This window comes from Apteryx mantelli, chromosome 3, assembly GCF_036417845.1.
Source record: "Apteryx mantelli isolate bAptMan1 chromosome 3, bAptMan1.hap1, whole genome shotgun sequence".
In the NCBI taxonomy this organism is placed as follows: domain Eukaryota; kingdom Metazoa; phylum Chordata; class Aves; order Apterygiformes; family Apterygidae; genus Apteryx; species Apteryx mantelli.
This window is the reverse complement of record NC_089980.1, coordinates 77,061,869-77,164,553: the sequence shown is the minus strand read 5'-3', so window position 1 is coordinate 77,164,553 and position 102,685 is coordinate 77,061,869. Positions and strand designations below refer to the sequence as shown.

At 37.8% G+C, this 102,685-nt stretch overlaps 2 protein-coding genes across 6 annotated transcripts; one reads left to right on the top strand and one right to left on the bottom strand.

Moving 5' to 3' along the window:
• Nucleotides 1-1,347: 1,347 nt before the first annotated feature.
• AKAP7 (A-kinase anchoring protein 7) lies at nt 1,348-100,776 on the top strand. Of its 5 annotated transcripts, XR_010883752.1 has the most exons (9): nt 1,348-1,595; nt 8,131-8,283; nt 9,341-9,486; nt 14,737-14,873; nt 23,930-24,090; nt 35,427-35,539; nt 46,594-46,738; nt 98,464-98,778; nt 99,421-99,453. XR_010883752.1 is itself a non-coding variant. In XM_067293720.1 (8 exons), exons 1-8 carry the CDS (start codon nt 1,403-1,405, stop codon nt 98,664-98,666), a joined length of 1,251 nt encoding a protein of 416 aa, XP_067149821.1. In that variant the 5' UTR covers nt 1,348-1,402; the 3' UTR covers nt 98,667-99,500. The 5 variants fall into 5 exon arrangements, 4 of the variants coding, with proteins under 4 accessions (XP_067149821.1, XP_067149824.1, XP_067149823.1 ...); XM_067293720.1 differs by having other exon boundaries at nt 98,464-99,500; XM_067293723.1 differs by lacking the exons at nt 98,464-98,778; nt 99,421-99,453 and adding an exon at nt 73,077-73,137 and having other exon boundaries at nt 1,350-1,595.
• MSH5 (mutS homolog 5) lies at nt 39,964-42,393 on the bottom strand. The gene has a single exon (XM_013958890.2). It carries the CDS (start codon nt 42,391-42,393, stop codon nt 39,964-39,966), a length of 2,430 nt encoding a protein of 809 aa, XP_013814344.2.
• Nucleotides 100,777-102,685: the final 1,909 nt, after the last annotated feature.

Sequence of the window (102,685 nt, the reverse complement as noted above, 5' to 3'; positions counted from 1 at the left end):
AAACACACAGTACGGAAAATTGTCATCAGCCTTATCCTAACTAAAGCTTCTCTCAGATTCCACAGAACTTTGATTTCTGTGTCACAACCAGTCTTTAGGCTCCATAGGTCTGTGCAGACCAAATTAAAGTATTGTGTGAAAGACAGTGAAGGCAAATACAGCAAGAAATAGGTCAAAATAGTGGTAAGATACATCCAACAGATTGTATCTTCCAGAAAGGGAATGCACAGACAAGCCAAATACAGAAACTCACACATAAATGATTGTAGCATGCAGCTTGTGCATGCGTGCAGCTTCCTCCCTACAGTGGCCTTTTTTTTCTTTTTGCCATCCCTACTCCCTTTAAAAGTGAAAGTAAGGATTTGTATATACATGTAAACAATCAGCTCCTTCAGATCTGGTCTATATGCAGAGACTGATCTGCAAAAACACAAGGCAACATTTGGCTTGGCTTCTTCCACAGAATGTAGTAACAGAATTTGGCTTACAAGAGGCACAAAGTCTTTATTTAAGTAGGAAGATAGTGTCTTGCATTCCTTTGCCTCAGAGAAACAGCCTCTCATGTACACCCAAGAGGTTCATTCCCAATAGGAGATTGTACAGTCACAGTAGAACCATTATTGCTAATGGTAAGAGTGGCCCAGAGTTACGTTAGAAGACTGGACAACTACATAAAGAAAGGATGGATGTTTAAAGTAAGACTATCTGTTCTCCCTGGAGCACAGCTAAAAGGATGGAAATTATTGCACTGGTTTGTATGAAGTTCCTCGAGTAGTCCTAAGGTGCAAATGGTTATTTTGAAGAGGAATCATCTCAAAATACTCTGATTAGTTATGGGCATTCTGTTTAGCTGAATGTTTAGGCAGTGAAATTTTGTTTAAATTCTGCATGAAAAAAAAAAATTTCCTGTTTCAGTGCATAATATCTAGATGCCTTCACTGTCTATAGGATGGCTCAGCCAAAAAATGATAGAAAAAAAGCATTATGGAGTTTATGGAAAGATGAAGGGTAGGGAACATGCCCAAGCCCTGGCGACGACAGCCCAGCTCTGGACTCTGCCACCTTCGCGGGCGGGACGCAGGCGGCGAGGTGAGGGCAGAGCGCCCCGCGACCACCCAGGGACAGCTGAACCGCCCCGGCCTCCGCGCGCTGCGCCGCCGGCCGCCGCCGCCCCCCCCCGCGGCTCCGGCACCGCCTTCCCGCCGTGCCCCGCGCGGGCCGCCGCGCGCGCGGCATGCTGGGGCTTGTGGTCTCCGCGGGGCGCCCGGCTCCCCGCTTCCCTCCCCGCGCTCCCGTCCCGGGCTGTCGCCGCCTGTTGCCCGAAAGGCGCCGCGGCGACTTTTGGCCCTCGTCCCGCCCCGTCGCTTCGCGGCGGGCAGGGCCTGCTTGCCGTTACCGGGGCATGCAGCGGCTGCTTCGGCGGCTGCTCCCGGCGCTCTGCCCCGCGCGGGCGGCGGCGGCGGCTCCCGCCTTCCTCGCCCCTCCAGCGCGGCCCGCGCGCCCGCGCCCCATGGCGCTGCGGCCGCCGCCGCCGGCGGCAGGAGCGGGGGGCGGCGGGGGCCCTCGGCGCGTGGCCGGCGAGTCGCCGGAGCACGGTGAGGAGGCGGCGGGGCGCGGGGGAGGCGGGCAGGCGCCGGCCGCGCCCGCGAGGCCTCTTCCCTTCCCCTTCCTTCCCCGCCCCGGCGCGGCGCGGCGGGGAGCCGCCCTCGGCCGTGGGAGGGCGCCGGCGGCGGAAGGCGAGCCCCCCCCCGCCCCCCGGGGGTGCCCCGGCCCGCGGGGGCGGCGCGGCCCTCACGGTGCTGCCCCTGATGGCGTCGCAGCGGGGCAGAAGGCCCTGGCTAGCTGGGGCCTGGGGTAGTTTTCACGTGTGTTTGTGTTCCTCAGCCTTGTAATGGTCGAGCTAAGCACAACTTTAAAATCCACCGCAAGTGAGGCGTGGTGCAGCGGAGCACATCCAAAGATCTGCGTGTGTATGTGTACGTGTATCTGTTCGTGCGCACACGCCCGTGCGCGTATGCATACATAACACGGAATGCCGGGAGGAGGTAGATTTCGCAGCAGGGGCTAGGGAGATCATCGGGAAAACTGACTTAGTCCAGTCGTAGGTCGTTGCTAAAAAGGGCTTCTGCTTTCATCTTCTGTGCTTGCCGCAGTCTGTCTCCAAGCTTGCAATCAGTTTAAGCATCCGATCTGCCTGAGTACTAAACCTACCAAAAATTTTTTTAAAGGAGTTTTTTTTTTAAGCTGGGCCATTTCCCTGGCTATGTGATTGCTGTTGCCAGCAGCAGAAGCTCAAAATGTCTAGAGAGTAAGACCATCTATTTCTGCAACAACTTTCAGTTAAAATGTCTCCAAAAGATTCACTTGTTATTAAACATAAGGCAATAGTGCCTGGAGACCTAATCTCACTGTGATCTCTAATGTGTGCATGCCAAATAATAGAAGACTATTTTATCTGAAAGTATGGAGAGAAAAAGTCTGGGAGGAAATACAATCAAATATGTTTTAAAAAGCAAAACAGTCCTTTCTGCACCTTAATTTTGTATTCTCTCATTTGTGAACTAGGTGTATCTTGATTCTGCTGGAACACATGACTCAAATATTCAAGAAAGCAGCAACCATTTAAACAAATATAAATATGACAGTACTGTAGACTCCTGTTTACATATGAAATTTAGGCTAATATAATTAGTCATGCAATTAAAAATAAGTTTCTTATGACAGCTTTGATGCTCAAGGAGTTCCAATGGAAGTTTATGTCTCAGATACATTACTTAACGTCTCAAATTATCAACATTATGTCAAGACTTTTGAAGAATCTTTCAGTTTTCAGTTTGTTTCAGTGACTAAAGTACAAATTTTGAATTTTGTTGGTGATTTCTTTAATAAATAGTTCTTTTCAGAAAAGATGAGGGATGGAGTTATTTGCTTGGGACTGTAGGATTTAGAAGTAGTGCCTGTTAAATTCAGGTACTTGATTTGGGAAGGGACATTGAAAAATTTTGTCCGCTCACAATAACAGATTGGCATAGCAAAGGCACAGCTAGTATTTAACAAAGTGGCACAGGTATATTGCTTTTTTAGAAGACAGGGCAAAGGGAGGACATAATTGCAATATACACCCCTCAAATTTATGTGAGTCCTTGTTCTGCAACTGATGCTACCTTGACAAATCTTTTGTTGGTTTATGGCTTCAGGGGTATCATTTACATGGTTGTGGCCTAAGAAATCAAAGCTGTAAGTTATCTTCTCGTAACCTGACGGGAGATTTAGACCTTTACCAAGTTTCAGTTTTCAAATGGTTCTCTTTAGACTTGGAGTGGATGGAAATATTTTCAAAGCCAAACTACACTTAGAGCTGGTATACTTTTACAGTGGTTTTCCATGCCAACATGTGGCTGTTGTTGTTTACATGTTGATAAGGTGATGACTACGTCTGGCATCTGATCTAGATTTTACAAGTACAAGGAATTACAAGAGGATGAAGTAAGGCTACAGAAAGATGAGTCTTATAAAATCACCACAACCATGCACTATTTACACAAAAGGATTGATTTTTTTTTTTATGCTCTTGTAAGAGAAACATCCAGATCAAGAATTTCTTTGCAATCTGTCTTAACATACTGGCAGACTGTATGGGATCTTTGTCAAGGAAGCTGGGTCCTTTAATGAGAAAAATATGATAATGTCCACAAATATTGCACATTTTTGTGAACAAATTCCCATTTCACACTGTGTCCTCCAAGGAATTCCCTTCATTTAAAGTATTTAAATGACAAAATCAGTATGTAAGATGCAAGTAGCATGTAGATCTGCAGAATAAACTGTGCTGATCTAAGGGCTTGCTGTTGCCAAAAAGGTTGGTCCTGCTTGCCCTTTCCTCTTACAGTTGCACATTTCTTTCCCCTCATTTCTTGTTCATCTGACTTCCCCAGTGAGCTTATTCAGCTTTCTAAGCCAGCAGAACACTAACCTAGAGCATGTGGCTGGGATCAGGGAAAGGGAGCAGGCCTGCCTCCTTTGGCATCAGTGTACTATTAGATTGATGCAACCCATCCTGTTGAACCTCACCCTCAGTGTTGATTTTTGCTTTCAGCTGGCTATGATTTTGCTTTTCTGAATCTTGTTGGTAATTTTTCTGCCCCAGACTGACTTTCTTGTTAGTCTGTTTCATGGATTTTTTCATGTCCTTCAGACTGTGATCTCTTTTAAGGAAAGACTGTTATTTTCTGTATGCTTGTGGGTCAGCAACAACAAAGGGATTGTAATCTGTTTTGTGAGAGCTGTGCTTTAATCTAAATGTTAAGTAATAAATATATTGCTGCTTTAGCATCTCTTTGTTGTGCATGGTTCTTTAGTGTCTACAGGGGGAACTAGGAACCAGTCTAAATACTTTTTCTCTTTAATAATCTCTGGCATAACTTTAGGTGTCAGACTACAACCACAGAGTGATTTATGCCTGCCTACTTTAGGCTGAAATGAATTAGCCCTTAATCAGATTGTTCTATTAATTATCTTCCCTAGCACAAAGTGAGACATGCAAGAAACAATCTCCAGGGTGATAATAACCCAGATTGGGTCTGTACCATTGATTTTATACATGTAAGGTAGCTTTGCATGCTACAAGAACATAATATGCACTTTTGCTGCCAGCTCTTCCCCTTGGGCCAGATTTGGAATATCTGTGCTGGTCACAAGAGAAGCTTTGAAAGTGTGTTGTCTGTAGTAATGAGCTGTCCTGTGATAAACTGAATTCTGACGTAAGGCTTCTTCCACTACAGTAATTCCATTGTGGAGTTGTCCCAAAGGAATACTGCTGGATGTCTGATTATGTGCAGAGTTTTTGTTGAAGGATGCTAGAGGAGATTGTAATTTTTTATTTTTTAAGGTATAACTTAATACACAAGTATTAGGGTTTACTGATGCCGAAACATGAAGCAGATATGGGGAAATGACTCATGCATGGTTAGTGCTCTTTGGGGGAGTGGGGAAGGACTTTCTATAACTTGTTAGTTAATCCATTCTTTCATTGTGGTGCTACTATGAGATAGCTCTGTGGTATATCTATAAATCCATATATATGCAAAGTGAATTGTGAGTTACATTAGTTCCTTTTGTAGCTTAAATGCTAAAATTTAAGTTTTTGGAACCACAGGTTCAGATCATTGTTGTCTGTAACACACTATGCTGTGTGCATCTCCTGGAACAGGAATAGAGCAATCATCTCATTACTGAATGATACAGTCTGCTGAGAACTCGTTGTTTTATGTGTAAGAGGATTCCATTTCTGCTCCCTTTTGCCTCATTTTCTATGTGCTTATATTGAAAGTAATTTGTCAGTGTTTTTCTACATTGGATTTTATTTGTCATTACTGTTATCTATAGTGAACTTTAGGTGATGACTAAAGACTTTTCTGATACAGGCATACCTCGTTTTATTGCACTTCACTTTATTGCGCTTTGCAGATATTGCGTTTTTTACAAATTGAAGGTTTGTGGCAACCCTGCATCGAGCAAGTCTATCGGCGCCTTTTTTTCAACAGCATGTGCTCACTTCGTGTCTCTGTGTCACATTTGGTAATTCTCACAATATTTCAAACCTTTTCATTATTATTATATCTGTTATGGTGATCTGTGATCAGTGATCTTTGATGTTACTATTGTAATTGTTTTGGGGTGCCACGAACTGCACCCATATAAGACAGCAAACTTAATCGATAAGTGTTGTGTGTGTTCTGACTGCTCCACCGACCGGCCATTCCCCCGTCTCTCTCCCTCTCCTTGGGCCTCCCTATTCCCTGAGATACAACAATATTGAAATTAGGGTAATTAATAACCCCGCAATGGCCTCTGAGTGTTCAAGGGAAAGGAGGAGTCACACGTCTCTCACTTTAAATCAAAAGCTAGAAATGATTAAGCTCAGTGAAGAAGGCAGTCGAAAGCTGAGGTAGGCTGAAAGCTGGGCCTCTTGCGCCAAACAGTTCACCAGGTTGCGAATGCAAAGGAAAAGTTCTTGAAGGAAATTATAAGTGCTACTCCAGTGAACACGTGAATGATCAAAAAGTGAAACAGCCTTATTGCTGATATGGAGAAAGTTTGAGTGGTCTGGCTAGAAGATCAAACCAGCCACAACATTCCCTTAAGCCAAAGCCTCATCCATAGCAAGGCCCGAACTCTCTTCAGCTCTCTGAAGGCTGAGAGAGGTGAGGAAGCTGCAGAAGAAAAGTTTGAAGCAAACAGAGGTTGGTTCATGAGGTTTAAGGAAAGAAGCCGTCTCCATAACATAAAAGTGCAAGGTGAAGCAGCAAGTGCTGATGTAGAAGCTGCAGCAAGTTATCCAGAAGATCTAGCTAAGATAACTGATGAAGGTGGCTACACTAAACAACGGATTTCCAATGTAGATGAAACAGCTTTCCATTGGAAGAAGATGCCATCTAGGACTTTCACAGCTAGAGAGAAGTCAATGCCTGGCTTCAAAGCTTCAAAGGACAGGCTGACTCTTGTTAGGGGCTAATGCAGCTGGTGGCTTTAAGTTAAAGCCAATGCTCATGTACCATTCCGAAATCCTAGGGCCCTTAAGAATTATGCTAAATCTACTCTGCCTGTGCTCTGTAAATGGAACAACAAAGCCTGGAGGACAGCACATCTGTTTACAACATGGTTTACTGAATATTTTAAGCCCACTGTTGAGACCTACTGCTCAGAAAAAAAGATTCCTTTCAAAATATTACTGCTCATTGACAACGCACTTGGTCACTCAAGAGCTCTGATGGAGGTGTACAACGAGATTCATGTTTTCATGCCTGCTAACACAACATCCATTCTGCAGCCCATGGATCAAGGAGTAATTTCGACTTCCAAGTTTTATTATTTAAGAAATACATTTCATAAGGCTATAGCTGCCATAGACAGTGATTCCTCTGATGGATCTGGGCAAACTAAATTGAAAACCTTCTGGAAAGGATTCACCATTCTAGATGCCATTAAGAACATTTGTGATTCATGGGAGGAGGTCAAAATATCAACATTAACAGGAGTTTGGAAGAAGTTGATTCCAACCCTCGTGGATGACTTTGAGGGGTTCAAGACTTCAGTGGAGGAAGTAACTGCAGATGTGGTGGAAACAGCAAGAGAACTAGAATGAGAAGTGGAGCCTGAAGATGTGACTGAATTGCTGCAATCTCATGATAAAACTTTAGTGGATGAGAAGTTGCTTTTTATGGATGAGCAAAGAAAGTGGTTTCTTGAGATGGACTTTACTCCTGGTGAAGATGCTGTGACCACTGTTGAAATGACAACAAAGGATTTAGAATATTACATAAACTTAGTTGATAAAGCAGAGGCAGGGTTTGAGAGGATTGACTCCAATTTTGAAAGAAGTTCTCTTGTGGGTAAAATGCTATCAAACAGCATCGCATGCTACAGAGAAATCCTTTGTGAAAGGAAGAGTCAATCGATGCTGCAAACTTCATTGCTGTCTTATTTTAAGAAATTGCCACAGCCACCCCAACCTTCAGCAACCACCACTCTGATCAGTCAGCAGCCATCAACATCGAGGCAAGACCCTCCATCAGCAAAAAGATTATGACTTGCTGAAGGCTCAGATGATGGTTGGCATTTTTTAGCAATAAAGTATTTTTTAATTAAGGTATGTACATTGATTTTTTTTTTTTTTTTTTTAGACATAATGCTATTGCACACTTGATAGACTACAGTATAGTGTAAACATAACTTTTATATGCACTGGGAAACCAAAAAATTCATGTGACACTATTGCGATATTTGCTTTATTGTGGTGGTCTGGAACTGAACCCGCAATATCTCTGAGGTATGCCTGTAGTCTGTGTCAGTTTTTTTGCATGTATTTGCCTTTACTTAGAACTGAGCAAGAACATTTGTCATCAAAAGTAGAAGGCTGAAATCCCTCTCTTTCTACTTCACACAATGTTGAAGCATTTTTGCTGATCTGTTGACACAGGAAGAACAGAACATTCTTAATGGGGCTATATGTCAGTATTTATTTGTTGATAAACAGAGAAACATATGCTTTGTACTTTGCCTGTGTATAAAGTCTCTTAGTTGTTTATATTGAAATCTAAGACCCAGTGTGTTATTTTAAATATATTACAGATGACCTGGAAAATGTATTGGAAAAGGAAATCTTGAAAGAGAATAAAGAAAGCACACAACAGAGAAAAGAACGATGCGCTTCTACTGATTCTACAGACTCTCTGATGGTAGAAATGCCATTTGTCAACATAGATATTGAAGATGAATTTGCTGGTAAGTATGTTTAAACAAAAGTAGTGTAAAAGCATAGATGTATCACACATGCAGTTCTTGATCCTGCCTGTTGGCACGTACAGGTAGGCTGTTCATTTGGAATGGAGTCTCACTGAGAACAGAATCAAGTCCAGAGTCTCTGTTTTTAGTACTCAGTCCTGCAAATAGTTGAACATACTAAAAGTTACCATTCTGTAGTCCATCACAGAAATGAGTCACAGGATGGAGGCATCTTGTATGCCTGTTAATATTACTATATGTAAGCTTCTCAAATGATAATGATGGATTTTATAAGCTGTCTTCCAACATGTGTGTTCCCAAAATGTAGCTAGAAATGCACATATAATTGGACAGTGGATGCCTGCGGTCTCATCAGCTGATGGAGATGCGTCAGGCTGCATGATGGGAAAGGGTCTACAAAGTCTTGCAGAAATGAGCTGGAAGAAAATAATTTATGAAACACTGGAAGAACTGGGCACGTGCACTTTTCTTTCCCCATGTTGGAAGGGGTCTTTGGAAAAGGAGGAGGTAGAGAGTAGGTTTGGGTTGGATGAAATTTTCTTCTGGGCTGGGTTTGGTCCACAAACTGTAGGTTGGCTAGTCCTACTCTAATACAACTTTTTTCCTTTAATAATTCTATGTATTGTCTTGCATTATATTTCAAAATGCAGTGTGCATGGGATTTTGTAACTTAGTATTGGCCCTTTTGCTATAAAGTCATGTTCAAGCATAGACAGTATCAGACCTATTCCACTACAGTGTGAGTTGGTTATATGCCAGCAGTTGTTTGGAAACCATATGTCTATGTTAGTGGCTAATAAGCCCTGTTTAGAGGTATAGGGTGTTCAAGTACAGCACTCCACTTGCATGACAATGTTACCTTCAAGTTGGAGTGGGATCCCAATCAGACAGTTCAGAACATAAGCACATCAGATGCCTGGGAAGATGTTCTCCAGTCAGCTGACTGAAGTCCAGCTCCTGTTGGCATGATTTAAGTGTATCTTTGTTCCGATTTGTCTCCATCCTGACAGTAGTTTGTTTGTTTTTTTCTCTTCAGTACGTTTAACCTCTGAAGTAAATTTAAAAAAGAAAAGAAAGAGGACTACTGGAAGGGAAAATGAAGAAGACAATGAGAGAAAGAAAAAAAAGAAAGAACAGTATCGGCCAAATTTTTTCATTTCTATCCCAATTACTAATTCAGAGGTAATATTCTTGTATTATACTAATTTAGTATAACCAAAATTATTTCAACGTGTGCTTGTGTTTATAAAAAAGTGTCTGATCTTGAGCAAAATAAATTGTTTTCAAGTATTTTTCAAAGCACAGTCTATTCAAATAGTGACTTTTTTATGTACCTACCTTTTTCGTGAATAAAAATGTTTATCTGGAAAAGATTAGAGAAAACATTTCTCTCTTTATTCAATTTGTCAGTTTTATGGATTTTACATCGTTTTGATTGAAGTAGGTTTAAATTTCCCCTCTATACTCTGTTTCCAGTATTGGTTATTTTGTCATTTCTTTTTATTTAAACAGGAAAATCCCTAGCAATATATTTTTAGCATTCCTTAGAGGTAGGAATTTATCTTGGGTAACAACACATTCTAAGCTCTTGAAGTTTCGTACTCTTTATATTGCTTAAAAACTGAGAATTTCACTTGACTGCAAGTCTAACAAAGAAATCATCTCAGTCCAAGCTGTTTATTCATTGTAAATTCATATTTTCAGTTTTCTTGTTTTTGTTTTAGTGAAGGAGGAGGTGTGTTTTAGGGATTTATTATTTATCTTAGTAAAATTTTAATTCCAGTAGCAATGTCCATTTTAGTCCTGATCCTGCAATTTGTTCTGCAGAAAGACTTTGCAGCACTGGCAGAAAAAAAAAAAAATTGTACTTTATCCATGACTTGTTGTTTCTCCTATCTGTGAGATAGTTGACCTGTACAAGAGCTAAGCACACCTACCTCAGGAGATGTTAAATATTCTTTTTACAACAAAGGCAACATCTCAGAAGAGAATTCACTTCTTCATCCCTTTTTCAGTTTTGTATATAAGAATAAAACATCTTTGGTTAAGATTTAAATTCAAATCCATTGCTTTTTTAACTAGGCAGTTAGTAGTTTAAAAACTTCTCAGTGAAATACATCATCTTATTTAAAATATAAAAGAGCTGTTGTTTTATTCAGATGCCTTTCAAATGGATTGAAAAAGGGCAGTGCTCTCTTTAAGAAAATCTTTTTTCTTGAAGTTAGTGTGTGTTGTTTCATTTAACCTAATAGTAGATGAGAATGATTGCTTATATGCTGTGGGACCTGTCTGATATGACTGTTTTGATAACTTCTGTGTCTTCAGCAAGGAAAGTAGGTGTATTATGTTTAAATGTTAAACCCACCAGTTTACCACCATTTCCTAACTCAGATTTGTTTTTTATTATCAGCAGATACCTTCCAGGTGATTTTTAACTTATCCTACATCTGTAGTATACATTCTCTGAGAAAGTCAAAGATTGAGAGAATCTGAAATGAAAATAAAAGCAAACTAGGTCTGAAAATTACAGTGTAGTCTTTGATTCTTTGAAAAATTTTACATGAAAAAGAGATTATAGAGACTGATTTTTATAATATTCCCAAATATCTTGGGAGACCTTTTATGCCATCTTACTCTGAAATATCTCTTCTTCCAGTCGTCTCTCATGACTTAACAATTGCAAGAATAATGTAGGGGTTTATATTCTGATAATTGACAATTGCTGCTCACAACTGTTACTGTTTCAAATTTTTGGCTGAGTGAAAAAGTCTTAACTGTGCATGCTTTTTTATATGTCATGTGTTTAGTAATTACAATTTCCTGTCATTTACAGAGGTAAAGGAACAAGTATATTAAATCTCAGAGCACTTGAGAATTCCAAGACTTCACTATAATGTTTTGTTTATACTTGCCTTGGATGTAGAGTTGTTCTGAAAGTAAAAAATACACATTGGAATGCGTGTAGGCAGCATTAGCCAAAATTTAGACTTAAACACCTGGTGTCTTGATAGCCAGAGGGGAGCTGGTAATTACTAGTGGTACTTCAGTTAGTAATGAAAGACTTTTCTTTTGTGAGGATCTAATTTTATTTTAGTGAAGTATTTTAGGCACTTCTAGTCTTTCTTCATATTATAGGTAGTATCTTTAAGTTTTACACAGAGAAACATTTTGTAGCAAGGGGTATTTCTGGCAATATTTAATGAATTGTCTGTTTTACAAATTAAGCATTTTTCTTGTTTTCATTTTAATTGTGTTTTGAATCTTCAGATGGTCCATTAATTTTGAATTTATGTTGAACTTTGTATTACTAGTTTTGTAAAAGTAGTTAAATGAATGATTATAAATGTATCCTTTTTTGGTAATTTTTTTTAAGTTATGTCTCATTTGATGTGTTATCAGTGGGTAGATTTACTCTTTCAGGGTCCTTTAGTCTTGATCATAATTAGGTATAGTTAATCTGTTAAATATTTAAAGCTTAAAGCCTTTATATTCACTTCCTCGTAGCGTTGTTGCAAGAAGCAAAACTAAGTTATTTTGTTATTCTTCAGGGTAATGTAAGCAATGGGTGAGGTGACCTTGAAATCAGTATTAGGGTCTTTATTTTTGGGCAATTTTAAAAATAATCTGAGAAGGGAGTAGTTGGGTATGATCTGCTCTCGGATATTTCTTTTACTTAAGTTATGAAATCTCAAATTAAATGAAATGGTCAACATGATAGCAGATGAAATTTAACATAAAACTTTGAAAGGTACTGTAAATAGCTGGTTACATACCACTTTAAAAGTGTTTATACACTGGGTTGTAACTAGTTATTACAGAGATGTAGAAAGAGTCTTGATTTGTGTACTTAAAATTCATTGCACCAAACAGTTAATTTCACCTTGTCTTTATTGAAGAGAACAGAAGGAATGAGAAGTTAGATTCTGTGTAGTGATGGCCTAGTGATGGCTATGCTACATCTGTTGCATTACATTTTGGTCATATAACTTCTGGAAGAACCCACTAAAAATAAATTCTCAAAGCTCCCAAAAATACAATTGAGAGCTTTTTTTTTTTTTTTTTTTTTAATAATGTAGATTGTTCAGAATTTTGTGACTTTTCCCAGAGAGGGAGAGGGAGGGAGAGAGAACATCTTCTGTCTTCTTTCTGTTTTGCCTTTATCAGTGAAAGGGCAGCTCGTTTTATACTCTTCTGGTGCATTCAGCAGCAGCTTGTCGCTGGAACTGCTATCTGGCAGTTCCAAAGGGACGTTATTCATTAAGTTTTTAGCTTGGTTTCCTAATGGAGCTTACACAATTGTGAGTTTGCCTCTCTGTTTGCCTTGTTATGACCCCGTTTATGGGTTTTGAAACTGTTGTCCAAATTTGGATAACAAGATTGACATCCTGGAGGGACTAATTACCTACGATTTTTGTGGAATTGGTGGTTGTATAAAAGAGAGAGCCTTGAAGGAATATGCTGCTGAGTTAAAGGCTTGTGGTGTGAGTGTGACAATTAGCTATTCTTTTAGACCTGCCAGATGAGCAATGAATATATGCATGTTTGTTAGCCAGTGAACCCCATATAGCTGAGATTTCACCATAGCATGTACTGCTGCTTGTCCGAGCCAGCGCTGAAGTCTATGCCAGGAGCTGGCAGTAGTGCAGGGAGTTCAGGACGTGAGCAGGAAGGGACTTAGAGGCACCGTGGAAAGGAAACTATATGGTTGAGGGGTTGTAAGGCATTGGCTGCAAAGCTGAGTGCTGAGTAGCACTGATCTTTTTTAGAGCTAGGATGATCTTACTGGTATGATAACACGGTTCCAAACTGTTAGTGCCTGTCTTGGGTATTCTGAAGGGCTTGTACATTTACACTTATATTTTTCCTTTGCCAGCTCTCAGATTGTGCACCTGCACATTAAATTTAGAAACAATAGTTGAAAAAGGAATAAGATTCTAATTGAAGTCATAGACTATTCATTTTTGAAATTTAGGGTTTTTTTTCTTTACTAGATAACTGCATTTTCTTTTTTGAATAGTCTATCTAGTCACTATGTTGTAATTATTAGGGATTATGTTTACTGCTGTTATGTCTTGTTTAAATGTGGGTTACATTCTTCCTGCATCTGAGAATACAGTAAAAGTGTCATTTATCTAGGATAAGATAAGTTCTGACTTGTAAAGGAAGATGATTTTTGCAACATGATTTATGATCAAAGTGCTGGTGCAGTTTTTTTCAGTGTCGTACACTATCTAAGACACTTCTGGTTTTGAAGATGCCATATCACCTTTTTTGGCAAATTGTTTTTACTCTTCTTCCCTCTTCCCCCTCTGAGTTGATCCCTTTCAGTTATAATTTGTTTTTATTTATATGGCACATTAAATAAAACTCCTGCATGGCAAAACTTGTCTGAAGAGCCTGGGTTCCAACAGTACTGACCATTCCCTTCGATTGTGCTTTTTTTTTTTTTTTTTTTTAAATTGTGATTAACAGAATTACTAAAATATATTATGGCTTTTTTTTTGACCTAAAAGTGACTTGTGCTTATGTTATGAAAGCCAATATGTACAGTATATTTATATAGCATTCCCCAATCAGTTTAAATGAAAAATCAGATTTAAGTTCTCTAAATGGTTCTTTTATGAACTGATTTGTCTGTAATATCTTTGCTTACCATGGTTTAAGAAATCACACATTTTGTCAAAAGGTCAAGGTTTTTAGGTTTGATTTTAATTTTGACTAATATACTCAGGCTTTGTTGCAGGTTCTTCTAAATAACTACAATTGGATTATTGGAATTGCAAGCACAGTAAACTTTTTCAGATACTCTTTATAAAATGTGTAACCACAGGAATAATTTCTGATGAAGAAAATATAAATCAAATGCTTTTAAGGAAAAAGACTGATGGTATTATAACTGTATAAATGTTGTGCGGAAATTCCTTAAAATATGTTTGAAGAGAGTGCATAAATTATATCTCTCTCAGACAGCATAATCAGAATTGTAAATCAGATATAAATTATGTACTGAATATTCCTCTGTTTCTTATGAGCCCAATCCTGCAAAGAGCTCTTTCTGGTTCCAGACATTTATCTGCACATAACAATATAATGTTTAGCAGAGAGGGTGAAGAAAGTCCTTGAAGAAACCTCTGATCTGGACTACTGGCAGTGCAAAACTGAATGATCTTAATCTGTTCCAGGAATCTGTCAAACCTCTGGCTACAAGCTCCTATTGAGATGTGATGGGGGAATGACTAGTTATTTACTAATCACTCCATTTCTACCCACTTTGCGTTTACTCAGGCCAATTAGAGACTTCATCAGATGATGAAACTTCTTCTGCTAGAATGGTTTACATAAAAGTTTGATTTCAGTTTGTGTGTTTTCTTGTTCACTTGCATTATAGGGTACGGTAACTGTCGTGGCTAACTGTTGCTTCTTTCTTCACAGATTTCTGGCGGTGTTCAGGCTGTCCAAGACACAATAATACAAAAGGATCATAGACTTTCCAAAGCAATGGTTCACTGTGGCTCGTTGCATGTCACACTATTGGTGATGCATTTATCCAGTAAAGAAGAAGTTAGCACGTAGGTATTTTGCTGTTAAACTAAGTATATACAAATGGTTTTGTTGGTGCAATTCACAAAAGACTAGAAGGGGTAACTGATGCTTATTTTCTGTCAACAATAAATTATTAGAGTTACTGAATATTTTATTAATGTTGTTCTTAAATTGCTAGTCTCAATTACTGGCTTTTTTTAACTTATGGTGAGATGTCATGAGCTCTGCACAAAGCATGTTTTTTTCTTGCATTTTTCAGACTGTGTCCTGAACTTGCATGCATAAATTTCATGTTTGCTGAGGTAATTATTTCAAAACAATCTTTTGAGGTAGGGAGCGTTAAACAGATTAACAGTTAGGGGAACTTTCAGAATTTCATAGCTCAGCAAATATTATAGGCCAAATTAGTAATCGTCACTGAAAGACTTTAATGAAATAAGTCTTAGCTACAAGCTAATGCCTCATGTGGTTAGAGGTGGTTTATGACACTAAGTGAATTTAGTATACCGAAATTAAAATATAAATACAGTAAAAAAGTGGTGACTATTAGACCTTACTGAAAGTATGATTTTTATATTGCTTCAGTGATATAGCTGAGTTCTTGGTCATACAAAAGGTAGAAAAGTTGTGGAAAGGCATATGTATTATATGATCATATCATGTCTGTGTATAAATGTTAGATGCGACTATTTGCTTTATAAAAAAGTGTATTCTACTGTTTATCACATGCTGTATTGCCATCTGATAAGCCTACTTTAATGTACGTGTTCAGTGGTTAATAAGATGTTCTTTTAAGCCTGTCTGTATAGCTGTATTTTATGAATGTTCATAATAATGATTTGTGTGCCTAGCTGTAATTTTGATTTGAAATGAAAACATATTTTGCATTTCATAGTCCTGCACCCACAGACTTTCTCTGACCAGGTCTGCATCTTCTATTCAGATGTGGTGCCCAGTGGCCTACCTATGTGACATTTCAGTAGCTGCATACTGTAGTTGTAGAATTGAGATTGCAAACACTTTTGCATAATACTCTGTTACAGTAACCAAATGCTGATGAATGGTCTGCTGGGATTAAAAGAACATCTGGGATTCCTCTGTTGCTTATGTATCAATTTTATAATGGATTGCTCATGAATCAAAATTCATCAGGTCCTCGTAATGCTGTGAAAGAGAAGCCTTACTTTTTCATCTCCCCCCAGATGAGTTCTTTTTAGGGTTCCCTCTGTCATATATCTTCCTGGCTTTCTCTGCAGTGGGAGGCATGTGGTCCACATACTGACTTATCTAGGTCAAATAATTAATAGTTGCAGTGAGACATTGCTTTGGATATAGTAATGCGGTTACAAAATAATGTCTCTAATAGTAAGTGCATGTGTTGAATCATTTTTTCCCCCAGAGAGTTTGGCTGTTAAACTACAGATTGCTCATAAGAAAGCCAGAATCAAAGACAGAATGTAGAAATGATTTGGTAGTCAGAGGCATACTTTTAATAAATAGGAAATGTTGTGGCTGAAAACATTTAACACAGCTAAAAATAATGAGATACCAGTATATCTAACACAATTGCCCTGGTTGTTTTTCACGCCTGTTTCCCTGAATGTTGCAATACTAAATCCTTCAGGCCTCTATCCTCTTATCTCTCCATTGAGGATATCAGCAAAGAGTCTGTCAGCTTCCTCCTTCAACACTGATCTGAAGGGAGAGAAACAGATAGCTGGTAATAGAGAATAGAAAGGAAACCAAAGAATTCTGGATCTGCTGGACTTGCTGTCTTCTCCACATTCCCTTTGTCTCCTGGAGTGTGTGTACCAGCTTCTTTCTGCCCTGGTTGGTAGCACCTGAAAGTTGGTGAGAACAACCACCAACTATGTCAGCAAGATTTCTTTTTAAAGGAGTTTAAGCATTAACTTTTTTAGAAGAGAATGTGAAAGGAGATGTTGAAGGCCAGTATGCCTTTTCATGAATACTTTTTAGAGAGTCCTAAGCAGTATATCAAAACAAATATCCCTAAATTCAGTATCTTCTGACTCCTTGAGCTCCTTTTTGGCTCTCACTGTCTGACTGTCACCCCAGCACTTACTGATGGAGTTCTTCTCTGCATCTCCCAGCAGAACTCCACAGTCCAGGCACCCGGGAGCTGTCCTCTAGTTAGCAGCAGCTTCCCCAGTGATTCGCCCCTTCCCTGGCCAGGTGCCTCCTACAGGTATCTAGCCCAGCTATCTTCAGGTGTTCTAGATTATATTTTCTATTATTTGTGATTCTTATTTTTTCTAATTGATGTTTTCTGTTTAATATATTGGGAGAACTTGAAGAGTAAATGCTGATTTTTCCTTTCTTTGCTTCACCAATTTTTGATACCAGGTTAACAGAAAGAAACCAAAATCCAGACTGACAAAAGAACCTGTGTGTAATGTAGGGTTACAGTAATCCCTCAAACAAAGTGCATCTAGTTAAGCAGGCATCTGAGATGAGCGTTCACAGATCCTTAAGTTTGGATCCATTAGTTACTTGTATCTACATTTTTTTTTCTACTGTGTATGCACAATAATGCCTCTGTCTATGCAGAAATGAAATGTGTTGAAGGTTATTTGAAGTCAAAATGTGTGAAAGAATGTTCTATACATAATGTTGAATGTAAGACAAAATATAGCAGCAACTTCAATTCAAAAACACCGAATACGAAGTGGTGATAGTGATGGTGTTCCCTTTGTGTGATATTTTAGTACATACAGCTTTGGCCCTGAAAATGGCCCCAAAGATCTGTAGTTTAGGCCTTCTCCTTCTAAGGGAATCTACACCTGCAATTTCCATGCCAATTTTATAGCTGACAGGCTATAGTCTAGCCTTAATGAACGCACTTTACATCCTTTTTGTAAAACTCTATGAAATCAAGAATGTGCAATTTAAAAAATCTTAAGGAAAACAAGCAAGAAAATCAGGACAGCACTCCCTTCAAAGAAAGGATTTCTAGTTTATGCTAGCAACCTAGGTGTATTTTATCCATTTACTTTAATGTAAAATGCATACAGAGCCATGGGATCGGGTACTAGAAATTACGAGTCTTATCTTCCCAGTAAATAATCCCTTCATTACCAGGCTATAGTGTCACAGTCCATCTTGCTTGTTATCTGTCAAAGACTCTGTGAATCTGACCTTTTCATTATAAATATGAGAGCTGAAAGGATTCAGTTTGGCTTTTTTTGTAAGGTTACTTTTTCTAACAGGAATTCTAAGTGAACAATTTAGCTAGTTTCTAAAAAAGAACTTAGGTAAATTTTAAGTGCTTTAATATTTACATTGCAACAATACAGAAAACAACAGGCACTGCTTCTGCAGTCCTCATTGGAATACACTTAGAATGTTCTGTTTTTTTCCTTTTGTTATTTCTTCACCCCAGTTTGGAGTAAAATGCTTATAAACTTTCTTGTTACCCCTTTGGGTTGGTGTACCCACTAACTGAGTGTACTGAGTGTAACAATGCCGTGTATCTATGTTTGTGTGCTTTGGTCAGAATAAATTATTTTAGACATTGTAAATACTACTCGGGTATGCAATGACAAGAAAATACCACTGTTCTGTTTGTTACTGTTGAAATCAGTGGTAATGTTTGCCCTTATGCTGTATTCTTACAAAGCAATGGTTAGATGTTATAAAATGACTGATAGAATACAAAAATACAAAATATCCTAGAGTGAGATGATAACAATTTCTCTAAATATTTTACTGCATTTACAAGGTTGTATATGAAATAAAAAACAGAACTAAATCTTCAGTGACACAGTGCTGTATTGAAAACACACTGCACTATTGGAATGGATCTTTCATAGCCCTCCTGAGGTAGAGTTGAGCTAGTCAGTGATTTCTGCAGCCTACCCTACAATGTAGAAATATAAATCTTCATTCATTTAGGGAACAGAGCTTTCCATGGCTGAAAGCTCTCTGTGCACCCGTTCTCAGATGCAAAAAATGCAGAGAGAGATTTTAGCTGCGTGCATGATTCACTACTTGAAAGCCACTGCCATTTTCGACAGAGTATACGTGAAATACCTGTACATGTTTTGGAATGATTTTTCAGATTCATGCTGGCAAATAAATTTACAAGTAATGGCCTATGAAGTAATCTGGCAGGTATAATCTGTATTAGATGGTGTTTTTGAAAGATCTTCAAGTATAGCACAAACAGAAGACAGTGAAACAGTCTTGTGTAAGTGTGATGGAAGGGTAGGTAAATGGCAGAGACTACACCCAAAGAGAAATACATCTTTGTCAAGGAACAAGTAATTGCATTGTTGCTTAAAATGGCCATATGGGAGCTAAAATACTACTAGGCTGTAGGTTAAAACCATTTAAAAAATGGGAGGAGTATGTTAATCAAGGAATTTTTGTTGTGTAATCAACATTGCTCCTTTCTTACCTGGCTTAAATTTCAGTTAACTGAGTAGTTCTGATTCAAGACTCCACCTTGGTAAACACAATGGAAAACTGTGCAAGGAGTTTTTAAATGTATAGGCATAAAGAATGTAATTTAGCCTGCTTCATATGGTAGGAAAGAGATCAGAAATCATGGTGATGCCTTTCTTCCAGATACTATGAAAAGACTAAAATAAACTCTCTTGAGAGTTTTTAAGCTGTTACTGCCATCTAGTGTTTCTAAAGTCAGCATCAGATTAGTGAAATAAAAAGTTTACATTCAGTTTCATTGAATAGAACTAAAAGGTTTAAGTATGTGAGAGAGATTGCTTTTAGAAGACACTAAATATATATATACATATGTTTGTTTACCAGAGGAATCATTTCAAAATAAGTGCAGTTCAAAACAAGTATTTCATGTACTTGTACATGTATTTAATGTGGCTAATAAAAAAGATTATTAAAATGTTACCAGGCTTGCACCTGTTTAAGTTTTATGTAGATTATGTGTGCATGCTGCTTATCTCTTAAAGAAAGTAAGTATCAATTCATATCATAATTCTTTCCCTAACAGTTCTCAGAGATTAATGGTAATTTTCTACATCATTTTATATATACGTATGTCTGCATGTGTAAGTATGTATAAGGAGTCAGTAACTTCTGTTTATAATATTTAAAACATTCTGTAGTAACTTTGAATAAAGCAAAATCTTAGACTATTCATCTGAGATGTCAGGAGACTTTAAGCATATGAAATAGCTGACCTGGAGTTTTACCAGCACCCTATAGATTCACATTTGTTTCTTTAGAAAAAATGAGGAAAAATGTCTTCTCCCCAGTGGAACAAATATAAGGAATAAAATTCAGACTACCTTTTCGTATGGGATAATCTTAAAAGGAAAAAAAAAATGATTGGAAGCTTCAAATTGAGCAGTGTTGTATTGTTGTCTGTAAGTGATCTGAGTGATTTTATTAGATTTAAGATGAACAAAAGTATAATGTTTGAGAATGGAAGACCAAGTGCTTCCTAATAAGCAGTTTATTTAAATTGGGTGCACAAAGCAATAGAATCACAGAATCACAGAATCGCTGAGGTTGGAAGGGACCTCTGAAGATCATCTAGTCCAACCCCCCTGCTCAAGCAGGGTCATCTAGAGCACATTGCACAGGATTGCATCCAGGCGCGTTTTGAATATCTCCAGAGAAGGAGACTCCACCACCTCTCTGGGCAACCTGTTCCAGTGCTCTGTCACCCTCACAGTGAAAAAGTTTTTCCTCATGTTAAGATGGAAGTGTCTGTGTTTCAGTTTGTGCCCGTTGCCTCGCGTCCTGTCGCTCGGCACCACTGAAAAGAGTCTGGCCCCATCCTCTCGACACCCTCCCTTCAGATACTTGTACACATTGATAAGATCTCCTCTCAGCCTTCTCTTCTCCAGGCTAAACAGGCCCAGCTCTCTCAGCCTTTCCTCATCAGAGAGATGTTCCAGTCCCCTAATCATCTTTGTGGCCCTCCGCTGGACTTGCTCCAGTAGTGCCACATCCCTCTTGTACTGGGGAGCCCAGAACTGGACGCAGTACTCCAGATGTGGCCTCACCAGGGCTGAGGAGAGGGGGAGAATCACCTCCCTCCACCTGCTGGCAACACTCTTCCTGATGCACCCCAGCATACCATTGGCCTTCTTGGCCACAAGGGCACATTGCTGCCTCATGCTTAACTTGGTGTCCACCAGCACTCCCAGGTCCTTCTCCGCAGAGCTGCTTTCCAGCAGGTCAACCCCCAGCCTGTACTGGTGCATGGGGTTATTCCTCCCCAGGTGCAGGACCCTGCACTTGCCTTTGTTGAACTTCATGAGGTTCCTCTCTGCCCACCTCTCCAGCCTCTCCAGGTCTCTCTGAATGGCAGCACAGCCCTCTGGTGTATCAGCCACTCCTCCCAGTTTTGTATCATCAGCAAACTTGCTGAGGGTGCACTCTGTCCCTTCCTCCAGGTCATTGATGAAGAAGTTGAACAAGACTGGACCCAGTACTGACCCCTGGGGGACACCGCTAGCTACAGGCCTCCAACTAGACTCTGTGCCACTGATCACAACTCTCTGAGCTCTGCCATTCAGCCAGTTCTCAATCCACCTCACTGTCCACTCATCTAGCCCACACTTCCTGAGCTTGTCTATGAGGATGTTATGGGAGACAGTGTCAAAAGCCTTGCTGAAGTCTAGGTAGACAACATCCACTGCTCTCCCCTCATCTACCCAGCCAGTCATTCCATCATAGAAGGCTATCAGATTGGTTAGGCATGATTTCCCCTTGGTGAAGCCATGCTGACTACTCCTGATCACCTTCTTTTCCTCCACATGCTTAGAGATAACACCCAGGATGAGCTGCTCCATCACCTTTCCAGGGATGGAGGTGAGGCTGACTGGCCTGTAGTTCCCTGGGTCCTCCTTCTTGCCCTTTTTGAAGACTGGGGTGACATTGGCTTTCTTCCAGTCCTCAGGCACCTCTCCTGTTCTCCATGACCTTTCAAAGATGATGGAATGTGGCTTAGCAATAATGTCCGCCAGCTCCCTCAGCACTCGTGGGTGCATCCCATCAGGGCCCATGGATTTGTGGGTGTCAGGTCTCTAACCCACTCCTCCTCCACCAAGGGAAAGTCTTCCTTTCTCCAGACTTTCTCTCTTGCCTCCAGGGTCTGGGATTCCTGAGGGCTGGCCTGAGCAGTAAAGACTGAAGCAAAGGTGGCATTCAGTAACTCTGCCTTCTCTGCATCCTTTGTCACCAGGGCACCCACCCCACTCAGCAGCAGGCCCACATTTTCCCTAGTCTTCCTCTTGCTGCTGATGTATTTGAAGAAGCCCTTCTTGCTGTCCTTGACATCTCTAGCCAGATTTAATTCCAAACGGGCCTTAGCCTTCCTCGTTGCATCCCTGCATACTCTGACAACGTTCCTATATTCCTCCCAAGTGGCCTGTCCCCCTTTCCACTTTCTGTATACTTCCTTCTTCTGGTTGAGTTTTGCCAGGAGCTCCTTGCTCATCCATGCAGGTCTCCTGCCTCCTTTGCTTGACTTCCTACTCTTAGGGATGCACCGCTCTTGAGCCTGGAGGAAGTGATGTTTGAATATTAACCAGCTCTCTTGAACACTCCTTCCTTCTAGGGCCCTCACCCATGGGATTCCTCCAAGTAGGTCCCTGAAGAGGCCAAAGTTTGCTCTCCTGAAGTCCAGGGTTGCGATCCTACTTGGTGCCCTGCTGCCTCCTCGCAGGATCCTGAACTCCACCATCTCATGGTCACTGCAGCCAAGGCTGCCCCCGACCTTCACATCTTCCACCAGTCCTTCTTTGTTTGTTAGTACGAGGTCCAGCAGCACACCTCTCCTTGTTGGCTCCTCCACCACCTGTGTCAAGAAGTTGTCACCAATGCTCTGCAGGAACCTCCAGGACTGTTTGTGCCTAGCTGTGTTGTCTTTCCAGCAGATATCGGGGTGGTTGAAGTCTCCCATGAGAACCAGGGCCTGTGATTGTGAGGCTACTTCCAGCTGTCTGTAGAAGGCCTCATCGACTTCCTCATCCTGATCAGGTGGCCTGTAGTAAACACCCACAGCAGTGTCACCCATGCTAGCCTGCCCTTTGATCCTTACCCATAAGCTCTCGACTCGCTCTTCATCCACCCCTAGGCACAGCTCATTACATTCCAGTTGCTCTCTCACATAAAGAGCAACTCCACCACCTCGCTTTCCTGGCCTGTCTTTCCTAAAAAGCACGTAGCCATCCATGACAGCACTCCAGTCATGCGAGCTATCCCACCATGTCTCTGTAATGGCAATGAGATCATGGCCCTGCGACCGCACACATATCTCTAGTTCTTCCTGTTTGTTCCCCAAGCTGCGTGCATTGGTGTACAGGCATTTCAGGGAGGTGATCGAGCATGCAGGTTTCCCAGGAGGGGTACAAGAGGGTCCTCCATAGCCACATCCCATGCGCACTTCCCTGGCTGCATTCACCTGCTGGAGGCATCCTGACTTGAGCAGTCTTTTGCCAACTACCCTGTCACTATAACTCTCCCCTTCCCCCATCTTTCCTAGTTTAAAGCCCTCCTTACCAGGTTGGCCAACCTGTTGGCAAAGACCCGCGTGCCCCGCCTCGTGAGGTGGATCCCATCTCTCGCCATCAGTTGTCGATCTTCAAACAGGGTCCCATGGTCGTAGAAACCAAAACCCTGTTGCCAACACCAGCGGCGCAGCCAGTCGTTAACCTGGAAAGTCCGTCTCCTCCTCCTCTCATCCATCCCCCTCACTGGCAGGATTGAGGAGAAGATGACCTGGGCTCCCAGACCCTTGACCACCATCCCCAGAGCTCTGAATAGAGACACTGTATTCTTAATGTCTAGTCACTTTGAGGACTGAGTTAAACTAGTTTCAGAAATTACATCTGCTTCTTGGTCTGCCTCACTGTTTCTGGGGTTTTACGGCAGGTTGTGCGAAGCCATTTACCTTTATAAAATGGTGAAAATGGTACTGACAGCACTGATAGGAAGTAGTATAAAAATACTTAAGTAGAAAATCAGTTGATATTAGTAAAGCTCTCTGAGATTGTTGGATACAGAGATTAGTAGGAATGTAGACAGTATTAATATTCACTTTCACATAGATATTTTTCTTTCTTCTTGACAGAGCAGTTGATGCTCTTTCAGACAGCAAAGATTTGGTAGAAGATCTCCTAAAAGGAAAAACTGTGGATTTGTCTTTTCAAGGAATTGATCACTTCAGAAATGAAGTTGGATTTGTGAAGTTGGCAGAAAGTGATCATACAGCTATACTTATGGAAATAGCAGGTACTACTTGTCCATATAGTTTAAGTACTTTAAAGATTTTTCGACAACCTTATAAAGTTGAGCCCTACATGATGATGGAGCACAAAGCTGAGTATATTAGTGTCAATTTAGTCAACATTAATTTACCTTTAACAATTAAAAGGATTAGGTGATGGATTTCCCAGCATAGTTGGAAAGGACACTGATGAATTACAACCAGTTATGTTCCCTCAGATCTTTTTATTTAGTATCTATAAATAACACAGTGCAGATTTGTAGATGGCTACAAAAACTCCACTCTACGTTGTTTTGGTCTAGGTAATGTCTACGGTTTCTCAGCTGATATTTACACTCCTTTCAATTAATGTATTCATACTTACTGACTCTGGGAACTGTATCTTCGGATGCATTTTGTCTAATGCAAAGTTGCATAATTCTCCTCTGTACGTTCACCTTGCTGAGCAAAGCTCTGAGAGACTGAGTGATATTCCTTTTTCCCTTACTGTGGTCTGGGAAGTCTTAAGCTTTGTGTTTCCTTTACTTAGTGTATATCACTCTTAAATCTCAGTGAATTAATTGTAAATTACCATACCTGCATGTATATATGTTTGTGTGTGTGTGTAGATATATATATACACACACACAGGTGTGTATGTATACATATACACATATATATTTATATGCATGTATAGAGTCAAATGTAGCCTTTCTCTGCAGAGCTGGTAGAATAAGGGGAAATCAGGAAAAGGGCATAACTGATCTGCTGGAGGAAGGGAGTTGATTTCCATGCAGCTTTAGCTTGAAGTTTTTCTTGCAGTTGTGGAACCACTCTGTGTGTTGTTCAGTGAGGATTCCCTCCTTGTTATCCAGTGTGTTTGTCTGGCAGTTATGAAGTTACTAAAATGTGTAGCAGGCACATGCTGTTATAGAGGTGCATCCAGATGTTCTCTTCAAGAGCAAAACTCTCAATTCAGTCTGAACAGTGCAGCTAAGACCGCTGTCTTTGCCAGTCAGATAAAATGTGTCCAAAGATACAGTTCTCAGAGTCACTAGGAATATATAAATTAAAAGGAGTATAAATATCAGGTGAGAAACAGCAGATAGTAGCTAGACCAAAACAAAGCAGAGTGGAGTTTTTATATCTGTCTACAAATCCGTCCTTGAGCTATGTTGTTTATAGATATTAAATAAAAAGGTCTCAGAGAACAGAACTGTCTGTAATTCATCAGTGTCCTTTTAAACTATCCCAGCAATTCCAGCTATTCCTTGGAAAGACTCTTTAAAAGAGTTTTTCAGTATTGATGAATTATCTTTTGTGCTCTGAGGAATGTGAGGTCACACCATTTTTTAATAATGCAATAACCCATATAGGACATTTTGCAGAGTAGCAAAGACTGCTGCTGTCACGCTACCTTTTGTGCAGTCCATAGAGAAAAAAATGGAAAAAAAACCCTTACTAATACATTGCTTTCTCTAGCAATTTATTAGTTTAGTTTCTGAAATACCTTTTAAAAATGTTTAGAATTTTTTAACTGGCGTTTTGAAAAAAGGTTGTATAGAAGAGAATGAGAGAGAACTTTTCAGCTTACTAAATTGGTTACGCTGTTATTGGGCAATGCCTTTAAGAAGCAATGCTTTTTAAAATTTTAAGAAGCTCTTGAGAATTATTTCTAAAATTCAGTATCGTAGAAATGGATTAATACTTACAGTTCCAGAGAGGCTTCAGCTGTTGAATAATATTATAATTATTTCAAATATTTCGTTTACCAAGTATTTTTCCAGTCTTTTGGAAGATGTGCTTTCCTTATCCTTGTCTTTGAGTTCATCTTTAGTTTTCTTTTAAAGATGACAGAATATTGTACATACCCTGTTTTATAAACCAGGAGATAATTCATAAACAGGGTTTCCTTTCCATATCTCTTATGAAAGGAGATGAATGTTTTCTGTTAGTGACAGTAACTTTTGATTTTGAGACATTTATAATAAATTATTAAGAACTTCAAAGTAATTAAAGTTGCTAGAGACAGAAAGCTAATTATCTTTTAACTGTAAGAAATAATGAAGGTTGTTATAAATTATTTTCTATTTTAAATTAATTTTCCAGATTTTAATCAGAGTTAGATGAAAGAGAAGATCAGATTTCAACCTTTGTTTTCAGTTAGACACTCATTCACAGTAGACAAACTCACAGTAAGGTCAGAATTTTGCCAGTCTTCATGGGAAGGTAATAGGGAAAGGAGTAACTAAGCCTGATTCCTTCAGTTATAGCACTTGATTTCTCTGTGTCTCAGTTGCCCATCTGTAAAATAAAAACCAAAATTGTTTTCTTTGTAAAGCATACTATTTACTGATACCTACCGGTGAAAATTCTTTGCTTATAGTAAAACTTCAGCTGCATATTTATTATTATTAACTACTACTGCTTTTTAATAAAAACATTCCTTATCATTTCAGTACTTGTTTCTGTCAGCTGCAGGGATCATTTCTTGGCCTTATGCCTGTCATTTAGTCTCTAGACTTATACAGCAATGATTGTTTCATCTGAATTTAATTCTGAAGTGGGGTAGGAAGCTGAACATTACCAGAAGAAAATGGTATGACTTGAGGATATCCTATCTTAACCTAACTTAACATTCTTATTGACTGTCATAACTGTAAATTCTGAATTGCTGCTGATTTCAGAGTATCTTTTTTGGCTTTCTTGGAAATGCTAGTATCATTTCATAACAGATAACCTGTATTTCATGAGAGCGAATTTAGTTTTTATATTAATACCTACACAAGAAGAAGGTTTTTGCATCTGTAATTATGTGACACTGCAAATTATACAAGTGTGTTTCAAAAATTAGGTTAGTTGCATATTACACCACAGAATATTTGAAGTAGTAAGTGAATTTGGAAAAGGTAATGAATTATTTGGCTAGTCTTTCATTTTAATAATTAAATTGTAAATACTATTTGAAGCTGATAGAACTGAGTAAGCGAATCCTGTATTTAACCCATAGGACTTGCAGATTTTTTCATGGATGGATGGATGGATGATGGAGGTTATATTCTGACCATCAGAGGGAGCCTGTGTTCAGTGAACAAAATAGTTACTCTTCTGTTAGTGCTGATTTACTATTTCGTTTCCTTTTTGTCCTTCATTTTTTTAAAAAATGATGATTTTTTGGATTAAATATTTTAATATAGTTAGGACTGGGCTGGAAAGACATGTAGCATACCTAACTAGTCATCTCCTCTAACTTTAGTTTTCTAAAAGTGATGGGTAGTCTAATCTTGCTAAATAGGTTTTCTTAACAGTCACTAGAGAAAGAGAAATGCATACTTCCTATCTTTTGCTAGAGATACATTACAGCTTTACCCAGGCATAAACTGGTTTAACCACCAAACCAAAGCAGTTCTGCCCCTCTTGTTGTGCTGGGGATTTGTGTGGCCCCATGGGGAATACAGCTGTGGTTAAATTAACCTTTTTTTCCTTTGCCAGCTAGCTTTTAACCTATTCAGTATGCCACTGCAGTTTACTGAAAAACTGCATGAATGTCAACACAAGAGAAAGGGGCAGTGGCAGGCATGGGGCTAGAGAGGAACTATCTCTTTCAGCAGCCATGGTAGTTTATGTGGTTCTTTAAAGATTATGAAACCACACGTTTAGCATCTCACGTGGGGTGAGGTGTATTGCCCTCAGAATCTTTCTCTGTGTTGATTTTAGGGAGCCCAGAGAAATCTTTTAACCTAGGCATTTCAGTTCCAGATGGCTGAGGGTAGAATAAGTGAATTTTGCTTCTTGTCAGTTGTTCTTAAGTCGTTTCATATGAGGTATAAATTGAGAACTCAAAACAGTTAATTTTCCATTAAAAGAACTGATTTGTACAAAGTGAACAAACAGCTGTTAGTCCAAATCCATAACAGTTTATATTGAAAATGTGCTGCTGTGATATATATTAGATTTTCTTCTTTTAGTCCACGTTTCATTAATTATAGTTCCAAGTAGTATAGGTAGCAGAACTCTCATGGGCTGTGCAGAAATTTGGCTCATCCATAGCAAGAGAAGCTTACTTTAAAATTGAAAGTAAGCAGCAGTGTGCAGCTGTCTCAAAAATATAATTATCAAGGTCAGCAAATACTTATATACCAGATCATGTTGACGCATATAACCAGGAGAAAACCCCCGCTTTTTGACTGATTTCATTACAAGATCCAAGATACCTATGCACTGATCATATTAGACCTTAGCACTGTTCATGCTTTCTGCTAGATACTGTGTAGTTTTCTGCATGCAACCTTTTCTAATTAAGCTTTGTCCTGTGTGACAATTTTCTTCGTTTTGGGCCCCTTCACTAAATAAGTGCTGACAGTATTTTTCATTAAAATGTTTGCCCCTAAACAATTACCATTAAGGCCTATTTTTAACACCGGAGAGTTTTAGAAGTTTGTGTTTCCAGCAGGGAATAGTTATTAAATACAGTGTGCTCTTGAACTTAATGCACCCATGTAACTAACAAAGTACTAAATGCTGTGCCATTACCAAATCTCTTAGCTCACCCTTTTTTTTGTGTATCACATGGCAAGTAAAAGAGCCTGAAATAGATATGTAAGAGCATGGAGCTGGGACAGACACCTGGGCTAGAGCAGTGTTGCAGTGTCTTTCTTGCCCTTTGACTCTACTGCACATATTCAGGCAAGGTCTTGACATTTTGATCAGCAGTTTGGAAAAAGTCCGGAAGAAAGGATGGAAAAAAAATCTTTTCCGTTTGCTGAGTAAAATGTGATTCAACTCTATAATAAAGGCATTTTCAGAAGGTACAGAGGGCAAATTTGAAGGGAAGATTAAGAGTTTAATAGAAATGAAGTCAGGGCCACAGGAATTAAGTGGAGGGCCTGCTCATAAGGCAAGAGCAAAGGAAACTGTACAGGAGGATGTTGGCATTTACAGACCAGGTAATTAAAAAAAAAAAAAAAAAAAGAAAACTGATTTTCTGCTGTGCAGTCACATGGAATTGGAAGCAAAGCTTTAAATCATTGCAAGTAACTTGTTTAATTAGTAGGGAGATTGAAATATCTTAATTTGTCATAGTATTTTATCTTTGCATCTGGACATTCATTATGGGTTTTATTCTTACCATAATTTTGTGTGACAGAGATAAAACAAACTAACTATGTGCATGCCTGGCTTTGAATCTGCAGTTTAATTTCTCCTTTTTGATAGTTATAAGATATTTTTGAGTGTTAACACTCAAAAATTTTTGAGTTCTGTTTATACAGAATGCATATGATAATGGGGAAACTTGAATGTGACTAAAGGCTGCTGAGCACTGCTGTATTATTTAATGAAACTGAACATGGTGTTCACTACCTTGATTGCCTTCATTCCTCTAAAACTCCCATTAGTGATCTCAGCTTTTGTTTTTTAATGCTAAAAATGGAAAGCCCCGTGGCCCTCTGAATGCAAGGGCAGCAAGTGCTTTTGGATTTCAGTTACATTATTACTTACTGCCAAACACTGAACAGTAGCTATGACAAATACCTTATTAAAATGGAGCAGTAAGATATGCTTTTGCTGTTTAAAAGAAGGTACTTTCACCTACTGCTTGTGTGATAGTGGTAAACACTCAGAAAGTTTTGGAATGAATTAAAGCTGATGAGAGAACTGAGATTCATCAAGAAGTCCCACATAAGCTTGTACTTCAGCCTAATACTTTGAGTCTTCACAGCAGCCTTGTTCATGCTGTAAGGTTTACCTTTACGAGTTTGCATCCAGGCGAACAACTGGGGATTGCTTGCTCCACTGCTCCTTGGATTGGATTTTAGGAATGAGCACATCTTTCTTCTATATACCTGTATGAGACTCGAGAGTAAAGAACAGCCCACGCATACTGCTGATACATGGTTGAAATAGCCATATATCTCACTGATACATAGTTAGTGGTATGGTACAGTGGCAACTCACTGTACAAAAGCCTGAGCCATATATAACCAAGTAACAGTGGAAGAACCATTGGAAAAATTGTCTGGACTCTTGCCTACCAGTAGGCAAAGTGTAAACCTAGCTATTTGCGGAGAAATGCTAGTAGTGATGGGTGTGTGTGTGTGTAAAAATAGTCATTTTTTGTGTGGAGAAGTGAAAAGCAAGGCCTTTCCTTTTCTTCTGTCCTGCAGAGAAGCATCCCCAGCACCATGAGGTAGGGTGAATTTGGCTTAGCCAGCAGTCTGTTTCATCAGAGTTTGGGAATTGCTGAGCTGTTTAGGAGTCGAGAGTTCTTTTTGTCAGGCAGCAGTCAGAGATACTCCTCAATCTGATACTGTCCTTCGTGACAATCTTACAGTAAGGTGGTAGAGAGTGTGGTGCTTGATGCAGTGTTCGATTATATATTCATAACATGAATTCTAAAATCAGCTTTTTAATGTATTCACCTCTAGTGATTTATAATTGCAGTTGTGAAAAATCTTAGTCTCTGAAATAGTTGATTTAGAATTCTTCACTGCTTGGAAAGAGGCCTTGTGAGGCTTTGTGAGTGCTTACGCTCTGTACTATTAGTGAAGTCAGGATGATCAGAAGAGCTTCTTTGGAAAATTCAAACTTCAGCTAATTGATAGACAACAAAATATTCTTTAAGAAGTTACAAATTTTAATGTGATATATTGAAGTTATAAAAAGTGTAAGTGATCTATGCTTAGCTTCATCTGTGCTTTCAACTTTAAGTGTAAAGAGAGAGAAGTAAAGTTTTTTTGATAAGGAGACAAACCATTGTTTCTAAATTCTAAATTTTTAAATTGAGGGAACATGGTTTAGAGACAAGCAGAAAATAATAGACTGGAAGAAAATGTACATGCATAGTATAGTAGTCTTCTGTATTGTATTTCTAATGAAATCTGGGAAAAGAAAATGGCTGCTTGTATTACAGAATATGGCTGCGTGCACTTTTTTTACGAATCATTCTATATTGATCTAGCTGTTGAATTTTTTTGGCCTTTTCAGTGTAGAGCTGTTCTGAGTAACTTTAGTATATCACATTTCAAGTCTAATTATGGGGAAACAGTTGTCTAACAGATTCAGCTGCATCCAATGTAAGAGATGCAGATGACATTCAGTAATTTTGACATTATAAAAATAAGACACAAAATGGTATTGTAGAGTACTTCAAATTGCATAAAAGATGGCCTGAAAGCAGTCCAAAAATTTGTTCCAGGAAGTCATTAAGCTTGTAAAAATAGCCTTAACTTTTCTAGGTTATACTTTGAAGCTGCAAACATTGGTCAGCCTGAGACTAGTACAGGATCTGGCTTGATTTTCAGTCTAGCTAATAATGTTTGAGGAAAAGAAGTCAGATCCTCATTTGTGAAGACCCATGGGCTTTGTCTGTCTACCATTCTTGTCACTGGCCTCTAACTTGTTTCAACTCAGGCAATTCTCATCACAGACTTTCACCATCATGTATTTGCTCAGTCTTCAAATCCACTTTCATGCTGTCCCTTAAGCCTGGAACTTTCCCTTGCTCGCAACAGCAATGCTTCCTTCCCCAGTTCTTTTAAAACCCATCTTGTGAGCACTTCTTCAAAGGACTGCATAGATATTAATAGCATTACATTATCATTTAGTCTTCCTTTTTTTCTTTTTTTCCCTTTATTTCCTCTTATTTGTTTTCATTTTCGTTACCTTTGGAGAAAGGAATGTTATAGTAATTATGTTGCAAGTCACCTTACCCAGTATAATGTCACCTTTTCCCTAAGTGTGAAATCCTACAAGGCTGGGACTATCTGTAGTACTAGCGAGTGGGGCTAATCTCTTGAGCCTGTGATGTTTAGTAACAGTCTAGGTCATGACAAAGGTGTGGGAGAAGGTCAAGTCTGACCACCCCGGGAATGTGCATGCATGCACACATAGATACATTCAATTTAAACCTGCAATCTTTCTCTAAAGTTATGTTTTCTTCCCTCTCTGACCCAGTTTTTTTTTTTTCTTGATCAGAATTGCAAGGTATTAAAAAAAAAGATTAAATTTGGAAAGTTAAATAGAAGCCGATATTAAATGAAGTCGTTTATTTATCACAAAATGAAGACATGCAGGCCATTTGCTTACTATTCCACATTGTAAAATGTAGGTGCCCTATTCTTCCATTATAGCACACATCTATAGTATCATATGATCAGCCTACCCTGTTGGAAAAAAAAGTGTTTAAAATCCTGTGATCAGATGTGCATGGGCAAACTACTGATCTAACAGAAAGCTCTTGTGGAGTTAGGGGGACACCCTTAGAAATGCAGATCTCCAGCAATACAGATCTCAATTGCAGAAGTGGGAGATAAAACATGATGGCAAAATTGAGCCTTTAGCGGAGCAATAAAGACCACGAGACTCAGTCCACGAGACTGAGTCAGAGTATCACAGGGTAGCATAAACCTGTTTTTAATGATACTAACCCTTTGCTGAAACACTGAAGTCAATGAGTCCCCAAATAATGCAATTAAGAGAACCAAACAAAAGGAACCAGAAACTGGATTTGTTACAGAGCATTTTAATTTTAAATAAATATAACACTTTATTCAGCACATTGTTTAGCCTACCAACATCAGAAAGTAAGCTGGCCACTGGATGCATGGAAATAGATGCACGGCATTACTAAATGACTTAATTTGAACTTCCATATCTCAGTTTGTTAGAAGCAGCAAACATTTATTTATTTATAGTCTTCCGTTTTGATGTGTTAATCTGTTGTTCAGTAGCATTTTTGTGCACACCTGCACAATAGCTTAACAGAGATTCAGAATGTAAGTTTAGAACTACGTTTCCCATGGACACAATTTAAAATAAGTATACAAGTAAGCAAGCTATACTTGCATATAGATATGTATATAGATGTATAAATATGGATATATATATTCATATATTGTATATATTATAAAGAGAGGAATAAAAGCACAGAAAGGCATAATAATTGTCCAGCATGACACAACAGGTTAGTTTCATGTGCGGGAAGGAAATCCAGATCAGTTGTTGATTAAGGTTTTAATACAAACCAGAGAGAGAACCCTCACAGCTCAATTTAAAATCCTGCCATTCACGTAATTAAATATTGGTCCCCTTCTTCATCATTGTTTTCTCAATATTTATCACAAAAATTGTGATTAAAATTTGGTCGTTGTTACTCCGTTGACTCTTAGAGTGTAGTATATTACTGGGTAGTATAATAATAATTGCAAGAAATAAATTCAGATGATGAAGGGACGGAGAGGCCAAAAGCAATAGACTGAAACCAAATCTTAATGTACTGACTGCCACAGTAGCAAGCAATTGTTTATTCTGTGTTTTGAGCAGTGTATTACGGAATTGCCTGGATTTACTTGGCTATGGGTAAATGTGACTCTAGTGCTGACAATTTACTTTGTCATACCCCCAAATTCTCTTCTGTCCAGCTGTCCATATTTCCAGCAGGGAGCTAAGTCCAGCTTCAACAGGAGGCTGAAGAGCTTCATGGGCTCTCTACAAATATTCATCTCTGTTCAAGTGAAACACATCAGCTTCACTGTTTTCAGACTTCTGTTCTTATGCAGAAGGGAGAAGCAAAGTTGTTTTAATATAGTATATGTTCTGCCCCAGAGATAAAAGGCAAAATTCCAACTTCTGATAGGTAATTTTTGGAATCTGTGATACTAATACAACCCCTATTACTATTGTATAATGCTTTATAGTTTTTAATGTGGCTGTACTTTGAGCATCCCTATGAGTTAGAAAAAAAGGATGGGCCCTTTCTTTTTTGTTAAAAGTATCAGTATCTTACAAGTGGGGAATGAAGGTTGAAAGAGAATATTCAAGTGAGCCTGTCTAAGAGATGGCATTTGGGTCATTAATTTCCTTGGTTTCTTTCAAAATCCCAACCTCTGTTGCACAGACAGTGGAGTCTAAGGTTATATATAGTATGCAGTAGAGAATAAGAAGTGAATTTTGATCTTCTGGTACCAAGTGAGTACTCTGAGCTTCATTTAAAACTTTTTTTGGCAAAGTAACACACAAACTTATAAAATCTCTTCTTATGTATGATTTCAAAGTAGCTCACATAAATATTTACTATAGCAAACATGAAAAATGGTAAGAGCAAGGACTCAGGAATGATATTTGTTGCAAGAGTATGAACTGGCAGACTTGTGCTATCCAGCTTTATGTGCCTGTGTTCCACCTTCTGTGGGCCTTCCCTATTTTTTCAGCCAGCTGTGCTGTTCACTTCCCAGTGCAATGCATTTCCTTCCAGGTGGGGAAAAAAAGAAAAAATAGCTCTTTCTGTTACAGCTGAAATATCAAGCCGAAAAAATAATTCACTTGAATGCAAATATATCATTATAGTAAGAGCTGATTAAATTCAAGCAATAGGATTAATTTTTTCCTATTTTGATTTTTAGCTCAAGGATAGTATGAGTCTGTTAGACTTACAGCTAATGAAAACTAGAATGTGCATTTATAAAGAAAGAAAAGGTTTTGCAGTTTTCCTGCTTTCCAGTAATAGAAATATATTCTACTTATCACAGTATTAATTTTGCCACAGGTTTTATCAATTTTATCTCAAAATTTTTTTCAAAATGTCAACAAAATATTTTCATTCAAAGTGTTTCAGATAACAGAAATAAGGAGCATAGTTCAAACATTATACTGAAATGAAACATTACATGGTTCTGGGTGGATGAGTTGGGAAATAGTAAACTAGGTCAGTGTAGTTGAGTTGCTTTGGCCTTGACTGTAGACATGTTTGTCTATAGTTTATATATTTTTGAAAGTATACTTTCAAAATAGGAAATGAGCTTGAAAGGCAACAGTGAAGCTTAAAAAGACATAACAAAACCCATCCAACTTCAGCGTATCTGGTCTGTTCTCAAACTGTGACATGCAAGTTCAAGGCCAGGTTTTATAGCTTTCAATCAGAATTCCTTTCATCTGAAGTGGGGGATTACCCAAATACAGATGATAGAATTCGGCAAAGAATAGTGTTTTTGAAGACAGAAAATTCTGTTATATTTTCACTTTTCCAGAAGTTTGCAAAACTCTTTCAATGATAATAACTGCTGAACAATTTTAATGTGAAGTTCCTCATCTGATAGCAAAAGCAGACATTAGCACGGATTGCTTTTTAATACTCTTTGTTTTAATAAAGCCATATTTGTGACCCTTATTAGCTACAAATATAAGAATATTTTCACATGAAGTAACATATACCTTTGAAGTTAACCAGAAATCTCTCTGCTGTTTAGTACTTATCATCTTGTTTTTTCATGTGGAGTGGCTGTGACTCGTATTACAGTTGAAAGCCCATTTTTAAGCATTCTGTCATATACTATCTTGGTGCCTCTATATTTTTATTCACCCTTAGAGACTATAAAGAAGATATTTCAAGAAAAGGGCATCTTGGCAGGAGGAGACAGAGCTTTTAAACCCCATCTGACCTTCATGAAGCTGTCAAAATCACCAAAGCTACGTAAGGAGGTGAGCTCACATTTCATACTGCTCAGCAACAATCCAGGAAGTTTAATTTGGAGACAAATTAATATAGCTTATGCTATAGCATCATAGTTTTTACTTCTCTGTAACCAGCTGAAAAGGTAAGACTTTAAAATATTAATACTTTAGAAAAAATAGTTAGTAAATTTACCATATAAACAGTGTAGTCCTGTGCTTACTGTAGGTTACTACTCTTGGTATTCTCAGAACAGTCAAATCATGATCTGTTTTCTTCTGTGAAACTGTCCAAGGCCAAAGGATGAAAGTGCTCATTCAAAATTAAGGAATTAATATTAGGATATAGGTTACGTACTCACAAAAGGCTGTCACAGTGTATGCAAGAAACTTGTTTGGATAATTTTCTTTTGTTACTGTATGGGAGAAAATATATAAGTAAATAATAGAATTCATACTTGAATTGTGCACAATATGCAGACTGTCATTTTTCTCTTGATTGAATAAATGCTTTGGTGAATTCCAGAGTAACGATGAAACACATATTCTATATTCTCTCTTACAGGAAATTATTTCTTGACTATTTATTAGCTTTGTTGGCAAGAAGAATACACAAATACATAAAAGTAAGATATAACAACTGTAATGAGAAATATATAAAAGTAATGCTAATATATCCAGATTCTAATTTCTCACTAATGTAACATATATATTGTATTGTTTAATATATGGTATATCTATATAGAATTTATTTACTGTCACTGTGTAGAATGCTTTGTGACCCTCTACAGAATGTTGGAAGGTCAGAAAAGTAATTGTCAGAAGAAATATCTTTTAAAAAATAAGAATAAATTAAAATATATAATGTAACCATTTTAAATTTAATGTTTTTCCCTTAATAACAAATCTTAAAGAAAAATAGTTACAAATTGCATTGGAAATAACCAAACTTAAAAAAATACTAAAGGTGCAAATTTTAATTGTGAAATCAGTTGGAAGCAGTGAAATTTGAGATACATCAAAAAACTTTGAGGGCATAACACATACTCACTCTGGAACAGAAATAAGGACTTGTCTACAAGTTGTAGATTATGTCATAGCTCTTAAGATTGTAAGCACACATAAACTTTTGCTTGTATTAAGTATTGACTTACTTTTAAAACACTCATTTTAAAAAGCCACGGCTTTTCTTCTTTTTTTTTCTTTTTTTTCTTTTTCACATTTATCCACCTTGCATGAACTATTGGCCAGGATATATATTTTTTATGTAATGATATTCACTGCTACTGACAGAACCAGGTCAATGTCATTCCAAATCATCTTCCTTAGTCCTCCATAATGCTGGATAATGTGTATAGTATTCTTAAGATACAATGTATAGAAAAATATGATATATTAAATAGCTGTAAATTATTTTTGGGGGAATATTTCCTTGCCAACCCCTTGTCTGGGTTAAGCATCAGTCTTTACAATCATTTTTTGTTTCATTGTGTTCATGCATATAGTGAGATAGTTTCATGTATTTACTGAAAATATAATAAATAAAAGCATAAAACAAAAGGAATAACTATTTTATAGTACTTTTTGACATAATGGTTAATTGCATTATCAGATAATACAGCAGTATGAAAAACAAAAAGGGGGAGTGGAGGAAAACTACACTAGGAAGAGCATATAAAAGAGCAAACAGAACAAAAATAGAGTATAGTTAACAGCTGTAGTTTTATAACTGTACTACCTTTTTAAAAATGTGAGTTTTCTAACTTGAAGCAATAATCAGTTAAGCCACCCTCCTCATAATGACATCTAAATTCTACTGTAATTTATTTTTTTGGGAAAATGAAAAAAAAGGTTTTTTTTCAAACCTTAATGTATGTGTAAGCTTTTTTGAGATGCATATATTCTGAAAAATTTTTACTTTCCTGAAGTGTTACTGATATTTACAGAGAAGAGTTTGAGAATTCAAAATGAATAAAAATCTCAAGAAATCACCTTTCCACTTTGAAGGCATATTAAGCTAAAAACAGAAGAAATGTAAGTGCAAAAAACTTGAATAGTAATTAATAAAGAATAAAAATTTGAGATAGATTGGGTGAGAAAGCTATCTATGAGTTATTGTTTCCCCTTCAGTTTCTCAGGTTAGGGAAAGAACTTAACTGCTCAGAAGTGGGAGCAGCTCATTCTTCATGCTCAGCTGGACATTCCTGAGATCAAATGCATGTAGGGAAAACCTCCCCAAAATCAGAAGGTACTGTTTACCAGTGGGTATCCTTGTGGAAGGAGATAAAGTGAGATAATTTCCTTGCACACGCTCAGCCCTTCCACAGTCGATTGTTGGGGTTATAAGAATCTTGGGTTAGTATCATGTCTTCTGTACAAAGAACATAGTGAAACATAATTAAAGAAGTAATTTTTTTTGCACTGGAAGATAGTATTTCTATTCCTGCTCCCCTCCCTAGCTTGGTATATGACAGTAGGTCAGTCGCAACCCCTCTGTTTTTCATTCATCCAGACTGTTACTTTTTCAGGGAGTGTTGTAAAGCATACTTGATAAATGCTGTATGACATTTTGAGATTCTTTGATACCTAGTGCTGACAGAACTGCAAATACTATGAAATGGTTTTCATAAATAGAAGATGACTGACAGCTGAATTGCTCTGATGGCATCTACTTAATTAGTAACCCATATATCTTTAGCCCAGACAGAGATTGACAAGGAAATATGCCAAAAAATATAATTGATGGATATTTAATGTATGGTATTCTTCTATACAGTATATCTTTAGCATGCTGTATGTATAATGAGTAAATGAGAATATATGAGGAGTAAAAATCTGTTTGTAATTGCAACACTTACAAGTGTTTTACAAGGCCATATTCACTGTTACCTTTCAGCTGCAGTGGTATTATTGTCAAGATCCTGGATATTACTGTGCAGACAGTATTATTATAATTTAATTGGAAATAGCAGTAATTGCATGATTCAGTAATTTATTCTTGTATTCTTATGTAAATTGTGTTAAACTTTTGTCACTGTTCTAGTTTCATATCAAGATAGAATAAGTTACTTATTTTGTAGTATTAGCACATCATAAAGAAGAAAATTCTACACTGAGTCAAAATCAAAGCTCTGTCAGAATTAAAATCTTTTTGATGTGCAGTCACTCATATTCATCTTTTTGCCATCGTCCACTAGGCATACCAAACAGATAAGATGCTTAGTACTGATAATTGTAAAGTTAATTACTTTTTTCTCATATAAATTTTCTTTCACATTATGTGACATTAATATATTTGGCAGCTTGAAATCAAATACAGCCCAAGGAAAATGTAGCTGGTGTCTTTTATTAGACATTCTGTAAGCAGTTATAGGAAGTTTTGACAGTCAGACAGTAAGTTAGCCATCTAATGTCTATTCTGTCTTGTTTAGACGTGAAAGTTCAGGCAGTTAACCCATTGCAGGAAAGGTTGTTAGTTCTATGTTAATTATATATCTGCTCTGCTGCATCATGAATTTATTCATGAATATCTGTTGCATACTCATTCATCACATGCTGTTTTCAATAAAGATCATTTGCACCGGCAGGAGAAGTTGAAAGGGAGTCCTTACCTTCTGGTATTGTTCCTTTAACCCCAAGTTTTACTTAATACTTGAAAACAGAATGTAAAATGTCAATTTCTATCTTACATCCCTAGTATAGTTTTCAGTTTCCTAGACTTGTAATTTTGTTTTTTATTTATACTCATATGGTATAGATATGTAGTCTTCACATACAGAACCTTAATGAGAAGAGAGTGATTCTCCTCAGTAAAACCAAAGCACTTCCCCTGTTTATCCCTCTGATTCTGACCGCCAACATTCTTTTTATAATAATTCTTGGCATCTCTGCCATTTTGGACAGAAATGCGGGTATAAGAAGAGCCACAGAGATCATTGAACTTCTCTGTTTGGTTTATATTGTGACAACTGTTACTTGCTGGCCCAGGAGTTGGGAGCACATACTTATTTAGAATCTTTTGATGCTGATCCTAAAATGGCTGAAACAATCACTTTGGTGATACAAAGCAATAAACACTTTGGTTTTGCAATCTCATGAGAACAGTAGAAATGTTTTGTGATTTTTCTACTTTTTTTTTTTTAATCTTAAGATCTAAACAATAAGCAGGGGCATAAACTAGTTTCAGGTGATCCAACAACTGGAAGAGAATGCAACATCTTTGAGTTTCAGTCTTCCTGCTTTGGTAGCACTAAATGAAATACCGTATCTCAGACATACATAGCTACAGGACTTGTTTTAAACAAGAAAAAGAAAGGACATATACTACAAACATTTTTTTACAAGCTAAAATATGGTGTGAGGTGTTAGCCATAGTGATTATTCTTTTAAGATACCAAACTCTCCTACTGAACATGGTAGATACCATGTAATCCATGCTCATGAACATACCTCTGTTACAGAACTGAGGCTGCAGAAGGCAGCACCTCTTTACGCATGAACTCTTCTAAATCCACACAGGGATCATCAAGGTCTAGGCAAAGAAACTTTTCCACAAGAGACTTGCATCTTTCCATCTGGTCCACTTTTGAAGGATGATCAATACATTCGATAGCTTTTCCACTGCGAATCAGTTCTGATACTTCCACTCCTCTTTCAATAATTTTGGCTGGCATTCCAGCTAACGCAGCAATGTTGGCAGCATGACTAACAGTGGATATGCCCTGTTTGACCTGATAGAAGAAAATCAACTCGTCTCCATCTTGGTGGGTCTCCATGGTCAAGTACTGCAGAAGAGGTGTGTCAGGCAGGAGTTCTAGCTGCATTAAACTGTGAAAATTAGTAGAGACAAAGACCTGTGGACACTGGGTTCCTTGACTGATCCAGTACCTCAGTACAGCAGCTAGAAGGGAGAGGCCATCCATTGTGTTGGTCCCTTTGCCAAACTCATCAATAAGTACCAAGGACCTCTCTGTAGCATTGTTTACTGCTTTGGCAACCTGGTTGAGATCAATCATGAAAGTGGAGAGTCCTACCGAAACTGATTCCCTACTGTGGATTCTGGTGTAAATTCCATCGATTGCTCCAATCTCAGCTTCTGCTGCAGGGACGTAACTGCCAATTAGAGCCATGAATATTATAAGACCTACTTGCTTTAAGTAGACACTCTTTCCAGATGAATTGGGCCCTGTGATGATCTTTATTCGTCCAGTAGCCTCGCCACTGTTCACAGGATTGGACACAAAAGTCTTTGCACATAGTTCCATAAGTGGATGCCTTCCATCCTTGATGTGGAAGCCATGGCGGTGAATAAATTGTGGCCGGCAGTAGGCATTCTCCCGGGCCATCACTGCCAAAGCTAGCAGCACATCTAGGTGTGCTGTATACTCAATCACACTGTTAAGCACTTCAGACTTCTCCAGGATCTTTGTCTGTAGCTGGTGCATGATAAGTGTCTCCTGGTCCCTTATCTCACAGTGCAAGTCACCCAGCATGCTGTCTAACTCCTTTGTCCTAGCACTTCTGTAATGCAGTTTATCCTCTGACAAGAACATGAAGTCCAAGCCTTCAATTTCAAAGTCACTCTTGTCCACCATAGTTGGTAGCCGTGGAATGGAGAGAAGAAACCCAATCAACGGAATGTAGATCACACAACAGGAAGGAATATGATTGTCCAAGGTCTCCAATTCTTTTCGGGCCACTTCTGTAAGAAAGTCTGGCAGTCCCATTAGCTTTCGTTTCTTTTCATCAATGGTGGGATCCACGTTCGGTCTAACAGTGAAGCGGTTCTCTGAGATGCTGCCTTCAAAGTCCACGACTTTGCTGATTAGGCTAGCAATGTAGTGCAGATCATCAGTGAAGACACGTGAAATAGTCTGAAAGAGTTCAATAGTACTGGGCAGAGAACGACATGTGTCTCTGAGGCACACTGCACTGTACACTGTCTTGTAGAGTGCTTGCCAGTCACTAACTTTTGTGTAGGAAAGGGTCATTCTTTTTAGAATAAGAGGCACATTTTTTATATTCTTGAGGCAATCTTGAAGGGTGAGGACTGTTTCATGGTTCTGAGCCAGTAGGAAGAAGTGGATAACATCTAGCCGTTTGTTTAGCTCTGTCAAGTTCCGAGTAGGTCGCGTAAGCCACAGCTTCAGCAGTTTTTCTCCCCACTTACACCTGCAACGGTTTAAAATCCCATATAAACTGAATCCTTCTTTTAATCCACTGGACAACTTGTACACAGAAGGATGGATATCACTTTTAAATATCTGCAGGACACAGTAAGTGTCTTGGTCCATATTCACAATATCTGACAGCACAAACTTTTTAAAGGCCAAAATAGGAACTGCAACAGTGCTTTCTTCTAGCTCAACTCCAACCCTTCTCCTGTCCAGGAACTTCAGGAGTCCTCCTAGTGCTCGTATCATGAGTGGGCTCTCAAAAGGAATGATTGAGGACAAGTAGAGAATTTTCTCTGTTGTGGTCATATGAGATGGGATAAATGGAAATTGCCTAGATAAGATCCGTTGCTTGCTGACTTCTAGGTCAAAATCTATATTGGGAAACAGGACAATTTCTGGTTTTCTTGTATCTTTATCATCAGCAGTATCCCTTAGGTTGGTCAGGAATTTGGCAATATTCTGGTCCTGTTTTGCACTGGTCACTATGCATTGAGGAAGAACTTCCCCAATCACTTTCTGCAGTAGTTTGAGGTCTTCGTTATCAGGTGTGTCAGGCATGAAGTAAACCGAGCAATCTTCTGTGTCGTAGTAAGTGATTGCAAGCTGCCCCGCAAACCACAAAACAGACATATGTGCCTCAGAATGCTCTTGATCCTCTTCTTGTTCAGGCACAAGCAGTGGTGGCAAGATGGCTGATGTGGCACTCATTCTGTTGGAGAAGGATATTTTTGTTCACAGCTCATCCAAAAAGTCCTGAGAACAGGACTGTAATTAACAACAGCAGGTTAACACTTATTCTTCTAACCCTGGAGAAACTAAGGTGCTACTAGGAATTAAAGACATTGGTTGTTACCAGTTCAAGTGAAAAGATGTAGCCAAAGCGACAGCAGCATATTGCTTCCAGGCAAGCACTGTAACTGAGCTACTACCAGCAACGTTGGGGTAGTTTCATATGGTTCTTATGTATCCTTTATTTTAGTAAGTAGTGTCTTACCCTTCAAACCCTTCACAAGGCTCTTTGAATCCTTCTGTTACCCACTTGGTGTTGCAACCCATAGTGTGAGAAACATAAAACCACCTTTTGGTGCTGAGCTGAAAGTTCAGCCATAATAGGTCCTGTCTGTCTTTAGGTTGCATAGATTGTGATTAATCTAGTCTCATACCTAATATCTAATCCAAACTGGTATCCAGTATCCTGCTGGGATTGTAGTAGACTATGGAAACAACCCTGTAAAGGTAAAATCTCACTTAGTCAGCCTTCTGCTGATGATTAAGGGATTGGAGCATCTCCCATGTGAGAGGCTGACAGAGCTGGGATTGTTTAGCCTGAAGAAGAGACGGCTCAGGGGGGATCTTGTCAATATGTATAAATGCCTGATGGAGGGGAGTAAAGACAGAGCCAGACTCTTCTCAGTGGTACCCAGTGAAAGGGCATGAGACAAGAGACGCAAATTGAAACACAGGAAATTCCCCTTACATGTAGGAAAAGGCTTTTTTACTGTAAGGGTGTCAAACACTGGAACATGTTGCCCAAGATAGAGTCTCCATCCTTGGAGTTACTCAAAACCTGACTGGAGACAGCCCTGAGCAGCCTGCTCATGTGAGCAGGGTGGTTGGACTGGACGATCTCCAGAGGCCCCTACCAACTTTGGCGGCTCTGTAATTCTTAGTTGTCGTTCAGAGAAGTGTGCTGCACAGCTTCACTGTATGTATGCCCAAATACCCATAAATACGATCATGTGTATGCACATATATACATATGCATATAAAATCATTTTTCCTCAGAGGAATGGGATATCCACATGTACCAACTGCAGCTGCTCACAAAGATGCAGCAGCAGAAGCTGGTTGTCCGTTCAGTGTCCTATCCCTGTATATATGCAGCACCTCTGCATAATGCCAGCTTCTATACAAATATACAAAGCAGTGTTTCAGGGATCAATGATAATTACCCTCACACCCCCTGCTGCTTCCTCTCCTCCTCCCATTTCTTCCTCTTCCCATTTCTTCCTCCCCTCCACTCACCCTCCTCGCTCACGGACTGGGCAGCTCTTCTCAGCTGCTGCTGCTACTAGCAGGCCAAAAGTTTGTTTATCTCGCCCTCCTGTCTTCCTTTCCTTCTCCTACCTGCTGCTTAGTAGTCCATGTGTTCAGCCCCTCGCCCGGGCCAGATCCTGTCAGGAAAGCACCGCGCTCGGCCCCTGTTGGCACTGCTTTCCACAGCCAGGACATTGCAGCCCTGCCCGCACCACTGCCTAGCAACCGCCTGCACCGCTGCCTAGCAACCACCCACACCGCTGCCTAGCAACTGCCCTCACTGCTGCCTAGCAACCGCCTGCACCACTGCCTAGCAACCACCCGCACTGCTGCCTAGCAACCACCAGGGGCAGGGAGACAGCCCTCACAGCCCAGCCCGCCTTGCTGAGGGGGCCCCACCAACCTCCCCCGAGAGCAACCCCCTGCCTTCATGCAGGGAATCAGCCCGAAATCTCCTTTCTAGTCCTCCCAGCTGAACGGAGCAGCCCCGTCCTCAGGGCTCCCGCTCCTCCAGGTGGTCTGCGGGCTGGGCCTGCTCCTGCCTCCTTCCGTGGGAGCTGCTTACTACCTCCGTCCCCTGCCCCCCACAGAGCCCCTCACTGAGAGGAGAGGAGATGGCGGTCAGGCAAATAGAGGATGGAGGATGGCCCTGTGAGCAGCCCGGCCCACTAGCCAGCAAGAGCTGGACGTGTGGTGCTGGCAGATGGGCATGGGATGGGCATTTCTGTTGCAGGTCTCTGAGCCATGGGTGCTGAAGCTGCTTCCCATCGCTGTTGGGGCACCTCACTTTGCTGCTGTGTTAATGCTTCTCACCCCCCTGCCTGTAATCGCACACAGGGGCAAGTGCTGCCCGGCCAGCAGGTAACAGCAGCCGCAGTGCCTCCATGCAGCTGGAGGATATACCTGCAGGCTGGTGACGGCAGCCTCCACGTTCCCCAGCTGCACGCGGAGGATGTGCAATGACGCATGTGACAGGGCTACCAGATAACGGCTCCTTGGTGCCTTGCCAATCTTGCAAGAGTTGCACATGCAACACTGCTTTCCAGGCCTGTGCTGCTGTGTCCCATTACAGATATATTTTTGTTACAGCACTTCTCCAAGGGGTAGGTGTCTTCCTTCTACCCCTGCAGCACACTGGAGGCGTTTCCAGTAGCCTCTCAAGTGCTCCATTTCTCACTCTTGCCCGATTAGAGCGTATCGCCGTAATCAGCCTCTATAGCTTTCCCATGTGGGAACAACTCTTCTGTTTCATCTCCACTCTTCCAGACCCTTTGAAATAGGAAATGAGCTGCAACCTTCCCACACATCTGCATTGTTTCATCCTTTTGCTTTCAGCATCTTATTGCAACCACTGCAAACAGCGCTCCATAAATTGCTCCAAGATACTAAAAATACCATCCAGTGTTCCCATGACTGCTTTTCCAAATATCTCTCAGTAGTACGTCACAAGCAGAACTTGATTCCTGACCATTCAGGGTTTGATTCACACATTACCAATCTGTTTTTGACAAGCAGCATCCCTGCCTTTGCTGTTTATTCTGGAGCATGAAATGGTGATCTCGGTCTTTTTCTCATCTTATTGCACGAATACTTAAGGCTTCACATCTTGACAGGTGTATTCGTGGCTGAAAAGGTCTTTTTTATTACTGATTGATGTCTAAATGTATTTCAGAGAACTGTCATCCAAAGAACAAAGAATGATGATTTTATTTCAAAATAGCCGTAGTCCTTAAGGACTAATCTAGCCATAGAATACCACATTTTAGATAATGAAAGTGAGTATTGAATAAATGTAGAATCCACATATATTGGAAGTTAAAAACATCAACCACTAGATGTCATCATTTCAGAGATCAAGGAAATGGAAGAACATTTCTGACCTTAAGTAAATTATAAGTTTAGGGGGTAGAGAATGAAATATTGAGGTACTTCCTCAAGCTGAGTGCTTCTAAAGTCAATGTATTTTTACCTAAGTAAAAGCTCAGTAAGGATACCATCACTGAGCACATATTGCGTATGAGTAACTGTGAGAGAGGCATCACAAGAAATGGGTAAGCGTAGTGTTGAGAAGAAAGGATCCAATAACAATTTTTAAAAAGCAAATGGCATTATTTTGGGGTAGACTGAAGGAGAAATTATCTAATTGCTACAGAGGTGTTCTGTTGTTATTGAAATGCAGTGAGGAGCACTAAAATCTTAAAATAATTATTAAAATAATGTTTTCTGAATACAGCCTAATAGTGAGTATATTTATTTTGTTCCAGTTCATATATTCAACACTATCTAATGATGCTGGTATTATAAATCATTCATGTTTGTAGTTAGGATTGAGCTAAATGGTTTTTTTAATAGGGTAAGTTCAGAAATATTGATAAGTGTTTAGATTTACTGAGATAAAATGCCTAATATTGGTTAAATAGGAACATCTTTTCCTGTTTGGTGGTTTTAAAGACCCAGAAAACTGCCCTTGACAAATATTTGAGATTCTTCAGTGTACGAACATGCCCCATGTTGACAGAGACCATAATTTCCAGTTGCATAGTCCATGAAGACTGTTGCAAGCCATTTGAAGATAAAGCAGTTGTAGCATTGTGTAAATATATGTTGATTTGTTTCCTACAGGATTGAAGAGGGAGTGGTAGAAAGGAGGTGTAATGCCACTTTTGTTTCCTTGTTTTGGTTTTGCAGTGGATACTGCTTAACTAAAACAGAAGATTGGGTACATTATTGTTTCAGGATTCTGTATGCAGCTTGAAGCAGAAGTTTCCCATTCTAACTATACCTTTGGTTAAAACAAAACTGTAGAAATTAAATGTGAAAATTCAGTCTCCTAGTAGAATGCCTAACTGAATTTTATGTTGATATTTAAAGGTGAAAAAAATTGATCCAAGCCTATATGAAAAATTTAAAAGCCATTATTTTGGAGATGAAATTCTGCACCGCCTAGATCTTTGCTCCATGCTGAAAAAAAAGCAGCCTAATGGGTACTACTACTGTGAGTCCTGTGTCATTCTTGGTAAGCACATCTTCATTTTCCTTTTGTATCAATTGCATCTGTAAGTTAAATGCCTGAAAAGCTATTCTTTCTGGAGTGTATGTTAGGCAATTGTTGTAATAATACCCATTGAGTCTGACATGTCTGTCCTTCAGTCTTGGGGACTCCTGGCACAGTGTGTAGCACTTCTTGCTGATAGCTAAAGCTTATGCTCAGCTCTCCGTCCCCAGCATGAAGTTCTGCTTCCCATCCTAAAATGAGTGTTTAAGATAAGTGAGATGTATCACCCTCTGGAGCTGCATGTCTCCCTCTGTTTACTATAAAGACAGTCTGTGTAACTAAGTTAGATTAGACACACTAATTATAGATGATACAACAGATTTCATAGGAACTGTTCAGAATATCATCGAGATTTTAAATGTTGTATAGATACCTTACCCAGATTATTACAATCTTAGAAATTACAGTTGTGGCCTCCTGCTTCATCTGAACAGAAGCTTCAGATTTCCGTGATTAGTATTCTAGGGTTGTCTTCTTATTTCTGCGACAAGTCATATATGTATCGATCTTCAGGTGGTATCCATGAAAGTTCTGTGCATTAAGAGACTGTGGGCTGATGGCCCCTCTGTGATGGTTAGTTCCCACTAGCTGATAATGGAGCCTGGGATTGCTATTAGTCATATTAAGAACAGGGAGACTTCAACATGGGTTTAAACACTCTGAGTGGAATAAATAGAGAATACTCAGGATTTTTTAAAGATGCAAATACCCCTTTAAACTTAGGAATTTATTGTGTGATATACTAGGAATATCTTTAAAGATACCATTCCTGCACCTGGAGAACTTTAAAATTAAGAAATCAGATGACGTGGGAAGGTGGGCAAGTAGTAATACAGCAAAATACAAAGATTTTCACATGCATTGCTTTTTTACCTGTCATAATTAGGCTGATTCTTTATGTGTGTCATGGTAGAGGTGGATCTCAGGGGGCAGGCTTATAGCAGGGAAGAGATAATGGCCTTATGAATTCAGTCTGTATAGTTTCTTCTTTGTACTCGTGCAGCTTGACTTTTATGTGAAAATTTGCTGCAGTCACATCAAAGGTTAAATGTAGTGATGCTGGAACACATGGCATTCTAACATTCATACCCAAAGTCCATGTGAAGGCTTTATGTCTGTTTTCTTTAGAAATAAGAATTTAGAATAGAGCAAAACTCTATTTGACAAGTTGTCAGCAATAGTTCCACCTCTACAAGAATATGGACAGTCTTAATAGATATAACTTTGACCTGCTTAAGAAAAACCAGAACATCTGTTTTTGTATGAGTGCTCCAACAATAGGAAAGAAGTATAAACAATCTTTTACAGGGAACCTCAGCAGTAAGATGCTTACCTAAAGACTATGACAAATTTGTTCTCATATATCTTGCAACTTTTTCTAGATTTCTGGTAATGAGCAGAACTTTTTTTAACACAAAAGTCAAAAAGTTGAGCATTTCAACAAGCAAATCATTCAGTGGAACTATCCTTTCCCACTCCAAAGCATAGTAGTCTTATTAGTGAAAATATTCACAACCAAGGAATGATCATATCCTTAGAAGGAAAGGACAAACCATGCAGTGTTGGAGATATCTTCTAAGACCACTGGTTCCGTCAACTATCTGGATAGAAACATCTTCACTGCAATCTCTCCTGTTTAGACAGCTTAAAGGAAAATCATATTTGCTTCCGTAAGGGCTAAGAAATCTGAAAAAGATGAAAACTTCTATTTGTTACAAAGGTTCTTTGTCCATCTCCAAATTATGCAAAACCTTTAAAGGTATGATGAACATAAATATGGGCAACTTCTTCCAATCTGAGCACCTCATTTGAACATATTCTTCCAGTCCAGCCAATTCTGATGGAAAGACTGAACTTTCTAAGGCTTGTTAATTGACAGAAATACATGTGAATAATGCTTTTTTTCCTAAGCAAATATTGTTTTTGCATCATCATAAAAGCTATATTTTGCTAATTTACCTCTTCTGCTGTCTTTTGGCCACTCTTCAAGATCTTATTTTTTTCCTTTTTTATGCTCTGTCTGGGGACTCCTAAGACTCTGTTTAAGGCTTTGGTGATGACTTGCTTTGTGCCTTGTAGTAACTTCTTTCCCTATATATTTCATCTACAGCATAGGAGGTGGAAATGCTTTTGGTCTTGAGGGACTGTTTTGAAGATTTATTATTCAATATCTATACAATGCTTTAAACATGTCAGGCACTTTGCAAATGCTAAATATTTTTTCTGGTTAATGTTTTTGCTGGCACTCAGGTTCACCTTTATTTACATTATGTAGACTGTTACAAAACAAATAGAAAACATTGCCTGCAGTAGAGGAGAAAAAATGTGTAGGATGTCTATACTTGAATTAGTGACAACAATACTGCAGAATGCAGATCAGTCAAAATCAAAGCAAAATATATTTATACATATCTCTGTGTGTGTATGTGTGTGTATCATATTTATTACTTTGTTGTTTATGTCTCAGTCTTCATATATATAATTATGTATGTATTTCTGGGTGTGTATACATATATATAGATAAAAGAAGGAAATGTAAATTTTCTGTATAATATCTTATGCACATGCTTGTACATTCAAATATGTATTTATAAGCATCCAAATGCTTAGAGAAAGGGAAATTACAAAATTATTTAACATAGTATGAAATTTTTCATTGGGATGAAATTGAGGCTCCACTATTTACAAATATATTTCAAAATATTTTAGAATGTGTGTCTGATTAAGTAATTCGATAAATAACGCATTTCAAATAAAAGCTGTTTAGCAGTATATTTGGTAGACATTGACAATGTTTTTTTCTAAACATTTGTTTAAATCTCTGTTCTTCTTGAACTTGTCTTATTACTGACATCTCAGAATGCTAAAATGAGACAGTCAGTCTTTCAGCTGTCTTTTGAAGATGAGTCCCATTAAATGATTTATAACAGCAGTCAATCAACTGGTATTCATAGCAAGAGTCAGATGCTTGTTTGGCTTTAAATCAGTCATGGGGTGACAACGCCTAAAGAATGTATGGAAAGTGTCATTTTCACAACCTGCAACAGAGTTCTTCCTGAATTATTTTTGTGTAAGTACTGTATCTGGCTTTCTGTGGCCATAATATTTGACTAGATGTTCTTCACAAATACTGCATTAAGAAAGTGTAATATTATTACCCTCCCCTGCTCCTTCTCATAGGGGCTATATGAGCATAGATGGAGTATGCAAAAATGTATACATTTTACTTTTCCTGGTTTTGTGCACATTAATGTATTTGTCTAAGGCCAATAGGAGAGGGAAAACAGGGGTATTGAAACAGAGTTTAAATGTCTTTCTCTTCAGAGAAGGAATAACTATTTTAATGAATTTCTAAAAACTCATTATATTTTAAAATGTTTTGAATAGGGGCTTTTATTAACTACATATATATTGCGAGGATGTTAAATTAACCACAGGAGGGAGCTAGTGGAGTTCTATTAATACATCAGAAATAGTGAAATTTGTGAATTAACTTAATACAGACAAAGCACTGTATCTAACTCTAGTTCTTTCTATTTCTACATGTACTCAGAAAAGTTCTCTTTTCTCCTAAAAGTTTTCAGAAAATACAAAAATGGTATTTGCTTTTTATTACCTAGAGTTTGGGCCAGACTTCAGGGCCAGACATGTAATAAGATAGAAAGGTCTAAGAAGGGAATACATCTAATACTAAAAGAGAAACAGAAATCTGAACGCAATGAAGAGTTGCATACTGCCATTGCTATTAAAAGCTACAACACTTATCAGCTTGGTTGCTAGTCATTTTAAAAACATGTTTAAAAATACAGAAGGCATAAAAACTTGATCTGGCTAAGGGCAGAGGTGAAACACGTGCTGAGCTGCAACAAAATGTGCAACAGGTAAACAGGCTTTGACAATAGATTACAGAGAAACATCCACTATCTTTGGCAGAGCCTGCGGACATCTACACCAGCATCTGCACACCAGCTCCGCAGGGTGTGTATTCAGGAGCAAAAATTTGATGCGGTGGTGACAATGGGGTTGAGCCTTCATCCCCCGGTCAGAGATCAGGTTGTTCTTTAAAACAAGCCAAACAGCAGGCCAACAAAGTGTCCTTCTTCAGACAGGCAGCTCATGGCTGCTAGTGTATGTCACCTCAAATCCCGAAGAAGAAGAGCGAACCCTGGAATGAGTTCTCAATATATATTCCTTTACCTGAATGTCAGATCAGTTCTTTATATCACAGTGAAGACGTTCAATATGAAAACTGCCCATCCAAAGAAGCATTATATAAATCTTCTTGGTTAGGTATGCCTTTAGCATTAAGTATCCCACTTAAATATCCTCAGGATCCATGCATTAAAATTTTTGTAGACTTCTGTTTTAAAGAAAATATGTTTACACTAATGTAATGTATTATGAATTACACACACATGAAAGAAAACTATCACATGCCAAGCTGCATTCAGCTTTTAAACTGTGATAAGCTTTTCCTGTGTGACTAGTAAGGAAAAAGTTATGTATCAGGTTTCCTATGTGCTATCTCTGAGGCAGCAAAACTTCCACAGAAGTCAGTTCCTTAGTGGAAATCACCCAGCAGCCAACTCTTTCTTGCTGCACAGCCAGAACTGACGTATCTGGAATGCGTGTCATGTTGGAGGTTGAAGTGCTATTATAATTTCCCCTTAACCCTTGCAATCTAGCAGTAGAAATCTTAAAATTGAAATGTCAGACTGCAGGCATCTAATTTATCTGGAAAAAAAAGTATAAGAATATGGTTAAAGGCTGCTCAAATAATTCTTCAAACAGATCCCTTTTTAAGTAACAACATTTGGTGGGTCAGGTTACATTTCGGTTGGACTGTGTACAAGTTAGGTGTTTAGTCTGACCTTGTCATCTAGGCACCTTCCAAAGTCTCTCTGAAATGGGAGAGAAAGACACCTACAGAGTGTGATTCATTCCATCCTAAAATGTGTCTAAGATAGGCAAGATGTGAATTTAAGATACACAAGTTGAACAGTTCTCTTGAAATGCTTCTTTCCACTGATTAAAGAGGGAGCCTAGTCAGCTAGCTTAGATGAGAGTCCTAACTTTTAGATGAGTAGAATTAAGTAATCCTGTCTGTTCTCTCTATTGACTTCATCATTTAAACAATTAAAGAAAAAGAAATAATGAAAACCCCCAGATATCCACTAAGCAATAACTTGGATCCCTAAAGTGAGAGTGAAGTACACCAGGGATTTCAATGGAAGGAGTAGGTGTACTTTCCAGGCAATTGCAGTTGCCAGCTACTAATTACATAAGAGACAAAACATCTGTTGTAAACTGACTGGTGATTACATTTGTTAAACATTTTTCACTAGTAAATTTCTACAACTAAATTAAGAGTAAAGTATTGCTTTTACCAGGTGCACAATGCAATAGTAGATTTTGTTTGATAAAGCTTATTAATTTTTTAAATATATATTTGGATTTGCTGCATGTTAAGTCTCATGATCCTAGAAATCTTACTATCCATTAGGGTTTTCTATATTTGAATGACAAAATTTATATTCTCCATTAGGTTCTAAAAATGATTTTAAAATCTTTCAAGGTAGACTTGATAGTATATCAAAATATATTAAGTTTGTTAGTTTGTCATACCAGTTTTTGAAATTTACTAAGTCAAAACAGATTTCTGAGAGCAAAATTATTGCTTTACATTCTTATAAGTAGATTTGAAGGAGAGAATATCCCTCTGAAGTGAAAAGGAAGCATACTGATGACATACTAAATTCATGTGAATCTTGTTGTGAGTTAATCATTTGACTGGAAGAGGATTTCTTTTGATCTGCGTTAACACTTTTGTACTGCTGGAAATTAATACTAAAGTTTCTGTACTTGCTCTTCCTTCTTTTTATGGTTGTCTTTATTCATCATATCAGTTACGGCCTTCTGGCAGGGGAAGGTGCTCCTTCAGGTAGGAAGACACTGTTCAGGAATTAAAATTAGTTGGTCAAAAACATTATCTTAATTTTGACTTTAAAGACAATATGTTGTCAGTTTGTATCTTGGAGCATAGGCAAAGGGTGCCAGAAAGCTGCTCTGATTTATTATACTTGTAGAAGTGTAAGTCTCATGTAGAATATGCTACAGTTTAGATTCTCAACTAAATGAGAAAAGGATTCATTGTATTTGCAAGCTTCACATTTCTGAGGGAGAACAATAACCTTATGAACAGAACACATTACAAACGAAATACGTTCTTTGAGATTGCTGCTGTTTAGCTATTTGAATTGTTTAACTAACTTTTTTAATAACCTTGAGTTATGATTTACTGGTACAGTTTGTGCTTTCACATTACATTTTACAATGTTAGCCATGCAGGGGCTCAGCACCCATGTCTCAAACAGAGAACAGGATGCTCCTGGTGCTACCTGATATAAGAGCTCTCTAGACTGAGGATAAACTTCTCAGCAATAGATTTTGGAGATACCCACCAAGAGGAAAGGAAGTTCAGAAGAAAAGACTTACCTGTATCTGAAATAGAAAATGGACATGATAATGTCACTTCCTGAACTCAAAATCATACTGAGCAAAAATAGAAGACTGAAAAGAATTGGAAAGCAATCGATAGTTGGATAGATTGTTGACATCCATTAGTTTGATCTTTTAAAAACCGCTTACAGTGTCAAGCAAAAAGTACAGTAATATCTCACCTTTATCATCAAGGAAGAAAAGGGTTCAAATGCAATCTGCAATATGAACTCTAGCTTCTACCTTCTCCACTCTATTAGATTGTGAATAACTGCTCTCTACCCAACACAAATGGGCTCTTCAGCCACCTTTATACTTCTTGTTTATTTTTCCTTTTCAATACTGTAGATCTCATAGTCTTGTATCTTTTATTTCTGCATCGTTATACATAGTGGCTCCATCTATAATCTTTGTTGTTGAGTTTCTTGCATACTATGACACTTATGACACTTTTCTTATTCAAGGACAACAAGAAGGGCTTCTTCAAATACATCAGCAGCAAGAGGAAGACTAGGGAAAATGTGGGCCCTTTGCTGAATGGAGTGGGTGCCCTGGTGACGAAGGATGCAGAGAAGGCAGAGTTACTGAATGCCTTCTTTGCTTCAGTCTTTACTGGTCAGGCCAGCCCTCAGGAACCCCAGACCCTGGAGGCAAGAGAGAAAGTCTGGAGAGAGGAAGACTTTCCCTTGGTGGAGGAGGAATGGGTTAGAGATCATTTAAGCAAACTTGACACCCACAAATCCATGGGCCCTGATGGGATGCACCCACGAGTGCTGAGGGAGCTGGCGGATGTTATTGCTAAGCCACTCTCCATCATCTTTGAAAGGTCATGGAGAACAGGAGAGGTGCCCGAGGACTGGAAGAAAGCCAATGTCACCCCAGTCTTCAAAAAGGGCAAGAAGGAGGACCCAGGGAACTACAGGCCAGTCAGCCTCACCTCCATCCCTGGAAAGGTGATGGAGCAGCTCATCCTGGGTGTTATCTCTAAGCATGTGGAGGAAAAGAAGGTGATCAGGAGTAGTCAGCATGGCTTCACCAAGGGGAAATCATGCCTAACCAATCTGATAGCCTTCTATGATGGAATGACTGGCTGGGTAGATGAGGGGAGAGCAGTGGATGTTGTCTACCTAGACTTCAGCAAGGCTTTTGACACTGTCTCCCATAGCATCCTCATAGACAAGCTCAGGAAGTGTGCGTTAGATGAGTGGACAGTGAGGTGGATTGAGACCTGGCTGAATGGCAGAGCTCAGAGAGTTGTGATCAGTGGCACAGAGTCTAGTTGGAGGCCTGTAGCTAGCGGTGTCCCCCAGGGGTCAGTACTGGGTCCAGTCTTGTTCAACTTCTTCATCAATGACCTGGAGGAAGGGACAGAGTGCACCCTCAGCAAGTTTGCTGATGATACAAAACTGGGAGGAGTGGCCGATACGCCAGAGGGCTGTGCTGCCATTCAAAGAGACTTGGACAGGCTGGAGAGGTGGGCAGAGAGGAACCTCATGAAATTCAACAAAGGGAAGTGCAGGGTCCTGCACCTGGGGAGGAATAACCCCATGCAGCAGTACAGGCTGGGGGTTGACCTGCTGGAAAGCAGCTCTGCTGAGAAGGACCTGGGAGTGCTGGTGGACACCAAGTTAAGTATGAGGCAGCAATGTGCCCTTGTGGCCAAGAAGGCCAATGGTATCCTGGGCTGCATCAGAAAGAGTGTTGCCAGCAGGTGGAGGGAAGTGATTCTCCCCCTCTCCTCAGCCCTGGTGAGGCCACATCTGGAGCGCTGCGTCCAGTTCTGGGCTCCCCAGTACAAGAGGGATGTGGCACTACTGGAGCAAGTCCAGCGAAGGGCCACAAAGATGATTAGGGGACTGGAGCATCTCTCTTATGAGGAAAGGCTGAGAGAGCTGGGCCTGTTTAGCCTGGAGAAGAGAAGGCTGAGAGGAGATCTTATCAATGTGTACAAGTATCTGAAGGGAGGGTGTCGAGAGGATGGGGCCAGACTCTTTTCAGTGGTGCCGAGCGACAGGACGCGAGGCAACGGGCACAAACTGAAACACAGACACTTCCATCTTAACATGAGGAAAAACTTTTTCACTGTGAGGGTGACAGAGCACTGGAACAGGTTGCCACGAGAGGTGGTGGAGTCTCCTTCTCTGGAGATATTCAAAAGCCGCCTGGATGCAATCCTGTGCAATGTGCTCTAGGTGATCCTGCTTGAGCAGGGGGGTTGGACTAGATGATCTCCAGAGGTCCCTTCCAACCTCAGTGATTCTGTGATTCTGTGATTCTGTGATTCTTAAATTTTAGTTAATAATATGGCAGTTGTGCTTCTTTTGGATAAAAATCTCTTAGGCAGCTTCCTAGGGACTGTTCCTTCACATTTGAATTTAGTAATACAGTCATTGTTTGTGATGAGTTTGTTGGCAGCTGCTGCAATTTTGTGCATGCAATATGCTAAAGAACTCTTTGTGTCTACACAAAACCAACAGGTATTATGTACTGATCAATAAAGTCTTTCCCTAAAGTGCTGTTTCTTTGCAGTCATGCAGTAAAATACTGAGTTATAAAAATGATTTCTTTAAACATGGCAGGGAAACATACTCTTTTTAGTTAATAATCTAGAAGCCAGCTGTTTAAGAACAGTGAATAGAAAGTGGTGATCCAGTGGGTTCTTAGACACAAATATTTTCCATTCGCTGTTGAGAACAGAGTGGTCTCTTACTCATTCCTTTTCACTAGTCTTACATTAAAACTTGCTGGATGTTCTCTTTAGCTCTAGTGACATATATCACCTTATATCACTACATTGGACAGCTTATTGTGTATTTGATAATTTTCTACTATTAAAACATTAACCATTATTATAACAATTTTCATAACGGTATAGCATTTTTATATTAACTTTGTAATATCAGTTATAACTTAAGAGAATTGATAAATTCTGTGTATGGATAAGGAGGAGAACAAGTTGACTGAGATGAAAATAGCCAGTGTAAATATGACTTGAAAGTGGAAATTTTCATTTCAGAATAATATGTCATTGTTTTGAGGGTAACTTCTAATTTTCCTGATTTTGAGTTTTAATGTTGGCAAATGTATAAGAAACTTGTCATTAGAAAGTGATAGAGAGCTTTAAAGAGAAGAGCATGATGTTTAGTATTCAATCATGCTATTCCTAATACTGTGAGTATAATTGTCTCATTATGTTACGTATTACTTGCTTTATTGTACAGAATAGTTTTTGCAATTTTCTTCTAAATATATCATATTTTAATTCTAAGGCTATTTGAAGGCTAAATAGTGATACTTGTCCTGTTACATTTCAACAAAAGGAATTTTGAAGCAGTTTTCATGCCAGACCCGTTATCAATAGTTGAAAGTGAGTGAAAATAAGATTTTCCACAAATTACTTTCAGAAATATGTACAGGCAATGGCATAAGATCAATGAAGGAAATCTGACAGAAAAGCACAAAAGCACATTTCAAGTCAGTAAGAATATGATTCATGACTGAAAATTTAGTTCAGTAAATCAGCCGGAACTGATTTTTCACAATAAAGGGTAGTATGTTGTAAAACACAATTTAATAACATCCGGCAGCTTTTTTTCAGTCTTCTGCTTTAAAGGCTTCTTTCTTCAAGCAGACCTTGGTTTCCAAACAACTAATTTGTTCCTAAATTTCATATGTTAAAAATATATTCAAAACGCATAATACATTAATTTCAAGATATGTTAATTGCAAAAAACAAACAGACTGCCTAAATGGTGAGAAGTAAATTAAGTATTTAATATTATTTTATTGAATTGATCAGTTGAAGATAATTATTTTTTTATTCTTAAAATTGACCTGGCTAGTATGCTGCTCTTGTTGATCTATTTTATTTTATATTCTTAATATCAAAAGGATGCTATGTTTGATTTACCATAATTTAATTAAGTTCCTCTGCAATTCCTCTGAGAAGGGTTTTTCACTAGTTCAAAGGACATTGAGTGAAAGCAAAGACATAGTATTCTGTTGTTAAAATGTCAGTATTTTTCAGTTGTTGATGGTTTGCGTAGATCTCAAGCTTATACAGTGTGTTGCATGATTACGCAGAGAGATTTCTACTATGCTTGCTGTCTAATCCCTATGAGATATTCTAAAATAAGACATGACTGCACAGATCAGTACTTCAGGAATAATACAAACACTGACATAAAAATTTAGTTGTTGAAGAAAAGTGCTTTGGTTTGCTTAATACCGTGGCTTACATTTTATCTCTTCAAACAATACTTAGCAATGAACAGGAACAGACAACAATTTCATTTCTACCACTTTTCTTATTTCAGACTGTATGTAAAATATTTTTTGAAGCTTTTAATATTTATAAAATAGCTCCTTTTCAATGGAGACGATTTCAAGTTAAAATACAACAGTGATAAAGAAACATTATTAATATGGTATACAGTGTCAATTTTTATTTCCTACAAAGTAGCTACGCACTGTTTCTTAAGGAAGCAGTAGACTATAATAGCATTTCCCAAAGGAAGATTACAGCAATCACTAGCTAAAATGTACCATTACTGTCTTGAAGTAGTCTGCTCAGTTACCTGAAGTTTTAATCTGTTCTCAAACAGACCAGAAAGGGCCATCACAGAACCTGCTGAAACATAGAACATAATCTCCTATTTTTGTTTCAAACACTTTAGGTACAAATTAATATTAAGATTTAATGATGGGAGTGAAATCTGAGACACCTCTGTTTGCAGGACAGTTTTACAGATTTGTGGGATATGAATGTTTGGAGGGTGTGAGTCAGGTAGTATACAGAACTTTCTGGGAAGGTGCAACATACATTTTATGAACATGTTGCTTTCTTTGTATAGAACTGTTTCAAAGTGATGGTGTTTCTTCTTAGTCAGTTAAGCAGTCTGAGCCTGCATGTGTGTCCTTATTGATCAGCTGTGAACAGTCTGACTTTGGGCTTTCTGCCCCTGCCCCACAGCTTGAAAACTTACCAGAGGACTAGTCCTAGAGGACTTCCACTATGCATAGAATGGTGACAAACCTTGAAAAAAAACTAAGTTTAAAGCTAATAATGAATGGCTGAACAATGTATAAGAAATCACTTTTACACTGCCTTTCATGCTTTGTGAACATTCCTCATCTGTTCCATTGCAAGATTAAATGTGTTAACCACCCGTGACATAAGCTATCTGATTTTGCATTAGTGCTTGCTTTTCCTGTGGAACAGACAAGCAGGACTCAGGATCAGGTACAGAAGACAATGCTTAAAGAAGTTGTGCTTCCTGCTTCTCCAGTGTTGGTTGTTGTCTCTAAATGGATGCTACAGTGTTTAAGTAGGTACTAATTTGTACACAAGCATCAGTGGGTCAGGAGACTTACGTGGCCAAAGCTGTGGTATCAGGCCCAGGTCAAACATGTATGCATACTCATACTTATTAGACATACTTACAGACACCTAACATCCGACTTCCAGTTTTATAAGTTTCTAATCATGTCTACACAGTATTTTGCGAGTCAGTGTGAATTCACTCCACTTGCACTCTGAGCAGATCATCTGGGTGAACATGGTTGGCACAGTGCTGAGTTTAACATGACTGCTTGACTTGTCACCATGAGTTCACACAGATTTGGATCAGCTACAAGTGTGGGAGGAACTTGTCCTCTTGTCCTCTGTAGACTTTATGGATTTACATTAGGTGAATAGCTTGATTTCTGAAGTGCTGAGGCACTACAGTTGACCCTTGGCATATACTTTTAAAAACCTGTGCTGTAACTTCTTGTTTTGCAAAGAGCAGATTTGTCTTACAGGATTCTGAGTAGCCATCCTCAACCTACAGATTATAGCAGGAGGATGATTTCTGGCTCAAGACTATTTAAAAAGCATTTTAACTTTGAAATAATTTATTTAGGGAAACAGTGAAAATGGCACAATTGCATTTTAATATCTAGCCACTGTTTCCATAGCCTGTTTATGATTTTTTAAAATGTTTAAGTTGTTTTGAATCAGAAACCCTAGATACTGAACTTTATTGCTCTAATCAAGAGAACAAACATAAGGCTTGTTTACACGTAACACTGTTCCTGATTAACTACACTTGGAAAGTGGGTCAAGCTGAACAGGAATAAAGCACTCATATTCCAAAATAGCAGTGTCCACATATGGAATTATTCAGAAACAGCTCTTGGTACTTTAAATTCCCAGCCAGTGTTAATCTGTCCTGTCTTCCAAATGCAGGCAAGTCTGATACTTTTCCTTCTCCTTTACTATCTATCCTATTGTAAACACAAAACACATTGCATGTTAAAATTTTTCATCAGTTAATGAGGACTTTCTACAACCCCTGACAAAAGAGGAGATTTATTGGTGTATCTTTAATATTACATGTTATTTTTAATACAGTACTAAGTTGTATTGGATCAATATAGATGTGTTATTTTCAAGATGGAACCTTTGCTTCTGTATAGATTTTTTTTGTCAAAAGGTACATAAGCATTCTCTAGTGAAAAAATACACTAGGAAGAGTTAATATAAAATAAAAGAGCAAAGGAAAATTACAGATTGTCAAGATACAAGCGTACAAGCACATGAAAGAAAGGGAAAGCAATCATATTATTTTACATGGCAAATACAGCTATTTGTCATGGATCCCCTCTTTTAGAAGTATATAATGAACTCCTTGTGATCTTTATTATTGGTAAATTCTGTTTTCTATATATTGTAATTTCCTTTTCTGACATATTATCCAAGATGTATACATGCTAATCTCCAAATCTCTCAATTACCATCCATAATCTGGTTTAGTTATTACCTCAGTCATCTACATCATCCTATTCAGTCATGCAGTTATCTGTGTCAGAGCTTCTCGTGTATTTTTTCTTTTGAGAAATATACAGAATATCTGTGTATTCTTCCTTTGTGAATAATCTTTGTTCGTGATTCATTACCTGGACTGGTTTGGATGTACTGCATGCATATTTATGGTCTCAGGCATGGTTCTCCTTAATTATGAAGAATATAAAGGCATACTGTTTTTTCCACATGGAGTTTCAAATACTATCGTACAATTCTTTCTATATAGGTATAACAAACATATATTTCAAAGTAAACTAAATTCCATAGTTTGAAATACAGATTTGTAAATCCTAATGCCTTAGTTATTTTTAAACTATTGTAAATAATTTCCTGGTAAAGAGCCATCTAAATTTTACTTCTGCAATGTATTATTGGGCTTTTTAAGGATACATTGCTTATATTACCAATTTTCACAATGACGCTACAATTATTCAAGTTGCTTGTGAGGAGCAAGGGCTAAAAGTTTTTTTTAAAAGTAATTATTCTGATTGTTCATGTGCCCTTTCAATTTTAAGCTCTCCAATCACATTCAGTCCTTTTCTTCACGTCTTTCTCAGTTTGGGACTTTGGGTGGTACAGGGCCAGTGGTGGTGAGGCTTACTTAGTGAAATTCTAAGGAAAAGAAAATTATGTTGGGAGAATACTCTATAGTAGGGTAGAGCAGTAGTAGGAGAGTGGAGTAGTGGAGTACATAATATTTTGCAGCTCTCAGATGCTTGGAATTAATGAACTCCATACAGTTATGACTTCATCTTTTGTAGCTGTAGCTTTTCTGAGTGTTGCTTTTTTATTTGACCACTTTTTTAATAATAATTTATTTCATGTCATGGAAAAATGGAAGAAATCTGTAAGGATTTGCATTCTGTCCCATGCATACATTTTTTCAATGTAAATTTACATTCAGGCAGACAAATTGAAATGTAACAGTTCATCAGTGCAATTAGATTAATAATTTTATGCCATTAATGCAATTATAATAAGAATACTATATGTAGACCTTAATGATGACTCTCTCTGAAGAGCTATTCTTGAAACAGATTATAAGTCCTGATCCACAGTCTTTTGTGCCACAAAATATAGCCAATGGACAGAATCTGTGTTATCTACCTGACTAAAAAGTGCATTTGATAGGTGTATTATGCTGACAAGCCCTGTTGTTCTGTATTAAAGCAGGGGTCTGTTATCTGTATTGACTACAGTCAAATAAAGGCATTTGTGAATCTTGTAGGCATTTGCCTCCAGATGAGCTGCCTCCATTTCCAACTGAGTGCACAGAAAGCATCCAGTATCTCGGAGGGATGAGCCAAGAAATTGCAGCCTGAGCTGGGTGCTGCATAGAAACAGGACTGTGTCAACACCTCTCTCTCTTGCTCTAAATCTTGAATTAGTTATCTCCACCTTACTGGGTTCCATAGCCCAGTATCCTCTCCTGATGATACACAGGTACCTAAAGCAGGTTTCACTTTTCTTATTTTAAAGAATATGTGAGTTTTATTCTGTTTTTGGGTGCAGACACATCAGTCCTGTCTAACTGCTGTTTGGTGCTCAAGTCTTTTAGTTGTATACATTAGAGACAAATTACCAGTAGATAGGGTTGATGTATTATATATGTGTATGTATGTGTATGTGTGTGGTGTACATGCATGCACGTGCATGTCTGTATAGTCCAACTCCTGACAGTAGCTTCACAGTTAGGCAGTCCAAAAGGCCTCTTTTATACAGCTCTTTTCTTGCCGGAAACTTGATAATCAGTTTAGCCACAGAAGTGGGCGTTGTTAGCATGACGAGATTAAGGAAAAAACAAACCAGAAATGCACTGAATCAATGCATTTTTGGACAGACTTTGATTATGGGACTTTTACGGTACATTGACATATATCAAAGCTGCTTTCTGCCATTTGCACAGTACAGATTCCCCACTGTAGGCTTTGGACTGAATACAGCCCAGATGTTCTTTTTCACATGTATTGTTAGCACATGATCCATTAAAATGTTCCTTTTCTTGGAAACAGGAGGGTCTCATTATACACTGACGTGTTTATTAATATCCATTTAAAGGAGCATCTTTTTTGTTTATTGCATGTTGTTATTATCTTTCATATGTGAGCCTATTTTTCAAGCTATGGTTTCTTTTGCATTCTTATATAAAAGGTTCATTAGCACATAAATGAAAAGTTCATGTTTAACATTATGATTAGAATAACAAACATAAATCCTATTTTATCAATTAGTATAAAACAGCAGTTTAGAAATAAGAGAAGATACCAAAGATGGAACCGGTGATTTCTGCTATCTCCAGAGCATATTTATTTTTGCTAAGGGTGAAAACAAATTTCTTTCCCTTCTCTAGGAGGGAAACACAGTTGTAGTTTGTACAGTACACAGAAATTTTATGCAAATCCAGAACAAACAAAAGGAACCATTTTACTTTTTTTAAGGCCTGTTTATACACAACTACACTTTGTAAAGAAATACTTTTCAACATATTGAGGAAGGGAGAAAGACATTATTATTTCACTTAGTAGGTATTGTATCCTCTTCTTGTTCTGACAGCCACAGCAGAATCACAATCGCTTATTTTGAGCTTTATAAATATCATTATGTCCTTGGAGTAGAGAAATATGCCCACTCTGTTGCTTATGTTGTTTAGATAGGCATCTTAGTCAGACCTCCCAGTTCTTTGATTACTTTTTAAGAATGAAAATATTTTTCACAAAATTGTGCAATTTTAGTACAAATAGAATAGATGTTCAAATATGAAACTGAAATTCTAGAATTCACTGCCTTCACAGCTGTAAATCTTAAAAACAGAGATTCACGAATAATAAGCATGATTCTAGATCAAGTTACAAGGAAGTTTTATAGGTGTAGTGTTGGGTTTTTTGAGAACCTTCTAGTAAATTATTCAAAGCTGTAGGCTCAGTTTGTCTCATAGAATTCTTATGCCTGCCTCGGACTTGGATCATGCATTTTCTGTGTTACCAGCATTATAGTAAGTAGATATCACTTTTGCATTTTTTTAGAGCTGTGATAGAAAAATATTAATGCTCAAGGTCTGCTTTGCTTGTTCTTACTTTACATCTTATTTTCTCTATTTATATGTAACGTTCAGATTAATTGTTGTCAATACTCTTACATAATCACTACAAAATAACTCATTTGAATGTATGTAAAAATGTATGTATTTTAATTTTAAATCTGTAAGTATATTCTGTTAAGGCTCTTAGGTAAGTATTATAAATAGCTTTACATTATTTTAATAAAGTCTTATGTCATCTCCAGTTGGAGACTAGTGGAAAATAGAAAACAAAGCAGAACTATTTAAGAAATATTAAAATTAGGAGGATGATCTTTAGCAAAGGAATGGCTGGGTTCCAGCATAAGTTACTGGTAGCATTTGGGAAGGACATAATTTTTGTGTTACTTCATTTTTCTGAAAGGAATGGATGAAGTGAATAACTGAAAAAAGAGTCTGCGTATGACTAACCAAAAGGAGTTCAGTTCACAGTCATCTGAGGAAAAATCAAACTGGGGATATTCCACTAGATATTCTTTGTGGAATTAACTCATGCGGGTTGTCCATCTAAAGAGAGTGGAACTTCTCCTATGGGAAGGTGAAAAAAAATGTGACTATATACCTGAGAATTGGAAATATTTTTCCTTGCTAGTAATTCTAGCACTCATAAATTGGTTGTGTTTGTGCATTCTGCAAGGAAAAAACAAACAAACTGGGACACAGACACTTGATATGTTTCGTTCCATGTAGATCATGATAAATTTTAGCAGTTTTTTTGGAAAACAGTATTAACTAGGTTAAATAATTGTTTTAAGTAAATTAGGCTATCAAAAGCAAAAAGAAATGATCACGGTAAATAAAATTTGGGGAGGTTTTTTTTGTATTTCCTATAATAGTGGCTGTTGGTACTGTTAAAAGTAAAAGCCAGCTGGCATTCCCACTTCTGAAAGTGTTCTGATTCCTTTGCATTCAGAATGAGTTTTGAGCTTTGGTCTCAAGGAAACCTTAGAGCACAATATCCTAAGAAATGAATCACTGTCACTGCCTGCCATGTTCTTTTAGTAGAGACTATCTGGCACATCTCTTAATGCTAATGAATCCAATAAATAGCACAGGCAGCTGTGTCAGAATAAATGTCTCTGATATTAAACTACTTGTACTGCTAGAAAATAGTAGAAATTCTTTAATATTTGGAAGTAGAATACTGTACATTATAGGGAGAAAAGAACATCTGCTGGTATTAGGAGAATGAATGAGTCCAAGAATTATAATTACAGATAACCAGGAAGATATTGAAAATGTGCTTCCTTATAGATATGTTAAAGGAAGGGAAAACTATCTTGCACTAGTTTAGGAAACTAAGAATCATAAACTCTAATTCAAGCCCTGTGGGAGTTTGAATTACATGTACTGTCTCTGTACAGTAAATGTTTCAGCAGTTTTGGGCAAGTCCTTTATCTTTGTGCCTCATTTGTTCATCCTTAAAATGAGTGACCTAATTTTACTTCAGAGATAATATGAATTTATTAATGAATATGAGGTACCTGAGTTATACAGGCTAAAAGTATTGACTATGTTTCTTAAAATCATTTATCTGGGACTAAGTTTTATCCCAAATAGCACCTCTATTTTTTCTGTTCACAAGCTATTGTAGTATCCCATCTTCATGACCACTGCTGTCTACGAGGCATGGAAGCAGCAACTCTTTTGCAACTGTGATGCTACTTGGAATTGTCAATTTTCTATGCTTATTGCATTACTTTTATTTAAGATTCAGTATATTTCTCTTAAAAGGCAAGATTTAAGGTGCTTCAGATGTTAAGCATTATATTTCTACTTGTAAAAACAGTACATAAATATAATTTATTGTTGGGTGGCAAAAAATCATTAGGAGTGGATAAGAACTATCCCAGTAAAAACTGACATAACAAATCATCCTGTTGTCACTTAGTCTTTCTTTGTCTACTTCCCTTATTTACGGAGGAAATTAATCTTCAAAATACTAGTAATGTTCCATTTTAAGTGGCAATAATCCTAAAATCAAAAAAAGGAGCGGTCTTTCCTGCAGGTGTGTAAAATTGACTAGATTATGGATGACATTTTTTGAAGTATATTAGCTGAGAAGAGATACTTATCCTTTTTTTCAACATTTATACCACTGTTCTAACTAAATTTTAACAACATTGTTCTGAAGTTATTTAAAAAAGCTCATCATGACACAGCTATGATTATAAATCTGGTGTACATGACAGCAGGATATAAAAATCTCTTCCTTTTGTAGAGTTTAATTTTTTATTCAGGAAGCAGTTTTTACAGCTGGTTGTAACATGGCCTTCTTAATGCAAACTGAAGCAGAGCTGGTTTTGTGAGTGCAGGTTTTGTGATACGTAGAAGTGAAAATTAGAATTCATAAATCTGGTTTGGATAATGGAGAAGGCTGATGAGTTACCATTGGACTTCCTCTTTAGTGGACAACAAAATACCACCTAACTGGGTTGATTTCTAGAAGAAAAAAAGTATAACATGCTGACTTTGGACCTTTATAAAGCGTAGATAGATTTAAGGTGATTTTTCTTAGCTGTCAGTTACTTTTCTGTATCCACTATGGCATTTCTTGGGCCATCTCTGCAACACCCGGTTGAAATGACAGGAGTGTAAGTACTTGAAACCTGTAGAATTCGGCTTGTGTCTGTCTTTGCAATGGAGCACTGTACCACAGAGGCATTCAAAATCCTTAAGTGCTTTTGAAAACAGCAAATTCTTTTCAAAGGGACATTTGGCTGTGAAAGAAAAGAACATACTGAAGGATGTATTCAAATCTACAGATTCCTTGAAAAGTCTGTGGTGCCTCTTCTGGAAATCTGTGAGGTGAACCCTTGTGTGTTAGATATTTCAAAGGAAAGGGAGTCAAAGGTTAATCCTTTTCTAACAAAGGGGCCTGCAAAATACATTTTTTTCTTTATAATCTGAACAAACAAATTGGCTAAGGTGTGTTCCTTCGTTAGCTGTCCAATTTACTAAAGCAGCTGACAGTGCACAGGCAGATTTCAGTGAACCATATTAAGGTGCAGCAGTCTAGCAAGTGCTATCGACTGACAGCATCAAAACTTTATTATATTAATTGTGGTTTTTTTAAAATGTATGTTTTACATGGATTCTTTTGCTAACTTCATGCTACCTTCCTTTATTCCTCCCATGAATCATTAAAAGCCTTTGATACAATATTAAAAACATAGTTGTAATCCATAGTAACTTACATTCATTTTTACTCTTTAAAGCTAGGTATTTATTTACACAGCACCAAATATCCCATTTTCATTTATACACAGGAATAAGAGAGCAGAAGACTGAAAAGTGGCCTGAAATGCTGGGTCTTTGTTCTCACCAGTAAGAAGGCAAAAATAACCTATTACTCCTGACTTCCAGAACTTAAAGGAGCCTAGGGCATCTGTCTATTCAACATTATTTTTTTCTTCAAACTGTAAAAATACACATTTAAGCAGCCTTCTTATGTTTTGAGTACCTCTTGGATAAATGAAAGTTTTACAGAAAAGACTACCTTAAATCTCAACTCCATCCTGACTTGCATTCTTATGAGCAGCTTTAACAAAGAGGAGAAAATGAGCTTTGTAATATTTTTGGAAAGTTAACAAATCTGGACTTTGGAGCTCCAAACATAGGAGATTGGGAAAAAGTTGCAATTCTGCCAAGTGTTGCAACAGGAGTGGAATGGGGGTTGTAATCAGGGCCTTTCCGTGCAACGATACACCGACTAAATTGTGGGCACATTCTCTGAGCCTGTTTATAAATGTGTTCCAAATCCCAGAAGATTTCTAATAGAGAACCTTAATGAATAGCAACACATCAGTGATAAAACACTGGCACTGTGAATGGACTGGTGAGGGTCAATGACATTAGCAAGAGTTTTAATATACGCAGAACTGTGGTACACTGTCAGTGTATTTCCCTGACTTTATCAACAAACTTTGAAGAGAAAGAATATACAGCAGTCACCATCTTTTATTTTTTTTTCTTTTTGAAAAGTTTATTCAGTTGTTCCAGTGGAAAATGCATTTCAATATTTTTTTAAAAGAATTGGTCTTCTAGGCTGTGCACAACAGTCACTGTTCCAGAAAGAATGTTTTAGCATTATGTGATCAATATTTTATGTACATTGGAAAAAGCATCTAATTGTGCCGTGTTTATATGGCATTTTATTTTAAATGTAAAAATTTGACATCTTTGAATGTAGAACAAGGGAAGGAAGTACAAGAAAAGACCTGTGACTTGTTTTTCTTGATAGCCAGGTTTTCCTGTTTGTTAAAATAAGCATTTAAAAATACTAAATGTAATCAGGAAAGTAAAGAAAACTTTAGACAAAAATTGGAAATCTTCTTTAAAAAATGCAAGTAATATAGTGATATATTGTTGGAAATTAAGGTTTACCAATTTAGGTATTCGAACAGAATCTTGCCACTGATTTTCTTTCTCATTTTGTTTATAAGAAACAAATTCTCATTGTTTTACTATATAAAATAAGTTGAAAGTAAGGGAATATTTTTCTGTTCTCCTTATATCTTTTTTAGAAGCCTCACAGTCAGGTTAACTCTCAGTAAACTGTCACTGGACAGTGATAGCTGTCTCTAACCACTTACTCATCATTGAGAATCATTGAGAGTCTGCCAAGCTATGACTGTAACTCTTTTCAGTACTCATTGTCCGTAACTGTTCAATTCACCTTGGAAATTTTTAGAAGGAAGAAATACCATAGCTACCAATATTTTTGCCCTGAATTACATTGCACTGTATTGCACATGTGGCCTTTAGTCATTTTTATAAATTTAAGATATTCAGTTTCTTTTTTTGCTTTAGAAGGGTTTTTTCCACAGTAAATAAAGTAACCTTCTGTTCCTCGTCTCCCTTTTCATACATTCCTTAGTCTTTTTCTTTTCCACAACAGCAGGAACTAGCTGAATACTTGAAAAAAAATGTCTTATACTAAAGGTTATCTTGCCACCTATTAGTTATTATTTAAAGATGCTGCATTATCAAGATATAAACATAACTATTTCAGCATCTGTATGCAGCCAAAGGAATAATCTCTATTGAATTAAATGAGTGCTTGATAGGTCTCCTAGGCTTAGGCTTGTATGTAAGGTGGCCAGTCTTGGGAAGAACCTGAAGGGTGAGGTGTACCTTGCTGCAGCTTTTCACATCCTTATTGCCTGGGGCCTGTCTATAATGTCATATGTTAAGGAGGACACACTCTTATATGCTGGCATTCTCTATGAAGTCCATCCTGTATGCCTGCTGTCAGTCAGGTAAAATCACTGCAGGAGTAGATGACCTTAGGACATATATACCACAGATAGACATGTCCACTCTGGACATGTGCTGTGAGTGCTCTTTAGAGCTTAAATGTATTTGGGCTTTTCACCCAGAGGTGCTGTATGGCTTATTCTAAACATGGCTCTGAATGCATTCCTGAGGGTGAACAGTCTGGACAGTTGGCAGATTTGGTCTTGAGCCTTGCCTTGAGGCTGCACTTTAAATAGAGTGTAGGCATATCAGTGTCTGACTTTCCAGCTTTTCCTGAAAAGGTACAGTATGTTCAGCAAGTGGAACACATAAAAATAGTAGTTTTATAGTGAATAAGAGCAAGATTATCTCTCTAGAAGGCAGTGTTGTAAAGCACATATTAGTGGTAAGATTTCCCTGGAAGTATTTTAATGTGATAAGAATTGTATTCTCAGTTTAAAAAAAACATAGCTAAAATATGCACTTCTATTTTAGAATGCAAATGCCAACTCAGTATCGCTTTTTCCTTACAGTAGTTTCTATGAATATTTTAAAGCCACTGAAGAAGAAAATCAAATACTTGAAAATGTATTTAATCTAGTCATTTAAGTCTTTTCTCCAGAAGAATTCAATTGGAAGTGTTTTCAAAAGTACATGTTGGAAAATTTGCTAGACTTATACACTGCATTGTAAATCAAGTATCAAAAAGAAATGGGAGGATAGTCTGCACTGTCAAACACAGTAGGAAAATGTTTGCATTTCAGGAAGTCCATAAGATTTGTAGTTGCAAAGTTTTTCTTTATTTATTCCTGCTTTTTCTTCATGCTGGAAATTAGCATTCTGAATTGGTAGGTGCTCCCAAAACACCACTTGTAGTGAAAGACTATCTTCTGCTCTGTGGTGTTTATAGATATATATGTATACATAGACTTGGGAACAGCTTAGGTTCTGAGTGCAGAAGTTCTTTTAAGTTCAAATGAAAAGCAGCTTTTCTTCCTCACCCACTTTTTACATAATTTGCACCACAAGCATCATCTAAAAATGCTATGCTAGGTTCCTTATGGATCAACTGAACAGTATTCATGAGCGTTAAGACTGAAATTCTCTTCTTAGAAAAGGAGTACCTTTAAGTTTCTCTTATTCTTTATCTGCTCTGAAAAGAGGTACTTTCCAAGTTTAAAAATTATAATTTTTACTTGGTGGTGTCCAGTTCTACATTCTGGTTTTGCAGCAACTTAATTTAGCTAGTCCAGGCTGCCATGCGTGATAAAGATTACCAATCCTACCAGGAAAAATTCCACCCCTCAGCTCCAGTCCCAAGGTGCTGTGTCCCAACAAAATTCATACTGGTATATCCTGGGACTTGTTCATTTGTAACAATACTTTGACTATTCAGGCCTCATATGGCAAGAGTTACAGCTGAAAGCTTTGCCACTGTGTTATAACTTATGTCAATATGTACTTTGTGTATCTCAACAAAACTTCAAGATACGTCAAAACAGAACAAACTAAAGGCTTTGAGCTAGCAAAGCACTTAAAATGTGATCAGTCCCACTTCTGTCAGTGAATATATACCCAAATACTTAAACTCAATCTGGACCATATCGAGCTGTGTAGTGGAAGAGGAGGTTTCAGGGCTGCAAGATCCCTGCCCTGATCATGCAAGTTAGAGCACATATACTGATCTGGCCAGTGTTAAAAGGCCAGAACGCCCCGTGAATCCTCTGTTTCTTCTCAGTGTATCCACATCTGTGCTTTTGCACTTTGCTAATTTTGGCTAAAGGATGGTTTGCAGATGTATGATGAGGTTTGTCACTGGTTGTGACTATTCCAGAATTGCTTGATAGGATATTGTCAACCTGACATACAGGAATTGCCAAGGCTGTTTAGGAAGAGATGAGTAAGGAAAACTGTAGTTGTTACTTGTTCTAACAGAAGGATATTTGGTTTTAGGTACAACAGGATTTGTTCATGATTCATATGCTGCTTTGTATAAATTGCTTCCCAAAAGATGAGAACACTGAGAGTTTTGTGTTCACTTAGGTACTACATGAATGTGATCTGTCTGTATAAAAGGAGATTGCGCCTGCATACAACTGAAAAATATATTTTTATTGTGTAGTGTATTACTTGAATATTTCTGATTTTTTAACTTTTCTGGATCAAGAATATTTGTTTTGCTTCTTGCCTAAAATGTTGCATGTGTTCTTTTTTGATCCTGAAGGGAATGGAAGATAACTGTTCACTCTTAGAAATAGTCTCTATGTGCTTTGATGTCTGGCTTCACTTATGCCACGTATTCATGTTTAATTCACTCGTGTTGTAGAATATGGGTCATGTTCTTTTCTTTTTGCTGTTGATTAGGCTGGCAGCATCTCCTTAAATAAAGCAATTTTAACTTCACAGCTGAAATGGATTTCTATTAATATATAACTTAATAACTGTTACAGTTACTTTAGAAACTTGTGTACCATCCTGATTTTTTTCCTGTGACTGAAAGAGAATAATTCTTATAACAGTAGATTAATTATTGCTAATAACAGAGTGGTGATGGAAAAGAATAAAAAAAATACAACAACCACCTGGTGACCTTATTTTAATGCATTTTAGTGTTGGAATAGTACTTAAATTAAGGACAACTCAATTTTCATAAGGAACAATGTCTTACAAACATTTGCTTTAAATATATTACACTTGTTCTTCTCAAAAAAGCTGATTTATCTCTATAAGGAATATGAAATATTCATAGGATTCTCCAGTCTGAGATTCTTACATCTGGGAAAACAAACATATAATTTCATGAATCAAACAGTAGTTTGAATATGAAGTGCTAGGCAATTTAGTAGAGAATTTCTGCCACTGATTAAATTATTGGTTTTCTAGAAAGCGTGTCATACTAACTGGAACACTTACAGAGTGCTGGTTAGTAGTAGTAGAATTCATATTCTCATTTTGTGGAAAATTGGTTCTTTTTTCAACTGTAAACATTAGTCTTTAGAACATCAACCAGAATGTTAAAAATATCATTTAATCCTTATCACTTGAGGGGAATGATAGGGAAACAAGTGCATGTTTTATCCTTTTTACATATTAATATTAAATGGTAAATAGCAGTGATGTCACAGACTTTCAGTTATACTCGGTAGGTACTCAAAATGTATTAGTGACTGCAAGTATTATCGAAGAAGGTGTGCAAGATTAGATCATTTAACTGAAAGCATTTGTGGACTCAGTTTTCTTCTAAGCACCTAAGTAAAAAATCGCCATTCAAAAGTAAAGTGACTGCAGTCATGAGAGGCTGCTTTTCCAGTGCACACAGATGATTTTTAGGTGAAACACCATGGGTTTTCTGGACAGAAGTTTGTGTGCAGACTTTCTAGACCTCAATCCCACAATCTGTATGTATATTGGCCAGGTTATTATTAGGTCTTATTAGCCAGGTTTCCTAATGGCAGAAGACTTATGGGTTCATGCTTTGTTTATGTATATCTGTATGTGTTATCTCTCCATTACAATAGTAACTTTTACAGTTGCTGGCAAATTTCAGGTGAATTAAACAGAGATGTAGAAGACTCAAGATATTAATTCTCGACAAGTTAGTGGAAGTAGATATCCAGACAGAGGAGAGGAATTTTATCAGTTCCCCCAGTGAAGGAATAATTGTAATATGAGTTCAACTTCGGTGAGACGTTGGGCATCCACAGGGACAGTAGTAATGATGAATGATTTACCATGGGTCAGTCTTCCATAGGAGTTCACTGGACACCAAAGAGTTTGTGTATTCTTTGTTGTTTAAACAAGAGTTTGTGATGATGGCTATTTTCAGTGAAAGCTAGGATAGTCACAGTATATTTACCCTGCAAGGATGCTTCGATAGCTCTCAGTGTGTGAGCATCCTGATAGTGTTTGCCTAATTCCATTAGGAATTCAATGAACCACAAGACAAACTCCACTGGAAGCCAGGCATTCTTAGTTCTGGTTGCACACATGAATACTTAAACAAAATATATGTCTTTACATTTGGTTTTATTAACATACATTGGGTGAATGGTTTCCATGTGTCAGAGCTATGCAGGCTGCTCTCATTTGCTATCCTGTCCTCACTGTATATGCCATTCTTTCAATCTTATGCATTTTATTACTTATTTACTTTCAAGTAATTAATTAATTGTGTTGAATAACACTGGAACTAGTACTGTACTAATCCCTGTAGAAGCCCCTTTGATCATTTTTCATCTTCGGTCAGTAACTTTCTCTTTCTTGATGTTGCATCTTGTTAATTTGTTATTATTTTAGAAAAGCCTAAGTTTATTACACCTACCAAGTGACCTTTAACAACCACGCTTGTAATATATAGCATATTAAGAAAGAAGGTTAAACCTTGCATTTTGTCTGGAGTAAAGATGACCAACTCCTGTTCTTACTGAAGTCAGTAGCAACTCCGCACCAAAGCAAGAGCATAATTTCAATTTGTTACTCAGCATCTCTCGCTAGGACTGCTTGCTACTCCACCCAGAGGGCACCAGAGGCTCTAATAGCTCCTTTCATCATTTATTCTAATAACCTCGTTTTTGTTTCTGGGGGAAGGAAGCCCATTTATTAAGCAATTTAACCACATTTTCTACCTTTTCTCAGTACAGTTTTGGAGGGAGGAGTTCTGACCGCAGAGGGCACAGTGCCGTAGTAATACCCCTTAATTGCCTGCTGACTTTAAGATAGCCACGCTGTGTCTAATCTTTTTTTAAGTGCGCCTTCCTTTTTCAACGTCAAGACAAGAACTGCAAGATGGGGCAGCGGCGTTGAAGACCCCTGGCATCACAGGTGGGAGAGTGCGTGGTGCCGGTGCCCTGCGGTCCCCCGCCGGCTCCCAGCGCGGAGGCACTGGCATGAGGCAGCAGGGCGAGGAGGAGGAGGAGGAGGAAGAAGAAGAAGAAGAGGAGGAGGAGGAGGAGGAGGAGGAGGAGGAGCCTCCCCGTCCGCCAGAGCCTCCCGCTCCCTTTCTCTCCTGCTCCTGCTTTCTCCTCCCCACTCTCTCTGCCTGAGTAGAAAAAGCAATTTCTCCGCAGACTGTAGCCTGCTGCTCTACAGTTTCTGCTTGGGGGGCACACAGAGAGGACGAGGAAGAAAATAAAGCAGTAGATGCCATGGGCCAGCTTTGCTGCTTTCCTTTCTCCAGAGGAGAGGAAAAAATCAGTAAGTGTGGCAGTTTTCTGCAGTGCTGTATGCTTCTGACTGTTATGTGCTGCTATTCAGAGAGTTTAAAGCTGGGGAAAGCAGACAGACGTTCCTGGTTTGGGTGGGTTTTTTTTTTCCCTCTTTTTGAAAATTAGCTTGCTGCTTTTAAGGAAGGGATGGGGATAGTTGGAGACAAATTGAACAATATTTCCACTAAGTAGATTAAGATTTTTTTTAGAGATAAGTATAGAAAGCCTTATGCCTGATCTTGTTTATCGGCATTCTAGGAGTCCATTCCTCTAAGCAAATCTAGCCAAGGTGAATATTTTAATTTTGCTTTTTAGCAGCATATTAAAAAGTGAGATTTAGAATAAGAGAGTAAAGGGTTTTGATGCTGAAAGCATATTCACATTGTTAGTAATACTCATTAGCAATAGCTGGAAAGAATGGAGATCTTGTTAAAGGCAATGCTGGCAGATGATGAAGGAAATCATCAGTTCATTTTCCATTTGGGTGTTGCTTGGATGTATAGTGTTAAGCTGACCGAGTATAGTTGCACTGTATGTCTACATATTCATGCCCAGGGAGTGTCTGGAGTGACTGTCAAGCATATGTCTGGGTTTTGGGTTTAGTTAAGTAAATATAAGTCAAATTAGAGGAAATGATTCTGATGATTGCCTCATCCTCTAGTACACTGAGTCCAACTAGCTAATTTGGCAGAACGTGATTTCTGTCAAATTATGAACCAAATATCATGTTTGTCCTAAGTTTGGTTGCACAATAAAATATTTACTTTTGACTTGCTACTCAGTGAAATATTTTCAACCTTTCTTCTAGAAGATGCAGCCAAATTTCTGTCACATCATTTCTGAAATAGTTCTAACTAGATTCACATAATTCATGAGCTGTAGCCTAGAGAATCCAATTTTATGAATCTGGTTTATATTTCATAATTACTCAGGAAGCTGTCCATGCGTAAATAAAATTAGAGTTTATATCATTGATTAAAAAATAAACATGTACACTAATAATGCAATAAATCTAGAAAACATCCCCAAGAAAATGAATTGGCTATTTTAAAATATTTTTCCTTTACAGGTCAGGGTAGAAGGATAAATGTTGAAAGTTTTGCATTGGAAAAATAGCTAGAAATATTTTGTATTTCCAAGCTTTTTGCTGTATAGCCTGCACAAAATGTCTTTATGTGAAAAGCGAGAAGCTAATGCGCCTCATTTCTGATATATAAAATAGGTGGAGGCAGTCGACAAATACACGTTATTTTTTAAGATTATTCTGTTGACACAGAACAGAAGATACAATATATTCTTTTGATTCCTGCTTCTCTCTATCCCTTCACTTTTTTTTGGACATTTCCTCTAGCATTACCTCTCATGCACTTTCTTAGGTGTTACCGTGAGCATTAGTGACTATAACACTTAGCATCACGCAACCTGAAACCACTTATGGTTTAAGAAAATTTGGGAGATAACATTGCTTGCAAAGTGGTCATAAAGGCTTTTGAAAGAGGTGGGGTTTTAGTATGTAGTAACTGAAAGGTGCAGCACAACCCCCAGAGAATGAGGAAGGGACAAAAAGAATAGGTACAGAATGATGAGAAAAACAGGAATCAGAAGCCAGAAGGTCTGGTAATGAATGAAGTAAGAGGGTGGTGAATGAAATGGGGGAAAAAAATAGGCGTGACACTTGGTCAGAGCAATGGTCGTCTTTTTAACTGCTGGTGCTCATTCACTCGTCCTATTACTTCCTTGAATCTCTTCTACCACACATACTTCTTCCTCTAAGTGACTGCGAGGAAGCACTGCATGTGGTGGCATATTTAGCGTAGCCATGCCCCAGCTAAGCAGAAGGTTTGAAGCTGGACACAAGCGGGAGGGAATGACTTTCACATCCATTTTTCATCTTGCTATCATTTTATCATGATGGCCTTTAAACTAATTGTGTTGGGAAATTAACTTGGGCTTTTTATTGCCAGTAAATTATCCTGCTTAGCAAACGTTCAGGTAGAAATCATCATGTGATGGTTCTATATTAGAAACAAAGGAGGCTTTAACTAAAGGCAAGCTTTTGTGGTAAACAGCAGTTCACCGTATTACTCACTTCAATTGCAGTGAAAATGAAAGTGTGCAAACTTCATTAACGTCTTCCTTTAAGTTGCTTTCAGCTGAAGTACCTCGATTTAAACACAAATGACGAATGTCAGGCATTAAATGGCTGTCAGTTCATTACTTACTAACTAAGGAAATGTTTGCATTTCATGCATAGATCAATTTCAAAAGGTGTTGTAAATTATATTCTATAGTATTTGTGTTTTTGAGAGGGAGGTGAAAGCTCACTACTTTCACAGTGCCTTTTCCAGAATTGGAGTTTAGAGTAATTTATATCAAGTCTGAATTGAATATAGCTTCCTGTTGCCTCATCTGCTTTGTAAAAGAACAGAGAAATCTAGCCTTAGAAGTTGAGAGATGCCTGTGACTGAAATGCCCCAAAGTAATGACAAGTGAAAGCTAAGCTGCATTATTAAATTTGAGCAACCACTTACTTACATCTTGTACACCCACAGTATGTATTTCATGTCCCATCCCCCTGCCCCCCATCCTTCTTCAAAGACAGATATAACCTTGGAAAGCATTTAGCCAAGTTCTATGGTTATGGTAAGCATATCTTTAACAGGGTGCCTGGTAAGAGTATTAGAAAAGGGCAAGCGTAAGAAGATGCTTCCACAAAATATAGCTCCAGTGCGCCAGTAGTTTGAGGCCTTGTGGACTTTCTGAACCAGGGTGGCCACCTTGATATTTAAAAATCCATAAGAGATTTTTGTTTCAGGAATTTTTCCGCTTGTCTTTTGAATCCATGTGAACTTTTAGTATTTATACTATCTTCTGGCAAGGAGCTTTACAGCTTAAATGCATGTTGTGTGAAGAACCATATTAGCCATGCCAACAAATATGATTGGTTTACTGAATATTTTCTAAATTAAGAGTTTTCCTACCACACTTGGTGGAAATCAATTCCCACGGCCTACCCTACGGAGCAGACCAAGAGCCAGGGTATTCTTCACAGAAGAGAAGTAAGGAAATATATGTTCTCACCACTGATTGTGGGACAGAGATATAACATCAGTTGAAGCTGTTATAAGGTTTTGGTCCATCACAGCCTATTCTTTCAGTTGTCTCAGTGAACAATAGTGTAAAAAAACACTGTAAAGCTGGCAGGTTCTCTGTAGGGATACAGACACCAGATTCAACATCTCCAAATTCTGCCTTTATGTGTATTTATGTATCCATCCTATGTTGAATCCTTTACCAGACAACCCTTTAAATAACCTGGGTATTAAGTAGTTTTTCATGATTTTAGGTACATAAAATGAGACCATATTGATATTGCTATCCTAATCTTGTGCAAGAGAACCCTCAGGTTCCTACAAATTTGAAGGAGGTTGTGCTCATGAATGGAAACAAGTCATTTTAGAGATTGCATTTTTTGTTTTGATTTTATGAAGCTTTTTTTCTAAATAAAAATTATTGGAGTGGAAAGTACTTGATTAAAAACAAAACAAAATAGTTAATTTCTGCCCTCAGCCAACTCTGTTAAGTCCCAGGGAAGTTGGTGACAGTTTCAGAATTTGGCTTGCTGTATTTAAAGAGGGACTTGTGAAAGAGGGTAAATTCTCACAAAAGGCTAGGGCATAGTCTAACGAATCCATGCAAACCATCTTAATACAGCTGCAGCATTAAACTGCATTGCGGAAAGGAATTGTGCTTCAGATAGCTAAGAAAATGCTCTAGCTAAACTACTGCATACAGTTAATTTTCTTAATTTAGATGGAAGACTTTTACGGTGAGACTTCTTTTACAAGCAGTGGGATAGTCTTCACAGCTTTGTATTTCCCAGATCATGAAGAAATTCCCTGTATGTTAACACTGGAGTTAAACCTTGTATTGGTTTGCTTATGTCAGTGCTAAATGTTTTCCTTTTCCTCCCTCGTTCCATGCTCTTTTCTGCCATTAGAAATTAATCACAATAGATGCACGAAGCCAAAGGCGCCCATGGTGTAAACAAAAGCAACTCATTGTTTTCAATACAGTTGTGCCTTCTTTACTTTATGACTGAATTTGACTTGAAGTGTATATCTAATATATGCTGAAAAGCTCCTTAATTGTGTGTATTTAATACATACATGTCGATGCACACATACTATATGTAAAACATACATAACATTGCAGTGGCTACTATATTATCACAATTATATACCTGTGTGTATATATATATATTTTTTATATGTTACACAAAAACATCTAGAACATAGATTTGCCTCTGCTTTTTGAAATCATCTCATTGGAAGCCTATCCTTGGTCTAAAGGAACAGGTTTTTTTAAATTTGATACAGTGTGACACTTTTTAATGTGACATAAAAGAATACATTTTACAAGATAAGCATTGTTATACTTCATTCACTTCATATATGTTAGCTGTATATATTTTAGCCTGTTTGATACCTGGTTCCAGATAGGAAACCAAGGCTTGGAGTCTTTGTTGTACAGGCCTGAAATTGTGAAAAAAGGATGTTAAGTGTTGAACGTATACAAAATTACTGGGTCAGACAGTTACCGAATAAGTAAGTAATAATAAGTAATATGATAATAAGTAATGTGATTACTGATATAAAAAGTAGTGAAATAAGGTTGGTCATATCAAAATAGAACATGGAACTTGCTTGCTTTCTGAAAGAGGTAATTTACAATTTAGAGGAGAGGGTTGAGCATAACAATTTGAGCACTCTTATGTGTTTTGATTTAATGAGATTAAGCATTTAATTTGTTGTTTGATAGCTATTTTACACTATTACTTATGGTGCCTGTTGAATATGATACATGCAAATACTTGTGGAAATAAGGGAATGAACACAGTGGCTGGAGCTATATACCACGTAGACAGGAACCAGGCAAGCCCAAACAGGCAGCCATGCCAGGGAAATTTAATCCAGATCTTGCTGTTATGTGCCTGACCAAAAATTGTCAAACTGCATCAGAGTAGGTGCTGATTTTGGAGGCTGTCCAGTGAACAAAACTTAATCATTTAATTTAGGTCTTGAACTAGTTTTGAAAATCCTAAAAGTTACATTTGTAAGTGGAGGACTTGCTCAACATTTGCAAGTTGTTCTAGGTTAATCTGAATTATTCTGTGTTGATACTATATGCACATAAAAGATGCATTATCTGTCTTTCCTACATGGGAGAGAGGATAGCCACAAATAGCAAGTTGATGCCCATTGTTGAACAGTCCTTGTATATTTGCCAAGCTGTCTAACTAGAGTGCAATATTGATTGCTCCCTGTCCAGCTGATTCTGTGTCTTTTTCACTTCTGTTTTGTGGGATTTTAACTGTAGCATGTTGTTGCTTGGAAAGATACATGTTCTGGTACCCTAAAGACACCATCCTTTTCCCCTCTTCTTCCCTAAATGTGAAAACACACACTCATCAGCTTAGCTTAGTAAATTCTGTATACACTCCATTTTCCAGTGCTTATTGTATTTTTTCCTGTCTTGCCAATCTCCCTGTATAATATTGTTTCTTCACTCCTACGCCCACATTCACACATGCAAACAAGATGTACACAGATAGCATGGTGCATGACGTGGATGAAAAAACAGATTTGAAGGAAAGGTACATTCCTGGAAACTGCATTCTGAATAATGACTCATTATTTTTCTCTTTCCTCATAGGAAAAGGAGTTGGTAGACTGAGTGACCATGCATGATGTTGTTAACATTGAATTTAATATTTGTCCAATTTATATTGGAAGAAAAGGAGCTCAAGACAGAACAGTCCCCCAGACCTTGACACATTGTAAAGAAGTATGGTGCAAGGTCAAAAAAACGGGACACGATCTCCTCACCCTCCTTTACAGTTTAGGGGTCCCAGCCAAAGCTAAAATTTCAATATTTACCATGACAAAGGTGAAAGTTCTGTAAGTCTCTGTCCTACTACAACCAACGATATTAGGTTTAATGTTAGGCACTGAGCCTAAGCAAGGATGCTAGGCTTAATGACAGCCAAGACTGTCATCAGTGTTTCTGAAGGACAGGTATGTCTACCTGCATGTCCATTCCTGATAGTGACATTGGCTGTCAAAAATAAGCCCTCAGTAGTGGGGCTACATTGCTAGAAGAATTTTACATGCCAATGAAGCAGAATAGAAAGCAGAGATTTAGAGGAAATCTGGGAGAGAAAATAGGGATTTTAGGTGAACTGTGTCATGTTCAAGTTCATGGCAAGCTTTTCAGGAGGGGATGATGGAAGAAGAGGCTTTCAAATGGGAGGAAATAGATTTTAAAAACCTCAGGAGTGGATGGCTATTTATAGTCCTAAAAAATGGAGGAATACAGTCATTTTGAAATGAAGAAAATAAAAATAATGGTGACTGAAATAATTTTATTTTTGTAATGATGTTAGATGTATCCATGTGCCTTAAGCAAGCCTCCTTGACACTGAAATGTTAATGTCTCACAGGCTATTTTTTGTATTAAAATTACTTAATGCTTTTAAAAAACAGTCCTACATGATATCAACATATATTGCTGAATTTCCTCAGTGTCTGATCTACAGTCCTTTCAGATGACATTTGACTTTTAATTGAAAAGTGAAATTCAAATTTTTTTCTCCCTTTATATTTAATGCAAAGTTTTGTAAATCACAATTGAAATCTTACCAGTGTATATGACACATGAAAAGAAATTAAATTAGCTTCTTGAATTTAATTTTTGTACCAATTTTTATTTATGTATAAGGAATTTTGAAGCACAGAATTAAATCATTGTTAAAACTAGGCTACGTTTTACTATTTCATTAAAGTCTCTTCTAAATGCAGATAAGGCAGCAGTACAAAATGGAATTTGTATGCAGTAGACTATCTTGCTCCAAGATTTCAGATTGCAGATGTTAGGCATCTTTCCACCTCCCTGGCAGGATGTTTTATGTAAAATTAATTGCAACTAGAAATTCTGGAGATGAGTCAAATCAAATGTGATTGCTTTGCCATTAAGTTACATTACTGATGGGAAAACCAGCAGTGTTTATTGTATAATTTATTTAGGGATATGGCAGAACTACTTTTTTCCTCAAAGGAAAAACGAGCAAAGGCAGGAAGTTCTTTGGAACATAATCAAAAGAAGCTCGTGTTAATTTGTGACTGCTCTAAATCAGTGAAAATTGTAGATTCAATTAAAAGTTTAATCTGTACGTAACATGGATATATGTGTGAAATGAAGACATATGTGGAGCTTCAGGCCATATTTGAGAGTGCTTTGGACCCCAGGGTTCCATAGCTGCTGAGCACTGAGAAACTTCTGCAAAGCTTTTAACCAAAGAAGCTGTTTGTATTAAAGGAAATGAAAAATTAGAAAAGGAGGAGTTGGGAGGAGATTTCATTTCAGTTCAGTTCAGTTGTAGCAAGCAAAAGACTAGGACAAGCTAATTAGTATGGGTGGCTAGTTAGCAGTGATGAATCCTTCATAATGGCACAGGTACCCTTGTTTTTCCTTGATCACACTGGGAAGAAGGGATGAGGTAAAAAAACCTAGTAATTAAAAAGATCAGAAGAACCTGATGAAAACCTCTGAGAGGGAGATGAGGTTGCTAAAATGGCACATTAATGGAATTGAAAATTTATGAATGTCATGACCACTTTTCAAAGGTATGTTGGGAGAGAACCAGCCTCCAATGATTTGTGGCTTTGTAGCAGGATGAGACTGAAAGAACTGCCTAGGTCCCTGAGTGCAGCCTGCTGTTACTGCGATGTATTGGTTGTTTTCATTTTTCCACTGATAGCAATGGGAGCCAGTTCCAGAAAATCTCTGCACTAATGTTTAGCTTATAACTTCCTCTCTTATAACTCTTATAATTTCCTTCAAAAAATTATTTGTAGGCAGTTTGTTTCTGTTGTTTTACCAGCTTTCTCCATTACCTTAAGTATCTAAGGGTAAATAGCTTTTCCCTATTCCTAATTTTTAATGTTCATCTCATATTCAGCATAATTGCCAAATCATCACTTTGATTAAGTGGAAAAAAAAATACTGGAAATGAGCACTTATTTGGCTTTCAGATGACACACAGTATTTGCAGGAGTATTTGTATAGATTCCTCCTATATCACTGGAATATATGTGTGTTTTACATATTGAGGCCAAGTTCACATGCTACTGTTACTTGCCTGTGAGTACCTCCACACCTATGTGAGGTTCCAAACATTAGGAGAGAGTATTTTTTATATATATATATTTGTAACCATTTAAATGACTGGCAGAGGGGAGTGTAAGATAACTCTATCTTTTGCTCTCACCTTCTCTATGAGCACGTTCATGTTCACCCCCTATGTGGGAATTGTGTGATATTTGGCACGCCTGCCTTCCTGATAAGATTTACCAAGCTGAGAACTTGCCACAGTTGCGGTAATCCTGCCTGACAGAGGAATGCCTGTACTTTGTGGTGGGTTGCTACAAGCTGCCTTCCAACATAGTGAGTTCTAGAGAGAAAAATGTGGTCATAGACAGTACTAGTTAATCTCAGGTGTTACAAATTAATGTTGATAGAAACAAAGTTATTACGTTTGCAATTATTAGATAAACAAAACAATAATTGCTCTAAGACCATAAACAAACATCCTCTTCTAGAGCCAAAAATGCTGACAGAAGAGGCTACTGATCCCAGCTAGTCATTGTCACCACCATCATTGGTTTTGTGCACTGTACGCTAGTGATGTACACCATGTACATCCATAGCAGAGCAGGTTATGTAAATATTCCTTTCAGGCAAAATCATCCCAGTGAGGTTAAACAATTTTTCATTTTTGGCTGAAACTAACTTAGTTAATTTTGTTTGAAGTGAATTAAGGCATTCTCAAAAAACATGGGGCAGAAGACAGTAAGAAGCAGTCAGGCACAATAACTTCTTCCACTGTAGGGCCAGATCTGGTAAAGAATGTCTGTTTATTGCCTCAGAAATATATGGGCTTAGTCTTGCAGTGCTGAGCAGCCTCGACACCTTGTGAACATGTGCACACACGGATGATGCTGTCTTTCCGCTGTCAGTAGATGGAGTGGCAAACAGCTGAAACTTTCCTTGCAAGAGGGAAGAAGTAGCAGTGCCAAGGGAAGGGAAGCAGCCTAGGCTGATTACAGTGTCTTTCTCAACAGACTATTAGCAATGTTTATTTTGAGATAATGTTAAAGTAAAACTGTACTCCCTTGGGGATGCAATGAAGGGATTTTACTGCATCAAAAGTATTAAGCTCTGTTTCTGTGCAAGTAGATCCTCTGATACTTGTGGATCAAATAGTAAGACAACCAATGGGTCAGTCTTTCCACAAGGTTCAGCATTCTTAGAGCAGTGAAATGGTATCTCTGTATCTGCTCTGGACTCCGGTGGAGAGAACGGTTAGGACCTGGCTGTAGTCATAATGCTTTTGGGGAACTGCAACAAGAACAGTTGAAGGGGCTAACGTCTGAGAGCTCTATAGACTACATATCTCCCTTTTGCCATCCCTCCCGGTTGTCTCACCTCATATGGCTGCTGCCCCACAAGATAAAGTGCTGTACTTTACATTGGTTGGCTAACTTCCAAGGTGCTGAAACATTTATCATGCTTATATTTCACAAGAAGCTTATGCTGATATTTGTATGCTTCCCCATCCTCTTCTGACCTGCAGAACTGTAATTCTCTTGGAGTTTTAGAAATAAGTTTATTCTCAAAGAAGTGTGCATTGATAATTAGTTAAAGCCAGTCTGGGAATGTTAAGAGCCATGCAAGAAAATGAAACAATTAATGCAAGTGTATACTTCATTTTCTGCTGTGAAGGGCTTTATATGACCCATTTATCTTTTTTTAGATAAAAGAATTATTTAATTATGACAAAGCAGATACTTCACAGTTTAGACATGTTAATGCTGCAGTGGGTAACTTGATTATGGAATTTTTCATCGAGCAAAGATGAGAGATAACATTAAGATTGTTTTGTTTACAGCTGAGGTCTTCTTTGTAGATTATGGGAACTGAGCTGATGATCTCAGTGAGCCAATACAAAGGTCACCACTGCTGGAACGAGCCAGTGTTTGTCAGTCTAACAGAGGCTGGTGATTGAGTGGGTTGAGATAAATGTACTATTTGTTATACCATGGTTATACAATTCTTTATGGGCAGAAATAAAGCCCAAATAAGAGACCATGATCAGTAACATGCGGTACTGCTGCCGACATAGGTATAGCACTGTCCATTTAAAGCAAAGAAAAAATCTTCTGTCGAGGAGAAGGACCTTCCTTAAATTATTTAGTTTGACACAGGTTGCTGCACTGAATTATTTCCTTCTTTTGTTTCTTTCCGTGACATTAGCCAGACATTTTACTCATTGTTTTTGGTAGGTATTTCATTCAAAGGGCTGCAGCAGTAAAAGAGCAGATTCCAAAAGAAAAATAGCATATTCTTGATCTCCTTACTGACCATGCTAATTCTCCTTCAGTTAAATTGATTGGCAAATGTTTGGGGAGACAGGAAGTTTCAGCAGATACAGAATTGAACCTTATATTCCTTAGGTTATATAGATATCATTTGAAATTCCATCCACCGTAGGTCTCTTCTTTTCCTGTTAGGGCAAAAAAAGCCCCAGGATTATATCCAAAATATTCTGTGTGACAGTCTAGGAAAAAGGAAGCTTTACGACGATTTGGAATAAGAGCAAGTTCTGCTAGAATATAATTCTAACAGCCCTGGGCAGTTCTGTGGACCAGTAGATGCAGTGCCAGATTACAGCTGAAAATTGCATTTAATATTCCAAATTATGGTTCTGCTCTGTTCAAAAAACCAAAACAGTAGCACAGACCAAAGCATGGCAAATACCATTTCTCATGGGACCTAATCTTTCAATTGCAGTTAGTTTATGTTTTGTAAATCTCTAACATAAAGTTAGAAGAAAACACTTGAATAGAAATGAATATCCCTTTTAAAGTATTCTCTAATGGGTAATAGCTTTTTCATTTTTTGTAAAGGGGAAATAATTCACTGTTAACTATTGTCAGTCAATTTGGAACATAATACAAGCAACAGTTCACAGTGCTTTTGCCCACACATTTATTTCTATATAATAAAAGTGGTACTTTTGTGTTAGTGATGAGATATAAGAGACATTTCCAATATATTCTAACTAAACTCTGAATTTTAATAATGATGAAGAATTAAAATGGAACCTCCCGTAGGTATTGTGGTACTTAGAAAGTGTCTAAAAGGACACTTCAGTTGAAATATTTAATTAGAAGCAAGATAGCTGTGTTTAAAGTTTTTTGCTAAACATGCAAATAAAATCGTGAAAGTGAGACAGATTATCTGGGTCACGACTCAAGTGCTGGTGCAAATGTCAAGTGAAATCCTTAGCAGCTGTAAGCAAGAATAGTGCTGATTTATACCAACTGAGGACCTGGCCTGCCAAGTGTCATGGCTGTGACAGTCCGCTGGCAGTCCCTGGAGTCAAGGGCTGCAGAGAGATGGATGAGAATATCAGCTAACCCATTTAATAGCAGTCTGTCTATAAATAATATCAGAGATATTGGTTCAGATGGCGAGCCAACAGATTGCCAGCCCCCTCTGGAATCCTCTTCGTAAGTACAAGAGAAGGAAAGGAGTTCAGGTAAAATAGTGTTCTCACAGCCCTGGGCAGAAAAAAACAGGTTCCCCTGGAAGGAGGTTGGTGTTCAGCTCCCCCTGTTATTACAAGAGACTTCAGGATTTCATATGGGGAGGAGAGTGAGCCTGGGAGGAGAATAAAATCAATTAAAAGTTTCTGCATTTATGCTAGTTGGATTCCTTGGGGTGATTGGTCGTCTGCTATACCATATCTCTCAGGTTTGAAAGGGAACTGAATTTAAGAAAAGAAAGTGTTTTGTTGGATTTTGCATAGTTTTTAAATATGCAGGTCAAACATTATTGCCCATTAGCAAATAAATGTGTTTTGTATTTACCCCAAATACATCTAGATATGAGATTTTCTTTTTTTAAGCTAACCTAAGTAAACTTTTAAAGATAACTTTAGTAACATCACAGCAAAAGAAAGACAAGGCAAGACTGGGTTCTTAAAGGAAGTCTCTTTGCTTTACACTAACAAACTATTGAATAAGGCAAAGCTATAACATATTTTTATTGATTTTCCCAATTTTCCATGTGTATTACAAGTGGTTGCTATCATGGATAGTATTAAAAATTGTCTTATATTCACTGTGAACATACTAGGACAACATCCAAATATCTCATTCTATCTAAGGGAGAATCCCCTTGCTTAGTACAGTTTCTCATTTTCATGTTCATTTTCATATACCTACAAACACACCCAGACTGTGCATTCCACTTATATAGCTCAGACTCGTGTGCAGTAAATTAAACACTGTCAGGGGATGCACCTGGGCACTGGACCTCAGTTGCCTGTGCTCATAAATTATTCCTGGGGACCCTTGCACAGCTGGAGCCCTGGCAAACCAGCACGTTCTGAAACAAGTGCCGGGTGCTGTTCAGGAGTTAGCATCAGCCACAGTCCAGTCCCAGTAGGCAGTTTGGATGCAGCTGCCCTACTTCAGAGGTTAGCAGAATTTGACAGTATGGACCTGCACCATTCTGTGTTAGCTGGCCTCCTTGCCAAAAAATAAATACTGGCACTGCGTAGCTCATTTATATAAACATAGCCATATATGTTTGAGAGAAGCACTGGATTTCAGAAATTCTTTTCGTGTTTCCATAAGGAACTAACTAGGACAAACGTTTTGTCTAATGAGAGAAGAACACGTAAGCTGAATTCTCCTTGCCTGCTCAAAAGCGATAGGTGTGCAAGTCCACATGACAGCCGAATAAGACATGTGACATGCTAAACAAAAGTACTCTTCTCTGTTATCGGATACAAACAAATACCCCAATTTAGGTGCTCATTTGCTTCAACCTATTGTATTGCCGTATAACAAGTCATACCCAGCCCCTGTGAGCTTAAGAGTACAATGAATCATAATGCAAAAACCAACACCTATGGAAAAGAATGTGTGTTTTAGGAATACAGTAACCACACTTGGAAGGGGAAAGAGATAACCAAAATGTAGAAGTTGTCTACTCCTTCCTTCCCTGGTGTTTTAAAATTTTTTTTTCCTTCTTGTACTTTCCTAATTGTAACACTTAATACTAGCTAATTGTGTGCTTTGTCTTATAAGGAAAAGTGATATTCTTGGAAGCAGGACATATTTTAACCTTTATTCCAGAAGCCTTTAAAATGTTAAAATAAAAAATATAAAATTGGTCTGCACAGCCTTTCTTAAAGATACCATACATGAAGAAAAAAAGTTATTTTATTTCACCTCATTAGAGGTCTCCAGTAGCTGAAATCTAGACATATAATTAGATTGTCAAATTTGACTTTTTCATACTGATCTGGAATGATCAGAAGGCTGTACTCTGTCCCCTTTGAAAAAGGGGAGAAAACAGATCTCATTTGCAGAAAAGATTCACCTTCTGGGAGAAAAAAACCCTCAGACCCTATCTCTTCTTCCACTCCAGCAAGATAATGTGCTGCCAGACCTATGATGCCTGGCATGTGATGTGGTGCCTACAACCTATTAGCAGAAATGACACGCATGTGGTGCCAGTTAAATTTGCACTGGGAAGATCAGTGTGATTTTGTCCTAGAAATTCAAGAGGCACAAGAGCAGAGGAGGGTCCAGCCAGTGTTGCACCGAGACTACTGGGACTGAGGACATCTCAGCCTTATGGGTGATCACTTGGAAGAAGTTTGAAGGAAGGGTTACATTTTCAAAAGTATATAAGGCTCCAAGAGCAATTTAGGAACCCAGCAATTTCAGAAAATGGCTTAGGAACTGTGGAACCTACATCTTGGGGACAGTCGAGGTGTTTTGGAAGTGGGAGTTAGCTAGTTTTGAAAAAAGCTACAAAGCTGAAAGGCAGGAGGAGGGGCTAGTTATTGGAAAGATTAAAAATATAGCATGATTAAGCAATTGTTAAGATAGCATGGGATTGCTTCTGTTGCATCATACAAAATAAGAACAAGGGAGAACATTTTGTATATATTTCAGGGAAAACTTCCTGTCAGTGACAGATGCTGGACTGCAGAACAGTCTCTCTGTCTTGCAATATTGTGACTGAGATTTTCAGATGAATGCAGACAAACAAAGCAAGCAAGGCAAACAAAGATCCTCGGTCCTGTGTGTGGGTGCCCTTTAGATAACACTGGTCTGTTATTATTTGTTAAATACTAGGCAAAATGGAGAATAAGTTACCTTGAAAAGTACCATAATACACTTTGTTCAGCAGCAGATATTACTGGTTTAATAATGCTTCTTACCTAATAATTTTTGCTGTTCCTAAAAATTGTGTAAAGCTGTCTTTCTGTTTCCATAAGCTTGGATTGTGGAATTGACAGAAGAAACACATTTAGAGGTGTTTTGGGTGCTGAATGGGGTGGTATATGCTATGGAAGTCAAATTTAAATCTTGACTGGAGAAATAAATAGGAATTTATGCATTACTAACGTAAGAAAAATGGACTGGATGCCACAAACATTGTTTACAACCTAGATACCTTCCACTGGTAGAAGCATTTAGATATCGCCTAGTACTTTGGGCCTTGACTAGCTAAAAGTGCACCATACTGGTGATAGTTTTGGCACTGCCAAACTTTTGCAATAGTCAGCGCTTTCAGGCTTGTAATCCTGATGTTAGCATGCACACTTGAATTTTGCCAGTCTCGTGACCTGCCTATAACTCTCATGAACCTTAGGGACTGCTGTTTTAAATTGACATAGGGAAAATTCACTCTGTATTAGATACCTAACCAGTCCCCAAAGTCTCAATATCCACCATTAACTATATCTTTCCTGCTGATGACTTAATTCCTTTGGATATCAGCCAACCTCAGGTAGAATTCACTTGGACACTAGCTTAGTTTCGTGTGACTTAAAATACTTATGCATGAGATAATTTGTTTGCTCTTGCTTGAGAGCTTGTATCCTTCTGCTAAGAGGACAAATGTATTATGCCATGGTCTATTATTGTGTTACTTGTTCTGTTTCACATCACAACAATAATTTTTTAAATGGCATTTTATTCAATTTTCCGCTTTAGTTCAAAACACAAGGATTGAACAAAAACGTATTTAATATCAGTCATGTTCTGCAGCACTTACTGTGGCTCAGGAGAATCAGCAAATGAGTAATATTTTTTGCTATCTTAAAAATCCATTAGCCTGCAGTATAGCCTAATGCAATCAAAAAGATTTCTCTTTCTTCCTCTTTTCTCTCAGCTCCCCTTTTGCTTTTCACATACACATTCATAATAGAATTTGGCAGTTTTTTTCAGTACAAGATGAAAAGTTTATTCTGTAGTTCAACAAAATACAATCTGTGACTAAGGTGAGTTCTAGTAACCGAGCAACTTCCTAAAGTCAGGGGTTATCTTTCTCCTGTTAAAATGATATTTGAGATAGTGTTTACATATTTTGAGATGCTGTTGATCCTCTGATTTAATAAAATGAATGTTACTTTGTGTTGACTGCAACCATATGCCCTGCTCACCCACTGTGTTCTCTTTTACAACTGGACTGAAACATTTGGAATGAGGGCCAGCTATTGGGACCCAGGACCTGATCACTGAAGAGTTGCCTGTAATGCCTGCTTCAGTGCGAGTAAATAATAATACTAAATTCTAATTGAAGCTCATCATTTTGCTTTCAAAGATGAATTTTATTACTTTGGTCCTTTTTTAGGCATAATCTCCATAGAAGGCATCAAGTAAGAAGGGATTACAGGATTGGACTTTGGATAAAAACACATTGTGTAATAAGAGGTGCCCAAGTATAAGCTCCTACATCAGGGGCAGGATGACTGGATTGACGTGGTGCTGCATTCAAGCAAGGAGAACAGGCTAATTAGCAAATGCTGTAGGTTAGTGCTTCTGGTGCCTGGCATGGCAACATTGCATAACTTTCTGATGTGTGGGAATACTTGCACTCTTGGAGTTAAAACCACATTGCACTGTGCCATGCAAATATAATGTGTGTTTACCCATCTCAGAACAGTGAATGATGTAATTGGCTCTTAAGGGGAATCATTGCCCATCTCTTCCCTTCTCCCCATCCTACTGAACTTTTCTTGACCCTTCTAGCCAAAAACAGAAGCAGGGAAACTTTTCTATGTGAAAAACATAAAGGCAAAGGGAACTATGGGATCAAATGTGTTGTTTATGTGGATTGAAGAAAAAAACATGTGCTTTTGATTTCAAGGCTGGTTCTGAATGCAGTGAAGAGAAATGCAAACATTATCTTTGGCTTGACTAGCAAACGTTTGTTCCTTTATTCCGAGTTGCAGAAAGATTAAGAAAAATATTACTCGAAATAAGAGAAGATGAAGAGGCAAAGATGAAACTCGAAATCAGAACTGTTTAGCCTAATAGGAATAAAGAACCAGAAGAACAGCTGGTATAAATGAGCAGTTCTCCACAGATGTTAATGAGACTTAACCCCGCTGGGGATACAGTTCCAGATTTATAATATGTTGGTAACTTATTTGTGTGGTCTGAAGGTCTGTATGCTATTAGAATTGTTAGGATGCTAGAGAGGAAGGGAGAGAGCTGGAAATACTGTGAAAGCAGAGATAAATTTTGTGAATGAAGAATGGAAAAAAGAGCAAAAAGATAACAGATCTGTAAGTTTCAAAGTATGGCTGAGTGATCTGTTATGCTATAGAATGTAGGTCGGTAAAAATTGTGAGGTTTAGTTCAGTTTTAAACATAGCAGCCAAATGTATTTTTGTGGATTGGTTTCATTGAAGTGATACTAGAATAGGTTTTGACACACTGAATTTGAGGAAGCAATATGGGGAAAGAGAGATGGAGGTATTCTTTTATGAGAGTGCTTTATAAGAGCTGTAGGAAATTATTCTCATGAAAGAAGCGTTGCTGTTAGGTAGAGAAATGTTGGTCATGCTTTTATGGAGTTTTATGTTGTTTTACAAAGAAAATACTTTTACTTTGATTTTTAGCAAAGGAAGGATGCGAACAGTAAGGCCCGCTGGTTTAAACAAATAATCAGAACTCAGTGATTCTTGATTTCTAATAGTGAAGCAGGCTGGAGAATAACATTAATTTTGATTATTAAGTGCTTGTTCATCAACTTAGGACATAAGCACTGTTTGTACAGAAAATAGGAAGAAAAAAAGGAAAAAATGAGTGCATTTTAGAGTCTGTTTATCTTCTGTGAAGGACTAGATTACATTAAGTTTAGTTTTATGACATTGCAAAGTTTCAGGTTTTTTCATCCTCAGATTTCATTAAGTGATTTGTCTTTACATTGTGCTCTGTTGAGCTGAATGGTAGTGTTTGTGTTCCATTATATTCAGGGCCTAATTAAGGTTGATCAAAGAGACACTAAAAACACCTTGCAAATAACATTTTTCCATAAAAAGTTCATCTTATTACGGTATTTTACTGTTGGACATCCTCTTGAACAGCAATTAGACTTAAGTCTACAAAAGACTTAAGTCTACAAATATATGTATACTTTTTGGACAAAATTCATCATTCTTTTACAGTTCAGGCAGTACACAGCTGTGTTTCACAGCTCATTTTACTGTAATTGAAATAATTACATGAAAATACGTGTTGATTAAAATTTGACTTTTCTTTCCATGATTTTCAAATATATTCAAAACTGTGTACCCTGAGGAAAGATATGCACTATGCGAAGGACTACTTGATAGCATGAGTCCATATTGAAGAGTCTTCTGAGCTCAGGAGAAGCAACCTGATGCTGAGCAATGCAGGATCAATTTAAGTGCACTTATTAACACTTGTTAAAATCCATCCTAGACAAAAAATGTTTTTTTTTTTAATCTACTTTATGGTAGCATTAAGAAGTCCCAGCCAAATTGGAGTCCCATTGCATTGGAAGCTGTACAGTAAACATGGATGCATCTTAAAGAAATGAAACGAAAGCTCACCGAGACTATGAGAAGGATAGGAAACAGTAAACAGAGGTGAATGCATATTAAATGACTTCCTTCATGACGCTTGTGAGTAGGTGTTCGATTTTCAGGATTGAATGGCCCATAAGCAGGGGCTTTTAGGATCGCACATTTAGACTTGGCAATTAAAATTTGTGTATATCCTATTTTGTTAGGCATGTCACTTTTGGGCCTCAACCCCGCTCAGCTTAGTGTCTTACCGATTTTCTGTGTTCAAGACCATCCAATTCTATCTGTGGTCATTTGCAACCTAGGTTGATGGGGCAGCAACAGTGCATTACCTTAGTGCGTTACCTTCTCAGCATGATTTCTTGAGGGCCACTGAATTGGGGCCTACTGGTCTAACCTGTTCCAGATTTCAGCTTCTGACAAGCCGTGTTTCCTAAAAAGCCAGGAAGTCCTGGTCTCCCTCAGGCACTGAGGGAAGCAAGAGGCCATTCCTTCACTGTCTGCTCTAAGCGAAAGGACTGCTCCTGCTCTCGCCACTACCCCTGCTCGCCAAGAAGACTCTCCATTTTCATGGAGTTCCCAGTAGCTAGACATCACTATGAGTGGTGAAGAGAGTGAATAATTCTGTCTGGATGTTTGCTATTAGAATCTGTCTGGATGCTTTAGTTCTCCCATTGTCAGTATGCACAGTGTATGCTCCTGTGGTTATGTAAAATCTCTTCTGTGACTTGGGCTGTTTTCTCTGCCTGAATATCTGTGAGAAAATCAAGTAGAAATCACAGCTTTTTAAAGCTGTCTTCCTTCCTTCAGCCATTTTGTCATCATCTCCTATTATAGTAGACTTCTTATAACTTAAGTGTAAGCATTTCAAACTGCATTAGGAGTGTAAGGAAATTTTTCTGTTGGCAAATCCCTTTTAATAGGAAAATAAAAACAAGATATTTAACAGAACTCCCAGTGTGCCAGGAGATAGTGTCTTAATTATATTTTCTTTTTCTTTTTTTTTTCCAGAAGGTTCATGACTATGGCTTCAATGCTCATAGAAGAAGAGTAGGTTTAGCCGAGCACACATTATGTTTGTCCATTATGTTTGTAGAGGTGGTCAGAAAATTTTAGTTCACTGACCTTCAGATTGTTTTGGCTGAATGCCTTGGGTTTGACAAAGTTTTGCCAAGTTTGCCAAGCCTTTAACTCGGATGGAGTGTGCAGGTATTCTAGCTGTCATCACTGAGACTGGCAACAACATCAGGGTCACTGAACAGCCACAACACCCTGAGTTTCCTGTTCACTAGAAATTCGTGTTTTTGTTGGTTTTGTTCCATGATGGACCAAATCAATCAAATAAATAAATAAGTAAATAAATCCAGCAAACTAAAAACCCAGGTTTTCAGCTCAAAGTAAAGATACTGTACTGCCTTATTAGGCAGTCCTGTATGAACAGAACAATTCGCTTAAAACCAAAGAAGTTTTTATAACTCCAAGAGGATGATTGCACTTTTTTTCATACTCTGCTTAGCATAGGGTGTGAGCACCCAGCAATTCAAATGTCTTTGCCATAATGTCATAATAAGATTGTAATTTCACTTCTCCAATAAGTACTTTATTTGTGCCAATTCCTTAAGTGACCACTCAACAGACTTTTCATGGAAGTCCTCCCTAATTACCAAGGAAGTGGTTAGAGTTGTGATCTTCCTGTCTATGTTCATTATGTTGATTAGATTTGGATACATGCTTATATTTGTGTAGACTGTTCTTTACTTAAAAACCATGATCTTGCCCACACTGGCTTATTCGCAGTGTGTTGCAAGGGTGGGAAGCATACAGTCTGATGACTGATTACAGCTTGTAATTAGTTTGTTATGGACTGTGGACTCACTGTTCTTGCAGAGTGAGAGGGGATGATATTTGTATAATGTTACAGTTCTGCCAATATATATGAACTACCAAATTTATATGAAAGCCCTCAGTAAAGAAAATGTTCCACGCATCAGTCTGATATATAGGACGTTGCAGGTGTGGGAACCTCATCTAATTCCCACTGAAGTCAATGAATTTAATTTAATTTTGAATCAGGTTCTGTAGACACACAGGTCTACTGTAGTAGAAACTAGATATTTCCACAGGGTACAGCAGGGCAGGACAGGCTTACAGTAGTCTACGTTTGTCTGGATGTTGTGAGTATAAATAATGTCTTGACTTTTAGGTCTTTTCCTGATAACATAGAGATAGCGAACCATAATAAAAGCACAGCCACTAGAGTCACAAACTGTATGAATTCACATGGCTGAAATCTGTCTGACGTTTATTTTACTAGCCTTTCTTTGTTCCACTCCACCTTATCCAGCAATTATTGATAGTTATCTGCTGGACAGGAAGGTTTCTTAGTCCTTCAGTAATCATTAGGTTAGTTGTCTCCTTCCTTCCAGTCCCACTGTACAGCACACCAGCAAAGCTTTTGCCTCTTTGTAGAGGCAAATATAATAAATATAATAATATTTAATATTTATTAATATTTAATAAAATAAAGTGAATAATAATCACTTGCCTTACAGTGAGTGATTATTATGTCTCAAAGAGTGGACTCCTCAGTCACAGAGGATGAGCCTGGTGGTGAAATAGGCAGTTTTATGTTCATGCAACGGTGATTTGGCTCAGGATCTTGGTGTCAGTAAGAGGCACAGCATAAGTAGTAATGTAAGTAAATGAAGTTTTCTAGCATTGAGAAGGAATTTGATAAGGGTAAGGTTTTGAAAGATTGCCCGAGCCCCTTGCGGGGTTTTGTTTCTAGATTTTGTAAAAACAGTGTTAGGAAATTGATGAACTAAAGTGGAGACAGTCATGTCTGTTACCGCAGCTCTCCCCAGAGTACTGACTGTAACCTCTGCTTTCAGAATATACTTTCCAGCTGCTCTTATTCACCTGTTTAAAATGCCAAGAGTCTCCTTTATAATTTGCCCCACGTTGGCATCATTTTGCTGTGATGAAAGGTTGGGAGCAAAAACAACACCTGGTATAATGAGGCCATGAGAAAAGGATTGCAGAAGTCTCTCTTAGAAGTGTAGCTGGATTATAAAACCTGCTTTTCTTGTACAAGATATGTGCTGTTAGTTCTTTCAGTTAAATCACCCACAGAAATGGACTGGTAATGTAAACAGGAGAGGCATCCAAGTAACAGTCCTTCCTCTTTCTAAATCTGAGATATCCACCTGAATTCTAAAACAAGCTGGACCAGGACCAGGAAGAGGCTGTACCAGGATCACCAAATTTCCAACACAGTATTTCAAAATCCAGATCAGTCTTACTTGTAAAATGTAATGGAGTGAATTACAGTATAAACCCATCCCAGAGAGATACAACAGTGAATCTGAATCCAAACTTGGACTGGGTTTCAGGGAGCTGTTTCATGTCCATAACTAATAGCAGCATGCTGGAAGATTATAAATCCCCTTTTAAGTAATTGTCTGCATTTGATAGTTCCCTTTTGAAAAAAATTATCAGCATTTCAGGACTACAAGTATGATTCAGTTCCAGTAAATAATAAAAAGCACTGCTTAGCATGAATGCATTGAGATCTATTCACATCATATGAATTTGTTTTCATCTTTTGAAAATTGTAGAATTCTGGAATAAGCAAAATGAAAGATTTTTTTCTTTTTTATTCTGAGCCACATGCAGGAGAAGGCAGTGGAAATTTTTTATTCACAAGCACAAAAATAAAGTTTTGGCACAATCCATACTAATAGGCATACTATAGATACAAATACAGTGCACATGACATATCTGTTCCCTTTCTCAGAATAGAGTTTACAGAGTAGTTCTGAATTTTTTAAACCTCCCTTTTTAATCTGAAGCATCTCTGTCTACTACGACTTTTTACTGGTATTCTGATAATTCCTATAATGTAGGACAGTCTGCACAAAGAAGTGTTTGCCTGCTGCAAAGGAATTATACATCTGAGAAGCAGGCAAGCAGCAGATACAGCATGGGGAGAGATACAGACAGGACATATACATGTTGAATATTTTAGTAAGTATAGATGATCAATATCTGTTATTATTACCTGACCTATTTCAGCAGTCATGAATAGGAATGATACTAGAGTAATGTACAGCTGCCTTGCCAATATAACATTGCGCAGACGCTCACAGAAGTGCTATTTAGGGAGTCTGAGAATATAAACAGAGCATGAGTGAATCATATAGCCAGTCCACCAAGGTGGCTGGACAGATAAATCCAGTGGTGCTCTTCATACAGGGATCTACATTTTTTCACATTCACGTGCAGAACCAAGTAAGTCTTCCCAGTGATAAGACAGAACTTACTTACGAGGTACTACAGACTTCAGGATGTTGGTGAGCCACGAGTGTCTCACAATATGAAAAAAGAGGACTTCTTTTGTAGCTGTATAAACTGTACTTTATTAAGGCTCTTCATTTTAAATATTCTGATTCTTTTCATGCTTGGGAAATTACTTATTCAGCAAACTGTCTACTTAATGTGAAGTTTTTAAATGCAGTAATAGGTGTTCAGATTTTGTACATATACACAAATGACTTGATGTTTTATAAGAATGCAAAAGATATTTGTGAGAGAAGAGCTTTGTCTTTTCTCACAATGTAAGAATAATACACAATGTACTACAAGTAAAATGGCATTCTGAATAAGTATAATCACTGCCTTTTTGTGATATCTGGAGGCCTCTGCGACTGATTAGTCATATTCTGCATATTAATTACTAAAGGGTCAAGCATCATCATTGCTGAGTACCTTATTACCCCACTGATTTTATTCAGAGTTGCATGTACAGATCATTAGAGCTGTGTGAATAACAAATTCTTTGGTTCACTGGCAATTCTGAAAAATAAGAAACTCTTCAACTGGAAACTGTTATGAGGTTTGGGTTTTTCTTGTGGTGAATAAATAGACTGGGACACCCAAGACATTTTATTTCAATTGTGAGTGTCTTTAATAAAAGCAAAGAAAAATTTGGAATCAAAGGGTTATGTTCACAGGAGGATATGGAATCAACTCATAAAAGCTGGGAGAAGATGCTGCTCATATATATCTCGGGTCTCCTAAGAGATAAGAGCCTGAATTAAGTCCCTTCTCTGAAGAAGTCAAAGGATAGACTTAAACCCAGGATTTGCAGATAGTGGAGAAACGTGGTAAGCAGTGGGCAAGAAAGTATGTAGCTGATGATTGAGTGGCTTTGGGAATAGTGTCTACATCTCCCTCTGTAAGAATCTGCAGTGTTTCTTCTTGGAAATGCTAGACCTGTTTTTGATATTTTCTGTTATTTTTTAATTTTAGTCTAACCAAAACTATTCCCAAAAATGCATTTTTCAGTATTTTTCAGAATCTTTTTCCAAGTTTTTTCCAGAAGATAATGAAACATTTTACCCAGGTGTACTCTGATAACATCTTCAGTTCAAGAGTATAGTTCTTTCTATCCCACAGTAATAGGACTGTAGAGGACTAGAACTGGAAGAGTTTGGTCTATCTTGCTCTTCCAGATTAGGATACTCTTACCTGCTCTGCTTTCCCTCTCTCTCTCCCTCTCTGGATTGAAAACTGAACATGAATTATGTTTTATCAGTGAAATTGCTTCACAGACTGTACAATCCACTAGGAAGATTAATACAGGTCTTTTATAACTATAATCTATGTGCTGCAAATGAATAAATTTACATATATGAAAAAGAGCAAATTTAGATAATTGAGCAGTGCAAAGCTTTATGCTAGGAACATACAATAGTATCTGTTTCACCAGATGTGCGTGACTAAGCAGCTTCTTGTTACTTGTTATAGAATGCTAACTCCAGAAAGGGACATTAAAAGTATGACCTTTAAATATATATGGAGAGAAACAGTTATTTACCAAGTGCAAGAAATTGCAAAGCTTCAAGTGCAAATTATATGGCCAGTGGAAATCAGACCCTAAAAGCTGAGCTGAACGTAAAGTCATGCAGACAATAAAATATGCTTTTCCTGGCTTACATTCTTCATGAAAGGAGGATGTTGTAGCAGACTGTATAATTTATTAGGAAACTGATTCATAGAAAAGTACAATTTCTAAATACATTTAATGATATATGAGAATTGTCATTATTTATGCAGTTATTTAGTTGTATATGTTTCCTCCTGTAAACTCTGAACAAAGCAGTGAAATGCCAGCTTCTTACTTTTATCAGCAGGTACCTATGAATAGACTGTAGGCACTTGCATTCCTTCCATGTCAGAGCGTGAAGTTAGAACACAGACAGAGGGGAGAGGGGGCTGGAGTACATGACTCTTCCAAGTTTAATATTTTGACAACCTGCTCTTAGATGGATTTTTTTAGCCATGTTTTTTCCTGTGAGAAGTTTTTGCATTATAAGCAATGAATAGGTAGCAGATTATAGATTTATTAAGCAAAATCACAAAACCAGAGTAGCTAGATTTAAGAATGTTACTAAAATGTAAATTCATTATGTGTCATATTCTTTGTCTTTGCCTAGATGGCACAAATTATTGTTGACCAGAAGAAATGAAATTTGCACACTCTTCCAACAGCATAAGTGGGTGCTTATGTTAGCCAATGGCTTATTAAAGTGTTCTAATAAAGATGAGAAGTGAAATACTTTCAGTCTGATACACTGTATATACATCTTCATGAATCACTTTTGGTTCAGAGCTTGTGAAAGGGGAAATTATTTTTACAATTAGGAAAAGGCAGACTTAAATCCAGCTAATTACTTAAAACCGAGATGTCCAGCTCAGCCAGAGGCTCAGGATACAATTATGGCTGCTGTCTTTCCACGGCAATGAATTCCTTCTCTTGTCTGTTGTGACACATAGGTGAAAAACATGCAGCAGAGCCAGATGATGCAGAGCTGGTGAGCCTCAGCAAAAGGCTGGTGGAGAATGCAGTGCTCAAGGCTGTACAGCAATATTTAGAAGAAACTCAAAACAAAAACAAACAGACTGATGGAAGCCCTGTGAAAACTGAAGAAGCAACTAGTGGCAGTAAGAATGAAAATGACAATGATAACAGCAAGTGAACGCAATGCAAAAGCCCAGGAACAAATAGCCCACCAAGAATAACCACAAAAACATGTTCCAGCTCCCTGCTGCAATTTGCTAAGTGGTGCTGGCTGACAGGCATTCTGCTTTGTGAGTCTCTTATCAAAAGTTTGTTCTGAACTGAAGGACACTGCCTACCAGTTTAATTAAAGTGTTTGCATTGCTAAAAGTTTGTTGAATGCTGGGAGAGATGAACGGTGGAAATAGACAGGAATGGTGAAAGAGACAGCTCCAGTCTTCACTGGCTCTTACTACTGAGTCTCTTCCTTGCTTTGGAGAGAAACCGAACCCTTTGTGTTTGCCTTTTGGACTGTAATGGCCATGGAAGAGGCCTTGCCTAAGTGGAAACAATGCCGCCTGCATTGTTTGGCACTGCCACCGGGCTGCTCGCTCAATGTGAGAGCACATTCTGTTTCAAAGTCAACAGCAGTCAATCCTAAACTAAAAATTACCACTACAGATATTCATCACAGATACTATTACACAGTATGTAATATAGCAGGAGTTTCTCTTAAATGTGACACTGTACTATTCTTTACTTTTTGGTAACATTTGTTCAAATAAATTATATTTTTTTGACAAAGTATGACCTTTTTATACATAATAAATGTGGGCAAAATCCTTAGCAATTAATATTGTCCAAAACAGATATGTTCTGTTTATATCCATACATTAATGATTCTAAATGACATTAGTTATTATAAAATGTATTATATTGTTCTTTTCCTCTAGGAAAGAATCATGGAGCAGACTTAGTAAAGGAAGCTTTGCACAGAGAAACACAGGCCCTGTTATCCAAACGGAATCAGATAAAGAAGCTCTTATCCAGTCCTGAGATCCGCATGAAAATTAGCAAAGAACTATTTGAAGACAGGCACAACTATACCAGTAAAGGGAAAAGTTGCACTGACTCTGGATCTCCAAATGCATGACTGTAAATTGCCGTCGTGTAAAATGTCATCAGGTTTAAATGTCATCAGGTTTAAAGACAAGAAAGAGATTTTCTTTCCTCTGTTTCTTTTTTACTGAAAATATAAATGGGTGTAAATGGTTCATGGGATACGATACTGAAATACTTGCACTGAAGGAGTATATTTCATAATGATGAACTACAGCCACCCCTCAGCACAGCTTTGAAATGTGCTTGAATGTGCAGGTATACGTTATGATTCCGAAGTGGAAAAATACTGGTTTCAAATAAATCTGAGCAAACACTGTGCCCTTCCTTTATCATTGCAAATAATTCAGATTTTTCTCACAGATTATTTCTGTAGCAATGACACACAAATATTTAAAAAATGGATACTTTTAAATACTTTAAAATGTATATTTGAAAAAAGCTCTTTTAATTATCTGCCTTTTGTATATGTACTGGCATTTTGGGTTAGTACTGTCTATTTTTTATTTTTGTTTTTAAACAGCACTTGAATACATGTATAGATGCTGATATGTAGTTTCTGTTTGCATTAAGGCAAGAATGTTTAAATTTTCAAATGAAATTCTGGCTCCACTGATCTTAGTGGCAAAACTCTCATTGGCTTTAATGGAGTCAGGATGCTGCCCTCAAGATTTCTTATGAAAGTAATATTCCTTAGGATGATATTTGCCTTTTCATTTTTGTAGAAGAACAGTGGATTTTGTCTTTTGCTTTTGATATTTCCTCCATCTCTACCTTCTGCTGCCTGAGGTGGGGTCTCAGCTTGCATCAATTGTTCCCCTCACACACCTGCAGGAGTCAGTGATGCTTTGGATGCACAACGCTGCAGGACAACAACAAGTATCGGGCAGTGCAGTCCAGTACTTGTCCACTTGCACTCTTTATAAACATTTGTTTAAAACTACCTGACTGTAAAAGCTATATAATATATGTTGTGATTGGTATCAGATTTGTGTTGTTACAAAAGCTGTGTGCATATTCTTCATTGATCTCAAGCACTGGTCATTTATCTCATGCTTCATACTTAAATTTTTTTTCTGAATTTGATATATAACAGTATATTTTGAAATGCATCTCATATATTTCTGACTCCATGTTCCTAATAAAGATTTTTTTCTTTGGACTGTTTGTATGTTTTCACCCCTCTCCAAATGGATTTTAATAAAATGAAGTACTTTGCAAGTAACAAAACTGACCAGAAGAGTGCTTGTATAAATCATTCCATTAAATTGACTGTGGGTTTTGTGCCAAGATACTGATCTAGAACTTGGGTGCTGAAATCATGTGAATGAATTCATGCAGATAAAGCTAGTCCAAAGTCATTATTGTTTAAGGAAGGCACCAGTTAGCACATTCCCTCCTTTCAGTGTTAACTTCATTGAAAGGTTCCCCAAGTAAAAATTTTAAATGACTGAAATGTGAAACTCTTTAGAGATTAATTTATACTCTGAGTTGTATGGGTTTAGAAAGAAGTTATTTGTACAGCTTGCTAGGGTCCATACCCACCCTTCAGCCTTTAAACTGAGTTTGACTTTAGGAAGTAGCCTCAAATTTGGTATAGAAGAAAAATATTTGTCTGAATTTGCCATCATTACTGGAGATAGAAATCCAAACTTTCACAAGCAGATCTGTAAATTCCTGCACAGTAGCTTCCACTCTCTGCACCCAGTGTGTTCCCATATTCCATAGGATGGCCTAAGGCAGAGGAGAGAAGCTGAAATTATTGTGTCCTTATATAAAGTAAGTTTCTTTGTCATATCAAACGTTACTCAGTACTTGTTCATTCAGAGATAGCTATTCATCATGATATCAAGCAATTTAAATCCAATTTACAGATGACAATACAAAACCAGACAATCAGGTATAAAAATAGGAAAACAAGTTACTGTATTATCTCTGAATCTCAAGTTGTCATTTCCCTTTCTTCCATACAAGTCATTACCCTGAATAAGTGCCTTTTTTCATTATCCAGCTCATAACAGTCATAATCTACAAGTTTCAAGTAAAGCCAAAGAAATTAATCACTGAGTTTATGTGCAGATGCTTTAATAGGTGATGTGATCAGACTCTGCTCATTCACAGTTCTGGCTGAAAAGCATCCAGCTGCCTAGACACATGGAAGGGGACTTAGCAGCCTGAACATAGGCATCTAGTATCATTTGAAATGCCCTAGAGTATCTGACAACTACATCAGCCTGACAAAAAATGACAGAAACCACAGAGGAGACACATTCTTCTGGATCAAGAACTGCAGGCTAGAGAATACCCCAAGGCTTCTAAAAAGATACTAGATGCCTATGTTCAGTTTAAGCAACTGAATCCCACTCTTGATTTTTGGATGTTTTGACCCATGAAAATCAATGAGACTTCTGACTCTAAATCATTCAGCTTCTTTCGAAATGCCAATTGCAGCCTTAATTTCTGGTTTTGACATGACATCACTACTAATTTACTCAAAATTGACCACAAAATCAGCTAAAATAAATCCTGCATCTGGATTCATTCTCTTATGACAACCCTTCTTCTTCCTTTCTCTATGTTCTTGCCTCTGGTAGTGTGCAGAGAGCATACCTAGCATGTAAAGAAGACAGAACAAGCCTGGCTACCAAATTAAAGCATAAAACTATTGTATGGAGATGTGAAATGAGCTCTTAAGAATGCAGGTACACAGAAACTAAACCTAATATAGAAAGGTGTGAAGCTCTGAGCAGCACACACCAGAAAAAATATGTTGCCTTCCTCATAAGACATTGTCAGACAACAACTCATGTTTTTAATTAAACAGTCCTTTTGGGAAATGTCTTGAGGTAGTGATGCACAGGTTATTCTGGGAAAGTGTTGGCATTTAAAAGCAGATGGCAAGAGTTTGTTCAGGTTTTGTTTTTAGTTCTGCCTTCTAACTCACTCATGCTCAAGAGTATTTCTACACTGTTGATCGCGAAAAAAGCAGTTGCTCAGCTTCCCAAAGTAGTTTAGCTGGAACTCTTTGGACTGCTGCGACCCATCTGAGAAACTTTCTGAAATCTACACCTGGTCTGAGTGTAGATCCCAAAAGTTGCA

Excerpts from the sequence above, each read along its gene's own strand:
- AKAP7 (XM_067293720.1), top strand. The coding sequence starts at position 1,403 with ATGCAGCGGCTGCTTCGGCGGCTGCTCCCGGCGCTCTGCCCCGCGCGG. Across the intron at positions 9,487-14,736 it reads TCCCAATTACTAATTCAGAG|ATTTCTGGCGGTGTTCAGGC; the intron begins GTAATATTCTTG and ends CTTTCTTCACAG. Across the intron at positions 46,739-98,463 it reads TGAGTCCTGTGTCATTCTTG|GTGAAAAACATGCAGCAGAG; the intron begins GTAAGCACATCT and ends TGTGACACATAG.
- MSH5 (XM_013958890.2), bottom strand. The coding sequence starts at position 42,393 with ATGAGTGCCACATCAGCCATCTTGCCACCACTGCTTGTGCCTGAACAA.